The sequence below is a fragment of the Populus alba genome, chromosome 5, assembly GCF_005239225.2.
Source record: "Populus alba chromosome 5, ASM523922v2, whole genome shotgun sequence".
Lineage (NCBI taxonomy): Eukaryota > Viridiplantae > Streptophyta > Magnoliopsida > Malpighiales > Salicaceae > Populus > Populus alba.
This window is the reverse complement of record NC_133288.1, coordinates 18475180-18618009: the sequence shown is the minus strand read 5'-3', so window position 1 is coordinate 18618009 and position 142830 is coordinate 18475180. Positions and strand designations below refer to the sequence as shown.

The following is a 142830-nucleotide window of genomic DNA, read 5'->3' as shown; positions in this document are numbered from 1 at the left end:
AGAAATCCCAACTATGACTCCAATTATGTTTATGATTAGCAAAGTCATAGGAGGGATCAACAGAGATGTCCATTTAAATAGGTAGAGCTCTGAAAATTCTCCATCATCAGCCGCTTTGGAGGTAACAGTGAAATTGGTGTTAACTCCAGCCAATACCTTAAGAAGACCCTGGAAAAGAGCAAATAGATGAGATGAGGCACCACCAATGACCCAGAACTGTTCATTTCTCCACCAGTCATGGATGCCAACACCTCCCCACTGCATTTCGAGGATACCAGTTGCAGCTATGGATATGAAGAGAGCCATGAAAATGATACTGGCATAGTTACTAATCTGTACACCACATGAAAATAAAGTTTAGAAGAAAGCCTTGCAACTCAAACAATATTGTTCCATCTATCTAAAAAAGATATGGGTAAAGAAATTACCTCTGGAACAATGAACTTCCCAGTCAGTAGACAGACAGCAGGTAAGGTACAGTAGGCAATCAAGGGGATCGATGTCAATGGATAGACAACAGAGTTTATATAAGAGAAGCGTTCCAACCATTTCAATCCACATCCATATCCATACCATATTGGACAGTGTCTACTCAATAAAATCTCAACAGATCCCAGTGCCCATCGGAGCACCTGGTGTAGACGATCTGAAAGGTTTATTGGAGCTGAACCTTTAAATGCAGGTATTTTTGGCATGCAATACACTGATCGCCAGCCATGGCAATGCATCTTGAAGCCAGTTAATATATCCTCAGTAACAGAGCCATAAATCCACCCAATCTAGAACAGCATTACGATAAAGACAACAGGAAAGTCAAATGTCAATTCTACTCAAAAGGAAACCCTGTTAGCTAAAATGTCAAGTTTGGAACATTCATGGCATGCATACCTCTTTTCCCCATTCAGTTTTATCTTCATAACCACAACTAATGACATGAATGGCTTCTTTCAAAAGTGATGCAGAACTTGCTCCTTTAGGAACTCCACCATCTTCCATAAGTGTAGCGGCTATGAAAACTGACGACTGTCCAAATTTTTTCTCAAATTTTATCTGAGGCATCAAGGCTGATTTTTCGTTATCTATCCCTGAAATCAAAGTTTGATAATAGCAGCAATGATCAGGCTTTTGTTCGGTCTAATGCAAGCAAAGAGCAACACCATCCAAGATTTCAAAAATAGACGAGGGACTAATTTGACCTGGCTACTGGAAGTCAAAAAAACTCAAAACACACAAATGAGTGGAGATTATTTAATCCTTTGATATTTTCAAGAAACTATTGATATTTTAACTCCACGAAACAATTAAGTGTCACTCTTACCTTCAATACCCTCCTCAATATTTTCTAATGCATGTATCTGCTTAGAAGCCTCCTTGCTCTTCTTTTTTTCATTTGATTTTGATTTTGATTTTGATTTCTTATTCTTCTTTTTAGATCGGCAACAGCAGCAGCACCATCTTGGCAAGCAATTGCATGTCCTCCCTGGGGGCTTCTTCTTGACAGGGGCATCATATCCATAAAGTGCTTGCCTCCTAAAAACGCATCCAGTACCAACATATATAGGACCTTGTATGCCATCCAATCCTTTCATATTGATCTGCATTTATAAAAAAATGGAATGAGGTTATTAAAAAAATAAATGAAAATAAACAAGAAAGCTTGTGTGTGTATCAAATCAACATTATAAAGATTTTTACTTACATCAAAGAATACAACATTACGATTTGAGTATCTATCATGACGATCAATCCCATCAAATCTTTGTGGAAATTGAACATAACAAATTTTCTTTCCAGATGTTGGGTCCATCATGAAGCACATGGCTTCGCGAAGTGCCTTACTATTGTTTATATAGTGATCACAATCAACATTCAGCATGTAAGGAGCATTTGATATGATTGCAGAGACCCTCACCTGCATCAACCGGCCAGCACAAAATGTTAGAGAGAGAAAACAATGATCAAATGCCAGAACAGTTTATGTGCATGTGTGATTGTTTTACCAAAGCATTCATAGCCCCAGCTTTTTTGTGGTGATCAAATCCTGGTCTCTTCTCGCGAGACACATAAACTAGACGGGGCAATTCATTTCCTTCAACATCATGAACTCCATTATGACCAAGGAAAACCTGAAGGATGATAGTAGGAATTAGAGTTACTTGCAACGCCTCACTAACTATAAGGTCAATGGGATGGTATGGCATCTGACACCACACTAAATGTATTCAAACAACATCTTTCACCTGAATCATTCCTGGATGATCTCTGACATTATTCCCTGGCCATGGAGAGCCATCCTGCATTGTCCAACCATCCTCAGGAACCTTCTGCGCCATAGCAACTAATCCGTTTATTCGAACTTTGAACTCTTCATATTCTCTCTGGTAGCAACAACAAACCACAAAAAACCATAATGTCATTTGCTTAAATGAACCCAATTTTTTTTTTATTTATGATGAGGATATCATTATTGTGGTGTTACAATAATTTCAGCAGAACAAGTTTAGCTTTCATTTTATATTGAATGCAAAGGCAAGCTTCTTCCCTAGTCATATTTTATGAATTTTCATCAAGTCATGTAAAAGATTGAGACAAGGATTGAATAATAGCATAAACAACTAGAAGGGATGAGCCACGAACCTTCATGGCACGACGCTCTCTGATAAATGCTGGATCTACTTTGTCTTTCAAATAGTCAACCTTCTTAGCAAAATACCATTCTGGAGCCCGAGGCTCAATGCTGAACCTCTTGCAGAAAGGGACCCACTTTCTTGCAAATTCGGATGTCTCAGAGATAGCTTCGAAAGTAAGCATGGCTGCACCATCATCTGAAACATAGCACGCAACTTTTTCGACTGGATAATCTACAGCAAGGATGGACAAGACTGTGTTTGCAGTGATAAGTGGAGGTTCTTTCATAGGATCAACAGTACTAACAAATACGTCAACACTCGCTAACTCAGATGGCTTCCCCTCTTTCTCATACCTATGAAACAATTAAAATTTTAACATGAAATTTCTGAGAATAATAACCGTGATGTGTGTGTGTGTGTGTGAGAGAGAGAGAGAGAGAGAGAGAGAGAGAGAGGCAGTACCTCAATGATAATCTATCAAGATATGTTTCTCGCTCAATTGGGATCCATTTTGGAAACTGATCTAATATCCATGATATGGCAAACCATATTTCACAAATTACTGATGTAAGCCACAATCCATAGGCATCATTGACTGGATGAAGAATTCTATAGTGAAAAAAGAGGCTGAGAATCACAAGCCTGAGTATAATGATCAATCTGTATGGGCTAATCTTGCTTGAAGAAATTGGTAGTTTCCTTGAAAGAGGCTGCCTTCCTTCATCCATCCTATCAAATCATGGTGGACAATTAGTTTTTCTAATCCAAACTCTAGAAGCAGAAAGTGACAGAAAAAACAGGATTGGATGGACCTTCACTCACTAAATTTGTTTAAAAGCTAAAATTTCTATGTACTATACTTGACAATGACACCCAAAATACCGGACATAAAACCTGAAACGTGTCTAGTTATAGTTTTAGAAACATAAAGCATCTATTTTCATATGCTTGGCAAATGCACAGGGGCATCCATGCTTGGAGTATATTGAGTATAAAACCAACTAAAATAGTTATTTTTACAAGCTGCAATGCTAGCACTTGAAGCTATAAAAAACATATAGTTGGCTGATACAAAATCATAAAACAGTTATGCCTTCACAGTAACAAACTTTTTGCAAGGACCAGATAAACTTATCTCAATTCTCACCAATGATTAAACAAGTATTGAGAATTACATTCTGACATGACGACCAAATCATTGCTAGAAGTGTCAAATGGAGTATAACTTACAATATAGTAGATATTAAAAACACTTCTTAGCGTTTTGTGATTAACAACAGTCACTTTTAGAATGTAATTAAATTCAATGTTTCCTGAAGGCAATAGAAATTCCAATCAATAACTTCACATTTAATGTCATTGCAAGAACATGGCACGCAAACCTAGTTCTTATCTTAGGTGGAAGTTCTACATAACAACAACCGTTTTTTTTTTTCACAACTGCAAAATCTTAGTAATAGTTGCTGGTATTCTTATTTTGAATAAAAAAAAGTTCAGCAAGTTGCAAGTATACTTGTGATTACTTGGCATAATTTCTATATTAAAATGAAAAATTTTCATACTAGTGACCTTTTCCAGCTTTCTTCCAGCACTAGGCTAATGATGAATAAATAAAAATAATCAGAAAAGGAAAAATAATCTTCATGATTGAGATTGCTGTGTCGGACTAATTGAAGCAGTCAAGTCCCAGAGCAAATCAAGGAACAATATCCTTACTTAAGATAAAACAAAGAGGGTTTGATAGGCTAAAAATCAAATAAGCAAGCCCTTGAAAGGAAAAGGAATGAGCTAACACTCTGCAGAGCAATACTTGATCAGTTAGCATTCTTACATAGGCAAATCAGGATCATCCAATTCATCTCCACCATTGTTTTCACCACCCTTTCCTCCTTGGTGCTTGACCACCTGAAGTTTATCGCTCTGCCTTTTCTTCCACTCCTCCATTCTTTCCTTCCATGCAACCGTTCCATACCCATACACTGCCAAGTCTTTATTAGGATCCATAGGCCTTGGTGGCACTGCAGCGTCAACACAAGTAAACACACACTAGGCTAAGATAAGGCAAAAATCTAAACAGCCATTAAAGTCAAGATGTATTTCAGAAAAGTTGTAAATCATCAATTTAATGTACTTACAGGACATGGAAGAATCAGGAAATGGCATTGGGTGAATTCGTTTTCCACGAAATGGGGGTATAATAAGGGCATGCTTATCAGAAGAGATTCCAACATCCTACACCAAAAAACCCAGTCTCATCATGTGAACACCAAATAAGTAAAAATTACAGTTTTAACATACAGAAGATACAAATTGAAGAGTGAAATCAGAACAATCAAATCTACCTCTTCACCATATGTCAGGAGAGGAATTTCAGGAACAACGGAAGCAGAGTCGAACTCAGATGGTGTGGCAAACCCAGAAACATTGGACTGGGAACCACGGCCAGTGTTGAGGCGAGCAGCTAGCAAGGCTTCAGCGACCTGGTGAGGGTCTCTCCTGTCATTGATTCCTATGTCAAATTCATTCTCCAAATCATCCGTATCCTCCTCTTCCTCATCCCCGTCAACTCTAGGACTCCCTGCAATAGGTCGCATGTTTCAGCTATTGTTGAACTAATATCAAAATCTCACCAAGGGTTTTCAACGAATATAGCATAAAACGGTCAATATAGCAAAGATAGTGAGAGGGTAACCTTTGATACGCTTGTATCTGGTTCGGCATTGAGGGCAGGCTTGATTGCCCTCTCTTCTTTCATACTCATAGCAAGGTCTACACACAGGGAATGCACATTCATTGCAAGCAACAAATGGCTCCCCATCTACTGTAATCTCTATCTCATCCCCGCAGATCTTGCAAATCTGCCCGCTTAATTCTTTAACAGATGTGACCTGGAATTGATAGCAGCTATAAAATTAAGTCTCAATCAGACCATGGAGCAACATCAGTTGATGAAATGAAGATTGCAAAAGCTTGAGATATTTTAGCTGCTCGAACTCACAAAAAGAAAAGGAGCTCATGGGAATCAAAGTTGCAAAATTTCATACAACATTTCATTAACTAGCTCTGAAATCTAGAGCTTAAAGGGGGGCAAAAAAACAGGAACTGATTAATGAAAACTGTTTATAAAATACATTACCGCAGTGCACAAGAAAAGAAATTTGAGACAAAACACATTTCGCGATAATATGATCCTCTATCAACTTAAAGAAATCAATAAATTAAGCATGAGTAGTATGCTTAAAAATCTTCCAAATATACACTGGAAAAAGAAAAACCATTAGAATCGCTTTCACTGTTTAAAAACCAACTGGGATCCCTGAACTTTACACAAAATCAGTTGTCACGGCCAAAAGTACTCGAGATAGGCAAATGGGTGTGTTCAAAATGCAGAAATGGAGCCATAAAACGAGAAACAGTGTTCTCCAGGATCATACTGTTTAAATCCACAAAACACTGAAAAGAGAAAACAAAAAATCCAAGTAGCACTTACTCTTGCTATTTCATCCGCATTGATAAGAACAAACTCGTTTCTATTGTGAGAACCAGCAATGAGTCTCCCTTTGGTCTCCATTTATAGCTTACCACACAAGAAAAAACCCCTCCAATCTCAGCTCACAATATCACTATCTTCCTCCCTCCCTCTCTTTCTGTCTCTCATCACTCAAAAAACCCACAAAACTCGAAACTTTAGCTCTTCTCTCTCTGTACTTTCAGTTTTAGCCCACTCTCTCAGCCTCCCAGTTCAAGAAAACACGACATTACAGTACTTCTATGAGAGAGAGGAGATATATATAGGAAGAGAGAATTGCAGAAGTGTCAATTTCAATTACAATAAAATACCATAAAGCGAAATTAGATGGAAAAAAAAGGCTTGATTTCCCCCCTTTTTTGTTCGATTATTTTGCTGGTTGATTCTTTTCTTCACGGATCACCCAGCTGGGTTCTCTCTGTTAAACTGGTTGGTCTTGAACTGTGACGCCACTTTACTTGCCAAAAATAATTATACGCAAAATGTAATTTCTTTAGAAAGAGAAAAATATTATATTGATTGAGAAAAGAAGAGAGAGAGAATACAGAGTAGAAAAGAAATTCAATGCGTAATACACAAGAGACGAGGTAGAGACACAGACAATAAATAAGATCAGATTAACGTATTGATCTACATGGGCGTGTCGGTTGGTATGTCTACCTCCACCCCTCATCTATGCGTATGTATGTACGTATATGTATATGTATACGTTTTTGCATCTGTGGGTTTTATGCAGTGAACAAAAAAAGGGTTTTTAGTTGTGCGCCAGTTATTTTTATGGAGAGTGGTGGCTGCTGATGTGATGGTGGTGGGGACAAGGGTGGTGCCCCACCGGAGCTGCTTTTTGGAGAGTGGTAAAAGGGTGTGTTTAGTAATTGCATACGCGTCTGGTTTGTGCTGCTGTTCGGTTTATGAAGTAGTGATGATGTGAGGTGATGTTTCTATATATAATTTATAGAAAATATATATGATTTTCTTTTTTGTTTTAATGCCTGTCTCTTATTATATTAGTATTGCTAAGAAAAAACATATTTGTTTTTATTGAAGGTTTTTTAATTTACGTTTTGATGTTAAACCATTTGTGTGGTGGTAAATTTAAGTTAAATTAATATTTCTCATTAGATACAATATTTTTTTAATATCAACTCGAAGCACTTGATATCATGTTGAGTTTGAAATCTTATAATAATTAATGAAATATTTGTTGTACTGATTCTATGTAAATGTGTTAATTTATACTTGAATTATTTATTTAAAATCTAGTGAGAAAAACTAAATCTTGCATGTAAAAATTATCCTAATAAGTTGAATTTAAATAATAATAATATAAAAGTTATTTTTTATAAATGACCCACAGCAAAAATAAGTTACAGAAAATTTAATTTAAAACCATGTTTAATAATAATAATAATAAAGAACGCAACATGAGTTATAATTCACAAGCAGTTTTTTTTAACTTTTCATTAGATTAAAAATTTAGCTAGATTTTATAATAAAAATCTTATTTAAATATAAAATCATTTTTAATGAAATATGCTTGCAGTTTTTTAAATAAAAGATCAAAATATGATTTAAATCAATTTACAAAAAATATATCAACCATTACTTAAAAGTTTCAGTCTCCATGACTCTAAGTGTCTATTTGTTACTGTAATTTATGATATTTTTTAATTAAAAATATATTAAATAATATTTTTTATTTTTTATTATTAGCACATCTAAATCAATCAAAAACATATAAAATTTAATTTAATATTATAAACATGGACAGGAGGAGGAGGTTGAAAGATGTCACGCGTGGCTCGTGTGTGGCCAATGAGTTGAAGATGTCAAGGTAGCGTTCTCGCTGCTCTAGGATTATGACCAAAATAGCCTTCCACTCTCCCCTTAACCTTTCTTGTTTCTTGTGGTTGTTGAGTGGCGTGCCTTTTTATATTTATTTTCCTTTAAAACGGAAAAAGAATTACTGGTCTCCAAAGCAAAAGACTAAAAACCCAACCCATTTTGTTGACCTGGCTTGCAAGTGAAAGGGGGAGCCTAACAATGGTGGATAAAAAGCAGGTAGAAAAAAACCAAGAGGACTTGGTTTTTTCCGGTGAAGTATTGTATTGTTTATGATGTTACTGTGGATAGATTGTTCAAGATTTTTTATGGAGACCGGGATATAAAGGCAACATAAATAAATGATGTTCTTAAAGTTAATATAAAAAATTTAATTTGATTTTTATACTTTAGAAGTTATAAATGTTAGGTATCTCACTATCTTTACCAATTTTATTTTGATACAAAAATTTATTTTTATTATTTGTTAGTCTTTAATTTGAAAGAAAACAGTAAAAGGTTGCTAGATTTCAGCGTTGAAAAAAAAATATAGTTGACACCAATTGAAGCTATCAAAATAATCTATATTCATGTCAAATGATTTTATTTGACAAGGAGAATTCATATTAAGTGATTGTTTTCCTTAAAATTGCCTAAAAAAACATATTTGAATTTATGAATATTTTTTTGTTCTGGTTGATTTTGGGTTTTATGATGGTTTTTTGGGTTTTTAGAGGTCACGAATATGTTTATCACGGCTTCTAAGATGTTCTTCTACATGTTTTGAGTAAAAAAAAGATTGAAAATAAGTTTTTAAGTCGAAGAATCATTCGATTTGATTTTTTGAAAACTCAAGCAATGTGTTGTTTGAATTATTTTTTCTATAAAAAGTAGGGTGGATAATATGTTGTCCGGCGCCCCAAATGCAACATAAAAAAGGATCTTTGTGCACACGCCCTAGTAAATGGGTCAGTCTCAGTAACACCTAGCCTTTACCTTTTCTTTTTCTAAATTATTTGTATTCTTGTTTTTATTTTAAATTCTTATTTATTTATTTAAAAAAAATCAAAAAATTTTATTTATATTTAGATTAATACCCCTTTATAAATTTAAAAGAAAAAAAAGATTATTTAACTTATTTGAGTCCATAACTTGAATTACAAGTTTGACAAGTTAAGCCACAAAACAAGAGTTATTATTTTTTTTAATTTCACTATTTTGTAGATACTTTTTTAAATACGTCTCTTTCAAAATCATTTTTAAATTTATATTTCAATTAATATCACTTATTTGTGATTTGCTTTTTATAATTTGCTCATTTAATCTTTTTTTGGATAGAGATTTTTTAAAAACATTATTATTTCGTGTGTGTTTGATTTTTGAAGATATTTTTTTGATTCACATATATATATATATATATTTAATATTTTGTATAGATGAACTTTATTTTTTAAAATAAAAAAATTAGATAATTTTTTATAATATATGCAATTTTGCATGCTATTTTTTTTCTTTTATTTTATTCAAAAATAATAATTTTATGTGTTTGTTTGTTACTATTATTGTTTGATTGGATAAAAAGATTATTTTCATTAATAGGATTTAAAAAAACACAACCAGATAAATATCTTGTTTTGTAAAATTAAATATCTTGACTGTACTCGTTTCTCGATTTTTCTGACTTTATTCTTGGTTAGGGTTAATGATTTTTTTTAAAGTTTATTAACACACATAATTCTTGATTTATTTAATTATATGCATGCATAAAATTTGTAATTTACACTTAAAAATAATTTAGTTACAAAAATACATTAAAAAAACTAATATATATAATTTTTTTAATAAAAAATTTAAACTACATGTCCACCCTTTTCTGTATAACTTCCTGCAAATTGGATGTTTTCCTTGGCAGCGAAGAAAAGTGAGAGTGGCCTTTCCCATGTTGTATTGTATGCACAGCGACGTGCTTCTTAAAAGGTCCTTCCATTATTTCACAATTTTTATGGCTAACTTTTGTGCTAAAGGTTATTTGGGTTAGCAACAAAAGCAGTGCACCACCTAATTGCCTGTCTTTATCCAGGTATATGTCGTAAATTAATGTGTTCATTGTTAGGTAATTATCAAAAGCTAATTAAATATTAAAAAAAAATAGTGTAGGTGAATAGTTTAATTACCCTTTATTTAGTTTATTTTTCAGGATCCATTAGTCATTAAAAAACTAATCCAAAGTGTGTGTGTGTGTATATATATAGGAACTATGGCTGCAGCGCATATGGATGAGTGCCCAGTTAACATGATCTCTTTTTCTTTGGGAAGGCTTAAGGTATCTTGTGCTATATTATAGTATTAGATTATAATAAATTGAGGGAACCAAGATAATAAAAACTCGAACTTTCTTTACATTCTATTAAGTATACATTTGTCAGGTCAAATTGGTGTGGAAATGCTGGTTGTACCCCGTGTTTTCAATAAAATTAAATTTTTTTGTATTTTTAAAATTGTTTTGATATGTTAATGTAAAAAGTAATTTTTTAAAAATTAAAAAAATATTATTTTAATATAAAAATTACTTTAAAAAAAATTATAACCACACTTTCAAATAAATAAATAAATAAATAAAGTTTAGAATACGTGATCTGACCACTATCCAAGCAAATCTTCAATAATGTACAATCCCGTGTCAATGATCACGTTCAAGGAAAACGTGTATTAAATCAATAAATAAAAAAAAAAGTGTTTATTTCAAGTAGAAAATCAAGAGCTTCCGATATTTCAATTTGTTGTTGGTATAAACTCTTATGGTGTGTTTGTTTGCAGGAAAACAGATTTCGGGAATTCACTTTCTCTGTTTTTCCATATTTGGTAGCCATTTGAAAAAGCAGTCAACGGAATCTAAATTCCAATCAAACTTAAGAAATTAACGTTCGGAAAGGAAAGTATTTTCCTTCTGTTAATAAAAAGAAAACACTTTTTTTTTGGCGTGCGTGGCGCACGCCTACCGCTGCACAATGAATTAATTCACTTGCTACTGTAGCAGCGAATTATAATTCACTGCTACTGTAGCAGAGAATTACGGTTGGTTTATTTTATTTAATTCCTGGATTTTTGATTAAATTAAAGTTTAATTAAGTCCTCAAACTCATTAATTCTTCAATTAAACTTTTGATTTCATTAATTAAAATAATCTAAAATTTAATTAAATCAATTCTCCAATTAAACCCTTGATTTAATTAATTAAACTAGTCAAGAGTTTAATTAAATCTTTAAACTTCCAATCATGTTGCCCTTAACTCAAATTTTAATTCATCCTTCATTTATTTTATTTTTATTTTTCATCATCTTTTTTTTTAAATAATAAAAATAAAAAAGGTCAAAAATTGGGTTATGACAATTGTAAGTGATTAAATATTTTATATATATTAGATAAACTTGAAAAAAAATTTAATTCATTAATAAATTATTTTACAGTTCATTTTCCATAACACAACCAAACACTGGAAAGTGTTTTTCAGTTCATTTCCCATAACACTACCAAACATTGAAAAATACTTTCTTGGAATTCACTTTCCCCGGAATTCATTTTCCAAAAGGAAAACACTTTCCTACAAACAAACGGAGCCTTAAATTAATAGCAATATTGAGCTCGGGCTGAGAATGAGATCTTTTATAATTCTAAAACATGAAATATTGTCTACGTTGATAATTAAGAAAAAAAGTTTTGTTTTTTTTTTGTTTTTTTTTGTCTCGAGAGTATTTAAGACCATGATAGATATGCTTTTCAAAGTACTTTTCACTTAAAAATACATTAAAATAATATTTTTTAAAATTATTTTTAATATTAGAATATCAAAACTATTAAAAAGTAAAACATAAATTAATTTTAAAAAATAAAATAAAATTTTTAAAAAAAGAATAGTTAGACTGAGCTTTTAAACACCTATTTAGCTGTCGTTTGTTTTTTAAAATGTTTTTTTACTAAAAAAATATTAAAAAAATATTATTTTTATTTTAAAAATTTATTTTTAACATAATACAATCAAGTAATTAAAAAAAATTAATTTTAAACAACTGTTTTTTTTTTTAAAATCACGCCAAGAAACACCCCCCTTATTATTAGAATGTAAAAAGTAAATAAAATAAATAACAATGATGAATCTCTTGATTTCAACATGGATAGCTTGTATTTAACGGGATCGAGAAGTGGATTTAGTGTTGACCTAATGACATCTCTAATCGTAAGAAAAAAATAATAATAATTCTGGATTTACTAATTCTAAGAAGAAATGATATTTGTACAGAATCTAGCGGTAAATCATAGTTTCCCTGAAAAACACAACAAGTGCAGAGCACACCTAAATCATTTACTGCATTTTCAGTTAGCTTTCTAATTGGTCAGACCAGGTGGTTAAGTAATCTCCCCTCATCGTCTCATAAATACCATTTCTTCTTCCAAAATGGACACCTGGATCCATCCGCATTTAATGTATTGGTGTAAATCAAGGGCGTTGTTCCTTTCGATTATCTTATCTCGAGCGTGCAGGTTGAGCTGCCAGATTTGACATCCCAACCGAACACAAGATAACAAATGTAATTTTCTTTCTTAAAGCCCTCGACCAAGACAGCTCGTTAGCGTTTTCTTGCTGTCAATAAGTGTCGGTCACGATAAAATTTTTTTCTCTGTAAAATCATGTTTTTAAAACTCTTTGATTTTTTTTAAATAAATATAAATAAAAAGCAGAAATATATTGTCTTTAAAAAATCGACAGCTCGCCGTACATTTTTTTATTTTCTTTTTTCAACTCTCGGGAAGTGACCGAGCAACTGTCGCTTAGGAAAAAAACAATTGAAGTATATTAATTTTGTCAAGGAAGCATCTAGACACCCTGCGTATTACGATAATCGGATTGCTCGTCAAACGGACCCTTTAAACGAGTGGCTGTGGCATTTTTGTGCTGACAAAACTATTCAAGACCAGACAAGTAAAACCATTTTCAATATATATAGCACGTTTACAAGAATCCAAGGGGGAATTTTACAGATAATTATATGTGACGTGTACGGGATGCATCACATGCGCGTGGTTGTTCTTGTGAAGAGTTCGTGGTGATTTCTTAAAGAGATTTAGGGCAAGCGGGGCATATGTAGCATGGATGCTTCTTTAACGGGTATCCTGTAAATTTCTTTTTCTGTATTAATTGCGTGAACCAACCAAGTATATATGAGACCATCACTGTTAGAAAACAAATGGCTCTGCAGAATCTCCTACTTCTGTTTGCACAGACTACAATTATTGCAAGAGCATGAATCACCCCATCGTCATAAAACTCTGATTTATGGTATATTGCATGAGGTCAAACCTATCATGAATTACAGGTCAAACTGACTGGTGGTTTAAAGCGTATCTACCTTCGGAGGAGCTCCGGAGCATCCATAAACCTCAGCTGGGAATACAAATTAGGCTCAAATGCTTGACGAAATCTCACGGCCAAGATTTGTGGTTGGTGGAGTGTCGGTGGTTGTTCTTGTTTGAGCGAATCTCTACTCACTAACCAGGTTCTCAGCCGTCACCACTCGACCAGGAAAATGTATATTTAATCAATCACTAACATTCATTGCACTATTATATTCTAACAGATTAATCAATGATTGTGTACACTAATACTTCATGTTCTGGCCTGTCATGAGGTGTAAAGTTTGATAAAAATTATAGGGACTATACAATTCTACACTTGGTCCTCATTGCAGATGAGATTTCCTTATCAGAATGTCAAATTGGCCTTGGCACTGACATAGGCTGTGATAGAAACCTACTAAATTGTCAGCAAAATTTTATAATCGACAACTTTATGCTACATATTTTCTCATAGATGATTGATGTCCAAGTGCAGGTGTGCATCAATGGTGAGCCCCAGCTACCACTAGTACTGTTGGTCCATGAAGCACCGACAAATTCCTCTGTGTTTTGGGTCCTGCATAATGTTAAGTTACAATTATTTTTTTTTTCTTTCGAAAATGACAGTGACAGACTGACAGTAAATGAACGCAGATTTCAACTAACTCCCCAAGAACATCCATGCATCATTCCATATGTCATATTAGGCAGCCGTGCAATCACGAAAAAAACATCACAAACGAGATAATAACATCATGTGTTCGTGAACATTTTTCAATACGAGGGAAGGGAGAGAGGAGAGTTAAGAAAAGAAACAGAAACCTCGATGTTTTCTGTCTACCAAACTAGGGAAATTGTGCTAATTAACTGTAGGTCAATCGACACTAGGTATTAGTGTTTTAAAGAAGTTTTTAATTCAAACCTTCATTTACAATTACATCTATTGAAAAAACTAATCTAAAAGAGGTCCGAGGTGATTCAGCGTGGATGCTTGAGCAGTGAATATCGTTGATTTTCTTCAATTTCTCAAATCATTTTCTTGACATTGTCTGCAGCTCCACTTAGTTTTTGATCGAAATCTGGTCTAGTTATATCCTAACCTTCATCACCTCTACCAGAAGGAAAATATGTACATTTATGGATATACCAAGTTGCACTTCTAGACATACATGATGGACTCGAGTTTTCTTTTGGATTCACGCAGCCGATCCTTGTAATATACATCCAAGCTCTTATGACCCGACATATCACTTTCAATGGTAATTCGTAACGTACAGGTGGCCAGCTAAGACTCCATGTTTCTTTTCCATGACTGTCTGACCGTGAGCTTTTGCAATGCAACACTTGGGAAAACAGAAAAGGTGATGGAAAAGTGGAAAAGCATGAGGAAATCAATAATTGTGAAGAATGTGGAATGTTGAGCGGGACATTGTGGCTATGGAATAAGGGTTGGCTTTTCAGATTTCTTCTGTGCAGCTCAGCCCTATCCCTACTTGCCCCCCTCTTCTTTTCTCAAACTTTTGAGGAAGATGAACAGATCCGTGCTCTGTATATTGGGTAGTTTATACTTCAAGGGACCATCCTCCTAACCTGGCAAGACTTGATTGGTTCTAGTGCTTTTGATAGTAAGAATATTGGCGATGCATTTTGTTTCTTCTAGCACCATTAATCATCAAAGTGACACTGCTTAAATTTGATTTTCCAAGCTTTCCCTTCTGGGAAATGTAATTCATTGCGACCAACATGAGCAACGATGAAGTACTAAACCAGTTAGATCCAATCCAGTTGTGCATGCCAGAGACATCATAATGTCTGGTTTGGTTTCTATTACATCTCATGTGTCTGGCCACCAGGGCGTTTTCTTTATTCTAAGAAGGTAGAAATTAGTAGGGTAATTAATGAACAGACACTTACACATGCATTGCAAACTGGAGAAATTAAAATATTTTTCACATGCTTGACATAATTTTTTTTATTGCACATGAGAATTCAGATTTATTGAACAAAACAGGGATATCACTGTACATTGAATTACGACTCATTGACGATTTTTTAATTTGATGCTCATGTATATGTTCGGTCAGGCTTGTACATGAATTATTTCATATCCAGTAAAAGTTCATTAAAAAACATCATCTCACTCTTGATCTTTGAATTGAACCCTTGATTGAACATGTGGCTTGGTGGGTGGAGAAAATGATAGCAAGTAATTATGGGTTGAATTTCTATTATATCCACACTTTTTTTTTGAAATGAAGATTCTTGTATTATTAAGCATCAGCAGCTAAAATTGAAGACAATAATTCTGGAGTTTGACTCACAATAATTGAAGACTGCTAGTGGCTTGTTTCAGGCATGCTTTATTGTTGGTAGCACTTTGCAGCAACAGTTGACAATCCCTGATAACAAGTCCATAATTTTAAGGGTCTTTTTAAAAATATTCATGCTCTATTTATTATTAAATAATTATATTTAAATAAATATTTATTATATTCAGATTAAATTATCATCCTTGAGCCAAGACAACCTCCTCAAATTTCTTATCTTTATATTCCCCAATCATTTTCAAATTATTTTAATGGCAATCTGTGGTAAATTGCCAGAGAACTGATGGAACAATTATTATCATGGAAAGATAAATCACAAACTATTTCATTGAGTTTCATGTATCTCTCTATTGCCCTGCAGAGCTTTGAAAGGGCAAAAAAAAAAACTTAGTTACCACAAGTTTTGTAACAATCGGGCAGTGGAAGGATGCAATTGATATAATTTTGAAATGTTAGGAAAAAACTAGAAAAAGGTAGACAATGGAAGTTTGACATTCCTCTGTAGATAGAACTCTGAACTCAGGGGGCCTGTTGACCCTGGCTGGCTGCATGCTCGGATTCTCAAGTCAATGACCACAAAGCGATCTTAACCATCCATGATAATAACATTAAAATTGATGGACGGCTGAGATAATAAACTACTGAAAGGACCACCGATTGTGTGGAAGTGTTAGTTGAATAAGCCAGACATCATCTTATGGTGGCTGCTGAAACAAAGAAATACCACATAGTCTTGATTGTTGGGAATAGACTTAAATACCCTTGCCCCCCAGCCCTGGGTGCTAAAATTCTCTCGGAGTGACCAAATGACCGTTATAACCTATAATCATTAGCCAATTAGACTGTATGCTGTAATTCTTCATCACACGTACAAATCATTTCATGCTGTCCTCTTTTCTGTCGGTGGACGCTTATGTAAAAGAGCAAACCTAGCCTCCAAAGCCGCTTTGTGAAAGAAAAATAAGTTTCCAAACTAACGGTCGTTTATGTGGTTTGAAATATTTTTTTTTTTGTAAGAATTCAAATTTTATTTTAAATTATTTTAATACACTAATATAAAAATAATAATAATATTTTAATATATTTCTAAAAAAAAAATAAACTAACTAGAAAGAAAAAACTCTATTGTTTATTGAGCACCCACCATATGACACAACTTCCAATAAATTGAAAAATATCACACACAAATTATTTATTTAACTAATAACATTTTTCTTTTGCCTATTTTCACTAGCCAAAATCACTTACGCGAAAGTTTCTCCATGTAGTTTTATATGTACGGCGGACATCAATCTCCCCTGCTAGCGGCGCCACCACTATTCAAGCTTCGTTCATTTCTCGGAGGGCGGGCTATTCACTCTGGCGATAAAAAAATAATTATTATTTTTTATTCAAAGCATCAGATGTTAATAAAACGTGAATGATTAGCAGACTGGCCTTCGCTCATCCCCTAATCATGAGCTGAGCAAAGATTAATATACCCTTTATCATCATCATATATGGTGCTAAATAGGCACCTGGAACCTGCCACGTGTAAACCATAAAGACCAAATCAACCGTGGCCCCCCGTCCCACTTTCGATGGAGTACTTATTATGCGTTTTTTCGGACAGCTGGTGGGGTTTTTTTTTTTATTTTTAAATTTATTTTTGATATTAGTGTATTAAGTTAATTTAAATTTTTTTAAAAATTTAAAAATTCTCAAATACGGAAAAACAAAAAAAAACACTACTCGTAAGCAGACCTGGAGACTGAAAACTCTATATGGCTTGATTTACGGGTTAATCTAACGGCAAAAAAATGAAGCCACGTGTCATAATCGGAGACAGTTTTGTCTGTCAATTTCACATGAAGATGCATTGCACTTGAATCCAAAAGCAAAGTGGATTTGGGAAAGCAATGTGTAGTTCTTTTCTTTAATATCACACATGATCTTTTGAGAGAAAAATAACCATTTTTTTTAAAATATTAGTACTGTTACCATGGGGAGTTGTGATTTGGCCGGAAAGCAATGTGTAGTTCTTTTCTTTTGTTTGGACAAATGGCGGGAGGATGCAGCGGGTGAATTCGTCGAAATTTTAATTTTTTTTTTATTAATATGAATATTTAATTTAATTTTATGTGTATCTTGATTAATTTTTCAGGTTTTAAAATTAATGACCATATAAACCTACAATAACTTTAAGGTTTATAGAACTCGAATTGGTAATTAAAATTTTGATATTTTATAGAATTATTGGTGGGTGGTTATAATTTAATTTGTATAGATTATTTTTTAAATATTTTTTGAATTATACTGATATTTTTTAATTTGTATAGATTATTATTTTTTAAATAAATATTTTCAAAATAAAAAATAATAAAAAAGCAAAACTAATAATTTGGATTGCAGCTAAGAAGCCAGCGATGTTGTTCTAGCCAACGACAACTAAAAGCAAAAGGGAGTTGCAGCTTTCCTCTAGCAATTGGGCTTTTCAAAGTTAATATTGATTTAGATTCAGGAACAAAAATTATATAATCATACATGGGAGAGCAAGGTCAAGTAGTAAATGGGCCAGCAATATTGTATCCGCAATAACCCTGAAGCTGATCAAACGGGCTGGTCAAATTAGGCCCATGATATTGTATCTGCTATAGAATTCTTGATGACGATTCTTGTCACGAACACCATACTATTTCATATTTGTATTCAAAAGTTGAAAAATCATTTAATTATGCTCAGCTGTTTCATGAAGTTCACCTGAGGAGATCCTTATAGTGTCTCGGAAATCGCATTACACTTGTTGGGGTTCTTTGACCCAGCGCCGGGAAAATTATCCTCTTCTTCTTTAATGGAGAGACTAACCTAGGTCATGGATGTTGTCGAGCAATTCGCATCATCACTCTGCAATGCTGGCCTGCCATGATTTTTAAGCTAGGACCGCGGAGGAAGGCGACATTCTTGAAGGTTCTTGTGTTAAATCCGAGGATTCTCCTCCTTCATCACCACCCTTGAAGCATAACAAGATCCCTATTGAATATTGTTAACAAACAGAGAGTGTTCTCACGTTTTGGTTATTGAAATTCGCCAGTTACGTTTCTGTTGTTCGATAACGTAAGACCAAGCCATGAGAGGGTTACAAAAATCATGACTCCCAACAAATATATTAGACTATCAATTGCTATTTGCATTTTCACACGAGAGGAATGTTGGGATTATTTGCAGTTGTTTAGTTAAATTTTTATATTAACATCAATTCCAACATTCGAACCACCAAAATATAATTCTAACTTAAATATTACAAACAAAATTAATTTATAATATAATCGTAAAAACCGGGTCAAACCCAAGAGAAATTTCGTTTAATTTTCTTATAGTATACCGAAATGAGAAAGAACGGGGGATTTGAATGAAAAATTCAAGAAACAATAATTTTGAAAATAATAAGTTGATATGTCGTTAAATTAGTTCAAGGATCCACAAATCAATTCCTATAAATCTGTTGATCATTAAAGTAAAATAAATATTCTTTCACATTAAGCAAATACATTCGATATCCCTTAAAGCTAAGTGAAAATCAATGAGATTATGAGCATATTAATTAGAAAAAGCTCTCTAATTAATTTCTTACCATCAAGCGAATATAATACTAAAAACAATTTTCATTCACTCGGCAGTAGTCTTAGAAATAAAATCTATGTATTTATTCTAAGTAAACGTTCAAAAGTTTGGCAATTTTAACTTAGTTTATTTTTCCCTAATAAATGAAGATGAGAGTTGCAGCAATCAAATTAATTTTTTTGCCTCTTACTCCAGTCCATAACAACAATTACAGATTGAAAGAAATTAAAAAGTATACATGCTATCTCAAAACAATTCAATAAGCTTGAATAACAATCAATAGCATAATTTTGAAGAAGGAAAAATAAATACTTGAATTTAAAAGAATTACAATGATAACGTTACTTCTCACAACATGCTAATGGAGATGGTGTGTATCCCTCTTGAACCGAATTCAGGGGTTTAGTTCATGGTTGTTGGAATATTTTCAAAAGCAGAGAAGAAAGGAATGTTTTTTTACTATAGTGATTAGTTACGTAACCAAGATTAAGGCCTGTAGCACACAAGATTAATTCCTTAATTAAAACAATTAGAAGTGGTGGTGCTTCTTTCCATTAGCCTCTTCTTCCTCTTTCTTGGTTGCTTTCTTCTCATGATGCTCATGGAATACAAATCCACCGGTTCCAACTGCAGATGCCGCTGCAATCTCCTCCTCTATCTTGTGCCTGTGTGCTTTCTCTGGGTCTTTCTTTGACTGGTGCTTCTCATTCTAAATTATTAAAGCAACACATAAATATGGAATATAAAAAAATTAATACCTTGCTGGTTTGTTGATTTTCTTAAACTTTCATTAAAGAAAATAAAAACTGGGGGAAAAAATAATTGTTTTATAAAAACAAGGATTTATATATAGGCCTGGTATCTTTTTATATGTGTTCTGGAAAATAATTTGTCCCAAGTTATTAGAAATAATTGATTAAAGATCGTGAATTTGTTTGTAGCTCTTGCTTTGAAATATTTAACATGAGAGAATCCCACATCAATTATACACACACACACTTCTATACACAATCCACCAACTTACCCTTTTTTTGTGAAAAAAAAATAAAAAAATAAAAAACATATAACAATAACTTAAGATAGAAATCCAAGGAGGTTCTAGTGCTTTAAAAGTTCATTTTCTCCTTAATATTTTAAGAGTTTGCAACTCGTAAATCGCAAGGACGGACACAAATTTAGAAATCTAATGAAATTCAGGGCGTTTTAAAAACCTATTTTTGCCTTAGTGTTTCATACTCTCATGGCTCGTAAACCGTGGAGTAAAAAAAATTGAAATGTTCTTGATTATAATTAAGGCTTCTTTCAAGGATGTGTGATGATTTATTATTTTTAAAAAATTATTTTGGATATTTACCACTTAAGGTTTTTTTATCCAAATATTAATAGTGAATAATAACAAGTTATACTCCTAATATTATTTTGGATATTCATCCCTTTGAGATTTCTTTATCCAAACATTAACGGTAAATAATAGATGAAATTTCCCCTAAAATATGATTTTTTATTTTTTTGGAATATTGGCTAATACCTTTTGGAGTTTTACAAACATGTTATAAAATCCAGAAATGCAAGAAAATAATTTTTTTTACATTTAAGAAATCCATGCAAAAACACATTTTCAAAACTTCCAATATATATATAAAGCTTTCAAAACATGTTAGGATATTGGCCGCATGCAATACACATAAGAAAACATTTTTATTTGATTAAAACTTAAGCATCACAGTTAATCACAATTAAAGATGATAAATTGTGCGCATGTACATATATTCTCAAAATTTTGCAAAAAAAAAAATAATAATTCAAAAAAAAAAATTGGTAAATCAGCTTAGTAGCAAGTTACTCTTCTAGTGAATTATAATTCACTTGAATAGTAAAATGCAAATGCTATCATACAAAAAGCAGAGAGGAAAACGCAACCCCTCCCCCCGAACCTGCCAAAGGATTACTTAAAGTGCAAAGGGGTTCCTTGTGTTTTGGTTTATTCTCTGGACAAAGCTTCATTTAGGAGCCAAACTACCCCATGTAAGATTTTTTTTTTAAAAAAAGGAAAAACACCTCACCATAAAAGTGAGCTGATAGTGAAAGCCTAACAGCCCCCACGGTTCCTCATGAATCGGAGGAAAAAAAAAACAATAAAAAGCAAGGAACCTGCAAACTCTAACATAAAATAATTGTCTAAGCTCAAAGTCATGGAAGGGAACAGAAGACAAGCATTCATTGTATGGCAAAAAAAAAATAAAAAAAAAATAAACGAAGGTCCAAACCAAAATACAAAACAAGTTTTTTTTTAAAAAAAATCAAAACAATAACTGCAGGTCTCACTGATTTTTTTTACTACAGAAATTGAAATACAACCAAAACAAACGCTGCTATCAAGGTTAGCAGCAAAGCTCCCTCTCCGTCTTGTTTTTTTTTTCCTCCTCTTTCCCGTCCTCTTTCTCTCTCTTTTTTTTTCATCCTCCTCCCCTCTCTAGGGTCAGCAAAGGTAGCGTATATATAGTCTATACACACTTCTTATTAGGAATGATTTAATGCATCAATCTAGGATGCAAACCCCAGCTGATTTGCAATGAAATAATACAAATGAGGAAACTACAATATTCTCATTGATTATGTGCTGATTCTAGTGATTTCTTTCCAACATTAACATATCATCCCAGCCATTTATGTTAGGGATAAAATCCTAACCATTAGACGATGGTGAGGTTCTTCTCTTTATGGCATTTTGCAGCTATTAAAAGCTGTTGTTTCCCATGAATCATAGCTGTATAAAAACGTGATCTGCAGCTCCAAAATCAAATGAGAGAATCATGGAATCCAGGAGGAAGTTGGGGAGAAAAGAAAAGAAATCAGATGGGGAGGGGTGCATGCTGCAAAGTCTTATTTCCTTATCTGGCGTGGTAGAATTCATGTCATTTTATGATGATCTAGTTCCAAACAATTTCCTTTTGATTTCATCTTCAATCGAATCCCTCATTTTAGCACTTTTCAATTCAGTCCTTGGTAAAAAAAAAAAATCCTTCAAATTAAGTCTGCGAGCTTGGGCTAAACTCTTCTCACAGCAAGATTCTCTGCTTTCACATTAAATATTCAAATGGAAATATTTTGAGCTTCTAATATTAAAATCAAGAGATTCAAAAGTTCAAATTCATGTACACATCTAGGACTACAACTTTGATGAAAGATTCAAAGTGAGATAAAATCGTTTTAGAGAACAGAAACTGGCAGTAATCTGGTTGGTCAAAAAAGGTCTTCTGATCTAATTCAAAAATTGAAAACGCTCAGCATCCCAATATGACTGAGAGTATGACCTAAGAATAAATCAACAAAATTTGTGACAGAAATAGATTCTTTAGTGCAAAACTCGAGTCAGGATCCTTTTCGCGATAGAATTCTCTACTTTCACGTTAGATATTCAAACGGGAATATTATGAGCTTCTGATATTGAAATCAAGCAATTCAGAAGCCCAAATTCATCTATGTGTCCCGGACTACAACTTTGATAAAGGATTTGAAGTGAGATAAAATTGTTTTAGATAATGGAACCTGACAGGAATCTGGTTGATCAAAAAGGTTTTCTTGATCTGACGATGCCGAGCATCCAAATTTGACTGAGAGTTTGCCATAAAAACAGTGACCCTAGGACCCAATAAAGGTGTAGGTCAAATCTTCAACATGTCATAAGTGACAGAATATAGCTAAGAGGGTCAGATATTGTATGAAATAAAGTCAGAATCAGAGCTTAAGTTGGAACAAAAAAATTATGACAATAGCAAAATTAGTTTTTTTTTTAGTGCAAATTCTAAGAGATTTATCCAACCTTAAAAACAAGATAACGAAGAACGAATTTGGCATTATAAAGACTCCAAAACAGTCTAGGAAACCTGACGATTTCGGTAGCAAATGAGGAGGATAAAAAGAGTAGAAAGCAGCTCAAACAGCGTTCGAAAAACATTTCTTTCTTCTCCGTTTTTGTCAATTTTCCAACAAACATGAGTTACACTCCTGCATTTGGTTCGAAAGAGGTATACATTTTCTCTACACGTAGGGTCCAAAAATGAGTAACAACATTAGTGATCATAATACTAGATAGTCACTCCTAAACATTAATAATAATTTTATCCAAAAATCCTTCCCTCACACAACACCTCACACAAGAGGCACAACAAGAGCCTTTTTTGTCGCCAGACGACATCGCATCGGTGATCACACCCCGCGACACTTTTAATGAAGTTCTTTGCGTGTGTCATCATGGAGGAAATTATATGGTTTCTTTTAACAAAAAGTAAACCCTAGAAAATACACTGTATCATCTCTAATTTCAATCCAAGCGTAAATAAGAAATTTGATTTGTTTGTTATCATAAAATGATACCTACTTCACTGGGTGAGGTGACACTTGAGTATTTGTGCTTTTAAATAGTGTTTAGCTATTTTTTTGTGATAAAAAAGATATAGATAGTAAAGCTAAGAATAATATATTTTTACGTACTTTTTTTTTTATAAAAAAAACTGGATTTTATTCCAAAACTATCCCTAAAATGTATTTATTTTATATATACTTTTATCTTTGTTTAACTAAACACTTTTATTTCCATGTCTCCTTAATTTTAAAATAATAATTAAACAAAATCCTCGAATTGGAATAATTGAATGACTTATTATGCTTTTACATATTCGCGAGAAATCACATGGCACGGCTGAATACCTCCCAGCACTGTCTTCGGGGAAATCTAAAGACACCAGGAAATACACCTAAATTATTCAGACTATAACAGCGGCCAAAATTAAAATGATTACTTCATCAAAAAAAATTAAAAATGACTAAATACTAATATCATATAAACATCTCAGATATTATTATAAACAAGAATTAATATTGCGTGCAGAAGCAAAATAGCCAGATAGCACCGGTTCGGCAGGGATACAAAATCTCGTGCATACAGGTATTATTTAGAAGGGGTGATTTATAACTATAGTGATTAGTTACGTAACCAAGATTAAGGCCTGTAGCACACAAGATTAATTCCTTAATTAAAACAATTAGAAGTGGTGGTGCTTCTTTCCAGTAGCCTCTTCTTCCTCTTTCTTGGTTTCTTTCTTCTCATGATGCTCATGGAATGCAAATCCACCGGTTCCAACTGCAGCTGCCGCGGCAATCTCCTCTTCTATCTTGTGCCTGTGTGCATGCTCTGGGTCTTTCTTTGACTCGTGCTTCTCATACTAAATTATTAAAGCAACAAATAAATATGGAATAAAAAAAAAAAAAAAAAACTATACATGGGTTGTTGATTTTCTGTACTGGTGTCTAGAAAAATAATTGATTAAAGATATGAAGCAAGGCCCATTTTTTTTCTATAAAATATATAAAATAATTTTTTTAAGATTTATTTTTAATTTAGCAGCTCAAAACAATTTAAAAATATAAATTTTTTTTAAGAAATTTCAAACACATAATTAGACTGTAAATAGTATCAGTAAAAATTATATACACACATGTTATTTGTTTGTAGCTCTTGCATTGAAATATTTAACATGAGAGAATCCCACATCAATTATACACACACTTACTTCTATACACAATCCACCAACTTACCCTTTTTTGTAAAAAAAATAAAAACATATAACAATAACCATTCTAAAAAAACAATGATTGAAAACAGGTGTTTTTTAAAAAGATTGATTATTACATGAAATGAAAGAATACCTTAAAAAAAATTAATATTAACCAGAATATATATATATATATATATATATATATAGAATTTAAATTAGCGAGTGACAATTGACAAAACATTGTAGTATTGTACCATGGCAAAAGCACCAGCGGCAGCAGCTCCAAGCTCACCAACGTGCTCAAGATTCTTGTGATGCTTCTCTTCTTTTCTGTAATCAACATCTGGGACAGGAGGAGGTGGAGCATCATAACCTGTGGCAGTCTCTGAATACTCGGCGGTCTCAGAGTAGACACCGGCCTCAGCTGGTTTCTCCTCGCTCTTGTGGTGGTGGAAGAGGCCATGGTGGTGCTTCTCTTCAGCCATGCTCACAGAAGGTATTAGAACAATAATGAGGCAAGAGCGTGCTGGGAAGGTTTTTAATGTATGGTGTGTTGTGGTATAGCTTGAATTTGTGGGGCTATTTATAGGTGCATGATGGCAAAGAGTGACTCGTTCTATTATCTTGTTGAAAAGTAAATAAACGTTAGATGGATGATTAGGATATCTGGGATCACGGATTATTTAATTATCTATTACTTTTAATGAAGTTCTTTGCACGTATCGTCATGGAGGAAATTAAATATGGTTGCTTTTCACAAAAATGAAACCCTAGAATACACTGTATCATCTCTTTCGAACCAAGCGTAAATAAAAAAATTCTATATTTAAATAATTCTTTTGATTTTTTGTGCAATTTCTTGGATATTGTTTAGTTAACTATCTTGAATATTCATATTAATAAATAAAAAATATATATATTTGGTGATGGAAAACTAGCATTTGCCACGATAGATCTTCGTTAAATTTTATCCTCAGCTGAAATTTCAAAATGAGGCATTAAGGACAATCAAAATTCATTCTAAAAAATATACAATTCAGAAATGAAAAGGCAGAGTGGCATGATTACACTAAACCTATCAATATAGTTGATTTTCATTAGCCTGGCTGATCAATAAAGAAATTAGACTTGGTATAAATTAATCATCTAAAATCAAGTATATGGAATTAAGGATTAAATGTGTTAATAAAATCCAATTCTTATTTTTTAAAAAAATTATTAAATGAACCTGATTCATATATACCCAATTCATACCCATATTACAGAAATTCTTTATAAAAGTCAATAATAATTGTTGAAATACATGGCATCTATCAGTCAAAACGTTTTAGTTCGCATGAAATTTGTTTAATGTAATAATCATCCCCGTATCTTTTCATGAAATTAATTTCGTGTTCATTATCAACTCGAAAGTTTAAGTTATTCCTAAGGAAAGTAGAAGAATGATTCGCAAGTAGATGCAGATTTGCTCCATCCCTTTAATTTCATTAGCGAGATTACTTAATTACTTTTTTTTTTTTAAGTAGGTTCTTAATAATGATTTATATAAATAGTGAAGCATTTTCATATATATTTATTATTATTTTATAACAATTTCATGTCGTAAGTCAGGACATTGAGATGCGCATGATAGTATACGCAGGGTGCGGTTTTGGATGCTGCTTGTAGCAATATTTGTTCTGCGGATGATATGTTTTTTTTGTTTATTTTTTATTTTTTGAAAAAAAATAGGGGCGGATGCACGTGCCTACCCTTTTTTCTCTTTTTGCCCTTTATTTTTCTTTGGTTTTATTTTACATTTTGAAAAAACATTTACCAGATTCATTAACTTTTCAATTTTAACACGATTCTTAGATATTATTATAATTTTTTTTTTTAATTTTAATAATTTTTTTCTTAATTATTATGTATATCATATAAAAAATAATAATACCAATAATAAATTGTTCGTGAAAATTTAATTCAAGTCTTTTTTAATCTTTAAATAAAATTTTAATATGATTTTATTATATTTATAATGTTTAATTTTATCTTTCAATTACATATAAAATATTAACATATTATTTTAATATTTTTTTAAAATTAATTTAACAATCATAATTTTTTTAACGGAATAATGATTTTAATTAAAAAGATTATATTCACTAAAAGAAACAGGAGATATATTAATAAAAAAAATATTTTAATTGAAAAAAAAAAATCAAATCGACTATATTTTTTGTTTAATAACAGTATAATTGTTTTTCAAAGATTTGAATGTCTTTTTTTTCATTAAAAAAAAATGTATTCCTCTACCTTATGCATGGGCATACGAACTAGTTAAAAAAAAAAAAAAAACTTAAAAGCCATTAATGTTTTATTATGACTTTAGACACATTGCACCGCTCATTGTAATATTGTAATCATGTTTTTACACTTTTTATCAAAATTGACAAGGCTTGCAATTGAGATAAAATAATATTTTTAAAGGGATCTATTAAGCATTATAAAATTGATCAGGAATATATTGATTCATATATATTTTTTTATATAATGTTATTATTTGACATTACATTATTGACTTATGAATTTTGTGATTTTTTCATTTTTGTTTAGATTTATCTAAGATATGAATTAGTTAAATTAACCAAAGTTATCTTTGTTTAGTTTCTAATATTATTTTTTTTTTTTGCTAGTTTTTTCTTTTAAAGTTTTATTTTTTATTTTTTATCATGATCTCATATTATAATCATGGATGGTTAATTAATCAAATTCACCTGAGTTAACTCTTTTTTTTTTAACATAATTTTTTTAATTAAACTAAATTGAATCGTGTTATTATCACCTTAAAAAATTAACTCCATCCGCAATATATAGTGAGTCAACTATCTAATGTTATCTGTGCTATCTGAAGGTGCCTTGTCAATTAGAATATATGATATTTTTATAGGTCTTTGAATCTCGAAGGATGATGGGATCGTTGCCACGAGGATGTAATCGAACTGCTGCTTTTTAAATAAAAAAAAATATTTCCTTTCAATCTTTCAAACCTCACATTAACAATATCTAAATGGTGGGGGGAATCACTGTTCCCCCACACACAAAGCACTGTGGATTACAACAGTAATTAACAGTGCTTTCCATTTTTTTTTTTTTTTCATTTTTTTTTTCAACTTTCCCTCTTCTTTTTTTTAGTTTTTTTTCTCTTTTTTTTTTTCAAAATTGCTTTCCTTTTTTTTTTTTCCAACTTTGCTTTTTTTTTTTCTTTTTTTTTTCTGTTTAATTTTCTTTTAAAATGTTTTCTTTATTGATTTTACTTTTTAAATATTAAACTGATTAAAAATTCTGCTTTGTAATTTTTTTCCTTTAAAATACTGTGGATTGCTACGGTGTTTTTCCAATTAGTTTTTCTGTTTTATTTTTTTATTTTTTCAAAAAACATTTTATACTGTGGATTGCTACGGTGTTTTTCCAATTAGTTTTTATGTTTTATTTTTTTATTTTTTCAAAATTTTTTATATTGAGCTTATTAAGAATTTAGTTTTGTAATTTTTTTTCTTTAAAACATTGTTGATTGTTACAGTGTTTCTCCGCATGGTTTTCTTTGTTTTTGTTTTTATTTTCTTTGAAATTATCTTTTTTTATTTTTTTTTTTAATATTGAGCTGGTTAAAAATTACAGTTACAATATATGAGGAAAGCACTGTAACTTTCCTCGCAAATTACTATGGATTGCTACAATGTTTTTTCTCATGTGGTTTTTTTCTGTTTTGTTATGTTTTTTTTTCTAAAATTATCTTTGTCAGTTTAATTTTTTAAATATTAAGCTGGTTAATAATTGCAATTACAAATAAATACAAGTTTTTCCTCACAAAACACTATGGATTGATACAATTTTTCCTTACATGGTTTTTTCCAGTTTCTTTTGTGTTTTTCTTTTTTGTAATATTTTTTTTTTAAATTATCTTCGTCGATTTTTTTTTTAATATCGAGTTGGTTAGAATTTAACTTTGTAATAAAGCTTAATCATGTGAGGAAAGCACTGTAGCTTTCCTCACAAAACATTGTTGAAAATTACTATTAAAAATCATTATAAATAATGTTAAATCATGTGGGGAAGCACTGTAGCTTTCCATCACAAAACACTGTAAATTGCTACAGTGTTTCCAACATGATTTTTTCCCTTTTTTTTTGTTTTCTTTTAATATTTTTTTTTTTCTAAAATTATCTTTGTCGATTTAATATTTTTTTTAATATTGAGCCGATTAAGAATTTAGCTTTATAATTTTTTTCTTTAAAACACTGTGAATTATTGCAGTGTTTTCCCATATTATTTTTTTATTATTTTTTCCAAAATTATCTTTGTTCATTTTTTAAAAATATTAAGTTGGTTAAGAATTATAATTACAATAAAGTTAAATCATATAGGGGAAACGTTATAGTTTTTCTTACAAAACACTAAGGATTGCTACAGTATTTATCTAAATGGTTTTTTATTTTATTTTATTGGGGAAAGTACTGTAATTTTTCTCATAAAACATTATCAATTGCTACAACGTTTTTTCTTATAGGTTTTTTTCCTTCCGAAATTATCTTTGTTGGTTTTTTTTAATATTAAGTTGGTAGAAAATTTAGCTTTGTAATTTTTTTTTCTTTTTATTAACAGAAAAGCTAAATCATGTGGCAAAAACAATGTATCTTTCTTCCCAAAACATTATGGATTGCTATAAATCATTTTATTCAGTCTCTAAGTTTTGATCACCAACACAATTTTTTTTTCTATCATGAAATATTAGCTTCATCATATCTTTAGTTTCTATTACTTATCTAGCGCTGATTCACAATTATAACACTATTAAATATATTTATTTTATAAGCCCGCGGCAGCGCGTGGTTATGCATCTCGTAAGCTTTAAAGAAAAACAAAAGGAGAAGAAAGAAAGGGCTGTTTTGTAGATCTTGAACAAAGTTCGAGCTGTTAATATGGGCGGTGGTGAGGGCCCACTGAATGGCAGTTGAAGTCTTGGCTCGTGTCGGCAAAGGTATTATTAAAAGCAATTAAACCAGCTGGGGTCGGTGTCACTGTTCCTCCTCCCCAGTTTACAGCTTTTTTATTTATTTATTTATTCATATCCCCATCGCCGGTCACCAACAAAATCAAAACCTCAGAACCGAACCCCACCAGAAAACGTCTAAATTTCGTTTCAAATGCTGCTGATTTTCAACTTCAAACAAGCAAAACACCAACACCACAAAAAACCCATCTTTGATCACCAAAATAGTACAAACTGTAAGAGACAAGGGGAAGAAGAACAAAAAAAAACAGATTACCTTGCTTTCATTGAGACTAACTGCATTACTTCCAGCCATGAAACTAGCACTTCTTCTTCAAGGCAATATCCGAAAAGCAAAATCTAATAACTCAATTTAGATCTTCGTAAGACCGACCCAATTGAAATCTCACTTCACAAAGTGAAACCAAACGCAAAAGAGTCAATCTTTTTACGTCTAATCACCATAACTTTCATTCACCGTCGAAGCTTATAAAATGCCATAAAATATCAAATGGGTATCCTCTAAATTTTTCAAAATTCGCACATTTTGAGGCGAGTGGGGGAGCGATGGTAGCAATAAATGGTAAATCTCAGGGGGGGTAGAAATGGGTTTGAGGAAGTGGAGGATAAGGATTTGGGCGCATTATAGCAGGTTTGTGCGCATGAGTGGTAAAGTGCGCATTGAGTGTTAAGCAGGACTTGAGAGACGACAAAAGTAAACGACCGAAAGGGATTTTTTTTGAAAAAATAATGTAGTGAAAAACGGTAACATTTCAAATCTGGCATCCAGATAAATTATTGACAAGTCAAATGCTTAGAGGAAAAAATTAGAAGAAAAAAAAAAGTAATCATATAAAAAAAAATTTAAATAAAAAAGAATTAAAATTAAAATAGAAAATAAATTAGAGGGTAACTAAAATTTTTTTATCGAAGTGGGAAATTAAAAATAAAAGTAACTTTGATAAAAGGATAAAAAAATAAAAAAAATAAGAATCAAATTAGTAAAAATAATATATTATAAATTTAGATTGAATGATAAGATTAAAAACTAATGAAACTTCTACAAAATGACCAATAAAAAAAAATCAAAAGAATAAAAACTAAATTGAAAAAAGTAACATGTGACAATAAAATTTAAAAAATAAAGTTGAAAACAAATAAATTTTTTTAAAAAAGATCAAGAATAAAAATCATAAATCAAAAGAATAAGAATTGAAGTTGAAATATCAATAGCAAGATGATCAACCTGTAATCTTCAAAGACAGAAAAGAAGAAGAAGAAGAAGAAGAAGAAAGCTCCACGAGCAATAAATCGTCTTACCACCGTCAACATGCACAACATTAATATAAAAAAAAACACAATGACGCATCTAATAACAAGGCGGAATGATATTTTTGGCCACTTGGAGGCATTACATGCATTGCCTAAAATACATGTACGCCGACATTTTTTATTTATTTAAATAATATAAAATTATTGTAAAATGACTAAATTACCCTAAATAAACCTTGTATTATTAGAAAAACCAAAGTGAAAAGACAAAAAGACTATTTGACGCACGATTTAAGTTTTTTAATTTAAAAAGTAAACTTGTCATTTTAATGTATTTAAAAAAATAAAAAGATATAAATAAATTTGTGTGTCACTTTTAAATTTTTTTATTTGAATGGTAATTAAATTATTGTTTTGTGCTTTAAAAATTAATATATATATATATATATATATATATATATATATATATTCTTGATCAATCTTTTAATGACTAATTCACTATATGAAAATGCCAAAATACTTTCAAAACCAAAGCATTTTATTTTCTTTGAGAGGAACAAAATCGTTATTATATTATAGTGGTGAATGGTAAAATGTGTATTTTGGCCATAGTGAATGTGACTTATGTTTTAGTTGTTTTGTTATTCAATGAACCTTATAATGAATCAAGAAAATAAATTGACAATTTATTTTTCATTATATTAAGATCACAATTTTACTCAAAGTTTAAAAAAACTATCTGGTAGAGCTTCATTTATATTCTTAATTAAAGAAAAGGAGGGATTAGAAAAATATTTACGAATATTTGTTTTTATGGTTGAATATGTTTTTTAAAGTGATTTTTAAATTATTTTTTGTTTAGAAAAAATATTTTTTAATTATTCTGATATATTAATATTACAGATTAAGACAAAAAAAATAATTTCTACATATTTTAAATTTAAAATTATTTTTGAATAAAAACATTGCATTATATTGCCGAACACCTACTCAATCAAATAGCAATAACAAGTGCAATTGGAGCCAACGAATGAGCGTCATAAAATGATAAGCAAAAACGACGAAGTAACAGCCACAATAAATTTTGGATAGAAATGAAACCAAACAAGGGTTAATGAAACCCAAAATGCTGGGATCAGTACTGATTTTCCCAGGCAAGGAGCAAGACACGTGTTGAGCCAGATGTACAGGCTCGGGAAAGAGATTGTATCGTATGGATTAGGTTAGTGGGCTCTCGGAAACATGTAGCTTATGGTGTGGCCACGTTCGTAATGGACCATCAGATGATGATGAGAGGTCAGCATCCAAAAATAAAGCAAAGAAAAACATTAACATTTGATGATCGGGATAGTTACACACACAATTAATGTTAATGACGTGTAAAACTGTGCGTCGCAGGTTAATCCAGGACCGGCCGATCTGAAATCTTCATCGGATTTCAAATAGACAAAACATATGTTTGCAATTGCCTAGTCAAATGATGACTTAGATCATCCAGTCTAGATAAGATTTAATACCTTTTATATATTTATTTTAGTAAATTTTAAAAATATAAAATTAATTTATAAATACTTAGATTTAGATTTAAATACTTATAAAATATTTCTTTAAATTTTTAATATAAAATAATTATATATATAGTCTCTATTTATATAGATTGTTTTTTTTTTAATTTTTTAATATAAAATATATTAAATATAAAAATATTTTTTTTAATTTTTTTAAAAAATTAACTTAGACAATTTATATGATTTAAAATCCGATTTCTTAACCAGTCAACCCCGGGCTGGTTGGTTTTAGTAGCTATGTTTCAAACATCCAGGGTCTCTTTTCTTATACTGACACCTGATCTTGACGCCAAGTTCTCCATCCTTCTTTGAAATAAAATTAAAATCCATTAAACAGCTTACCAACTTTTCGCTGCAGGGGTTTTGGTGAAAGAACAAGTGTCGATTGGTGTCATCCTTGCCCGGGAAAAGATTTTTGGTAATGTACAGTAATTGAGTGATATTTTATTAATTATTTTTTAAATTTATTAAAAAAATAAAATTTATAATTTATCAAAAATAAATCTCTTTCTTTTTCCTTATTGTATCTTTATATATATTTTTTAAAAAAAAAAAATAGAAATAACTCATAATAGAATGTTAATAGCCACTTAATATCACAGTTTATTATCCTACTTTTTTAAAATGATTTTTATTTGCACTATTTTTTTTTTAAAATATTAACCATTATATGATACTGAGATATTTTTTTTTAATGCTGTAATAATCGTATAAAAAATAAATTATAAATTTTAAACCCAATAAATATATTATATAAAAATTAAATTAAAAAAAATCAATAACCAAAAGAGAGAAAAGTAAATAAAATATAAAAATAAACACCACCATAAATTATTATTGTAATTCACATAACAGATAAAAAATATTTTCACACAGTTTTTAGCTTTAGTTATAATTATAATTATAATATAATAGTAATGTTATTTATATTATAGTTTTAGTCACTTGTCAAGAAAAAAAATCTAAAATCTAAAAAAAGAAGAAAGAAAAAGCTTCTATAGAATTTGATGATCGCAGCCCTACCGGGGTAGATTAGGGAAACCTTACAAAGGGAAAACCCATTCCGGAGCTGGGTCAACGGGTGCCATTATGGTGGGCAAGTGGTCTGCAGATCATGCAATATTTCAAACTTGACCACCTGCACCAGAACACCTTGGTTGCGTTGTGCACTGCAGGAGGCTCGCGAAATAGCAAAATCTGGAGCCAGCTGATCTTCGAACCTTGTTTTCATGAATACTTAATTCTTATAAGATTCCAATCTACCATAGGAATGGCAAGTGGATAGAGTTGACTAGCTAGTTACAAGTTAGATGGCCTGCTGCATATGCAATCCACGTATGCAGTTTTTATTTTCTTTTATTTTATTTCCCCTCATAATTTAGAGCACCCCGAATGTGACTCATCCAATGAGAATGAGGACCATAACATATGCCAGCTAAAAATCCTCCATAGAGCAAGCAATGAACACCAAGCTGAAAAGTATTTATTCTCCATTGGTCGGTGTACCCCAGCGCCTCAATTCCAGAAACACTTTTGTTGGTCCAACAATTGAAATCCACATCGTTATGGCTTAATTCAGCATCAAAATCCCAAATGTCTAAGGATTTCCCAAGCCAACTGAAACCTGTGGGATCTTTAAACATTTTCAGGTAGCGGTCGCCTTGAATCAGAAAACCCCAAACTTCTTGCAACAAACTACCAATGCAATCAAGAAAACTGCTCGAAACGCTGTCAAAACCTGCCTTTCGGATTTGATCTTGACCAAATGATAAATTTACTTCAAAGCTTTCAAGCAATGAGCACTTGGAGCATTTGTGCATAGCTAGAGGAGAACGATTCAAGACAGGAAACCCACATTTTCCAAGAGAATCCCATGCTGAGCTTTTAGCAAGAGCCAATAAGGACTCCCCTGCACTTGTCCAGAAATTTGCAACAGATACAAGCAGTGAAGATTCAAAACAAAACAGATGGTAAGTTGAAGTTGCAAGCAACAATGAGTATGCTGCACTGATTCTGGACATGCTCAAAGCTTCCAATGAAAGTCCACCCACCTCAGAATGCAGACAAAATAAGTCACTTGCTCGTATTTTATAAGCAGAAGCCAGAATTGTATACGTGTTCAGAGCAAGATGGTGCAGGGGATGCAACCTGAAGTTCAACTGTGATTTTCCTTCTCTGACCTCTAACTGCTCATCAAGGAGGCCAGTGATCAGCATGTTCTCAAGCTTCTTGCAGCAAGATTCAGGATCACCAACAGCAAGATACTCGTCCGTAACTTCATCTACATAATCTGTCAGCTTTCTAGTTGCTTCATCCCTATAAAAGCTGAGTTCAGAATTTAAGCTCGAAGAGGCCAGATTTGATGCAGAAATTTCCTAGATGTGAGAATTCAGGGTTAATGCATGTTCAAAACAATATGTAGAATCAGTCATGCACCAATTTCTCAAACAAGGAAAAATATGTTCACCCTCCCAATCTTATGATTTGAGCTTTCAGAGAGGTTAGGACAGAATTCAATTTCAAAAGTTACCTCATAGTTCATGGGGCGAAAGAAGCCTTTTTGTTTACAAAAAAATTGGAAAACCTCATAAACAAGAACACACTTGACACTTTCTAATCTCTGTTCAAGAGAGGAAAGTGGAATATAATTTCCTAACAGACAGAAAAACCATAATGACTTGCGACTCAAAGGATATTTGCCTTTTTGTTCACAGAAAAGAGTGACAAAGGGTTGATCGTCAATCATTTAATTTCCATTCACCACCATTGGCCTTTGACGTGGCATGGCTACTGCCAAATGCCAACTTCAATGGAGAATCATAGTGGTACATCATAGCTTTACTTGTCTTAACTCTTAAACCACTTGTCCTAAAAATTTTCTCATAAATGAGATGCGATCCTGACATGGAAAAAAGAGTCCTAATGTTTATAAATTCTCTCATTTGGAAAAACTTTTCATTGAAACAACGCGACCTTAATTGTCATCATCTTTCACACATTAATATTGATCATAATCGCCAACCCAGTTTCAGTAACGATCTGATCATGAATTGGACAGACATCGCACAACAATGCACATAATATTGTGAAAAAATATAATAAAATTACCTGCAGAACATGATCTACATGAGAAGGGGGTGATGCAATGCATCGTGTACAGCAACAAATAAAACGATACTTGCCCCACAATTCTGACCGCCTTATTTCCTAGGAATGGCATCGGTGAACATAATGTAAATATTTCAAACAAGAAAGTTGGATTCTGTAATGCAGGATTTGATCGAGTGCAAGAAAATTCATTTGGAATCGTTTCATGTATTGGAACCTTAACGACAAGAAAAAGAACAGCAAAGGAAGTGTAAAAAGATTTTACTACCTTAGGCTGCAACAAGTCTGTGTATGCCACAGTCACCTCCTCACCTCTCTTAATCCTCTTAATACTCCTCACAATCACTCTTGGTCCACTTCCACTACATCCTGCCAAACAACAGATTTAAAATCTAAACGAGCCAGATCATAATAAAAAAGAATCCTCCATAAAGAACAACCACCGCCACCAATATGCAGTATAACCTTTTGGGAATTCAATGTTGTTATGCACACCATTATCACTCTGCAACGCAGAAATAGACAGGTAAATTATAGCAAAAACAGATAAATAAAAAAGAATGCAACCAATATTTCAGTTTCATGGACTTCTTTTCAAGATGGAAATCACTGTGACTTTACTTTGGTGCCAGCAGGAAGAATTCGTAACCTCGACTCCTCGCTGAACGGCATCACATTATCAGGAGAAAATAATAAATCGATAACAAGCATTGGGAGAACAACTGTGATTAATCCACGAGAAATTAGGGCCATAAACAGCAATCCCGATGGAGCGCCCTTCGTTATCGTGTACCTCGACGGCGTTCGTTAGCACCACGCACAATGCAGCCTCCAACAAAACAGCGTCATTTTTTTCGTTTTCAACCATCTCCATCCTTCTCGCAGCTGCTATGGCCTTCGCTCCATATCTTACGTGAGCTGAAATCTCTTCGTCGGCCATCAATTTCTCTCGGTTCGTCAATAAGCCACAAATTCTGTTGATAGAGGAGGATGGGAGAGAGTGGGGGAGGAGGCGGAGGGCAGCGCGGAGGTCGGAGGAGGGGGGGAGTGGAGGAAGGTGGAGTTCGGCGGGGAGAAGTGGGAAGAGGAGCAGATAGAGGAACAGTAGAGTAGCGTGGGGACATGGTGATGCTGGGTAAAATTAGTACTAGGGAGACGGGAGAAGCAAGAGGAGCAGTGAGAGTGAAGGAAAGAATCATGAAGAGCGTAAGAGAGAGGGATCACCGATGGGGTAATGTCCTCGCCAATTTCTATGTCCTCTTCACCGGCTCTCATCTCCATCTTGATTTCTGAATCTCGAGCGAGCGTGGCTACTGGCACGGGAACCTCTCTAACAGCACACGGGCTCTTTCAAGAAATATTGAAGTGGAAGGAAACATTCAGAACTTCACTTTTTTATGGTCCGGTTCAAATTTGGGCCCGACTTCTAGGTCCAAGCTTCTGCTACCCTGCGTCCATACGAGGAAGGAGCATTCTAAAAGATTACCTGGCTTCCTATCTCGCAGAAAAGTGGTGTCTGTAAATTTTGTGGGCAATTGGTATGCTGAGTTCAGGTGGGCAGAGACTGCTAACCTGCCAAAGAAAAGTTTCATATATGTATCCTGGAATGCTGAATTTCATGGGAATTGGAAAGACAAGATTAACGAGGTCTGATGGTCCGGTTTTCTCCGGAGGTTTGATGAACCATCTCATGAATAGCCAAACATGTTCCACTAAAAACCCGTGAAAATCGTCCATGGTATGACATCATTCCTGCATGTAATTGTCCAATAATACTTTCTGGTCAGAAGGTCCCAAATGTCAAAGCTATGGCTAGGTCAAGCCTAAAATAAGATCGATATTTTGTTGGATGGAATTCATCCGTTTACAGCTTGGTAATCGTTTTTATCATAATCAGAGAACAGATTCTCTCATCAAAACTACATAGCAGATACAAATCATTTGCGGAACAATTTTACTTGATCAACATATTCGGGAACAATTTCAGTCATTTTCTTGGTACACGGACATTGAGATAAAATTGAAAAGAAAACTTGGGAAGTGATGGGAATAGCAGGGTGATCTAGGCATCTAGCCGTAAAAAATCCAAATATAATGGCTTCTCATTGTATTGATCTTTGAACTGGGAGCTGAATAACATGAGAGAGAGAGAGAGAGAGAGAGAGAGAGAGAGAGAGATTTATTCGCCTGGAGTTTCATAACATAATATGGAAAGACGATAAAAAGGGATACAAACAAGCTGGCGGCTGCTATTGCTTGACATTCAGTGAACTTTCAATGCGCTGGATGAGCTGATCTTTAGTCAAAGCACCCTCCTGCAAATGATAGAACCAAGATCGCTAAAAAACTCGAGCGGGCAAATAGATGACCATAAGTGGCTATAGAACAAGAAGCAATAGAACTAGAAAAACTTGAAAACAATGTAGCATTATAAAGTTCCCTCTTCTCTAATGGACGCAGGCCTTGTGGTCAAACATGCAGGTCTTTATCATCTCTTTATTTTTGTTGGTTAGTTAATAAGAAAGGATCAACCTAAACATCACAATTGACTTAATAATTCACAATCAAGTTATCAAATATATGCATGCTCCCAGGCACATAAGAGTGATGTGCCTGATTTGATAGCCTCACAAACAAGATTTATGCCTTTCAGTAGCCTACATGCAGACAAGATTGTTTTCCAAAATCTAGTATAAACTCGAAAAATTAGAAAACTTCCACTGTAGTTTCCTATTAAAAAAAAAAAACAAATTTGAACAAAATCCATTTTCTCTAGTTCAAAAAAATCTATTAGTCCCCTCTATAACAAATATTTAGAAAACAGCCTTAATTCCACAACTGAATAGGTCTCAGGACGTATGGCTAGAAATTAAATCAACTTACAAATCGATCATATGGCTTTGCATCCTTGAATATGATAAAAGTCGGCAAGGCCTCTATTTTGTATTTATCAGCAATGCTGGGATATTTCTCAGTGTCGATTTTCACCACCTGGACCGTGTCTTTCAGGACAGCACCAACTTCATCGAGAACTGGGGCCATAAATTGACAAGGACCACACCTGTACACCACAGGTTAGCTGCACTATTCAATTGAGATTCTAAATCAATCCAAAATGCTAACATCAGCAAATCTTAAAGATCCTTATCCATCACCAAGCTACTCAATAGCCAAGTTCATAACCTTGCCAATCAAAAGGTTAATCCTAGTTGACATAAAAATGTGAAAATTTGCTTTGAAGACTAGCATATTAATTCCAGTCAAGTGATTCCATATATATATAGGATAGTCTGCATAGTATCAGTTTTGGAGTTCAGATGATTGCATGCAATCTCCATTCATGGCATCCTTTTCCAATAATGTAAAGGAAGAGTACAAACAGAAATCTTATAGAAAAGATAAGAAAGTAAATCACCAGGTTGCATAAAAGTCAACCAGCACGGGTTTGTCAGAATTCTGTAGCAACTCGTCAAAGGTGGAAAAAGTTTGCTTCTTTGCTGCAACCTGTGATAATCATTTGAAAAACAAACAAAAAAAAAGAATCAATGCATATGGAATAAATAGCAGTTTGAACTTGATAGCTCAGACACACAACAAAACTATTACATAAAGCCTATACATATTGACAACAATACAATCAAAGTCAGATTGACTGTTCTTGTTCATTGCTTACATTTATAGCAGACACAACCAGACAGATATTGAGAAAAACCAAAGTAGGATAAGGAATTGAATCCCATGGTTGTCAATGACACCTAAAGCCTTAGAGTAATCGTGCGCATCTGAGTAATGCTCACCTCCATTATTACCTCCATAATGAACTGCATCGTATATCTTACAAGTTTCTCTCAAACATCCAAGTTCTAATAATCTTGCATATGAGCTACACTACATAGATATAGAATAACCCAGGATGTGTTTGACTCGAAACGATCCACGTCAATCTATGTTTGAAGAATTATGGTTAAAGGTCAATGGGAATGACAGTTAAAAACCATTGGAGACAAGAACCAGAACAAATATAGTTAGAATCATTGTTACAATCATCAGGCGATAACTACCATTAGATAATTTCATAAGTTGTCTACCCAAACTATCAGTAACAATATAAAATAAGAACAAAGATGTCAAATGTAGATACAGAGTCCTAAATGTCAAGCTTTCATTGAATTAGTTCCACATAAAGAGCAACCAAAAGAGTCTACAATTTTACTGCAATATTTTAAAAAACAATGTCTTAGTGTATTGAGTGGTAGTTACCCAAATCCCAAACCTAACAACCACAAATTCCAACCAACATAAATAAATAAAAACAGCAATCATTTAAAACCAGTCCCCAGTAAACATTTAAATCTCAACAATTTCAACAAAATAAAATAGAAAAAAGAGTTACCAGGGGAAAATTTCGCTGCCTGGAGTGGGAGGAAACCCCTCTGTTCCGAAATTGAAGTCGATGAAGCTGTGCTGGAAACTGGAGAGAAGAAAACGAAGATAATTTGGAAGAGTAATTAGAGGTGGAGTTGCGAGTATTCAATGAAGGAATTGTTGACGCTGAAAGAGAAGAAATCGCCATTTTCTTTCTGGATAGATATTTCTTCAACGGCAGGGAGAGAATCCACAAGAACAGAAACCTAAAACGATTTTTTTTGGGTATAATAATCGGAGAGGCAAAAATATCTGTTTGGTAATGAACGTTCTGCTTTTGTCCGGAAACTAGTAGCGAACGCCTTTCATTTTCGAAAGGTAATTATACGGTATGGCTGATACAGGATAGTTGAAAGGTTCGGTGGCTTTTGATTCGTTGTATGGTGTGAATATGACGTGGCGCCACCTGATTATTTTTGTTTGATGGCAGAAACAGGAGAAGCGACAACCCTGTCCTGCATTCCTGGAAATAGATTAATTAAGGTGCCCATTTTCCACGCGCCAACTTTCTTTTACCGGTTTTAGAATTTTCTTAGATGAAAATGGGTTCAAGGCCCATGTGAAAATGGGCTTATTGAATCACCAGATCTGAAAGGTGGAATTTTAGCTGCCAATTGAAGGTTTTTGGTCTTCACCATCCCCGTCTCCTCGTCCTTTTATGATTGATTGAAGGGAGATAAATTAACTATTACTACTTATATACTAAAATGTGTGTAATTTTTACTATATGTTTGTTACTTTATAAACTTTTGATTTTTCAGTTTGATCCTCAAATTTTATTTTTAAGCAATCAAGTCCTATTTAAAAAGCAATTGATTTCATATTCTTATAAAAGAGTGAGATTGAAAGAGAGGGAACCGAAATAAAAAACTTGGCAAACATAATTGACATATCATAAGTTTTGAAAACATTAATTTTACTCCTCTAACTTAAACAATCACGCAAATTATACAATTACGGTTCCTTGAAATTGTTTTAGTTTCATTTTGATACATAAGATTTTTTTTTTTGTTATTTTTTGTTCTCTGTTGAGAAAGGAGAGAGAAAAAATCACTGAATTCAAATAGTAGAAAGAGAAACTTGTTGTTGACACCGATATAGACCACTAAAATAAAGGATTTATGTGTCAAATTGTTCATTTTAATGCGAGGAGTTCATATTAAATGTTTTTATACCTTAAAAGTTCATCTCAAAATACAAGCATAAATGGTGCCCAATTTATCACTCGTGAAGAAGATTTCCGAAGCCCTGAACAATCACTCTCTCTACTAAAAGCATCTTAGGTCATGTTTGTTTCTTGGAAAGTAGTTTTCGGGAAACTATTTTCCAAACTTTTCTGTATTTGTTTGTTATTAGAAAAATTGGTCAACAGAAAACACTTTCCGGTCAAAGGAAAACATTTTCTAGTCAACAAAAAACACTTTTCAGTCAAAGAAAAATTTAGCTTGGTTTTCAGGAAAGTATTTTTCCTTTTAGCTGTGTTTGTTTTCTGAAAATCACTTTTCAAACTTTCTTGTGTTTGTTTGCCACTAGAAAAGTTGGTCAACGGAAAAATTTTCCAGTAAATGAAAAATTTAACTTGGTTTTCAAAAAAGGTGTTTTCCTAAAAAATTTGGGCGGAAAACACTTTCTATAAGTTGTGAAAAATTTAGAAATGTTATTATTTGTTGATTATATCAAATTTGATCCTTCAAACTTTTGATTGCTATATATATTTTGTTTTGAATATTTATTTTTCAATTTCATCTCTTAAAATTTTATTTTTATATTAACTTTGGTCCTTATTTTTATAATTTCTATTTGCTTTTTTTCCTTATCATTTTTTTATTGAAATTTTTTATCTATCAAATTTGATCATCATTCTTTTGATTGTTACTTATTTTATTTGAAATAATTTATGAAATGTTGATTATTATTATTTTAATTTCTTCATCTTTTTTTTTTTTAATTTTTTAGATTTGATCTCTATTATTTTGATTATTATTTATTTTATTTGAGATAATTTATGAAATTATTTTTTTTTTCAATTTCATTCTCATTCAACTTTTTAATTTGTAAGATTTATTCCTCATTATTTTAATAAACTTGAGAAAAATAAAATATTAATAAGTTATTTTCCAGCTCATTTTTCATGATATAACCAAATACTGGAAAATATTTTTCAACTTATTTTCCATTACACTACCAAACATCGAAAAATACTTTATCGGAATTCATTTTCCCGAGAATTCACTTTCCAAAAAGGAAACTACTTTTTAGCAAACAAACGGGGCCTTAATTTTTTCTTCAAAATTTTTTTCTTACCTTTAATCTTTTTCTTTAATAGTGATAATTTATTTGGATTTGTTTTGTACAATATTATCACATAATCTTTATTATTGATACTTAATTTTTACAAACATCTAATATTATTATTATTATATTATTAAATAAAAATAAATTTTTAAACCCGATAAAATTCATGATTTAAGTTATGAGTTTTATAAATTAAACCACAAAGCCCACGTCATCAGATCATATAAAATCAACTCTCATACAAGTATCGATATCAAAAGATTGCAAAGTTAACCAATTGAATTCAATTTAATAATAATATCAAATAATTTATTTATTTTTTAAAAATTCCATCTTCCTTTTTTTCCTTTCAATTGATTTTTTTTTTTATAATTACAATTCTTACAAGATTAATTTTAAACTAAAAATAGACAAGACAAGGAAAACTCAAGGTTAATCTGCTAATTGAATTTAATAAGAATGACATTCAGTTCATTAGAACCAGAATTATTTTTTAGATTCAGATTTTTTTTTTAATCTAAGCCGTGTAGTGTAGCGTGGTCAGAAGACTAGTATCCTACATAAATTTCAATTATGGACCTCTAAGAAGCTGCTTTTAATCTCATCATCTTTTTTGGGGATTGGCAAAATTCCATGAAATTCCCACAGCCCAGTTCTGACACCAACAACAACAATGAAAATATCACATGCGAATTACACTGCCGAAACCTTCATATGAGAGAAAAACGTGAAATCAACCGTCGCTTGTCCATGTGAAGGCTAGAAGGACAACTGTTAGTGCAGAGAAAATGGTCACACAAGAAAACAACCACAAATGCTTACTGTGGCCTTTGTTCTGGCTCTCCTGAGTGCCCAACTCAACCTCCTTGAGAAGCTCCCTCACTTCGTCCATGTCCGAGTCTTTTGCTGCTTGGATTAGTCTACCTTGAATTCTCTCAAGTTTTGCAAGTCTTCTACTTCTCATTGAATCCTTGGCTGGCCAGATAAAACCAGTCATCTTCCAGAGAAGGATGCCTACATAAATGGCCACCACACAGTCTACTGTGTAATGGTGGCGTTCCCGAATTTCTCTCTGGGCACTGTGCATCACAAGCAGCCATATGAAAGCTGAGCTATAGCCTCCATAAGCTTCCTACAATCATATGCCAAAAAATTTGAGTTCAAACTTCAGAGCAATTGCCATTAGATGATGGGACAACACAGTTTCAACGTTTATAGTACAAGATTACCGTCCAAGCCATTGCGGTCAGCACGGCAACAAGCATATGGCCGCTGTATAGGAGGTCATTGCAGCCACCTCCAGCTTTCTTCAGAAGACTATACCATGATGCTCCTTCTGCGGGCGTGGGTCGTAAGAAATTTATGAGGAAGTTCATGGAACCCCAATCTGGCTGGTAATCACCGAGGTATTCCCCAGTATCAGCTGGAAAAATGAAAAGAAATAAAACGTCAACAAAAAATTCCATTCAAAAGTGTTTTGCAGAAGTGCACATCTGCCATAATTTGCGACTGCTTAGTAATGAAATAAAGCACAGTTCATACAGCAACTACATATTTATTAGATATGAAATCCCTCTGGCAGAGAACAGGCCTAAGAACTTTGTCTACACTAAAAGACCATCTAGAAGAATTAAATCAATCAGATTGAATTAGTCAGACCTTTTAAATCATTTGCGACTGCTTAGTAATGAAATAAAGCACAGTTCATACAGCAACTACATATTTATTAGATATGAAATCCCTCTGGCAGAAAACAGGCCTAAGAACTTTGTCTACACTAAAAGACCATCTAGAAGAATTAAATCAATCAGATTGAATTAGTCAGACCTTTTAAATCTTCTTATAAAAGAAACTACATAACCCATTTGTTTAGTACCAGTGGCGCACAAAAAAAAAAACAATATAAACATCTCATTCTGGTAAAAGTAGCTGGAAATGAATCCCCTTTGACGTTCACAAGAAAATAATTTACAGTTATGAGCTATTGTGACTTGAAGAATATGAACAATGTGATTCACCCACTCGGTGAACTGAGCAGTGTGTTCAAATAGAATGTAACAAAGAGTTATGTTTTCCAGATAGTTCCATAAGAGTTTGTAAGCATCATGATGGCTAAAAGAACTATTAAAATGCCTTCTAGAGTCTGATAAAACCATCAGAACACCAAATTCAGGAAACCAAACAAATACTGCAATTCAATTTCAATATAAACATACCATAAGCTATATCCTGATTTATTATCTGACGAATAGCATTTGCATCTGAAGCATAAGGAACATAATATTTCTGAGCCCAGTAATGAGGGTATGCAGGGACTCTAAACCGAGCTGCAGCACACCAAGGCCGGGCTGATGGTAGAATTGTAGATACAAAAGTTATAGCCCGAAGAAGACGGCCAATTGCCATAGTGAACATGTATCTTGCACCAAGACCAAGTCCAGGAGCTTGTACAGAGTCAAATAGCACGGAGAAAGCCAGCATCATAAACAACATCAGGAAATGATGCAGTCCAATAATACGAGCTCTTAGAATCTCAACCAATGTCTCTGGAAGCTTTTCATTCAGTGAAAGGAGCAACCACTGGCCGGTGTCAGGTAGAGGAGATGTATCACTGCTCAACATTATCAAGCCAACCATGAATACCATAAACATTTATGGCTATTGTTTTAAATCTAAATAGCTGAGAAGATGAAAGCTATAGTCTTGGCAGGATATATCACAACTTCAAACAAATACAAGTCATTCCAAGTTAAATCTTTGTATAATTATCGGGTATCTTCATTTTGAAATGAGTAAACCACTAAATAACATTCACAATTTGTTACAAGAAGTACAAATTTATGATTCTTCAGGGCCTACAGAATGTTTCATGGGGAAATAATAATTCTACACCTACTCTCAAGTATGGGTTCAGCAAGGATACACTGAGAATATAATGGATCTTAATTCTGAAGTAGAGACCTCTCAAACATTTACATACTCCAGTTTAAATTCAGAATTTGCTCTTCATTGAGAATGCAATACATAATGGATCTATTGCCAGGATGAAAACAATTTGAAAACCATCTGCAGCTCATCAACTAGCACAACTAAACACACATGTGAATTTCAAGGCTCTGAACACCTACAGATGTACTGATTTTCTTTCTTAACTCTTTCTAGAACTTCCATGCACGGGACTGCTAAGGTTTCAAATAAATTCATCTACATTTTCTATGATCTAAATACGGAAATGCAAAGCATTTAATAGAAACAGGCAATCTTTGCAATTGCAATACATAAAGACCTAAATGCAGAGTAGTTGTCCTTATTTCCCTTAGCCTCAAAAACAGCAACCATCGTTTTGGGCAAAAATCTGGACAGCATAGTCAGAGTTCATTCTGATTCTTACACTAAATCAATTAACATCCACCTGGGCCTTTGGCTGATCCGAATCAAGATTTATATCCTTTCACCAATCAGAATCTACTATACTGGAAATGTTCCTCGATATGGATTCAGGTTCAGTTGCTTCATTAATTATATCACTGGATATTCAAAGTCAAACCCAGATCAGATCCAGTGCTAATTTAATATCTTTCTAAATAAGTAACTAAACAGCTATCATATCGCAGAAGAAACCATAGCAGAATAGAACATAAATAAAATACAAACTAGTTCCAAAAATCATTACTTCTAAAAACTAAAAACACAGGATTTATTAAAACAGAAAAAGGCAACTGTGAAAGTACCCGTGCCAATCAAGACCGAGAACAGCAGTGACAAAGCGCACAGAGAGAGCCTCGAAAAGAAGGCAAGTGAGCATAAACAGCATAGAAGCAACAAAGGGAATGGCAGCTCTAAACTCAGACGACCAGTGCTTGTAGAAAGGGACACGAGAGACGGCGATGAGAGCGAGTATTGACCATAATGCTGGCTGGAGACGCTCGTGCCAAGTTGGGGAAAGGTGGCGCAAATAGTCCACCACTACATAAGAAATTGCCGCCAGCCCTAAACCGGCGGTGGTTTTAGGCGGTGAGACCCACCGCCTCATGGTGGCAGTGGTGATGATTAGTGGGAAAAAACAGACAGTGAGTGTGGTTTGATCTACTGTGCATGTAAAAATGAGACAGGCATTTATTTATTCTTATCTGACCCTTACAGCCCGAAGTAAGGAACATTATACCATTAGTACTTTTGTCTCTCTCTTTTTTTTTTTATTAGTTTTTTTATTTTAAAGGTGTTTTTATAAAATATAATTTTTTATTATAAAATAATTTATTTTTATATTTTATCTTTTTTATATATTATTTTAAAAAATAAAAAAAAACTTTATTTTAAATAATTTATAAATAAAAAATATTTTAAAAAACAATCATTATAGCATTACTAAATAACTTGTAAACATTAATATCTAAAAAAATACATGAATTATTATAATTCATTAGATTATATTTATAAATCAATTTAAAACAATTATTTTTTTATTAAAACTATAATATTTTGATCTTTTAATATTAATTTAACAAGGTTTAATCAAACTAATTAAATCACTAAATTTATTGGCTCATCGCGGATCAAATTTTATTAAGACAATAATTAAAAAAGATGTGATAGCTAGTCGTGGTATTGCATGCTTAAAGCCACAATTTTAATTGCGAAGAATATGCGTGGTGCTTGCTTGATGCCTTGATAAGATAGAGTACATAAATTAATGCATGTAATTACATACATATCTCCCCGGTAATAATTATCAGTGTTTAGGTCAGCAGGCAAAAAACTCAGGAAGCGTGCGGTGTCACGTTCACCTATTTATTTATTTTTTGTATTTTAAAAATATTTTTAAAAATTTTTAAATCTTTTTATTTTTTCCTTTACTAGAAATTAATATTTTTATATATATTTTTAGATATTTTAATAAGTTGATTTCAAAATAATTTTTTTAAAAATAAAAATATTATTTTAATATATTTTTAAATAAAAAATACTTTTAAAATAATTATAATTATATTCTCAATCAAACAGTTCAGGATCAATCTGTTTATTGAGAGAAGGAAAACAAAATCATACTTTAAGGGAGTAAGTTTTGTTGTCTTCATTAGCCTACTTGGTGCAAGTTAAAGTGCATCACTTTTTACATTTGGGCTTTAGTAGAATTATGGATTGGGCTTTTATTAAAAACAGGATTCTAGATTGGGCTTTAATGCTTGTCATCCAGGCCGTTATCAGCCATAATATCAGGTCTGAATCTAATACAATTCATTCACTTGTCCTGTCGTTGAAAGGACAAAAAAATGAAGTCGAGACATGGTAACCTGGGTTTTGAGCATCTCGACTCATTTGCATCCTCGTCGATGTAACTATGTATTTATACTCCCCCTAAAATTCATGTTAGAAAAAGGAAATTAAAGTAGGGTGATAACTTAATATTTTTAAACTCAATCAAAAACTCAAGTATATATAAATATAGTGAGTTGTTATATTTAATATTTTTAAACTCATTTAAATATTAAATTTAAGTATATATATATATGCTTGATGAGCTATTAAATCTAATATTTTTGAGCTGAACTCGAGTAAAAGGAATTATAATAATTTTGTTAGGATTCATATTAAACCACGAGATTTTAATGAGTCAACAAAATAATTTTTGTTTGATGAGTTAAAAATGTTTTTTCTTTCTATGATACATAAAAAATGTTTTAATGTTATAAGAGAAAGATAACTTTTTTAGTCCCTCTCCATCAAATGGTGAAAAGAATGAGTTATAAAGATTTAATGAATCCAAAAAAAAGGCTCTCAATCTCAATTCTTAACTATATATTTACTTTTAGAGTTTTTTTCTAAATTATTATTATTTTTCATTTAAAAATAGATACTTATCTAAGTATCAAAAAGTTCTAAAATTAATATTTTTCTCACGCCATTTAGATTAACTTATAAAGATTAATCAAAGTAAACATTAAATTAGAAGCTGCAACTCTTGGAAGCATCCAATCAATTATAGAGTTCTATTTTGTACTGGATGAAATTAAACAAGATTAGCTAGAAGAGTCATCATTGTTTACTAGGCGATGACGTGAACGTGGGGAGGAAAATCAGGCAAACTCCATGAAGTAACGTCGGATTCAAAGCTAAAGTATGGCTTCGTGCACCATATGAAATGGAATGATCAGGGATTGGCTGAGAAGAGAGACAGATACTTCCAGCCTGAACAATTTGTTGGCTTCTACCCAAGGCAAGATGGATTGAAAATTTCAAGCTCAGGTCACCTGGGTTCATTCGCTAATTATTAAGGGAATAATATTTATAGCACCAGTACACGAGTGATGATAAGAAGAAAGGAGCATGTTCTTATACAGAATCCATGGATACAGAAAATGCCACAGTTCATGTGATGGTAATATTTAATTTAATGAAATGTTCCTGCCTCAATGGAAGTAACTAGGCAGTTCATGTTCGAGGAAATTTTTTTTTTTTTTTGACAATATTGGTCAAAGAGGTATATTATCCTTAGTTTTCAATTGTAAGAAAAGACATCCATACAAGTCCAACGTTTCATTCTTAATTCCCAAACTAATTCGTTTCAAATGTTCTTGCTGACCTACAAATACCTGCTTTGAGCATCTTAAAGCTCACACCAGTATTCTAGGGAGAGTTGAGGAAAGGGGAAATAAGAATGGAAAGATCTTACTCTCTTCTGCTTCTCTTTTTGGCCCTTTTCTCATTAAAAAGCTTCAATCTTCTATGCAGTGCTGCTGATCCTACAGATGGTTTCACCCCTGTGCCATTAACAGAAGCAAATTTTGTGCTGCAGAAGCCATATAACGTACCGCTAAATGAGCGATGCAGCTATGAAGATGGAGTACGCAGTTTGTGGGTCTATGCTACAGATAAGCCACAGGACCCTAGTAGCAACACCCAACCAAGAACTGAAGTTCGCATTACAGTAACCCCCTTGCCCCTTTCCTTCTCTCTTAGGTAAAGGATATGGAAATCAAAGAATTGCCTACTGAATTATAGATAGTTCATTGTCTGCATCATGTGTATTTTAAAACAGAATAACTCAAGGAAATGCAGTCCAAGCTACTGGGACGTATGTACTTCACATTCTCTAACTGGTTTGGTTTGTGAAATTTGTAGGGTCTTGACTGTTCGTCAGGAGTATGGCAATTTGAAGGCTATGGTTTTGTGCCAAATGGAACATCAGGTGTGACGGTAGCACAGATACATGGTGCGTTTCATGGAGCAACCACTTTGATACTAAGGATCTACGATGGCAACATGAGGTACTATAGTGGAGACTTGGTGGCTACTGATCTTTATGACAAGTGGTTCAGGCTAAATATAATCCATGATGTGGATGGAGGTAGGCTGACTGTATTCATTGATGGTGAAGAGAGATATTCAACCCACGATCAAGGGCCTGGCGATCTGTACTTCAAATGTGGAGTCTAAGCTGCGCCTCGCGATATAAGCTATTACATGGAATCAAGGTGGAGAGACATCAAAATATATAAGAAGTGATAGTATGTGTGGATATGTAATAAGGTGGCTTTTGGTGTGGAAAATAATTGAGATTCAAAGTATTTCTCTCTGCTTCTGTTTCTCTCAAGTGATTTTGAAAAAAATCCGAAATAGCTGGCCTTGAAATGCCCTTTTCGGGATGGGATGTAAAAATACCTTGAATTGGTTTCGTGATTTTGAACACTGCACCTAAGAATCTATCATTGATAAGAGTGATTATAGGTTAAAACATGATCAGGTTGTGTTGCAGTTCAGTTCGATGAACTAGATGTTTCAAAACATCCTGTCAAATACTGTATTTATCAAAGGGCGTTTCCTCACACTCACCTGGCTTTGATTTGCACAATATGCAGCCATAAATTCAACCAAAATTCAGCAACCCAAGTCTTTTTATTTTTTATTTTTAATAGCAGGTCAAAAAGTAACAATGTGTTGGCAAAGTAACCTTACATGTAGCCCTCAATACCATACCAGCTATGAATGTAATGAATGGAATGTCTAAAACAAATTATGCTCTACTTGTAAAGGTCAAGAAAATGAAAACAAAAAAACATATCTACACAACACGGAAAGACCCTCCAAGAAGCTCATGAACAGGATAGGCAGCACCACTTTTCAATTTGGATAAAAAACCATTGCAGGGGGTTCGGCAGTTCATTGTCCTCTGAAGATGAGGCAGGCAAGGGTAGCTCGGGAGGCAAATGCCGGTGAAATGCATCAACTGCAGCTCCAACACCATCTTCATTTTCTATCAACTTAGCCAATTCCACAGCTCGAGATTTCACCTGACCAAGTTGAAAGTCCCATTAGGAATTTGAAAAGGCAGCTTCTTATAAAAGTGGTGCATAGGAAGAGTGACCATGCAACTTCCCATTTCATGTTGCAATTTGGTGATAAGCTAGCATGATCGATATGAAAACATAATGGAGGAAGAATTCAAAAATGGCTAATCACATACAATTATGCTCCATTTAGAACCTAGATTCAGCTGAGTTTCAATAAACATTTTATCTTCTTGAGAACATGAAATCGTTCTGCACCTGGAAAACACCTTTGATGGTGGCTTTTGTAAAAGTCATAAGACGCCACCCAATTCAGATAAAACTAGACGACAGTGAGTCGTAACAAAAAATTGTTAAAACACAGTGAAAATGGTGCTCTGACTTATAGCTTGAGAATTATTGTGAAAATTATTAAAAGATGACTGCAAGGATCAACTAATAAAAAATACACCCAAAAGAAGGAATTAGCAAGATTTTCTGATAATTAAGGTAACTACTATTGCAAACACCAAAAAACACTACCAAGAAGATAAAATCATACCAGTGGATTAATATATTTGTGATATTATATGAATCGACTCTTCCATGTAGAACACATTGCAATTACCTCAGGCTCTCGCATGAATCTTATTGCATTTGAAAGGCTCTCAGCACTGAGCCTAGCTATTGGTATTGGTGCAGGTCCTAGTCCTTTTTTATGCACCCGATCACCCCAGAAGAACTGATCGCCAAAGAATGGCACTATAGTTGTCGGGCACTGCAATTAACATTTTTGGAGACAAGGTCACCATGTAAAAATTGGTTCTAATAAACAATTGAGTTGCATAATTTGAGTAGGTTACAAGCTATATCTCTTAATGCCATTTCCAAGCACATAATGAAACTGATTATTTTGAGGGGTCATTCTCACATGAAGTCAAGAGAACATTATCATAATAAACTATTTGAAAGAAAAAAAAAAGCATTTACCCCAGCTCTTAGTCCCATTGCCGTGGTTCCAGCACCACCATGATGAACCTGCATTTCATTTGTAAACATCTTCCAATCAACTATCTGGTTATCAAATGTTACCAAAATATACTCAAGTAACACAGTATTATAATGGAGGTGTTCATTACAGAGAGTATGTCATTCTTGTCATTCATCCATATCATTAAATCTAGGCAATACCACAGATCCCCATATTATTTATGATTGTCTAGTAGTTACAGAGTTGTTAGGAAGAAAATATGATTGGAAGTGGGTAAAAGGAGAAGGAAAAACAAAAGACCATACTGGCAAAGCGCACAAAGTTCTAATTTGCAACATAATTACAATCTTATAATATCACTCACCACAGCAGCACATTGAGGAAACAACCAATCATGAGGGCAATCCTTCAAAAGGAAGACACTGTCAGGTACTTCCATAACTGCAAGACACATGATGACAATCAGAAGAGAAACTATACGAATTTCACAATGTAGTACGCATATGCGTTTTCATTTTATAATCAAAATTCACACAATTTCAAACTATTATAATGACAGAAGACAAATTGGTAAAAATACTTAGGAATTCTACAATTTCCTATCAAACAAGCTGTGGTAGTATAAGAATGGGATAGAAGACGAATGTCTTAATAGAAGAAACAAGGGAGTGAGAAAGTAAAACACAAGCTAAGAAGGCAATCCAATCCCACTGAATATCAGCCAGGGAAGTAATAACTTTCAGAGTAGTACATTTATTTAGAATCTTGGAAAGTGCCACACTCCATGTAGATATCTGTACAGCTAATTAAAACATATTTATTTAGAAGCTTCAATTATGCCTATGTGAAGCATTCCTTTTGATTATTGGTGACTAAATTGTTAAATCACAAATCAATCACCAAGTCCAGGTAAAATAACAGAAAAATGAATAGAGATTCACCATTCAACAAAGCCATATGCAGACAGCAAGACATTTGTATGCTGATACAAATGAGAACTATGCTATACATGACTCTTTGAAAAAGTGATCAGTATCTGCAAACAGGCATAGGAAAAGCTGGAAGGAAAATACTTACAATTTCCAAGATCTCCCCAACCTTGATCAACTATTCCTCTTTGTCCAGTATCTTTCAAAGCCTCCAGTATTATGTCCATAGTATTCTTGGGATCATCAAGAGGCTTCACAAGCAAACATATAATAATTTAAATTATGTCCTCTAAAAAAACTTGATGAAGAAAATAAAATTCTATTGGCTAACTACATGAAATTAAAATATAATGGAAAGACGACACAAGGATTGATAGACATTTAATTTTGAGATATAAAGAAGCAGGAAAAAAAGGAAACTATGCAAAGTTTATTGAGGACAGCAATCTTAATTGGAGTGTAGATCATGCAAAGATAAGAAAATATTCAAACAAAAATACAGAGAACAACATACTAGCATTGTGTTTTTCAATCATATCTTTTCTCTCTTTTCTTCTTTTAGAGTTTTTCACTCATATATGTCATATGAGAATAGGAATTTAGCAGAGGACTCAGCTGTAATTGAAATATTTGGTTAATAATATCAAAGCTCTAATTTTTCTCAAGTTAATAAATTCATCCTTCAGCTTCAAACATATAATACACCAATTTACAAAATCACCAAGGAACGAGATTTTCTTGAAGTGGCATTTCCAGAGTCAGCACAAGTTTAAAAGTGAACTTTGTGGTTTCACAAGTTACAATACTTGGCCATAAATTATCAGTTATTTTTTCACTGACACTAAGAAATTATAGGTAAATAAATAAATTTTCAACCAAGCTCCAACATATACAATATCAAACTCTTCTAGGCCCCGTTCATTCATCAATATTAAAGGTTGTTCTGGTTCACAATCTAGCAAACACCCATGAGATTCACAATAAAAGTCACAGTATATACGTATCAAAAGGAACTACAAACTACTAAATAACATCTAGAGGAAAAAAAAAATACTGCATAGTGAGGCACATCATCCAACAAACAGAACAAACAAAGCGAAACAAAATAATGCATGAAAATGAAACTATAACAGCTTCAGGGAAATCACCATACCATGCTCCCGAATCCAATATATATGGGTTCAGTTCCTTTCTGAATCCATTGCAGGAACTCTTCTTTAGGTTCATATTTTGATCCAAGATTTAATAAACAATAACCAACAACATCAACTAAAGGCCCCCAGTCTGCAGATAAGTTAATAAAGTCAATTATACATATGAAGCACGAGTGTTTGCATTTGGCTGAATAGAAAGATTATTACAAAGACTGTATGAAAAACACCCATAATGTCACAAAAGGAACCAAAGGGGGGAGATCAAAGTTGATTAAGAATACCAGTTAGCATCAGTGGTTGAGAGCAAATAAAAACATTGATCTGACTAGCTCTCTCCCTACTAGAGGAGAAAAGCAGTAATGGTAATAGATAAGTAAAATAAAATGTAGCAAACATAATAATGATTGGCTGATTAAACTGACTCTTCAGATTTCCAGCTGAGAAGTACTCAGATCTAGAATAAATGTTGAGTTTGTGACTGCTTTTAATCATGAAAATAGCTAAGCTCTTCTTCAGCAATAGAAACATGAAATCTGTTAAAGGAATGAATAACCTCAAAGTATTTTCATCATAGTTCAGTAAGTAAAAACCAATCCTAGGTGCAGGATAGAAATTTAAAACGAGAAACATTTTTGTATGAACCTTTGAGGCTAGATATGTGCTTAACATCTAATAATTTCTTTTTACCATGTCCCTGATTTTGCCTCTTCCCATAAAAATAAAAAGAAAGGAAAGAAGAAGGAAAGAATTGGGTTTTGATTGAGAGGTAGAGGTAACATAATTTGGAGAAAGTAGCATCCTCGAATAACAATGTGTTATGGATTGAAGGCACTACAAGGAAGACAGCAACATAGATATCTGAGCTTGAGAAGATTATCAACAGTACAACTAAATGGAAACCTTACCACTTGGCTTTGGCACAAGATGGGAACTCCACATATAACCAGTTGGCAGATGAGATATTGATCCATGGTACGTACTGAAGTACGCGATCGGTGGAAGCTTCAACTTTCTTTTCCGGAATTCATTTATATAGCCTCTCATTCCCCACCATATCAGTAAATCCACAACTATGTATGAAAGCTGGATCCATGGAAACAGTTTGTGGTGATTAGTCCAATGGTTCACATAAAAAAAGAACTTAGAGGAAAATGTGACACCAAGAAAGAGCATACCCAATAACCAGCACTTTGAGGTACACGTGCTAAAGGATGAGGAAATTCATATGTTGGCCTGCCTATTGAAGATGGAAGTGAGAAGGCATAGCCTTGAGTAGAAAACTAACAGATAAGCAAACAAATAAACAAAGCATAATTCACTAAAGATAACATGCTTTTAAAATTCATTATTAACCTTTTCCTCAAATTTCCATTTTGGTTTATATCAGTCTCTAAACCTTCTTTTTCCTGTTTTATTAACCATGCCAAAACACTAGTACTGGTATAGGCTCGACGGCACTTTCTGCATTCCCACGCCCCCTGTGTGCAGACACCATTGATTTTCTGGTTGCATTATCCAAGAATCATCAGATTCTCCTTAAATCAGAAATTCATGCACTTAAGAAAGAATGCATGTGAATTTTCCAAGTCAGCTATGTGGATCAAAATAATTAGCATGAGACTCAAGCAATCATGTGTACTTTTAGTTAAACTAATGGAAATGTCAAAAAGCATATCCATTAAATCTGAATCAAAAGAAAAACCGTTGTTCTCTATCCTACTGCTTCTAGGAAACAGTAGAAGAATCATACCATAGCAGGCAACACAGGATTTTCTTCAAAATAAATGTTATTCAAACTGATGATTCAGGTGTTCCAAGTAGTGTTAGTTTCAAATCACAAGCAAGTGATCACTCGATACTCACGTCCAAGGCATTGTGAAGAAAATGTGAATTGGGATACGAAGAGCTTCAGCAACATGTACATGTCCTGCAACAGAGGGGGAAAGTTAGAGTTTGATGAATGCCATTTTATCTTACTATATCCTTAAGTTCCTGCTTGCTCACCATATGCTGGAGGGTTTGCAATAATTGCCTGGGCTTTGAAAGGCATGCCAGTTTCCATATCTGGTTCTGTGCATGCTGCAAGAAGAGATTCAATAATGGCCTTCAGTTGCTTCCTCTGTGTGGATATTTCTCCTGGTGCAGATGGGATGAAACCTTTGTTTCTTGCCATATCTGAAAACAAGTGCTCGCATTTAGTCGAATAACACATTCAGTTTAAGGACACTGATATCTTAGGTTGCAATTAATAGCAAACTGTACTGCTTTAACAGCTGCTAAAAAAAACAGAAACTACTTGTCAACCAGATATTGATGCATTTAGTCACCAACTCCTCAAAGCTATAGAAGATTAATGACACACTTAGCGATATAACAACTTTCAGGGTGTTGTTGATGGAGTCATGATCAAAGATAATATTTCAAAAGGGAATTCAAAATATTAGGGAGCTCTTACATCCTGCCAATACCCGAGGATCACCGCCCAAAGGATAAAAATCTACACCAGCTGATCTTACAAAACTGCTGAAGTTAGCATGAGTTGCCAGCCTAACATGATGACCAAATTCCTGCTAGAAAATATTGGATCATTTGCAAATTAAATTACAAAACCTATAATGATATAGTAAACTAGAGATTGGGGAACATGTGATGCTGGCATCAGGATTTTAACAGTGAATCATGTAAAACTTAGGCAAGATTGCCCATGAATGTTGCAAATAACAAGGATAAAGTACAAAACACCCAACTCTTTCTTAGTAAAAACAAAAGCATACAGGTATAATAAACAAAATCAATACATAGGGCATACAAGAGATGGGAACTAGGACATGGAACATAAATGACATTGGAAAAATAAAAATAGTACACTAAGTAATCAGTAAATTAGTATAAACATGCCTGAAGTCTTTCTGCAATAGCTAGAAAGGGCTGGACATCTCCTCTTGTCCCAACCACTAGCATAGCAATTTTCAATCTTGGAATTGATTTCTTAGAACAAGAAATGCTATCATTGACATAAAAGGACGCCCCTTCAACTGAGTGAAGCTCTAACAACTCCGAAGCAACAGGAGCATTTTCATCTATATCAACCTCAACTGTTCCGTCGTTTTGTATCTTGACTAGCTCTATGATTAGTTTCTTCTGAAAACCAGTGTAAGTTGAGTCATGAAGAATAGAGTGAAATCATATGCAGGCATAAAAAGTTCAGAGATTCAGATCCAGGTGAACAGGGTAAAGATGATAAGCGATCATCAGATTGCTAAAATAAACTAGCAATAAATGTCATAGAGCAACAACACTTTCATATTTGAAACCTTGTTAATGGGGAAAGAGAGGCAGGCTATCAGTTACTCCACCAACCATAGATGCTGGTTTATGAGAGCCACAACAAAAATAACATATAATTTTAATTAAAATAAAACTGTGGAATTTCAAAAGAGATAATAAATCAGCGAGGAGCATATACTATGCAGAGACACAACATGGGAATCATATATAATCAGACACGGTATATGCATAATGCACATAAATCATTTCTGGCCTTTTAGCATAGGTTCCAAACAATATATATGATCACACATAAGGAAATTTGCAGATGCATCCATGTATGTGATCTTGCTAATTACCTTTTCACGCTCTGACAGTCTATTCAATTTTAGCTCATACCTTGAAGCCCTGTTCTCCGTCTTGGATCTATAGAATGTAATATTATTATCATCATCATCAAACAGCTGATGACTGTGATCGTCAACAGGAGCAGTGATGAACTGATTCAAGCCTTCAAGATCAGATGCTTGACATCAGACAACATATCAATCAACTCTATAATGATGCATAAGGGAAAAAAACCTTAACCATGTAATATTAAAAGTAAGATATAATTTTAGAACTGAAAGAGCAGAAGTGGATTAGGATTATTGTTTGTCTCAAGTATAGAGAAATAATCAAGCTGGAGACCCTTAGGACTAAATTCAGCAAGTATAATAAAGTTTCAACCAGGTACGCTGTATAAAGCGAAAGAAAAAACGACTTAGGCTGCCAAATATCAAGTACTAACCTCTTCGAGGTGGAGGAAAATTCAATTTTTTTGATTTGAAAATCTCTAGAGCTAATGGCTGCTTCCCTGACTTTGTCTTCTGCTTCTCTGCTTCCTGAGAAGAACCTGCTTCAGATTGTTCCTCCGAAGACACGTAATCAATTGTCACTGATTCATCACCTCCACTGGTCTGATCAAAACTCTTATTCGGATCATAGTTCCTGCCCAGTCCTTCCTCTTCTGAATGTTTTAATGGATGATCAAATCTATCATTAACCATTTCATCCAATTAGCAGCTTCAACCTCGTCTCAAAGTGCGCAAGAACAGAATCAACAAGTAAATCTTCACTGGACCCAATCCACAACTGCAAAACCCTTAATCAAATGTTTCGGGTATCCAACTTTAAAAGCCTTTAACAAGAAATCCCAATTTCTCAAATCTCAGACTCCTCCAAGTTCAGACCTTGAAACTACCATACAACCAAAATCATCAAGTCGAACTTAAAATACCCCCAGATCTTAAACCCTTCACCAACAGTTCCCACTGCACAAACCCTCACTTCTCCTCAAGAATTTGAGCTTGAAAAAACTCACAGATCATCAAATCTAAACCCTTCAACAACAACTCCCAATCACCCAACGACGCAAACTAATCCAAAAACTACAACTAACACCTCAACCTCGAAGCAAAACTAACAATACCCGGAACTCCAATAGCCGTCAAACACATGGCACGATTTTAAATTCTTGAAATTGCGAGTGGAAGATAAATGTAAACAAGGAAGACAAGGTGGGTATGCGACAAAAGTCCAAAGAAAGACCGGAACTAAAGTTTTTTAAATGCTATAATAAGAAATACACTTGAGCAAAAAACAAACAGACAACCACAACAACCAGTCAATTGGATAAACAAAGCAAGTTAAGTAAGGAATTTGTTGGGGTGTTTAAAACTTTAAACCGCCATAAAAGGCAAGAATTGAAATAAATTCAAAAGGAAAAAAAAAAAACGGAAAGCACACAAGACACAACCCTACAAGACCGGAAAGTTTCTGCCCATGTACAGAAGATAAGGACTGTTTTTATACTCATTAATTGTTCACGAATCATGACCATCACTTGATTGAGGAAAGAAACACAGAAAGACATTTTTTTTTTTTTTCCTGGAAGATGGAGAGGTCAAGATTTTTAGACAATGAGGCAAGTTCAACAGGTGTTGATTATGTAAGCAAGTCTGCTTTCCTTCACTGTGTCCGAGAGTGAGGTGAGGACACAAATTTCAAGTCCGAGGAAGGACCGTTTTCGACGGTGGATCGTTGAAAACGGTTTTTTTTTTTTTTTTTTTAATATATATATATATATATATATATATATATATATATATATATATATATATATATAAGAAGATTCGGTAAAATGAAATAGTTTCATCTTATTGTGTTTTTAAAACGTGATGTTTATTAAGAGCGTATTTACTAATATGATTGTGATTGTTTTTCAAATAATTTTTCATACTAAAATACATGTGAATGAATATTTTTTTTTTTTTTAAAATTTTTTTTAAGATCAGTATATTAAAATAATCTAAAAATTACAAACCGCATTAAATTTTAACAAAATTTTTTTTTTCCAAATTTGGTGGGCAAACACTTCCTAAATATGATGTTTTTAAAACGAGATAATTATATATTGACTAAATACATCTAGTCGTGCTATTGATAAATTTTGATTATTTTGATAAACTATATATATATATATATATATTAAGATTACTTTAATAATTTTTTATTAAATTATTTATATATATTTTGTATGTATATATGTTTTTTTTTTTTTGTATTATTAGGAATATTTGTAATCATGAAATATAAGAATATGTTAAGTTTAGTTAGAATTTATTGATTGTAATTATTGTAGTTTTTTATATGTTTTTTTAAACGGGATAAAATTTTGGATAAGATTAGAAAACTCTGTCCAAATTTTAATAAAATTATAAATATTTTAACTTTTTAAAATCATAAAGTAAATAAAATTTTAAATTAACAAATACTACGATTTCATAAATTTTTTAAGGCTCAAAATATGAAAATGACCCAAAACCATACAATAGCCAAAACAGTCTGACTATTTTGACTATAATCCATCGTTTTATCAAATGTCCAATCGTTTCTCAAAATATTTTACTTGAGAATGTCGCAGTTTAAAAAATACGATATTTTATATATCACAGTTGTGAATTGTGACATTATTGAAATGTAACGTTTTTGAACCGTGATATCTTTAAATTGTGCTATTTTACCAAAAAAAATTTCATCTTATGTTTTTTTTTATGTTTTGAGTGCCAATTACATAATTTATTTATTAAAAATGTCATGGCCAAAGGTAATATATAACTATAAATTTATTGCCCCATCCAACTTGTTGGATCAAATTCTTTAATATATATATATATATATATATATAAAAAAATTGATATTATATAATTTAGTTGATTTATATATTTGAAAACAACCTAAAAATTAATACTATATTTTATTTTAAATAGACAACAACATGTTATATTGAGTTGGATTAACTTATAAAATTCACAATCATAGTTATAAGACCAAGATAACCTTATAGAAAGCATATTAAAACAAATTATAAAACTCAATTCTTAATCAACTTAATGTTTAAGGATAAAATAATAAAAAATCAATTAAAATAATAATCTAAAAAACAACTTGAAGTCAATTAAGGTTAACCTATCAAACTCATGAACCAAGTTATAAGATCAGAATAATCCTATAGAAAGTAAATTGAAATAAATTATAAAACTCAATTCTCAAGCAATTTAATGTTGAATGAATTTTTTAAAAAGAAAATCAATTAAATAAGAACAAAAAATAACTCGAGTTAACTCAAGTTAACATGTTAAACCCATAAACCGAGTCATGAAACTAGAATAATTTTATAAAAAGTAAGCTGGAAAAACAACTTGAGTTAACTCAAGTTAACCTACTAAACCTATAACCCGAGTCATGAGATTGGGGTAACCTCATAAAAAGAAATTGAAATAAATTATGAAAAACATTTTTCAATCAACTCAATATTGAATGATGAAATTGAAAAAGAAAATAACCTTAAAAAAAATAAAAAAAATAATTTGATTCAACCTGGGTTAACCTGTCAAACTTGTTACTCAAGTCATAAAACTGGAAAACCTCATAAAAAACAAATATCAACAAATCATGAAGTATAATTCTCAATCAATAAAATATTAAATGATAAAATTAAAAGAAAAAAATTAATAAGAAATGGGAGGTACCTGACCTAACCAAGTTAACCTATCAAACAAAAGAATAAAGTCATGTGATTGAAATAACCTCTTAAAAAAACAAATCAAAACAACTTATAAAGTTTAATCCCTAAAAAACTAAATGTTAAAAAATAAAATAAAAAATAAAAAAATATAGATAAATTAAAACAAAACAAAAAAAAACAAAGCATTATTGAAATTAATAGTGTTTTATGAGGCGATGTATAATAAAAATATTTTTTTTTTTTAGTATTTTGTTAATTGATCAATTTTAACGAACTAGAAAAAAGTGAAATTAGATTTTTTTTTTGAAAAAAAAAGGAGGCAGAAGAAACGGATGAAATTAATATTAACACCAAATTATATAAAATAATAAAAAGATTTTTCACCTTATCGAGGTTTGGTAGGAAGCCGGAAGGTAGCCATGAAGAAATTAATTATGAACGTATGAATGCATGTTATTCGCCTAAAACTTAATTGAAGAAGGAAATTAATTTTTGATATAAAGAGCTCATATTTTAAAACATGTTAATTAAACAATGAATAACCAAATTATTTTCTTATAGTAAATCACTCACAAAGAAGATAGAAACTTATTAGGGTTTTTTCTTTTTTTCTCATGTTATACAAATGAGAGCTCAAAATTCAAATCTAATTCTTTGTAGAACTTATTAGATAGGTGATTTATGTTACGTTGCATATATGATTAAAAAAATTTTAATGTAAAAAAATAATGTTTAGGTGATGCCAATATTTTTTAAAAAGCAAGAATTTGAAACTCGTGTCTTGACTTTATTGGGTTCAATATGCTTGGTTGATATAATAATATAATTAACAAAAGCATCGACAACAAATAAAGCAAAAACATAACAATAATTAACTATTAAATATTAGCCATCAATATGACACTTAGGATGAGAAAAAAGAAAAGCATTTTAGAGACATCGCAGCACAACCAAAAAAGAGTTCATCAAAACAATTATAACACCATAGGAAAAGGAAGCACGACAACATTGAAAGAATCAACATGTGTCATCAGAGCAACGATCAAAAAAGCAAATGAAACAAAATATCATGAAATGAGCATATCATGAATTTATTTTTAAAGAACTAAATTAGACAAAGAACAAAAAATAAAAGCACACAAGATAACTCGAGTCTTTTACAAAACTAGTGAAAAATCCTATGAAAAAAAAATAATGGAGCTTAATCTCTTATTAAATAAATGATGAATGATGAAACTAAAAAGAAATACAAGCTTAAAAAAACAAAAAACAAGTAAACTCAAAAAAATCTCTTAAACTTTGGTAAATCTCCTATTCTCATAACTTATAAAATCTTAGACATAGTTCAATCATAAAGTTCAATTCTCAACCAAATTATGTTGAATGATAAAATCAGGAAAAAGAAATAGATTTAAAAAATTTATAAAAGTAATAAAAAGTAGAAGTCAAAAGAATGATGATCAAATATGATAATAAAAAAAAACTGAAGAATGATGAAATTATATAAAAAAATAATTTTAAAAATTATATCAAATAAAACAACTAGCAATTAAAAGAATGGGTATCAAATTTGATAGTTGAAAAAGTCAAAGGAGGATAAAATTGACAAACAAAATTCAATTTTATAAATTATTTCAAATAAAATAAATAGTAATCAAAATATCAGGACCAAATCTAAGGGGATAACAAATTGAAGGGCTACTTTAATTTTTTTTTAAGATTTAGACACGAAAATTGAGGAGAAAATAAAAAAAAAAGGCAAAAAAAAAGGTTGTTAGTATTAAATCAAAGATTAGTAAGCCACACGTGCACCCTAGAGATAGAGGATCCCTCGAGACATTTCAAACATCATCCTAAAAGCCACTATTTATCAAATAACTCCCATGCATTGCCCGAATAGTGAAGAAACAACTCACGCATGTAATGCATGCATGAACTATTTTGATTTTTAAATAATATTTATTAAATTACCAAAGTACCTCTAATGCAACTAGATTATATGGTAAGCTTAATTAGTAACTCATCTAGACGACATGAAATAACATGTTTGAAGTCGGATCTAAAACCGACTAGCAAACTAACGAGAGTCAAGCCTATTTTTCCATGTCGATATGATGATAAGGGAACTCATTAATATGTTGCAAAGATTCCACGTGACCAAGAAACCTTTCTAGAAGGTCAAAGTCAATGCACAAGTTATTAGAGTCAAATTAGTGTAGGGAAATCCTAAAATTATTTGATTAGAAATTAGTCATTAGGAAACTTCTCCATCTCCTCGGTTCCCCATAATAGATCCTAACCTCTAAAAATAAAGGGGAATCATGTTTAGATAATAGGAGAAAAGAAGGAGGGATTCTATTTGTTTTTCAATTTTTTTATCTTTTATCTTTTTTCTGAATTTACGACAAGCTTAGTTTTTAATTTTAAGAGGATAGTACTCTTGAATTTTAAATTATCATGAGTATTTATGCTTAAAATTGTTCTAAATTTGATTATGATATATAAATATCTTATGTTTTTCTATGAATAAATTTAATTATTGATGACTGAAATTCTATATGATGTGTGACATATGTTTTTTGGTTTTAAATATATTGCTAATTGATTAGTTTATGTTGGATGCATGACTAATTAAGTTAAGTAGCGAGAGTATCTAATTTTTAAAGCCATATTTGATTATTTGATACTTAGAAAGCATAAGTTTTGATTAAATTAACTCCTCATGTGTGTTAATTATCATAAATAAAATTCACCTATAAGTTTTGATTAAATTAACTCCTCATGTGTGTTAATTATCATAAATAAAATTCACCTATCTTGATCTTAATATTGTCATGTAATTAAATATTGTGCTTTTAAGGAGTGTTATTAAGTGATTAAGGTTAATTGATTCACAAATGCTAGGTTAACTAAAAGTAAAGATAGGTAGAAAAAGCTATTGTTTTTCATAGTTAATTTATTTATTATCATAAATCAAATTAAAAAACATATCTAAATTCAATAATTGATGTTTAATTATCGTTAAGGAATACATATTATAATTGAAGTTAAAACTTTTTCTCTCAATATTTTACAATGTTTCTCTTAATTTTTAGAATGGATTTCTTTTATTTTCTGAGCTTTCTAAGTTGTTTTTAGTTTGTTTAGATTATAAACAAACTCACTTTTAATTACTTATTATTTAAATTGCATATTAGTTAATCTTGTTATATTAGTATATTTAGTGCATCTTGATTTAGTAAACTAAAATAGCTTGTTATATTAGTATATTTAGTGCATCTTGATTGAGTAAACTAAAATAGCTTGTTTTAATTGAGTAATTAAGTTCTAATACTTATATCTTAATAGGACAATACTCTTACTTTCTATACTGCGAATCATTAATTTTAAGGGTTTAAATTTGCATAACTTTGACACTCGTCGAATTTATGACGATATTGCTAGGGATACTAATCCTTATAGTGTGCGAACTTCCTTTTTTTCATGCTCATGTTTTATTATTTTTTGATAATCTATTAAAAATATCCTCGGACAATCAATCTTTATATTTCTTTTTTCAAGGCATGACATTCTTCGATTTCGGATCCATCATCATGGTAAAAGAGATAACTTGTTAGGTTTCCTTGTATTCAAGTCATTTTTTATAGGAGGTGGATATGCACAAAGTCTTTTTCCATGAATGGAGACCAATGTCGCAGCATGTATGGTCATGAAAGGTGTGGCTATGAGCTCAAAAAACATCAGACAAACATGAATGTATCCCTTGGTGTTTCTTTTTTATGCTTCGGTGGGAGATTAATAGCGTTATGATGATTCTATTATCTGGAAACGTGGATGTCCTTACTTAGTCACCTTTACTTTCTTTACTCGATTATGATTCTCCATTACTTGTTTATGTTTCACGTTTAGAAGAGCTCTTTCATGGAGAGTATACATGCACTCATATAATAAGTATCTGTAGGCTCCACTAATCAATGTGATAGTGATGATATGTTCAAGTAAATTCTTCATTTTAAGCATTTTCTTGTTAAATCTTTGGAGATATACTATGTTGCTTTCATCTCCTTATTAGGTGATGACAAAGAGCTTTATCCTACTTTTTTTTAGTTGAGATGCTAGTGATGAGATGAAAGATGAGCATATCATTCTAGCTAGATCTGCATTTTCTTCTTCTATATTTTCTCTATGAAAGAACATATTTACTTCAAAGTCTTTTATTCAAAACGTGTTTTGAGAAATTACAAAAAACCTGGGAATCTTTGTTAATATGAATCTCATATATGTGTGATTACAATCCCTGCGAACCTACTATCTTCTCTTTACATCTTTTATCCTATCAACTACTCAAATAAGCATGACAATTCAATTACAAAAACGTGGGAAGCTTTAATCTTCTTGCACTCTTTTTTTTTCTTCTTCTTTTGTTCCTTTTTATCTCCAGATGTCTTTTTCAATGCGTTGTGTTCCATCTCCGCCTTCACCTCCTTCATTCTACTTACCTCCACCACCCCTACCAAACTCACCTCCACCACTTTCCAATTCAATCTTGAATTATCATTATGAAGCATTGAATCCATCTTATATATTGAACTGTCGTAACTCAACACTCTAAATAATTTAAAAACATGCTAATAATTAACAACTTAGAAATTGTACAAAAAAAGCTATGGAAGGATAAGATTAACCTTCTAAAAGAGTTGAAACCAAGCTGAAGGATTGGTGGCTGCTCCCTGCCCAGGATTCCGACGCATGGAGGATGGATCGGAAGCTTCTTGACCTATTTCTTCCGTCAATGAAGGTTGTGAGAACCAGAACTAGCCAATGAAATAAATATCAAAGTGCTTTTCTGCTCGGTTACTTCTCTTTTTCATCTTCTATGCCGTGAAGATTGTCGTGGGAATGGGTTGCACGGTGGTTCACCGACAAAAGAGATTGAAGTGCTTTTCCATTTGGTTTTTGCTCTCATTCGTCAGATATGCCATGAAGATCACTGTGGGAGTAGGCTGTTGAGTGGTTCGTGTGCTACTCTAGTTGGTTTTATTTTCGATGAGAGGAGGGGTAAGGTCGTGGTTGTTAGGGCTGTGGTTTAGTTAGTTCTTGGTGGCGTTGATGCTGGTTGTTAGTAGAAAGGAGATGAAGAAGAAGAAAAGAAGGTAAGGGAAGAGAAGAAGGAAAATGCTTTGAAGGTATGTTATAATTACTTAGATTGTTATTTTTTATTTCGTTATTTTTTTGTTATTTTAATATTGTATTGAGTTTTTTAGTCATTAAATAAAATAATAATGACAATCTTGTAAATAATTGAACCTTTTTAATTATTATTTTTAGCATTATTTAAAGTATTATGAATATATAAAATTCATAATATTTTCAGTAATTTTTAAAATGTAGTAAATTAATTATATGATACTACAGTAATTTTTCCATATTAATAATGAACACCTTGAGCCATCTATCCTCCTACCTGATATTTCATTATATGTTGTACACGCTTCATCACATCATAAAACATTGCTTGGGACTTAAAATGCATGAATGTAGTCATCAAATTAAACTATGTATATAGTTTTTTATGCAGTTACAATCCTAGGCGCTTTATGTATTTATCTAATATATATATAAAAACTATCCAGTTTTATTTAGATTTAATTAATGGTAATATATTATCTTCTAATAAAAAAACGACATCAATTCAGTTCATGCCGCAATTCACTCACATATTATCCCTGTATTATACATTTTCAGTTCATGTGCTCCTGTTTCTGTTCAAAGTATTCGTTGTGAAACCTGACCTATAGACAGCTTTGAGTCATGAATGAAAGGTCAATTGAAAAAATTTATTTTAATATAAATTAAAATGATATGATTTTAATAAATAAAATAAAATAAAAATTAATAAATTGAAAGTCAGGTTTTTACCAAATTAAACCCGGTTTTTTATTAGATCAGCCAAGTTTTTCTCTTTTAACTTTTTTAATCAAAACTAGTACCAAATCTAGAGTTATTTAAATTTTATATAGACATATCGGTCAAATTGAGTCTAATAATTATAGTTTAAAAATATATAAATTAGGCTAGGCTGAACAGTACACTTTAAAATTCTACTCTGAGTTGGGATGGTCCAGTTCATTTATCAGGATGGACTGATCCAGAGATTAAAAAAAGTTCATATCAAAACAGACTCTTAGTTTATTGGAAAAATAAAAAAATAAAAAAAAACTCAGAAAATCAAATATGCATAACTGAAAAGGCCCACAAATAATAGGAAGAACATCACATATAATTGATGTAAAAATAAATAAATAAATAAATGATACGTATATGCCCTGTACAAATTAAGTATTGTTCTAGCAACTCAAGTGTTCAATGCTAGATGCTGTCATTTCCTTAATCACCAACGCTCTTGCTCGATTAATCGTTAGCAGGCAGAGATACACGTGCTCTTCAAGCTCCTCTACCTGCTTCCTGAACCCAGAATCACTCTTCTTAAGCTCCTTTATCACTTGAAAGGAGAATCTATCCTCTTTCCTCTCCAAACAGAACTGTATCATTGCCTTGTCGTGTTCAACTTCATCGCGAAGCCTAGCAACAAGTCTACTCATCGTGTCAAAATCCCTATTCAATATGTAAGTTGCCTTGGCTGCCACATCAAGTTGCTGCCCGGCTTTCCTGAGGAATCCACTTCTCAGAAACTTAAAGCTCAAAAGCTTTTTCTTGAAGCGCTTTAGCGGGAAGCTCAAAATGGCTGGACCCATAACCAGTGCAGTAAGAGTATGTGCTGCTAGAACAATAGCTGAAATTGCAATTAAGCCACAGGCTGCTGTTATGCAAATTCCTGCAGCCTTATGGATACATGCAATGAACTTCATCTTCCTAGCCACCTTTTTTCTTTTGGATTTTAGGTTCTTTAGAACTGAAGAGTACCTGTCATTAATTAACTTGAAGTCATGCTTGTTAGGAGTGGAAAAGGGATTGCTTTGGACAATGAATGAGTTCAGCTCGGAGACAATCAATTTCAATTTATCAGGCGAGTAATCATCGATACTATTCAGCACTCTTTGAATGAACTGGTAACTAGATTGGATCTGGTTTATATTTTTGAGGAGGTAGCTACAAACATTTGAAGCCTCAGCACTCAGGTCAAAGTAATGAGCATGAGGCCTTTGAGTTCAGGTGCTTTTGAAAGAAAAGCTGATTCGAGAATTGCAGGTATAGAATCCTGACCCGGTTCCAGGAGAATTTCAGAAAATTTTCTATGGCAGTAAGATGGAAAAGATGGCTCGTTTACAAGTGATTGAGCTTTGGTGAAAAAGTCAGCATAGGATTGGGTTCTTAACGCGCTAAGATACTCCTCGTTGACATTCAAGCTTTTACAGGCATCCCTGAATTCCTTCCCATCTGAAAACCGTGATAAAATTTCCAAATTCTATATAAATCACACAATTGAGTGATAATAAAGGAGGCGTATATAGGTGCTGTCAGAATCTCAGCTTGTAGATAGTGCAATTCAAACATTTATTTTTTAACCTTAGACAGGCACTAATTTTTCAGCTCCTGGAAAGCTATAAAACACCATCTTTTATCTGACAAAGAACACTAAAGTTTGACAAAAGAGCCAACTTGTTTTGGGGGGGACAGTAGACAGAAGCAGCTATGATTTTTCATATACGCGAAATTCGTTTTAAAATGTTATGGTTTGCATAGAAAACACCCTAGATACAATTATTATGAAATGAATGGAGAAGTTTATATATATATATATAGAGAGAGAGAGAGAGATATCATACATGATGACGATCAGGTAAAAAAAAAAGAATTTCTTCTACAGTTTTTTTTTTTTTTTTTTCCAAGTGCAAAAATGAATATCGATTCTGGTAGAAGAATTGAGAAATATAATCATTCCCGTTCTATGTGCTAAAGATTGCAAACTTTTCTTCAGCCATGATTGCAAGGCATATATTCCCTAATCTCATCACCTTTCCTTGTGATAAACGATGAATAATAATTGGTGAGACATGATATGATATTCATAATAAAAAAGTACGCAAAAAATAATAAAAAAATGTCCCTTTCCATTCATGGCCTTCATAGCTAGCTAATTTTGTTCCTCCATGAGTTGTTAGTGAATCTTAATATAAAATGAAATATGGAGACATTAATATGGTAGCATACCTTTTGTGTTCTTTGAAGCTCTAGATTTGACCCACATCATATGCTTTTAAATCTTAGTCCCGGAAGGAGGGATACAGCTTTTGATCACTTTGATCAAGAAGGAGAGTGCCGGAATAAAAGTTTTCACGTCCCAAGCTCGAGCTTCTCTAGAAAAACTCGTACTCCTACGGATAATGAAGGATTTTAATGAGTTATTTAACAGATTTCCTATAGGTTGTGTATACCGATTATGTGTCTTAATTTGCTTTATAAAGCCTCTAAAAGACATTTGAAAGTGTTGTGTTTCACGTTATCTTTTATATATATATATATATAACTAACATTCTTATCTAATAGAGAAAGCAGGATTAATTACTTCTCCAATTTTTTTGCAAGCTTTAAGGCTAAATTTGCTGAAGAGTTTTCCTCTCTTCATCAGGAACTTTATTGCAGATATAGGTTCTGCCTTTGCATTTCTTGTCTTTAAATTTTCTAAACACGTCTGTAATCTTGTCCTCATATTGTCAAATGGCTTGTCACTTTGCAGTCGTTTATATACAAATATCATGGCCTAGCACTACCAAAAAATTATCAAAAATATCAAAGGCAATATCAACGGAAAAAATATCGTTAGTAAATTATGGTTATATTTACTAATTAAAAATCTGTTGGTGATATTATTATGATTTTATTGTATTATTATTAAAAAAGAGTTGGTGGTATTGTATAGTGATTTTATTATATTTGTAGGTTGGATAAATAAAAAAAATAAAAAAAATATTAGGAAAAAAAACTATTTTAGACCGAATAATAATAATAATAATTAGTTCATGATAAATAATAAAAATAAAAATAAAAACAGTATAGGGGCAAATGCCTTTTGGCTACAAGGCGAAGCCGTGTAAGCCTTTGAATCCAATAATTAGGTCACGGATTATCATCTAGGTCATCATTACCGCCGAGTACTGCTTGCTTTTAATCATTGGACGGATAAGATCAGGCGGGAACCCTCGCCTAATTAACTTGTTAATTAGTAGACGCATCTTTTCCATTGATGCATCTTCAAGAACCTCACAAATTAATAAAGTAGTTCGCTAGGCATACATGATTTCCATTAATTTATTATCCAAATATTAATTATATAAAGCTCAATTAACCTGCCAAACAAATTAAATTGCAGTTTGTTTCCAATGTATTTTCTGGCATGCATTATATGAACTTTATATTTTGAAAGTTGATTGTATGTAATCAACCGTGATTTAGCTTCATTTTTTCCGTTCATCATTAAGATTCGAGATTTTTACTTGAAGAGTTTGATACCCTAAAATAAATGGAGAAGAGTCATGCTCGTTAATATAGTAACAAAAACCCTAATTTGTATTTTAAACTTTTTAAAACTAAAATTACGGCATGCATATACCTGGAGCATATATATTGAAGTGTTACAAGTAATGACAGGTTTTCTTTCCTTTAACATCTCTTCAAAAAACTACTAAACTCGATTAAGCATTCTTTTGAGTTCTATGTTTTCTGGTTGCATCAAAGGGATTTCAACGATCTTTTATCTACCTCTTTCATCTCCAGCTAGGGAAAACAGCCAAGAGTATTGGGTTCCTGTTTTCATTATTTGTTGGTAATTTAAATTAATTATAAACATTAGTTAACTAATCAGGTAAAAACAGTGAATTATTTAAAATAAAACAATTTTAAAAAATAATAAATAGTGTAGCTAACTTTAACACACTGGCCATGTCATTGAGTATATATAAACTCGAGAACGGATAAAGATAGAAGGTGTTCGGATTTCTCTCTCTCCCTTTACGTGCTCTGTGAAAACAACGGCGGGTTTTTGCTCTTTGAGCAGCCGTAGCCGGTTGCTTGGTGCTTCGGCATTTCATTTCATGCATGGAAAACAGGAAAAGTGTTTAGGAAGTAGGGGGAAACCAAGCTTAATCTCTGCCCTGTCATGGAATATATGTGATTAATTAATCTAATCACTGCATTAATAAAATGAAAAGCTAATTTAATCATTTCATATACAAGTTCAATGTTAATTAAGATGTGTAAGTAATCTTATAATATTTATCAAAACCAAAGATCTATTCATATCATGCGCAGAAGTATATCATTTTCAACTCGTACAAGATATATATCGTGGATGCGTGGAAATTTCAGTTTCTGATGAGGACGACGATTGGTTATGTATACCTCATCTGACGTTCGTGTTCATACATGCTTAATATATATGCACAGTTTCCTAATTATCGATCGCTTGGCTTGTTTTCCCTCATAAAATTCTCTCATCCTTCCCAGCTAGCTAGTGATACAAGTTAATTGTGTATTTTTTAAAAAAATAATAATCGACTTTTCCATTAAAAAAACTATGGTAAACTAGAATTCAAGGTAATTGTGTATTAGGGTGGCATCTAATGTTCAATGTAACACGATTGCATGAAAGATTTTCTTTTGCATGTTGTCTATTAATTAACATGTCTAACCAAACCACTATCCTCTTTTTTAAAAAAAAAAAACACAGAGATAAAAGTCACTGGATTATCAATCTTTTACATGTAGTTAAGTTAAGGATCTTCATACTGATTGATTGAAAGAAGAAAAATTCTTGCTCTTGTGCGTGGAGAAATGTACTCTCTCTATATGTTTCAAACGAAGGCCAAGAGGCTTTATGGATATGGCTTTATTCGAAAAAACTATAGGGAGATGATGAAGTTTTGGATCATTAAAAAAAACAAAACAAAACAAGAAACATGTAAAAGCCTTTTCTCAATATCTTGGTACAATTTTATAAAGCCAAAAAAATTGTGAGTGCCACCACTACAAAAAAAAATAAATATATATATATATATATATATATATATATATATATAAAAATATAGTAATTATTGTTTTTTAAAATATTTTTGTTAAAAAATAAATCAAAGTAATATTTTTTTTTATTTTTAAAAATTATTTTTGATATTAACACGTCAAAATAATCTGAAAACATAAAAAATATTAATTTAAAATAAATAAAATTAAAAAAATTAATTTTTTTTTTAAAAAACTTTCAAAATATAAAAAATGGCTGAAAAAGACACTCATATAGCATTGGTTGCCCATATACCTAGGTTATAGATTATAATATCCGAAAACAATGATAATACCCGCCAAAACAGTATAATTACTGAAATTGCCACGGGGACTATAGAAGTGAAAATAAACGTGAACAGAATCAAAGTAAAGCATACAAGAAGGAGCTTAGAGGGCGTCATCTGTAAATTGTCGGCGACGATACAGCTTTTTAATAACTTTATTATTACATAATAACTTAAAACACATTAATAAATTAGGTCGGTTATATATGCAAGCCAAAAATACCTTTTTTTAAAAAAAAAAGTTGGGTTGTTATGTAATAGTTACAGGTTTCATGTTTATAGTTGTAACGTCTAAGAATCTTCTTATTCATTTCCCCCTCAAAAATTCATCATGACATACGTGCGCCGACCGAAATTTTCTTAACATAAAAAGTTGTTAAAGCAACAAAAGTATTTTTTTCAAAAATAAAAATAAAATTGAGACCTGTGTCATTACATCAACTATATTTAATAAACTTGGCTAATATAGATAATATGAATAAAAAAAATGTAAAACAATAAATGAATCAAAAAAAATATTCAAACAATACCAACTTTTTTAAAAAAACAAAATATATGACATGGGTCATTAACTTGATTGAGTTCAATAAAATCAATTAATTTAATAATATAATAAAAAAATGTATTGATAATGTTTAAAAACACTTGCAATAATTAACTATAAAAAAATAAATTGTCAATATAATACTTGAAAGGAGAACAAATAAAAGTTTATTGTCGCTTTGCCATATATGTTTCTTGACCATTAGAAAGAGCTAACCAAGATGGTTTTAAAGTCATTGCAAAAAGCTACACAACAACTCCTATAAAGGTTACACACACCATAAAAGCAACAACCCAAAAGGCAAAACAAATAACATATTATGAAGTGAGCATCACATGTTTATATTTAATCAATTGATTTAATTTAATTCAAAAATAAAATTTTTATTAAAAAAGCTATATTTAACCAAAAAAAACAAATAAAAAATTCAAAATAACCTAGATCATTTTCAAAACTAGTGAAATATTATATAGAAAACAAATAAAATATATTTATGTTTGATTAATCTCACTTATGAAAAAACAAAAATATTACAAGATTTAATAATGAATTTGTATATATTATAGGTATTTTTAAATATGTGTGGATATAAAAGACACAATATTTTTTTAATCATACGTGTGGTGAACCTATTTATACAACTATTTTTAAAATAAAAATGAAATTCACCATAAATTTGTAAATGAGCTTAGATTTCATGTTAGAAAGGTTAACCATAACATGATCTATGTTAATGATAACATGATAATAGTATTGACTGATGGTTTGAATTTTATTATACTAAGTTAGTGAGTGGTTAATTTAAAAAAAAAAAAAAATTGGTGTAATCCCGATAAGTAATTGCTCTCCCGTGAAGGAAGGAGCACTAAGTCAAATCCTTCTAAATAATCTCTCATTTCTTTTCATAAAAACAGAAGAATATATAACAACAACAACAACAATAATTAAAAAAAAAAAAAAAAAAAAGTTCTCTATAATGTTGGGCTCAAGTTGTTAGATCCAGGCCCTTGTGATAAAAAGCGAATCATAGAACGTCGTAAATCCGGGTAGACATCAATTGAAACAGAAAGCCCAAATTGACCCAGCCCAAGAATCCACGGTGTAGAGAAACGGACAGTGATTCTAGCTTCAATCACCAATCACTATCAGACAGTACTGTAACCTCCAAATCATCATCAAGATCAAGGGACAACCGCAGTCCTTCACAGCCATCACAGCCGTCCATCAAAGCTGAAAAAGGAATAAAAACCCAGTCAAAGAACCCAACAACCCCACCCACGCAAATCGGCAACCCCACCCCGGCCGTCAAAATCTCACGCGCTTTATACAAGCCTTCATTCTCTCCAGTGAGTCTCCCTGATCCCAACAGAATAACAAACTCAAAACCCAAAATCTCCCAAAAACCAAACCCAACAAAAGCGAAACCCCAGATTGAAAGTAAATTTTAAATAATGATAATAATAATAAATAAATAAATTGAAGCTGGAAAATCGGAAGGAGAAAAAGAAAAGTCTCCTCTTCCTCCTCCTGAGATGGCTTCGTCGAAGGTGATGGCGTCGTCGAAACCTAGAAAATCGGATCTATCTTCAACAACTTCATCTCGATCGCGACGCGCTATTTCTTCTTCCCTTTCTGCTACTAATACTACAGAAAAACTAGCTCGTCAATCTACTGACCAATTATTCCAAAGAGAATCGACAATGACAGTAGACGGCATCTTACGTAACGTATACGCCTCTCCATCGACTGAATCGACTCTCCTCGGCGCACAAATAACCCTAATGGAAGCTCCTAACCCTCCCCCTCCTCCAGAAATCGAGACAAATGGTACTGATAATCAGGATATGAGCGATGTAATTTCACAAGAGACTAAGACTGCGGATGATATATGGAGAGAAATTGTGGCGGGAAGGAAGGAAATGAAGGACGAGCCAGATGAGATGATGACTTTGGAGGATTTTTTGGCTAAGGCGGGGGCGGTGGATGTGGTTGGAGAGGAAGGGGATGATGAGAAGATGCCACAGCCTGAGAGGTTGAGTGGAGGATTGTATGCGTTTGATCCTGTACCGCCGAGTGCATTTCAGGTGTTGGATAAGGTGGAAGGCTCCATTGTTGGGTTTGGGAATGGAGTGGAGGTGGAGCTTGTAGCTGGTAGTGGTAGTGGTGGTGGTGGAGGAAGAGGGAAGAGAGGGAGGACGGTCGTAATGGAACCCTTGGATAAGGCGGCGCAGCAGAGGCAGAGGAGGATGATTAAGAATCGGGAGTCTGCTGCTCGGTCTAGAGAGAGGAAGCAGGTCAGAGGTTTATATGTGTGTGTGTGTGTGTGTGTGTGGGGCACGCACGCTTTGTCATGATTGATTGATGACACTGATTCAACAATTGTGTGTGTTTTAGGCTTATCAAGTGGAATTGGAGTCTTTGGCAGTGAGGTTAGAGGAGGAGAATGAGCAGCTGCTTAAAGAGAAGGTAATTCAACTTGTATTATTTTCAGCATAATTTGGAATAATGAATGCGGTATTTGTTTTCTTCTTCTTCCTTGTTAGTATAACCTTATTAAATCACAATTTGGTACTCATTGATACCTTTTCCCTGCTATTTGGGACACTTTGGTATAGTCAATTAGTCTGAGCTTTTAGCTTTGTGGTCATGGAGATTGTAGTTAGCAGTTTGCTGTTCGATTATTGCCTTCAACCCTAGGTTGTGTGAGTTCCAAATAGCAACACAGAAACTTATGGTGGTGATGTTTTCTATGTTCACTTTAGCCGAGACATAAATTGAATTTGGATTGTCCAAATCATGGCAGCAACGAGAAGAAAAATAACACCAGCAATGCAAGAACCAAAAAGCTATCCAAACCCAGTGGCACAGGGCTGCTGCATTGATCAATGATTCTTACTTTGCTCACTAAACAAATTAGTCCTAAGACTTGTAATGTAGGTATATTAGTTCTTGTGTCCTGATTATCTGTTGTCATGTCTTATGGATCCTGCTTTCTTAGAGTGTGTTTGAAATCCAATATTGTTCTTAAAACTTTTCAGAATGGCTTAAGACAATTGAAATGGGTAGAAATAAAAATCCTTAGGCATCATTGTACATGTCAGACCTATTGCCCTTTAATACGCAGGATAACCCTGCTGCATCTAAACATATGTGAATTTAGACTTGTAGATTTAGATAGTATAAAATAAGTTAAACAATATGCAGCCAATTTCCACATTATGTTTGCACTGGCTTGCTCCTGTCTCTTTCATAAGCTTAATGTAATGGAGACTTTGTAATCTTTTTATGAACTTAATATTCTATTTACATCGCCTATTGGTACTCACTGGTTAGTTTGTAGCTGTTTTGCTTATTCCTTACTGTCGCTTTTTCATTTCTTCTATTCAGTCTCAAACACATGAACATCTCATAATGCTTTTTCCCAGGCTCTATTAGAAAAAAAATGTTACTTTGTTAGGACCTAGTGCCGTGCTGTTGAATGATGCATTCTTTTCTTTAAAGTGGATACACAATGGCACATTGAGAGTTTATCAGCTTTGCTTGCATAAACAATTAATGGTTAACATTATTTAAAATTTTGACTGTAACAATCAGTGTTATGCTTTGAAGTTAACACCAACAGATACTTCATCATGGGTCATGTAGTTACACCCAGCAGGTATAAATTGCCATGCTTTTCTTGTCTCTCCTGGGCTTTATATGTCTAATTTGTCTGTATGTATTTATTATAATTTATTTAATTAGAAAAGATCCCAATGCCTGTTTCATCAGAGGCATATGGTGATCTACTTGTTCTGCATGCCACAAAATGTTTTGATGTGTTTTTTCTTGTCCAACAAAAGCTGTTCATTATGCAGGAAGAGAGGACCAAGGAAAGGTTTAAGCAGGTACTGATTCTCTTCTGTTACTATTTTATCACGCTGAAAACACTAAAACCCTGCTATAACAAAAGCTGTATGTTTGTGCATATACTTTTGCAGTATGGATACACCCATATAACCGTGCATTGGGTGGTGGGATTATGTATTGTATTTGTGTTGATGAGCTATACTATACTTGAAAACTCAAGGGAATAACTAGATTTAGTTGGCACAGGAACCCTCATTGTCTTTCTGAATCAGGTTCTGTTCTACTGGATAGGTTTTGAGGGGGGATTATTGTATTAATGGACACTGGGTTTGAAAGCAAACCTATGTTCAGAGGTTTGGTAGCACTATAGGATTCAAGAACTCTTAAAGATTCTGAAGCTTAGAAGTTTTGAAACTTTTACAATTGAGGAAAGTGGAAAATGAAAGCATCAGAATTTAAAATGAGGAAAAATTGAAAATTGTCGAGAAATGCTTATCAAAGTGTTAAGGAGCCAAATTACCTTATGGACTACAAAACTAAAATGTTAGTTGCATTACAAGATGCTTCATTGAAGAAAGAAATGGAGAAAATAGAGTAATTCATGGATATGAAAAGGAGTTTTTGTAATAGAGGTCTCAATTCTTTAACTATTCGTACACATCCATTTTGGAATTGCTATAAAGAATCTTTTTTTAACATATTTGGAACTAATTCACTATCAAAATTGAATTCAATTATCATGTTCAAATCGACTTCAATTAATAAATAAGTTGAATTAACATGTTTGGAAAAGAAATTCTATCGCTATATTCAATTCATTTTGTTTCTCATATTACACTCATTTCCTTCATCTTATTCCTTCAAAAGGTCTCTCAATACATTAGATATTCCCAAAAACAAAGAAATCACCTCCTTTAACCATCACAAACCCCCCTCTCTTTCTACCTCCAGTTCTCCTCTAATGTCTTCACCACAAATGACCCACAAAATCAAATCCAAACCCTTTGAATAGAAATTAGAGATTTCAATTATTGAAAATCAAAATAGTTCCAAACATGAGATCTTATTAAAACCTCTAAATTGAATTCAATTCAAAGGGTTGTAAACATGTTTTAAGAGTTTTTGAAAGACAATGTTGAAATGGGTTACAGTAGTACAGATTCCACCTATTCTTAATTGTTAACATTAACCCATTGAATAGAATGCAAAATGAAGATGTGTGTTTTTTGCTTGAAGTTTTTCAGGTCTTAAATTACTGTATACTGATTGTGAATATTTTACTGGAGCATTCAGTAGAGACAACTCAATGTAGTAGTAGCCTAGGTAGACTACTATATATGGTAGCATGGAAGGCATTTATTCTTAGATGATTCATAGTTTTGACGACTCTGAGCTTCATTAACTATATATAGAGCTATTGATTCTTTTTCATAGCCCTATAGTGAGCATTAACAGGACAAAGACCATTTGAAATTGTTGTTGACTTTTTATTTCTATTTCTATTTTTTTTTTTTTTTTTTCTACAGCTTATGGAAAAAGTGATTCCTGTTGTTGAGAAGCGAAGGCCACAACGCATGCTCCGGAGAGTCAACTCTTTGCAGTGGTAGATTGTATGTGCTCGAGGTGATAATTCATATGCTTCTCATACATGGAGGAAAAGCAGCATCCTCCCGGAAATTCATTTTCTAGTGGATTAGATTGTGAACCCAATCGCCATTTAGAGCAACCGTGGTTATTTATGTGGAGAGAAAAAAGAAAAGAAAAGAAGAATTGCAACCTGAATCATAAAGTAAATTCCTTAAAAGTGAATTAGGGGGCAACGATCCCGTCTAGATAGATGGTAAAAGGTTTTGGTTATTTATGTAGTTAGGAGTTGTTGCTACGCAATGCAGTGCTTTGTTGCCCTCTATTGTGGTATAGGGGGGAAGAAGTGGTGGACTGGTATACTGTATTTATGTGCTGGCAAGTTATGAGAGTTGGCAGAATATAGAGTGGTGGTGGTGTCTATTTGTAGCAGAACTTGTTTTGATCTTATTTTGCTGCAAAATACTTGCATTCATGTTTAAAATCCACGTCCTGGAGCTCTGACCATAATGATGCAGGTCCTTGATACGGCATTCTAGGAAGTTTTGTTTTCTTTCAGGTGTAAATTCTCCGGTGGATGGCCTCTGAGGGAGAAAACGTAGAGCTCGCTCATTTTAGAAGTACAAGGTCCAGTTATGGCTTTCGGCAATCTTGGATTTTGGATGTTAAATGGATATAATATTACTAAGCGATGCTGGAAGGGAAAGGAGGCATAAATCCAAGGTGTTAAGGTAGTGTTGGATCTTACCACTGATGAATCACTCCAGTTTTTAGGGGATATGATGACTTACTTTTAGTTGTTTCTTTTTACATCAATGAGTTCTGGACGCAAGATCTATGATTTATTTATTTATTTATTTTAAAAAATAGCAGACCCCAAGACAGTTGAGAATTTATTTAGGAAATATCACATGTCGTTGGGTTGCTACGTAGATTGCGGCAATGTCATTGCCGCTGTCTTTGAAATTCAATTTTTTCGAGGTACGACAAAGTCATTGTTGTAACTTTTAAAATTTAAGATTTTATAATTGAAATCATATTTTGAAGTGGTGTTTGACAAAAACAGGTTCAAAGCGTAACTTTTTAAGAATATTTGTCTTATTTTTAAGTAAATAGATAATGCAGTTAGTTGTAGACTTTAATTTTAAACTCGTGTGGATTATTTTTTAAAACTATTTTTTTTATCATAAAAAAAATTTTATGATTTTACATTATCTCCACTTAAATTTAGAAAATGCAACTTGTAAAGCCTGTGTGCATTAAGAAACCTGTTTGATTTTGTACATTTGTAAAATCAGGCTTTGTTAATTTGCAAAGATTGTTAATATAAGTGTGCTTTATGAAACTCATTTAATTGATGTCTGAAAAATCATATTTTATTAATTTCTTACATCATCTCCACCAAAAAGTTTTTTGGTGATAATAGAAAATAGTTTCCAAAAATAATCCACAAATAAGTTAAAATTAAAGTCCACAATTAAATGCCTTATCTATTTAACTGAAAACAATATGAATTTCTTTAAAAAGTTACATTTCAAACCCTTTATATTAAAATAATGAAATTTAGGTTGCGGCAATAACATTGTTACAATAATTGGTGATGTAGATAGTTGCGACATTGAAGCGACCAGAAGGAAATTCACATGGCTAAGTAGTTAGGAAGTTAGGATTCTGTTAGTAGTTAGATTGGTGGAAATACTTGTATATAAGCACAAATTGTAAGAAATGTAAAAAGCAAGTAATAAAAAGATGAATTCTTAGTTGCAATCCTCCTCCTCCTCCTATTTTTGTTCTTAAAATTTTTTAAGATTCATTTTACACTAGTACATCAATGAGTGAAAATAACTTCCTTATACTCAGAAGAGAAGGATAAAATTTGGTATAAAGGATTCTTGTAAGGAAGTGATGATATAACTCATTGATAATAATCCACAAGAGCTATTTATAGTAGGTTTGGTAATAGAAAAAATATGGTGGAAGAATTCAATAAACTTGTGTAAAATAAAAGAGTATACAAATATGCTGCAATATATGAAGAATTAAAATCTTTAATGCATACCTCGAATCCATCACTATCATAATTATACTATATTTTAAGTTTCATCAATGGATGAAAGAAAGACATCAAACCCATTCTCAAGATCTTTAAACCAGTAACACTAATACATGCTTTTGGTCAAGCTAAATGGCAAGATGAGTCCAATCTTGTCTTGGCTTAAAATAGTATATTCACTCGTACAATGGATACTTCATAAAACATAGAAAAATAACTAGTGGCTATTCTAAACAAGAAAATAATTAAAAAAGAAAATCAATGTAAAAACCCGGCCCAACATGTCGTATATTGTTTGCTTTGGGTCTTACTGCCCTCATGGTTTTGTTTTTAGTAATGCGAGCCTACTTCTAAGTTTGATGTCTCAAAATGTGTATAACAGATTTGCAACCAGCACTACTAATAAAGCCAGCTACCAAACCCTCTCCCGTCAATATGGAATATTACAATCAAGATATAACCATAAGATTTATTTAATAGTCTAATTGTTTAAGAAAGATGCAACATGGAAATGTTTGGAAAAACTTAACAACCAATTTCTTGACTTTTACACTAATTATTGAGGATAAGAATCTTATATGGGAGGGGAATTGTTATGAGCATGATGTTTAAGATTAGAAGGAAGCTAAAGGCAAAAGCTAAATATAAGTGAGAACAACTAGTATGACAATTACATTAGTTGGCAATGTAGATAGTTATACTTAGGAAGTTATTATAGTTGTTAGTTAGTAGTTAAGAAGTTCATTAAGATTCTGTTAATAGCTGGATTGGTGGGAAAAACTTGTATATAAGTATAGGTTGTAAGAAAAAAAGGCCTCGTAAGATATTTTTTCAGTGTTTTTTTTTAAACAGCATAGATAACAAAAATAACTTGCAAACTAATATAATAAGAAAATGAAAAAATAACACAATTTGGATAGTTATGTTATTAGAAGCAATGTAACTGAATAAGTTGTGCTACTCCTAATGGTGTAACCAAACTACATTACTTTTTGAGTTGCACTCATAAAAAATAATGGGATCTTTATATAAATAAAAATAAATTATAAAGGTTGTGCTATTAAGTGTAACACAACCTTTACAAATGTATATAATATATAAATATATGAAAAAAATATGAAAATTACGCTACATGTATATGTGAAATGTTTGGCATATGTTCATGTAGCATAACCTTTATAGATCTGTTTCATGCACACATGTGAAGGTTGCACTACAATAGCACAACTTCTAATGCAAGTGGAAGCTATAAGGATAAAAACAACACAGAAAAACACAAGATATTTGTTAAGCGAAAAAGGTTACAAAAGTTAACCATAAGGTCATTGCTTTATTCTCTAAAAAAATGAGTATATGGTGGCTCCCTTGTAAGGAGTTTTTGCAGGGCTTTTATATAGACCAAAAAAATTATGTTTCTACTAAAAAACAACTAAAAACCTAGAAGCATGAAGGACATTACAACAAATTCTAAATTAAAGTGATAAATATGAAAAAAAGAACCTAGGAAAAATAACAAAAGTGGCCCAAATAGCAACTTTTGTGCCTAATTCTGAGAGACTCAATGATTTGATAAATAACAGAACAGCTAACTTTAGGAAAATTATTTGTAGAACCACCTAGAAAAATTTGAGTCTAATCCAACGATCAAATCCTGTTGTTTTTAGTGATTAACCCAGTCCGACACAATCATACCTCTTCTTGAATCTAAATCTATCTTATCAGTTTATGAAAGACTTTACTAGGTTATTCACTTAATCTTTCTCAATCATATTCTTATTTAGTTGTGTTAAACACTGACTCAAATACTTAAAATATTTAGTTTTTACAATCCCGACTACATCAGTAGCAGAACTTTCAAATAAAGCAACCTTCATAATTGTTTTATTTTTTTATATATATGTGAAGGTTTTGCCATTCCCGATAACTTGATAAATTGAATTGCGCTATTGAAAATAATGTAGCTTAATTGCATTACTGGGAATAACATTGATTGCGTTACTTTTAACTATTTAAGTTGTGTTATTCTTTCAATCTTTTTAGTTGAGTTTGTTTGTAAATGTTTTTAACACTTGTGTTATTTGAAAAAGAAAGACTTTTTTGTGTCTTCAAGGAAACTAAAAAAACATCATTTTAAAATTGTATTTAAATATATTTTAAAAATATATTTAACTTGAAAAATATTAAATTAATTTTTTTAATGTTTTTTTATGATTTTGTTGTGTTGATATTAAAAATAAAAAATTTATTTTCATATATTTTGCAAAAATATTTTTAAAAATAATTTCTACTCTTTGTTTGTTTATTTGTTTAATTTTTTTTTTGTGTCTTTTAGCCCCCTTGTCATTGTTTTTTTTATTTATTTATTTACGTGGGTGTCTGGAGCAGCTTGCGCGCACCACGACTAATCCCATGGCTCACTGAATATCTTGCAAACCCAGTGAACATGTAAGACACTGCGGGTGTGACAGGCGTGCATGGTGAGGTTTGAACCCAGGATACAGAGAAAAAGAACAAATCGCTTCAATCGCTGGGTCAAAACCTCAAGTGCCCTGTCATTGCATTTTTCAGTCCTTTTGTTGTTGACAGAACTTGGGCTACATCAAGATTACAATAATTAACAAGTCTTCGCAATTGGCTTTATGTTTTACGGCTCCATTCACTAGGTAGATTTAAGCTTTTAAAAAACCAAAGCAGGTGCTCTTGTGCTCTCCTCTTCTATTTTGTTTTTCAACGGAATAAGTAATGAGTTTGGAGTTTAGGGCATTGTTTATATTTTTTAATAGAAGGTGATTTTTTAGTTATTATATTTTAAATTTTTTTGTGTTTATTTACTATTAAAAAAATTGATCAATAAAAAATATTGATTTGATTTTTATAAAAATATATTCTTTTTATTTTGAGAGGAAAATATTTTTCAAAAGTTGTGGAAAATTCATAAATATCTTATTATTTGTTGATTATATCAAATCTAGTCCTCAATGTTTTGATTGTTGTACATTTTATTTTGAATCTTATTTTTTTTTAATTTCATTTCATAGAATTTAATTTTTATATCAACTTTGATTTTTTTTATTTTTTTTTCTGTTATTATTTTTATCTATTATATTTGATCTCTATTTTTTTTATCTCTATTTATTTTTATTTGAAATAATTTATGAAATTTTATTTTTTTAAAATTTTATTATTTTTTAACTTTTTACATGTCAAATTTAGTCTCTATTAATTTAATTGTTATTTATTTTATTTGAAATAATTTATGAAATTATATTATTTTTTTCAAGTTAATCCTCAACTTTTTTATCTATAAGATTTCATCTTCATTCTTTTAATAAATTTGGGGGAAAAACATTAATAAATTATATTCTAACTTATTTTCTATAATATGGTCAAACATTGTAAAGTTTTTTTTTAATTTATTTTTCATGACACTATCAAATATCAAAATATAATTTATTTTTTTAAAAAAATATTTTCCAGCAAACAAATATGTATTTTTTTTTTATTAAGGTTATGGAATTATGGAATGGGGCATTCATTTTTATTCCCTTAATCCATTCTCATTCTTGAAAATTAAACCTAAAACTCTTAAATCACATTACATGAAACCATAATAACATAACTTGCCATGATAAAATTTAAAAGAAATAAATTTCAATTTTAAGTTTAATTGGAGTAACAGTAATATATATAATATATATATTAGATTTTAAGATTTTATATATATATAAAAAAAGTGAATCAGATTCCTCACTTCCTCATATAAAAAATAAAACGTATTTGTTTTTTGTGATAATAATTATTTTTTAAAAATATTATTTAAAAATATATTAAAATAATATTTTTTATTTTTTAAAATTTATTTTTTAATACAATACATTAAAAGAATTAAAAATATATATATAAAAATCATGCTACCGTAATATTACTTTGGTAAGTGAGAGTAGGCTTTATAGCTGTTGACTGCAGAGTGTTATAATCACAGGCTAATCATTCTAGAATAATAATCTCCATCATTTTCAACCAGAGCACCCAAATATTATTCCCTTTGCTTCCTTTTTTTTTTTAACAGAATTTTGAGGAAAGTTTTTCCACAAACAAAATCATTCCACCTTTTACTGTATAAAATAATAAAAAACACCACAATCTTCAATATCCATGTCTGTCATCCATTCAGAAAAATCCCCACGTCAAAAGCCAAACACACCTGACATTTTACCTGTCTCTCCCTTCCCACTTTCTCCAAGAAACATAGTTTTTCCTTAGATCTCTCTCTTGCTGTTTGATGAACCAGAGGGCCGAGGAGCTGCAGATCAGAGCCAGAGACAAGGGTACGAGCACCAAGTGCTTGAATTAAAACCCCTTGTTGTAATTTAAGTCCTCTCATGATCATTGCCTCTCAGTCGCCACAGCTAATGAAGATTTTTTCCATGCTTCTGTTTCTGCTATCTGTTCTCTCCCTACTCTCGCAACCTTCTGACTCCACAACAATGCTCGTAGACGGTTTTTCAGAGTGGAAAGATCCTAATGTTTATATAGGAGACTCCATCAGTGAGCACTTGAAAACCCACCATTTTTTAATTTCTTTCGTTCTTTGTTTTTTTTTTTTTTTTTTTTTCGTTTTTGGTGCTGCAAATTGATACATTACGTTGTGTTTTTTTTGGCTTCTCTCAGTTTTCAAACACAAGTATCGCTACAAGCTGTACATTTTCCAGAACCAAAGAGCCTTCAGCCTCTGCAACTTCACTCAAGCTACGCTTCTCACCAAGCCCAATTCCACCTCCTACACGGTATCTCTTCTCCCTCTCTCTCAATTGAAATTACAATAATGTACAAAATCCTATGTTTTTATACATGCATATTAGGCTGCTATAAGAAATGTCTCAAAATTCTTTGTTCCTGATGACAACAATTACCAATTTCTTCTCACAATGCCAAGAATTAGCTCAAAAAGTTAAGATCTTTTCCCCCTTTTTTTCCCTTCCTAGCTCATACTATAAAATGTGTTAACAATTTTTCATGTTCAAAATGCAAATAACTGAAGTGGCACCCATCACGCCCTGGTTTCTTCTACTTCACATTCAACAACGGCTCTCTAAAATCCTGCAATCACGATTCACAAAAAGTCTCCATAAAAGTCTCTCCATCACCACCGCCACCAGTACAGCTCCCTCCAATGGCATCAACTCCAGTTCCAGCACCAATTCCAGGCGACATTACGGCATCTCCTCCTGCGTGGCCTTACCATCCTCGAGATGAAACAGCCTCTTCCCCTGCTCCTGCACCTAGCGGTAGTGCTGCAAGCTCTCCAATGGAAACAGTGCCAACATCAATGCCAGATAAAAGTGGTGGTAGTGGCATCCCTTTTATTAATAGCAATCCTGCTGTTCCTTTGCCTACTGGTGAAATTGATTCCGCGACTATTAGACCACTGCCCACCTCCGGCCATCATCAACCGGTATATTCCTTTTCTCCTTTTATATCTATTGTAGAATATATTTTGTATTTTATTAGACTAGATTTAGTTTATCATAATAAAAATAGGCAAAACAGAAAAAAAAATATTAGCATTCATACTAAATATAAATTTAAAATTTGTAATATGTATACATATCAAAATCTTAGCATATATATTAATAATAAAAATAATAATGCAAAAATTAAAAACAAAGAATTAAAGAAATGAAATTTTTATTGTTGTCAACAACAATGAATCATTTGTCTTTAAAATTTATTATTCCTTATTTATACAACTAAAATATTTACAATATTTTTTTAAAGATTCTAACAATATCATAGTTACTTCTAAACAAAGTTTTTGAATTAAACTAAAATAACTCAAATATATCTCAACAAAATATAAATCTAAGCTCTAGATTTGGAATGAGAAAAAACAAAGCATAAAAGAGAATAAAAACACTAAAAATAAAACGAAAAAATATATGAAAAAGCTTTTTAAGTTAGAAACTCTTTCATTTATGGTGAAATTCTGAAAACTAAAAGATGGTAAAATTAATAAGAATTAATTTTATTATCATGAACATTTGATTAGTTATTATAAATCAAGAATTAAATTTGTGAAAAATCAAGGGTTCTTTCAGTAAAAAAATAAAGGATTATTTTTTCATTCAACTATAATTTATTTAAATCATGTTAATTAAATAAATTTCTAACAACATTTATTTATATATATTTATATTGTTCTTTGTTGATTTGAATCAACAACCTTTTATATTTTACATTTTTTGTTCAACCCTTCAAGAAAGATAGGATTAAGATAACAATTTTTTATTAAAAAAAAAACAAATCTTTTTTTTTTTGAAAAAAAGATAAATTCAAACCAATTCTGAACTTTTATCACAATAATTAATGTACAAATATCAGTAAATACTAAATCAGTAAAGTGTCTTTCAATTTTTCAAAAAAAAAAAGTAAAAAGAATATCAGGTGTGTTGTAGGTTATGGTGGACTGTTCTTGATGGGGGTGTTCTTTTTGGTTGTGGGTGGAAATGCAGGTGGCGGTGGGGTTACTTGGATTTCACGGGCCTCTAATTTGTGCTGCTTTGCTGCTGCCGTTGCGGTAAAATAGGGGAGGGACAGAGCAATTCGATGCAAGTTGTGTAAAAAAAAAAGGGTTTTGAGTAGTATATAATATATAATATATGCTTAGTTAAAAAGAGTCAAAAGATGATGATGATTATGTATTGTGCCATGTTTTGCGATGACCCTACTTTGGAATCATCGGCTCTCTTCCACTTTTGCTTTTTGACATGCAATCGATTACCACTCCTTTTTCTTTCCTCAATTTTGCATATTTTAACGGAATTTGAAGCTCCAGCACACCAGCAGGCTTCTAGGGTTCAGGTTGCAGGCTTTCTAATATATATATATATATATATATATATATGACTTCCCATCATAATTATCTTACACCCTACGTGGGATTTTCATTGTGTATTCTTTACTATTTATTTTCTTATATTTTACCGTAGTTAAACTGTGTAAAATTTTATATTTTTTTAATTTATTCTTCAAAAAAAATTTTGTTTTCTCAATACTGTTTCCTTTCTTCCCTTTTTATTTTGTCTTAAATAGATAGGCTATTTTTTTTCTTTAAATAACTCAATAGAGAGGCCATATCAAAAGAATCAATTTTATATGATAATTGTGTTCATGAAGTGTTTGGAAGGCAAAATTTCATAATGTTTAGAAAGTAGTCTTACTAATTATTTTATAGATTTATGTTGAATATCGATAAAAAAGAAAAGATAAAATAAAATTTATCACTCATAAAAATTGATAAAAATAACTCAATATAGGATTTTTCTCCTCTACTTGTTTTTTTTTTTTAAAATAAGCTCAATAAATAATTAATAAAATGTAAAATTAATTTTGAGCACCATAAAATTTTTGGTTTGGGAGTACGGTAGCTTCTTTTATTTAGTATTTTTTTAAAAAAAAATATCAATTTAATATTTTAAGTATTTTTATAGTTTTAAAATAAAAAATAATTTAAAAAATATACATAAAAATAATAATACATTTGATTGGTTCCGTATACACCTTAGATTTTCCTTTGATAAAAGCACGGTAGCATTGATTGACTCGTAAGAGAAAAGTCTGAGGGGAAAAAAAAAGGTTAAAACTATGGTGGACCCCACGAAAAAAAGTGGTTTCATATTTCAATTTTCACGGAGACCGAGAAGGCGAGAACCACTTTCTCTCGTTTCTCTCCTCAAATTAGAACACCTAGAGTAACCGCTGGCAGCTAAAATTTCCTGCTGGTTCTGATCATTATTTTATTTTTCTTTTAAGAGAATAATTTATATATATTTTTAAAAAATTGTATTTCATGATAAGATCGAATGCTAAATGTCAATCCAAGCAAAATATCGGAAAAAACACCAATATAATCAAATTCACAGGATCCAATTCTTTTCTTCTTCTTTTTTGTGCAATTAAAATAAGTTCAACCAACCAACAAAAATTAAATAAACACTCAATACATGAAAATTTTACCTGAAGTCACTATCGTGTAGAAAAAATCATGGGATCATAGTCCACTCAAATTCTTTTATTAATTCAATTAATGCTATCATTATAGGGATGGATTCCATCATCAACAACAAAGAAAAAGGGCTTGATGGAGATCTATAGTAATTGGATCATTTAGATTGCCTCGTGTGAAAATGATTTGTGTAGCTCATTTTAAATGTAAGAATGCGAGTGTTACTTGCATGCATGCTATTCTACCTTATCTCTTCAAGAAACTGGATTTATCTTTGTGCACTTTATGCATGTATAAGAGCTAGTTGTTGTATAAAAGAAAAGAGTAAAAATGCAATTGCATAGCTGCAATGATATTATTGGGTGTCTCTGCATCTAATGGGAGAGATGTTGGAGACTAGAAGGAGATGGAGTTACTGCGGTGAGGAGGTTAGTCACTTTCCATTGTACTCATCAGCTATAAAAAAAATTGTTGATGAAAGATAAAAGATAAAAGGAATTGATTATTTTTTATTTGGTTTTCCACATATAATGTTATCGATAAAGTCATGAAAAAACTTTACACTGGAGAATACTAGACTTTTCATGGTTTGTAATGAAATTTAGGTTTCTGAGCTAGGAGTTTCTAGAAAAAATTTGAAGAAAAATAAAGAAAAAATAGAAGTGAGAAAGGAAAGTGGGTTCGTCACTAGGCCATGTTTGTTTCCTGAAAAATAGTTTTCGAGAAACCACTTTCTAAATTTTTTTATGCTTATTTGTCATTATGAAAGTTGGTCAACGGAAAACACTTTTCGGTCAAATAAAAATTTGGCTTGGTTTTTAAGAAAGTGTTTTTCCTTTTATCTGTGTTTGTTTTCCGGAAAGTGGTTTTCGGGAAATCACTTTTTAAAATTTCTTGTGTTTGTTTGTCATTAGAAAAGTTGGTCAATGAAAAACACTTTCCAGTCAAAGGAAAATTTAGCTTAGTTTTCAAAAAAGTGTTTTCCTAGAAAATTTAAGCGGAAAACACTTTCCGGAAATTGTGAAAAATTTAGAAATGTCATTATTTGCTGATTATATTAAATTTGATCCTCAAACCTTTGATTGCATAATATTTTGTTTTGAACCAAACACTTTCTTATTTTTAAAATTTTTTATTTTTTATCTAACTTATTTTTTACTTATTACTTCTTCACTATTTTTTTAACAATTTTGATTCATCAAAAAAAAAATTTATAACTTGGGCCATGAACAATCAACGGTTTTTAAAATCAGTCCTGATGAGAGTAATGGTAACATTTTTCTCCAATTCTCTTAGCTTCAACACCACTTCATGGATTAGCACTACCCTCAATTGATATGGACCCTTCTTCTCGATTAATGGTGGTTACCGTCAAATTTCCTATCAAAAGATCCCAGAAATAAAAATATATGCAGTTTTTTTTTTTCTCAAATGCATATTAATAGAAAAAAAAAATTAACGCAGATAAAATCAATAATAACCTTTAATAATATGCAATATTCATTAAATTTCAGGCCAGTTGGTAGACTTGTGTGGTGTTTGTTTATGCAGTCAAATCATGTTTTTAAATTTTTTTGGCTTTTTAATTAATTTTTTTAGTATTTATTTCATCGTTTTAAAAGTAATATCTAAAAAATAATATTTTTGAAAGAAAACAAGTATGCATGGATCAAGAAAGATTAATATTATGAAAAGAAATTAAGGAGTAGATGTGGGAAGAAAGAATAAATATTTACCCTGTGATGTGATATTTAGTTTTGGTGTCCATTGAAATTGACAACAAGAAAGTGGTTAGGAATTCAAGAGAAAATTTTATTTCCTGAATGAAGGATGATCGAGTTTATGTGATCACTGCCTGTTTATGCAAATCAAAATTGATCACATTCTTTTCTTTGTTAGCAACGTGGTTCACAGGGTGTTAACCCTTAGCCAAGTCATATTTCAGTTCCACACTAGGAGCCGTTAGCTTCCCGCCAAGGTGAAAACACACATGAAAAGCGACCGGCTTTTAACTGTTTATAACAGATTATGGCAATTCAATATCATGAAGCAATGAATATGTGCCTTTCTTATGTACACACTTCAAAGCCACCATTCATTTCTTCATTGGCTATATATTAATTCCATCTCAATTTGTCTTTTTTGGAGAGAAAAATAATCCAAACGAGCCATGGAGTTAGAGCTGGGACTCAAGATCACCCATGCTAGAGATGATATCACCTCCTTCACCGGCCTTCGGGTTGCTAAAGACCATGCTGGTCCTCTCTTCTTGTCTAGAGAAACCGAGACCGTGTTCAACCTTATTGCATATCTCACAGGTAATCAATGTTAACACTTCCGAATCTTGTTGCTCTTATTGCTGTTGTGACCATGATGGATATTGTGATTAGAATTTGAAAAGGTGCAGGTTTTAGAAAGGAGAATATTGACATCAAGATTAGCGAAGATGGTAATCAGATCACAATCAGTGGGAAGAAGCCGGTTCAGGAGCTGGTGTTGATAGGGTGGATTATGCACAAGAAAGAGGTTGAGTTAAGGGCATTCAGCAAGGCTTTTCGAATCCCTCATGGTGTCGTTTTGGATAAAATCAAGGCAAAATTCAGTGACCAAGATTTGACTTTGACGATCACTCTGCCGAAATTGGAGAATGGAATTCGTGGCGTTGGGGTAGAGGAAGTGAAGGAAGAGGAGGTTGATAAAGGGAGAGGTGAAGCTACACAAATTACAGCGGATAGGGCTCCTGAAGGAGAAAGTAGAGAGCCCGAGATGAAGAAGGTGGAAGAAATCGACCAAGTTGTGCAAAAGGAGATGAACACAAGGGAAGCTGAAACAACAAGAGCAGTAGCTCTTGAGCTTTCAAGGAAAGAAAAAGATAATGAAGCAGCTAAGGAAGAAAGCATAGAGCCCAAGATTAGAACAGATGAAGAAACTGCTCAGGTCAGGGAGCAGGCAATTGATCAAGGGCAATTCAAGGAAGTAGAAGAGGTAGCTGATCACATGTCCGGTGAAAGAGACAACAGCAAAGAGATAGTAGAGGAAAAATCTGCAGAGCCAAATATTGAAAGCAAGGAAGAAAGTGAAAAGTTTGTGGAACAGAAGGTTGATGCAGGTGACAGAGTGCCTGAAAGAGTTGGAGATACAACGTTACAAAGGAAACCTGAACCTAAAGATCAGAGCGAATTAGAAGAAGCCACTCTTGAAAAGTCAGAGCCTCCTGCTACTGCTACCACAGCTACATATCAGGAAACAACAATCAAGGACTCTAAGCAGGTTAAGCCAGAGAAAGAGATTGAGCACCAAGAGCCAAAAGAGCCCACTCTAGGTGAAGAAACGGAAAGCAAGGAGCTTCCTGGTTTGAAAGAGCAGTGGAAGAAACAGGAAACTCCAGAGGCCAAGAGCGCGGATGAAGAAACATTGCCAAAACATCCAGAGCGCAATCAATTGCTACAAGCTTTCAAGGATCAAGTGACTAAACAACCAGAATCGTCAAACCAACCATCATCTCAAGCTAATCAAGAACATGCTGCAGAAGAAAATGACCCAGTCAGGGCTGAAATATCACAAGAATCAGTAAAGCTGGGAACAGAAACGAATGTTCAAGAACCAACGACACCTGGACCTGATCACAAAAAAAAGCTGGCAGATAAATCAAGAAATGATGAAGCCCAGGAAATCAACGAAGCAACAACTGATGATGTTGAAGAAGAGCATGAATCGGTAAAGGTGAAGGATCTAGGTGAAGGAGCAACAAATAGAAAGAACTCTGTTTCAAGAGGAACCAAGTTATTTCCTCCTCTTGTTGTTGCAGGATCGGCCATTCTTGTCTCTATCATAGTGCTTGTCATTAGTTGGATTAGAGCTAAGAAAAGGTGAATTATATGTAACCGAGTGGGCTTTATTTGCTTTGTTATTGTTGACAGCAATAAAATGGAGTGCATCAAAATAGTCAATCCGCTATAGAACAGCTTGAAGTTTGGCATGCGTATTAACATGCCATTGGAGCACATCATATTCGTGCATGATACTGTTCTTATTATTTCAGAATTACAGCTAGAATTGCTACAATACGAAAGAATTTTTAACTAGCACTAAGCATCAAGTTGAGACTTGCCTAATTATTGACTTAAATCCCAAAGACAACATATTTTGTTTCCCGGATAAAGTAAATCTAATTCAAAGATACTGATACTGCAATGAAATGAAGGTGCGCTATTTTGTTAGGACTAGAACATCTAGGACCAACCACTGCACAAATATTCTCGGTTGCGAAGAACATAGGTTGTTTCTGTGCTATTGATAAGCATGCATTCCTAACAAGATAGCTTCAAGAGACCCTTAATTTCAGCCATCGACCAGGAATGAACTAAATATTCAGTTATATCAACTGGAAAATAAGGGTAATTTGCTACCAGTTTGACAATCCTTTTACACATTCAGCACTGTTTTTGAGGGTTCAAGTTTTTATTTCCTGACTTCCTGCTCTCCATTCAGCAGTTGTTGGGGGGTTTTTAAGACTCCATTAATACTGTATTCATTGCAGCATATCGTCAATAGAAGTTCACTTTCATTTATCACGGAGCTAAAAGATGGTAATAGATGACCAATAAAGAGCAATTATGTTACCTACAGATCATATCAGCCAGAGAAATGAAATTAATGGAAGAAAATCAACTGAACTCTCCTGGTTAATTGGGAGAGACAAGCGACTCCACAGAAACAATACACACCATGTGCTAGCAATATCATGTGTGGTGGCTGTTTTTTTTACATTAGGCCCATGCAGTGACCGGACACGCTGTGCATCACAAGATAGAACGCCACTCTTTTGTGCCATTACAGGGACCGGTATCGTGCCGGCATCCCCACTATTTTCTCTAGTTCGAATGTAAATGTCTAATCTGCTCTCTTCAGGATGTAATGTTTCACCAACCCAACCATGCCCGGGCTGCATAAATAAATAAGAGGGTAGTGATGGGTTGCTAAAGAAATTTCCTTTAACAAACATTGATAAATAAGTTATTGGAGAGGAATAACAAGATTTAATGCTTCAGAAATCTATTATTTTCGGCCAGGCGAACTTTTTACTGTAGTAGACAAGAAATGGCCATCAAATGTACACAGTTGAATCAAGTAAACACGGATAGCAAACAGTTTCCTCAACAGTACTCAGAATTAGGCTGCGATTGATTTGTTTTATTAACTGTTACCGATCGTATGAGGACTCGTTTGTCTCAAGAGTTTCAACCACTGAAAAGCATCAATTTAATGTTTTTCAGTGGTCCTTTCTGAGACAAACGCGCTCAAAGTCTCCACAATTTATACATAAACTAATCAGAAGATTGGGTAGATCAATTATTTTGCAGACAAACCACAAGCTAACACCTGATAGGCTAAAGACCTAAGGTACTAGTGGCTAGAAATTCAGCTCTTAACGATGTTTGAAGCCGCAAGAGGGTCACTGGAACTTGAGCCCATGGCCTAGTCTGGTATCCATGAGGGGCATTGTGAAAAGAGGAAAGGAAAAGAAAAGAAATACACTATTGCCCTAGTTTATCAGGGAGATATGAAGTGGTAGTAAAAGAGCAGAACAAGTGTAAATGGCATCTTGTATTTGTAGAGAGATTCGATGAAGTGTATTCCTCCTTGAACATGGAGCTATAACCACTGAAAAGAGCATTTTTTCTCGCAAAGGAAAGGACAGAGAAGACAAGAAGGGTAAAAGGTGGGGAAGCAAAAAAATAAGAGATGTGCAATGGAAGCTTTCGTAGCCCAAAAGGTCAGAAACTCTTAACAAAGAAGCAAAGCATCGCTAGCTGGTGGTTAGAACATGGGGGGAGGGTTCATAGATTACTGGTGCGAAACAAGGCATTTGATTGCATTTGCTGTGCTGTACCTAAATTGGAATTCTTACCAATTCAGTACACAGGGTTTTCTGCACATAAAATCTACTCCATGTATAATTGTATATCCATTACTAACCTAAATAAAAATAGAAACTCATCAGAGAGTCTCATCAAGTGCCGTGGCTACCCTCTTATTGGTTGTTCATATGGAGTAGATCAAGAATGTAACATTTCTGTTTTCTAGATCAAGTAGGGTAAAAAAAAAAAAGTTAATTGTGAAACAGGCTAGTATAAAATTCAGAGGACATCAAAGGCATAATGTGCCTGCATCAGAAGAAAAAAAAGAGTTCTAGAAAGTCTTAAAATGCCTTTTATTCTAGACAAACAAATTGATGAGATTCCATTCTAGATGCAGAATGTGCATGGGTCAAAATGCTAGAAGTTTCAAGGGCTCGAGATCAGACTGAATCAAAGTAAACTACAGCAGCGGATACCACCAATTAGTTGTTCTAAGATATTATGCTAAGATATTTAACTATTTTGCAAATTGCAAGAAGAACAATATAAAAAAAAAGCCTCAGAAGTTCATATGGCCGCAAATCAAAGTCAAATGAACCTCTTAACTAATGTAGAAAGCTAGAAGCTTGACCTATTACACGTAAGACCCACCTCTGTGACAATTAAAGCAGAAACACCAATATCCTGCAGTAATTTATTGGTGGTCAGAAATTAATCAAGTAAAAAAGAAAACTTCGAAATGGAATTCTTGTCTTTATTTGCTCAAAAACAAATAATGAAATCAATAGAGTTGTGAAAAAAATAAAGATACAGAAAATGGAGGATAAACAAGATCACTCCCTGTCCTCGTCCACGGACACAACAACTGTAAGTTGAGATATGGGCAAATGCTGACATTTTTTATGAATGTTCAACCAGGTCATCAATAGAAGGTTGGGAGAGGAGCAGGCAAGTCTTGTGAAGGCAATTGCCCATATTACAATGTCAAGAGATCAACAAGTGTGTGCAAGAGAGGGAATGGATAAAAAAGACTACCTCCAGGCTCAACAGAACTTACATATCAAAACATGAAATCTCATCACATTAACAAGTACAAATGCTGTTTCTTTTTACATCAACATCTAGCTATATATAAATTCTCCAAGATCACGACGAGATAAATACAATTATTGTTAGCTTGTAATGACCAAAGATCATAACTTTAAGCAATTAAGTCTCGCCTTTTCTAATACACATAAGAGTATATGTATACCTTTAACAAAAAGCAAATCAAAATCAAGAACAGAAAATCAGCTACAACAGCAAGATGCATTTTCTATTGAGAAAAAATCGATTATACAATAGCAGAAAAGCTGTAGATCAGCAGCAACCAAGTGCTGCAAACATTTGCCCCAGTTTCCATATCCTACATTTCTTTACACAGCATATATATTGCCCCATAAATACAAGAAAATTCTCCTTTCCCTGCCCATTTATTTTCAAACCATGCCTCAAAATCATTCTCCATACCTTCATCTGCCAAATCACAAATGGCCCGTCACTCAAAACATTACTCGTGATTAGGCCTTCCCAAAGAATCAAGCCCTTCAGTCCGGCTGCGAACAATCCTATGAAACACCTCTCTCACTTGTCTTTCCAAGGGATCCAATCCCTCCTTTAAAACCTCACAAACATTTGCTAATTCCATCACTTTTTGCCTCACCTCTCCTTCTTTTTCCTCTGTTAATGGAAACTGGACCAAATCCGTCAATTCGCTCATAACCCTCGTACACTTATCCATCTGGTAAAGCTCTCTCAACAACCCACAAGCATTCCTCCTATCCCTTTTCCGCGACTCCTCCAAAATCTTCTCGTGCAACAACAAGACCGATTGAGCCCACGGGAACTGCCTAGGAATGGAAAAATGCACTTGCAATCCTCTGTCCTGGCACGGAATCGCAGCCACAAGTGCCCACATTACAAAAAGCAAAATCGTGTTCATAGAATAAACAGCCACCGCAATTCCATTAGCGGCCCCAACTTCATTTCCTCGTGGCATAACCAAATTATTCCCAATTGCCTGCAGCTGCCTGGCTGCAGACCACGACCGCGACACGCTCCACGACAACGATCTAAAATGCCCAAGATTCCTATGATGCTGATCTCTGGACGATGCTTGTTGTCTTCCAAAAGACCGATTTCTTTGAGCAAGAGTAGATGCAGTCGAATCCTTATGTTCCAACATAGAAATTGACAAATCAATCAAAGCTTTTTTAGCACGACGAAACTGACCTTCACCAAACAATCTTTGATCATCCAAAGCACACAAAACAATCTCCAAAAGCTTCTTCCAATCTCTGATCTGCTCAATTCCATCACGAATCGCGTTACAAACATCCAAAGCCTTGACAGTCCGTTCAAAATACTCCTGAACTAACCGGTCCAGCGGCGGTCTGTGGACCAACGACTTGTTATTGAACAAAATCACTCGAAACTCCTCCTGACAACACAGGAAAGAATCGAGAAGTTTCCGGATCCAAGCTAAAGAAAGCAAACGATCAGGTTCGATCGGTGATAAATCACGAAATCGGTTGGCAACTTGTTTCTGAAAGGCATCGAGTTCGAGCTCGAGAGTTGAGGTAGTTTGAGGAGAGTCCATAGAATGGACCTGGTCGCGTCGGAGACTTAAAATAGAATGTCTAAGTGATGCCGACGAGCTTTGATAGTCGGTGGCAGGCATTATCGCATCAAAATTGATTAAAGACGAGAGGTGGAGGGTGATTTTAGAGAGACAGAGGAAGAAGAAGAGGGTCTGTGAGGTTGGATGGCTGTGAGTCTGTGACTGTGAGAGAAACCCTAGGAGCGAGGGGGTTATGTATATAGGGAGAGAAATGGACCGCGTTTCATGTTAGTTGGAATTAGAAAGGTCTAATTAAACGACCTGGTTTTCTTAAATAAAAATTAACGTTCTCTCAAATTGAGGATTTTATGTTTCACTTTTTTTATAATATTCTTTCCTTTTTTTAACAAGTAGTAAGTAAAGTTCGGAGATTCTTACAGGAACAACACACACGCAGTGGACACGCCTTTGGCTAGTTGGTTAGCTTTGCAAGTGTTTTTGCTTTCTTTGTGATGGATTTTGGTCTCCGTTTAGTTATGTTCTTAAAATATTTTAATTTTTTTAATTTTAAATTAATTTTTTTATATTATTTTAATATCTTAATATTAAAAATAAAATTTTAAAAATTATTATTTTAATACATTTAAAAAAACATTTTAAAAAGCAATATCTATCACATTTTTAAACAATACATCTTATTTTATTTTACAATTTTAATTAGTGTTGTTGCATTTAAATATCTTGAATTAAGTCGTTTTACTTATTATTTTTATGCAGGGTTTTATATTATTTATTATTGTGATTTAAATGTTATTTTTTATTTGAAAATATATTAAAATATTTTTTTTTTAAAATTCATTTATAAATATAATACATATAAAAACATTAAAAAATTATTAAAAAAAAAAACATGTGGCTAGCAGCGGAACAAACACAGCCTTGAAAAGGAGGAGATGGAAGGGTGTGATGTCTGCCACGTGATGGGTTCCGGTGAGGGAATGTAGAAGACGGAGTCTTGGAGAGGGGGGAGTGTACACGTGGAAGGTACCGCTGGGTCTTCGTTGGCGCGTAAGAGCGGAGAGCTAGAGAGAGGGCTTGGTCTATGACTGCATCTAGAAGAGAGTGACTGACGTGTATTAGTTTTCTGAACTTATAGGACGAGATTACCCCTGCCTGTAAAAGCTTGTCAATTGGCTTTTATTTCTTTTTTTAAAATAAAAAAAAAAAACCCGATCGTTAATCCGTTATTAGCAAGTTTCATATTCGTTGAAAACTGATTTTAAATAGATCCATTTACCTATCATATGGTATGCCAGTGAATTAACATAAAAAATGAAAAAAGTTGAGGTAGGTAAAAAGTAAATAAAGGGAGATGATATAGACTGGACCGGCCTACAATATATATATATATATATATACACACTAGCTTTGATACCCGCGCGATGCCGCGGGTTATTTTTTTTATATAAAAAATATTTTAAAAAAATAAAAATATAAAAATCTTGGGTTTTTCTGCAAAGTTATATCCAAGAATCTTGGGTTTAACTGCAACGCCTGATCTAAGAGTAATATTTATAATATTAATAATAAAATTAAACTTGCATGACTCAAGTTTAAGTGAGTCCTGGCTGTAACACCGACCCAAGAATATTGATGTGGGTCTGGCTATAAGGTCGTGTCATAAAAGTGTAATAATTAAATAAATTAATTAAAAAAAACAAAGAAAAAAAATCAACAGAAAGGAAAAAAACTAATGAAAAAAACAAGAAAAAGAAATTGAATTAATTGGGTTAACCCTTTAAACCAGGTTATCCCGTAAAATCTGGGATTTGCATCATGAAAGTTTGATAACTAAATAGAAAAAAAAAATAACGGGTTTACCCATCAAACCAAGTTAACCCGTCAAGCCTAGGATACGTGTCATGAAAGTATGAAAATCTAATAATTAAATAGAAAGAAAATTAATTTGAACAAACTAAATTAAATGAAAAAAAATAACTCGCCAAATCAGGTTAACCCATCAAACCCGAGATTCGTATCATGAAAATATGATAACTAAATAAAAAAATTTAACATTAACAAACTAAATCAAACAAAAAGAATTCATTAAAAAAATTAAAAAGAAAAAAAACAGTTATATAATATAATACAATATAATAATAATTATAATGAAAAAAACGTGGAGAAAGCTAAAATTAAAGCTAAATTCTCAACCAACTCAATATTAAAAAAATAAATTTAACAAGGATAATTTAAAAAAATAAACATGTGGGGGAAACACTGCAGCCAAACAAAAATCATGTAAGGGAAACATTATAAATCCATAGTGTTTTTTTTTTAAAAAAAAAAAGTTACAAAGCTAAGTTCTCAACTAGCTTAATATATATAAAAAACCGACAAAGGCTATTTAAAAAAAAAAAAAAGAGTCAATTTTGGGTAAAAAAAATGAAAAAAAAAAAAACAAAACATGTAAAAAAGGAAACAAAAGCGGAAAAAAAAGCACATGGGGAAAGCTACAATGTTTTAAAGAAAAATACAAAAAAACTAAATTTTCAACCAGCTCAATAGTAAAAAAATAAAATCAATAAAAATAATTCTGAAAAAAAACAAAAAAAAATATGTAAAAAATGACAATTTTGGAAAAAAAAAAAAACAAATAAAAAAACATGTGGGAAAAACTAAAGCTAAATTATCAGCCAGCTCAATATTGAAAAAATAAATTCGATAAAGATAATTTTAAAAAAAATATATATAGGGAAACACTGCAGTAAAGCAAAAACCATGTAGGGGAAACACTTGTAGCAATCAATATTGTTTTTTTTTAAAAAAAAAAATAAAAAGCTAAATTCTTAACCAACTTAATATAAAAAAAAAATCTACAAAGATCATTTGGAAAAAAAAAAGAAAATAATGTATGAGAATACTATAGCAATCCACAATGTTTTAAAGAAAAAAACTACATAATTAAAATTTCAACCAGCTTAATATTTAAAAAAATTAGCAAAGATAATTTTGAAATAAAAAAATAAAAAAGAAGAAGAAATAAATTTTTGGGAAAAAAAATATAAAAAAAACATGTAAAAAAAAACAAAAAAAAAACCTGCTAAAAAAAAATCAGACCCAATAGCCTTGTATGCGGGTCTAGCTGCAATGTCATGTCATAAAAGTGTGATAATTAAATAAATTAATTAAAAAGAAAAAAAACCAATTGAAAGAAAAAAACTAATGAAGAAAAAGAGAAAAAATCTGAATTAACTGAGTTAAGCTGTTAAACCTTGGATTCGTGTCGTGAAAGTTTGATAACTAAATAGAAAAACAAATTTAACGGGTTAACCTAGAATTAACTGGACTAACCCGTTAAACCAGGTTACCTATCAAACCTAGGATCCGTGTCATAAAAGTCTGATAACTAAATAACAAACAAATTGAACATTAACAACCTAAACTAAACGAAAAAAAATTGATTAAAAATTAAAAAAAAACAAAACAAAAGACATAAGTCTGTTACTAATGAGGAAAAAAAAAAAAATCTGAAACAACTGAGTTAACCTTTCAAATCAGGTTAATCCGTCAAACCTGAGATTCGCGTCATGAAAGTTTGATAACTAAATAGAAAAAAAAATTGATGGGCTAAACGAAAAAAAAATAACAAACTAAATTAAATGAAAAAATTTGATTAAAAAGGAAAAAACAAAAAAAAATTTGGGTTAACTCGTCAAATTAAGTTAACCCATCAAACTCGAAATCCGTGTCATGAAAGTATGATAACTAAATAAAAAAAAATTTTTCACATTAACAAACTAAATTAAACAAAAAAAATTCATTAAAAGAAAAAAAACACAAAAAAAAAACTAAAAAAAACCCATAGGCATAAAAAAAAAAAAAAAAAAAAAAAACGCTTTAGCTACAGTATTTTACCAACACGTTTTTAGTATATTATTAATAATAATAATAGAACTCGATGATAGGGTATTAAATTAATGCAAGATTAGTTTTCGGCTCCTCCAGAATGAGAATCCCTTGTTTCGTACTTACGTTTGTTTTGTACTTATATTCAACGTTTCTGGTGTCGTATCTGGTACAAAACGATACCCCGTTAGAATGCTTTTAATACGTGCATAAAAAGGCGCACGATCATTTTAAGTGTAAAATAATGAAAAAGAGAATAATCTCAAATATTAATTTAATATTATGATTTGTTTTTTATTTATTTATCCATGTTCAAAGAATTTATTTTTTCTATGCAACTGGGATAGAAAAAAAATATATATTTTTAGTTATTACCCGCATTTTATGTCCGCTCTATACTAGGTGGTTCATATTAAGAATGATCCAAGAAATTTTGCAATAATTAAAAAAAATATTAAAATAATAATATATGACCAGACTAATTTTAACTAACTTATTTTTTTTATTTTAATTTTATTTTTTTTCAGTATTTTATCTTTTAGATTTGATCTTTATTTTTTTATTGTTATTTTTTATTTGAAATAATTTATGAAATTAATTTTTTTAAATTTCATTATCCTTTAATTTTTTTTATTTATCAGATTTAATTTTTATTTTTTTTAATAAACTTGAAAAAAAAAATATTAATTAATTACTTACCAGCTTATATTTTATTATACAGTGAAATATTAAAAAAATTTTTTCTAACGGAGTCTAAATTAGACGTTGCAAGAGAATCTCCCTTTCCTTAACAGCAAGACCACCCTGCTTCACGTGTGGATTGCTGCTTTCTAGAGGCATTGAACTTGGATGAACATGAAACATGACTAGGTGAGCATGGCAGTGTGATTTTCTAATTAATTAATATGACTTAATTCTCTATTCTTTTTTAGTAACTCTTCTTATTTTGCAAAACTAATTAATTTACGAGTTTTTCTCAACTAATTAATTTTAGCATATCAACTTGATCGGTATGATTGAATAGGAAAGTTCATCCATTACACAACAAGAAAGAAGGAAAAAATTTCTTCATTATAAGAGAATGTCAATTTACTTTTTAGAACAAGAACAATGAAAATTTAAATAGTTCATATTTTTATCCGCCTTGATGACATTTTTTTTTTATGTATAGGCATTCTGATTTTGTCCGGGTTTCAAAACTCAAATTGTATAGTTTTAAGCCTCTATTTAATATTATAAAAGCGATTGTTTTTTAAAATATTTTTTATTTGTAATGTATTGAATTAGTTTTTTTAAAAAATATTTTTAATATTAATACATTAAAATAATTTAAAAATACTAAGAAGTTAATTTAAATAAAAAAAATATATTTTTTTTACAAAACCACTTCCCAACCACAAAAATCGTCATTAATTCAGTGCAACTATAGAATTATTTTATTTTTTCTTTTGGAGGTTTCGAATTATTTTAGTAGGTGAACTGTTATTTTCAATAGAGTTCTGAATACATCTTTCACCATGCAACCATTTTTTTAACCAGCAGAGAAATTTGACCGGTAGATTAAAGTTCTCTCTCTCTCTCTATGCACACACACACAAGGCTGCATTTGTCTTGTAGGATTTTTATTTTTTAAAATTAATATTAATGTTTGGACTAGTTTATATATATCTAGATTAATTTAATAAACTCAAAATTTATCAGTTAATAAATATCCTTTGAATATTCTTGTAAAATATTTATTCATAGTAGTGATTGGCTAATAAAAACATTTCTTTTGAACCACAACTGATGCATGCTAAAATGTGTACAAATAGTTTTTTCCTCCGTTTTCTGTGCCGTTCTACAAATAGTATTCATCACAAGCCGCATGCCTACATTGTGGAGTATACTACTCTAATGACTCATCCTCTAATTACTAATTATTTTAGATATTTTTTAAAATTAACATGATAAACATAAAAAAAAAAATTAGTAAAATAATACAATTTTTTAAAAAAATTTGATGATTCACTTGACCTGAATGTGATGGTAAATAATAATAATAATATTGATAATAAAATCATACCTCATGTTTCAAAATTTTAAAATGCTTTTTGGTTTAATTTTGTTATTTCTAATGATTGGGTATTTGTTATAGACGTATGCCAAAAGGGTATGAAATTGGAGTCGAACATATGTTCGGTGGTAAAATAAGTTGGTTAATGCAATTAAATAATGGCACATTGAACATGTTATGGGAGGGTTGGAATGTTGCATTTTATTTTTGTAATACTAGGAAAGAAAATAAAATTCACACAATTGCATCCCGGTAGTTAAATGTTTGTTGTACTGGATTTAATATCTAGAAGAAGAGATTAATTATTGATGATGCTATGGCAGAGAATAAGGCCATTCAAAGCATTTCTTAACAAATTATGAACCCAAGCTATAAATCTAAGAGAAAAAATCAAAATATATAAAAAAAAAGAAAAATATTAAAAACAAGATGATGAAAAATATATATAAAAAAATATGTTAGAAACTTTTCCTTCACTTTTTTTTATAGTGGTTTTTTAAAGTTAAAAAATTAAAGAATTAATTTTTATTATTATCAATCTTTAATTAACCATCATAAAACAAGAGTTAAATTTTTTTAAAAAAAAAAACTAAGATTTTTCTAGTAAAATAGCTAAGAATTTTTTAAGATCAACTTGTTAACCTATAATTTATTTAAATTATATTAATTAAATAAATCTTAAGTACTTTATGGACGCATGAATAATTCACAAGTTGCACAAGACAAACACCAAATAAAATTACATGCATAAAAAACGCCTACGTATGTGTGTGGCAACAAATAAAGCGTCAGCATCGGACCTGACGGCTGCTGAAGCTCTGACCCCATTGTATTTTATTGCTGGGGCCATCAAGTTGTGGTCCCTAGAATATAATAACCCATACGTGTCCTTCGCTGCCATCATTATGTGGATGACGTGTAGTGAAACGAACAGCTCAGCCTTTCTCTGCACGTCTCTTGATAAATTTATTCAAGAAGATCAGGGATATGCTCTTAGCCTAAGAAACAACGACCAACATTTAATTTTATTATTTACATCACAAATAAATTGCTGATATCAATCTCTCCGAGCACTTGTTGGTAATGGTAGAATGCGTTGCCTCGTTTGGATCTGTTTCTTGATTCTTGGTCAACTATTACAATATAAAACTCATGGTATTGATTTAAAAATATATTAAAATAATATTTTTTTAAAAAAATTATTATAGTAATAACGTGTAAAAAAAGCAAAGAAATTAATTTATTTAAAACAAACACAAATTCAAATCATGTCTAAAGAACAATTCAATATTAAATTTCATTGCCGATGTGACTTTTTCTTTGTTTCCAAGATTGCTAAAACTAGAAATATCCCGACATGTGTTGTTCATTTAAATGTCCCATCCATAAATTGGAAAGTCGGTATCGTCTTGACAATAAAATAAGAGGCGCACATACGAGACGGGCTATTTATTATTATTATTATTTATTATGTATTGGATCAATTTATATATTTTAATTAATTTTATGAATTTGAAATTAATAATTATGTAAATTTTTGGTAGCTTCTGAGTTTTGTAAGACTCAAACTTTTAATTTAGAAAATAAATTTAAAACATGACTAATTATATAAGTTTTAGTGATTTGTAAATTGATAATTTTTAAAAATTAAAACTAAAATTCAACTAATTAAACTATATAACTTGCTTTTCGGTTATTAATAATTGAGGAGAGAGGTAGTGGATGTTTGGTTTTATATTTTAAAAATAAAAATAATAAGTTTTATTGTTTTAAAAATACCATAATGATCGCAGCTGAAGAGCTGTTGGTTGAACTGGCGATCTTCCCGATTTTCTGAACACGACAGTCCAGAACGCCCTCTGACAAGCCTCGTCCGGACAGAACAGCGGTCTAGAATCTAGATCCACTACAGTTCTTGCTTTAGGTAAATTGACCCTTGAAAAATCCACAAAAAAAATAAAAAATAAAAAATCCAGAAGGACTGCAGCCCTCGAAAAGAGAAGAGGTCCGTCCAGTGGTCCACCGTGCCTAGCCAGAAGGCTCTATCAAACTGTGCACTGTCAGTTGCTTCAAATCCAGAAATGTTCAATGTCATACATAGATTGATGTTTGACAAGAAAACACATGGAAAAAAAAAAGAGAGGCTTAGAATTCAGATACAAAAAAAGTTCAAATATTTAGTTATGGATTTGCTATCTTGACGAGAAGGCATGAGGCGGCGAAGATAATTGACTTGCAGCCTCCGTTCCATCTCTATCTCTGGAATTTCGTTTTCGCAATAAAGCCATTAATCTCGCAAGTTACAATAAATTTCTCCGCCAAATCGACGTCATGGAACATACAACAATTAAATTAAACAAATGGTTTTTTGAATTTGTTGGACTCCTGAAGCAGACAGAAGATAAATACAACAATTAAATAAAGAATAACAATATTTTAATAGATTAAAGAAATTGCAGGTGTGAACTCTAAGTTCACTAGTTATTTTTTATTAAATAATGATAATAAAATCTGTTATTTTAAAAGGTTTACAAAGTCTTCAAATTTACAAAGTCTAGATCAAAATCTATCTCAATTAAGAAATAAAAACAAAAATAAAATTACAAAAAAAAAAGGGGCATAAAATCCAAAATAAATAAGAAATCTAAAAAAAAAAAAAAATTACAAAAAAGAGTCAAAACTAGGGGCACAAGATTTTTAAAATCTAAAGATTCGATAGTTGTGTAATAATGCAATGACTACAATAGAAAAAACAATCTCTAAAATTTCTACAAAAATTTAAACGCGCAATCTAACTATTGATAAAAAATTATGGCTCTTATGTAAGTTGTTATTCTGGTCTAGCATGATCAAACTTTCTCTTGGCATTGACCAGACCACTAATTCATAAATACATTTACTAGGCCATCTTTATAATATGTCTGAAAAATATTTTTATTTATGATAGCAGATTCATACCTGATTTTTAAGAATTGCACTTATTATTGCAAGTTCCCAAATACTTTAATAATTTTATTTAATTTTTTTTTTAATTTAATTCGGTTTGTTTAAGATTTTAAAAATAATAATAAAAAAAACCAATTCAAGCTAAATAAAAAATTCTGACTAAAAAAATTCATTATTAAATCAAAGCCTATAAAAAATAGCTCAATTAAATAATAATCAATTCAAATTTAAATTATTTGATTTTAACAAACATAAAATTGAACCAAACAAAACCAAATTTAGCAATTTAATTATTTTATTCGGTCCAATTCACAATCAATTTTTTTGGGTTTGGAATTAAATTAGATCGTTTAACCTTTGGTGGTAGGAGTTGATTATATATTTTTTTCTTCTCGAAGAAGTCAAGTGGTGCCTTGACTGGAGGATCAACGACTGCTTGAAATTACTGGTAATAAGGATTGCTGCTTAAAAAACCTGATGCCTAAGCAGCAGCGTCCAATCCGAAAGATGAGAACATATCCGAACAACCTCGAAGGATATCCATTTTCAAGGATCCACCACCATGCTTATTCACTCCCTTTTTCAGGACCTGCTGTCATGTTTATCTCACTCTTTTTATCAGCCAAGAAGATGCTACCAGAAGCACACCAACCGCCCATTACATCCTCGTTGGAGCACTGCAACAAGGATTGACATGTAAGAGAGTGAGTCGGCTCGCCCATCCCATTTTAAAACAGCATCAATGGTGATGTATTAGCTAACTAGAAAGGCAGCTTAGTTCATGCAAGCCCAGCTCACAACAGCAGGGCTGGAATTACTTGGCTGAGGCAGAAGACAATAACTTGAGAAGTACCAAATAATAACATTAGAGGAGCTAGACTTTCCAGATACTTGTTCTAGCACACTGCTTTGATGGAACTACACAAGTTAAAGAGTTACGACACTCCTATTTTCTTCATGTGGGCACTTGGCAGCCACATGGATCCAGTCTCATTTTCTGGGTCTATACTTCAAAGCTTTTTATCTACCATTTTCTATACCTGAAAGGTTTCTGACAAGCCTTTAGAGTTCTCTACTTAAAGAAGTTTTTTGTTCATAAGCAATTTCACATTCTAGCAGTTTACAGATGATCATACAAGGCGTATCTATATTCAGAGAGCATGGAGAGTTTTGGTGTTTCAGCATCGTAACTTGCTGTGTGTTTCTGTGTTCAGGAGAATTCCCCGTCCTCTTTGTACATTTTCTCCTTATTCTAACACAATTTCCTTCTCCATGCACTTCAAGAACATGTATATTTGGCAGTTTATAAAATACCTTTCTTTCCATATGGCAACAAAGCAAAAGCAATTATAGTTTCAGTTCTATTTTGTTTTGTCGTCTTTACGAAGAGAGTGAAAACGCCCCCAATTGAACAAGTGGGGATGGCCAAAAGACAACAGGGGGAAGCAGAAGCTTTTAAAGGCAACTGAAATGGAAACTTACATAGGACTAAAAAATGCTGAGCAAGAAAAGCAGTAAAACGCAAGGAGATTAGCTGTCGTAGCTTCAAAAGCAATCACCTCATAATCAACCCCTTGGATACAAATGTAATCGGGGTGAAGCAATGAGAATGCAAGTCCAGTTATCTGCAGTTGTAGCAAAAGCAAAACAATTTAGGATGAAGCATTAAAACCAAGAAGACATGGAGCTTCAGTATAAACATTGTAAATGCTGGCATATGTGGCCAGAAAACCCCGCTCTTAATCTTGAAAACCATTACATTTTCGTGTTCAAGAAAAACAATAAACCTCATGAATGAAGTAATTTATGAAATGAATTTGAACAAGCGAGATCCCTTTAAATGCAGGAAAGTGAGAGAAGAGGATCTGTAAGGAGCAAACTTGCACTAGACACTCACTTGAGGAGTTTATTTTCAGCTTCGGTTTTTCTCTTCTTTTGTCTAATCTCCAGTGAAACAATCAAATCATGAACATGTATTTTTTTTTTTTATAAAGATACTAAATACGCAAAAAATCAATAAACAAATACTACAACAGTGGTTTTTCTTTTTCCTTCCATTGTTGATACAACAGCTGAGTCAAAACATGGAGAAGAGCTTGAAAAGACAAGAATTTGAGGGGAGAAAATGATCGAATAAAAACAGGCCTCATATTTTGAGCAATCTGCCCATCTGGAAATCGGCGACCATCGACGTTCAAGATGTAAGTGTTTGGAACTCAGTTTAACTTATATTTTTAAAAATAGAGTTTTTTTTAGTCACTTTCTGAATAATGATGTGCTAATATTAAGAGTATTTCAGTTATTTGAAAAGCAATCGCTACCACCAAATACGCTCGTAAACATTAATAAGGTATTCATCTTGAATACAACCAGAAATTAAGAGGACTTTATAAATAATGTGTTGATCAGAAGAATAAATATGCAATCATTGATAATCTAGCCATTATCTGCCTAAATCATCACCATAACAGAGAGTTTGTGTATAATTTATCAAGAGTAATAAATTTAAACCTTTTAAAAATAAAAAAGTTTAATGATAATAATCATACTTGATTGACTGGAAATCCTAAAATCTATATTGAAATGGAAAACCAAGTTATACAATAATAATCTCGGTATCATTAGAAAATTATTATTTCTTTATTTATTTTTATTATGAAAAAAATGTTACTTGTAGCATGATAAAAGTTGAGCTTGAGTTTTTAATATTTTTCATATCTTTGTAAACCATGTGAAATATAACAGAATACTTTTAATAAAAAAACATCATATATAAGTGAGAAATGTGATTATCCATCTCTTTTATAATTTTGAATAAATATTAAATTCTCTAAAGCACTCATGAATCCAAAAGTTATTTAGAACTAAAATAAATACAATATTAAGAACCAAAGAAAATCTCTAGGTAGAGAACTATGTGAGTACTATTTATTGTTTTAGTTTACACAAAAGATTGAATAGTTCAAGATATTGCATTCATTATTTAGCCAAGTAAATCTGATAGTATTTCACTATAAAAGGTTCAAAGTCAAAAACTACTTATCATGATATAGTAATCTATCAAATCAGTATCTCTCAATAAATCTTTGAGTTGCTTTCAAACTTGTGAGATAATTTTCCTTCTATGGGAGGATTGTTGAAAACTTGTTTTAATTAAATAAATTATGAGTAAATGAGAAATTAATCTCAAAAAACCCCAGGCTTTTCCATTATAAAACCCTTGATTTTTCTATATTTAATTATTTTTTTGTAATTGTTAATCAAATGTTGATAATAGTAGGAATTGATTATTATTAATTCTTCAATCTTTTAGCTTTTAAAATTTAGTAAAAAAAGACGGTGAAGAAAAAGTTTCTAACTTGAGTTTTTCATATTTTACACTCTTTCTCGTCTCATTTTTAGTGTTTTTTTTCTTCTTTTATAATACTTTAATTTTTTTTCAAATCTAAGCTTAAATTCATCTTATTAAGAGATATTTGAGTTGCATAATATTTAGTTCAAAGATCCTTGTTTAAAAATGTATCTAAATCAAGGTGGTGTTGTTAATTTTGAAAAAAATATATTACAAACATACTAGTTGTACAAAGGAACAAATGATTCATCATTAACAATAATAAGATCCATTACTTTAAAGTGTTTCATCAAATATCCTTTTTGTTTTAATTTAAACACAATTAATTTTATTATTAGCATATGCATGATATGATTTTTTTTTATATCAATTACAAGTTTGAATTATATGTTTAGCATGTATGCTATATTTTATTATTATTTTTGTGTTAAAATGCTATGTTATGCTTTTACATGCTTTATATTGGACATCTTTTGTTTAGCATTTGCATGAGACAATAAATCGTGGTTTTACATTTCTTTCATTCTCAAGTCACACAGCGTCAACTGCAGTAGAGATGAAAACAGAGCAGCACGATATGTATATAAATAGGGAGAATGGGAAAATATAGAAACACAATCTTACCTGGCAGCCCTCAGCAACGGCTAATATAAAATTTCCACTCCGATGGTCTGAATTCTCCAAGAAGTCTTGAAGTAGAAAAAAATTCAGGAATTCTAAAGGACAGAGAAATTTTAAAGGGTGGGATGTTCTATGTTGGCCATGGATCTATTTTAGATTGAAGGTGTTCCCTTCGGTCTATTCAATAAATCACTCTATATTAATTACTTCTAAAAGAAAACAAATCCCTTAACAATTAACCAAATGGACTCCGGCCAGCACAATCTCTACCATCCCTGAATCACAGATCCCGCCACTCTCTTCTTTAAATTATGAAAAATACAATACATTTTTTTCTAACTGTGTATTTAACTCCGGTACCGGAACAAACAGCATTTACTACTACTCATGTTAGATTGTTTGACAGTATGATTGCAATTGCTTTTTAAATATCTTTTCGTGCCAAAATACATGCTAATGATATTTTTTTGATTTTTTAAAAATTATTTTACATATAGCACATCAAAATGATTTGAAAATACTAAAAACATATTAATTTAAAGTTAATAAAAAAAAATAAAAAAATTTCAATTTTTTTTAAAATACTTTTGAAACACAAAAACAAGCAGTCTCACACGACTATACGCTCATGGATGTCTTGGGTCATAGACATCAAAGCTTTGTGTAAGAGCTGCATGCTACGACGGCCTGGAACTAGAGATGATGAAGGCACAGAATGTTCGGACAGGTAACAGAGACTATCATTTATGTTTGAAGGAGCTGAATGTAAAGCAAGCAACAAGGATAAATCTGAAATATGTAATCTAGTAAAATTCCATACCAATGATGTTTAAAAACAATGTTTTCATTGCAAAATCAGTGTCGCTAAAGAACTTGCAGTCAAGTTCTCACACCAACTGTAGTTCTGTCCAAAATTCCAAGTTTCTAATCCCATTGAACAAAAAACATAATATCTGAAGCACGAAATCATAAAGTTATTGATGGTTGATCAAAAGCATAAAGCAACTGTAGAATTTTGAAATGGGTTTTCAATCTCTCGCTGGTTCAATTGATATTGAAATGATGTTCACTATGGCTAGAGTATATATCAACACACTCAAAATTAGTGCAATAAAGAAAGCAATCACCGTGGACCATTGACTTGGATTGAAGCAAAGGCCTGCCCAGTTGCCTTCTCCAGCACCAGAACCTTGAGGAAATGATGAACAAGTAAGCTGTATAATATATGAAAATAACAGAAATCCATTTTGATAAGACGCTTCTACTACTCAAAATCAGTAACAGAGACAAAAAAATGAAATCGATGGTACCTTCATAATAAGAAGCTACAATAAGACACGATGAACTAAGCTGATAAGCGAAATAGAGGGCTTCTTCTGCAAATTTGCAACAGCCACGTACTCAGAATGTGATGAAATACCTGTGTTTGTACATGAATGAGAAGGCTTTCTTTCCCTTCGCCGACAGAAGAATCGTCCACAGGCATCTTTGTAAGAGATAAGACAAGATCTGAGCAGAAGCCAACTTCTGAGGACACAAGATCAGCATCCAAAATAAACATCAATGGATTGGATGATGGAACTTGCTAGTTGGAGTACTCGTTCATCCTAAGTCATTGTTGCACTGTTCTCATCAAAACCACACATCCCATAAAAAAAATGCTTTTACCAACACATTTAAGTTCAGTACTTTCTTTCTTCGGAAGCTCTTTTAACCCTTTTCACAATTTGATTCTTTTTATCACCCCATTTTGAGCTTTCATAACTGCAAATTCCCACAGTTATTCTCACAGTTGAAAATTGGTATTCATATATTATGTTTTTATTTTATTGATATCATTATTCAGCTTGACAGGTTGTTTTGGTTGATTAATCTGGCTTGAATTGAATAGTTTTTTAATTAAATGTTTTTTTTTTATAAAAACTAAACGAGGAGGGAAAATCATTCTTCAACAAAAAGTAATGTTCATTGAAACAATATTTTTTTAATTTTTTTCTTTCAATTTCATCTAACATTAGGTTTAATGGAGATTAAGTTTTATAATTTATTTTAGTTTGTTTTATATCCTAGTATCATAAGCTGAGCTGCGGATTAAGTATTTTGACTCAAGATTTTTTTGTTCTTTTGTATTTTTTTTTCAATTTATTTCACCACGAACGCATGACCCGAGTCAAGGTTTTAATGAGTTGACTCGGGTTGACTCGGATCTTTTTTGTTATTTTTAATTAATTTTTTTCTTCAATTTTACTTTTCAATATTGAATTTTGATTGAGAATTGAAATTCATAATTTGTTTTCATTTGCTTTATATTGGTTTATTTTGGTTTAACGATAAAGGTTTGATAGGTTAACCATGGTTAACGTAGGTTTTTTTTTTTTTAATTTTTTTTTAATTTTATTATTCAATATTAGGATTGATTGAGAATTATACTTTAATGTGTTTTTTTTACTTATTTTCTATGAGATTATCACAGTCTTATAACTTAGATTAAGGATTTTACATGTTAACATTAGTTGATTTAGGTCAATCTAATATGTTGTTGTTTCAATGTTTTTTTTTTTTTTTAAAAAAACATACTTTTCTTGAAGTTATTTTAATTAAACTATGTTTTTTTTCTTGATTATCCAAATTATTTTTAAACATATCAAGTTATTTTGGTAATATGGTCAATCCCTGCATGATTGAAGTTTTCTTTACTTCTTAAAAACATGTTAGTAATGTCTTAATATTTTTTTAATATTAAAAAAATTTAATTTAACACGTTATACTAATTAGTAAAAAAAAAAAACCATAGAAGTCTATACTCTATAGTCTATTGTGCTGCATGCCTCTGGTGTTGTCATGTAAAAAGTGGCACTTAGTAACCACTCTGCGAGTCTATTGAAGTCTCTTCTCCTTGGTAGTATGTAGGACCGCAAAACTTAAATCCAGTTAGGTTTCAATTAATCCAGTGCTCCACCAAACTTTGTCGTATCCGTGTCTGAATTAATTGTGGGCGGAAAAAAAGATAAATAAAAACGGAACTTTTGATCGTCATTTTATGTTATGTTTATAGGAAAACTATTTTGAGAAAGAAAAACGGAACTTATGTTTATAGGAAAACTTGTAGACCCTAGCTATGTCCAGGCTAAAAAATAAAATATTTAAATGATGTAAACATATTAAAAAAATTTATAATTTAAATTATAGGCCTAAGTGAATTAAATAAGTTGATTTTATTTTAATTACATGATAAAATATTTGGTAATAATAATAAATGAACCAAACTAGAAAAAATATTTTTTAAAAGGAAATAAATGGTATATAGGTCAATTCTCAACCTATTAAATATAGAACGATGAAATTAAAAAAAAAAAAAAAAAAAGAGCCATACGGGTCAATTCTAAGTCAACACGAATAAACTTGTAATCCAGTAATCAAGTTCGAGCCAACTCAGATTAACTCGCTAAACTCGCAACCTAAATTATGATATTAGGAATATCCCAATAAAAAAATGATGAAGAAAAAAATTAATATTAATCCATGTTAATTTTTTAAATTTGTAACCTGATTCATTAAATAAAAAACATGTTTTAAATTTTTTTTGTTTCAAGATTAAAGTTGTTATTTTACTATATTTAAAAACATTAAAACATTAAAATATCCTTTAATGTAACTTTTTAAAAAAACTGACTTTGAACTGTGCTACAAAACTAAAAAAACACATATATCCCTGTTTAATTCTTCAATAACTAATGGCCACTTAGAAAAAACATAAATACCCCAATAGCCAGGCATTCCTGTTTAGCTCTCTGTTTTAAAAATTAATTTTGAAAAAAAATTATTTAATTTTTTTATTTTAAATTAATATATTTTTGATATTTTAAAATCATTTTGATATGTTGATGTTAAAAATAATTTTTTTTAAATTAAAAATATATATTATTTTAATATATTTTAAAATAAAAAAATACTTTTAAAAAATAATCACAATCAAACACACCGGACTCTTGTTAATTCTTGATGAAGCAAAAATCCAAGAAAATTATCCCAATATATAAACTAATAAAAAGGCAAAATAATAGCTGTCCTTGGATCAATTTTCGTATGAGATTTTTCTATTGTAGTCTGCGAATATATATATATATATAGCAAATTATTAACAACTTGAAAAAGAAAAAAGTTAAAATTTGATACCAATGAGGTAAGACATGTCAAAAACCATGAACACAAAAGCTGATCATGGGATTATATATAGCGTGGAGAAGTGGAACATGCATGGGTGAAGTTACAATTTATTTTTATATATTTTTATATTTTAAAAATTTATTATTATTTTTTTATTTTAAATTAATATATTTTTTTAATATTTCTATATCATTTTAATATAATAAGTTTTAAAATATAAAAAAATATTATTTTAATAAAAAAATGCTTTAAAAAAAATAACTCTTACAAACAGCCCTCCTCTTCTCGACAATTAGAAAATTCCATCACACCCCCGTACATGCTGTGTATGCTCACGATATGCGTGTTTGTATTGTATTTTAAAAGAAAATTAAAAAATTGTTAATTTTTTTTTTAAAAATAATATATTTTTATATTTTCAAATCATGTATTAATTTTAAAAATAAAAAAAAAAATATTATTAATATATTTTTTAAATAAAAAATATTTAAAATAATAATCATAACTACCTTTACAAATATATAGTCAACAGTATGCGTGGTATGGGCCTGCACTTATTATTTGTGATTCACTTTTCTTTTCATAAGCGAGACTGAGAGAGAGATCCTTCAGTCTATCTGATGTCTGAGTCTGACCCAGTAATGGTCACGGGTGGCCTGAGCCCTGGTGATCATCTATGGAAACCTCAAGCAGAGTTTGATCGGTATACATATGCCTCCTTGAGAAAAGGCCCCCCAGTTACAAGCAGCGCCGGAGGTGCAGTTACCGGCACTTCAGTTTAGATACGATGGAAAGTAGTGCTCACTTCTCGGAATCTGTCAATCAGTTGAAGTTCTTAGCCCTGTGGCTCCTTTTGTGGTTAGCCGGCCTGAATTTGTCTTGCGTGGCTGGCTCTCTTCTGAACATCGGTCAGGTGAGATCTCAAGTGTTTGCATGCCTGATGAACAAGGGTCTGGTGTGTTTCTGCGAGGAGGGCTTGCCTTCTCTTTTTCTTTCTCCGGCACAGGGCAGGACTCTGTCTTTTTATTAATTTCTTTTAGAATCTTAGTTGCTAGCTAGTTCCAGTAGTTGTGAATTGTGGTACAATTAATTATCTTTTGTAAATTGTAAAAGATGAATGCAAAATCTCCTCAGCCCATATAACTGTACAAATTTCTGTCACCTCGTGTTTGCAAACATAGTGACAAAAACTATCCTTTTCTATCGTTATTTTCTTTCTTTTTAGGTATTTTTCTGTCCATTTGTTAATAAATTTTAAAAAAACTAAACGCATCAGTGATTATCAAGAGACAGTGTAATGATAATTTTCTTATTCTCAGGATGGATACAGGTGTAATATAGTTTTTTCACCATGTCCATTACTCATTATTGGATTTGGCCAGGGTAAATAGATTTTTTTTAATATTTTAAAATCACAGAGCAATAAATAAATTACTTTGACATTTAAGAGTTTTTTTTTTTACTTTTTCTAAGCTCAATAAAATTATTAAATTATTCTTATTATGAGCAGAATTTTTTTATCAGTTTTCAAGGGGCTTTTTTTTTTTTATTATAATTCAGTTAATTGAAAAATAAATTGATATTTTAATAAATATAACATATTACTTTAAAAAAATTAGCTGGAGCAGTAATGCATTCGTCGTTCCAGCGACACATGCAGCAACCCCTCCCTTTCCATATGATGCGTGTCTTGTTTACCTCCGGTTTGACATTGATGATTTTGTTTTTTTCTATTATACATAATTTTCATGTGCTTTTCAAAGTTTTAAAAAAAGCCATTTTTTTTATATATATTTGGTTTTTGTTTTTTTATTATTTAAAATAATTTATAAAATTGAAGGGTTTTTTTTTAATTTTATTATATTTAAATTTTTTTTAAAATATCAAAATTAGTTCTAATTCTTTTAATTGCTATTTATTTTATTTGAGATAATTTTTAAATTTTTTTTTTTTATGATTTTATCTTCTATTTTTTTCCTAGCACATTTAATCTTCATTTTTCTTATTATTATTTGTTTTATTTTAATAATTTTTTTTATTTCATCTTTCAACATTAAATTGATTGAGAATTAAGCTTCTTGATTGAATATGGATCTAGGATTTTATTTTTTTTTCTTATTAGATTTGATTTTCATTTTTATTATTGCTATTTGTTTTACTTTAATAAATTTTTTAATTGATTTTTTTTTTATTTAATCCTTCAACATTAAATTGATTGAGAATTAAGCTTCTTGATTAAGTATTGGTCTATGATTTCGGGGGTTGTGAGTTTAAGAAAGTAACTCAGATTTAGAAAATTCGCTCGAGTTTGTATAGTTTTTTCCCTCTTATTTGAGCTAATATTTTTTCGGTTTCATCCATTAGCATTTATTTAATTGGAGATTGAACTCTATTATTTTTTTATTTGCTTTCTATAGGATCTTTCACTAATTTTGAAAATGACCGAGGTTATTTCGGGTCATTTAATTTTTAATTTTTTGTTCTTTGTTAAGTTTTGCTTTTTTAAAAGTGATTTTGTTTTTTATTTAAATGAGATTGGTTGATTAAATATAATCCTAAGATATTCACTACATAATATTTTGTTTGGTTTTTTTTAAAAGTTGTTGCTCTGAAACACATGCGTTCTTTTTTTTATGTTGTAATGTAGCCTTTCATAACAACGATAAAGTCATTTTGAATGAGTCATTTTTAATGATAGAGAGTTGTTCACCATAGAATGACGATAAGTATGTGGGGGAGCTTTTTTATTTTTTAAATATGATATTAATAATTTATATTTTTATAATTAATTATTGCAAAAAAAAAACTTTATTTAATGTTAGTATTTTTTTTAATTATATTGTTAAATTAATCAAACTCATTAACTTGGTAAAGTAAAATAACTTAAATCTCATATTTTTATTACTGTTTTTAAAAACGCGAATATTAACTTAACATATTTTCTTACATTAAAAAAATTTAACATGTCCTTCTCTTTCCTAGCTATCATTTATTTAGTTTTCTTCCTTTCGTTTTCTCTTTTTGATTTTTATTTAGCTTACGGGGATAAAAAAAATCCATAGAATGAGACAAAACATGTCATGGTTTTTGAACTATGTACTATGAAGTGGACAAAATAGGGCAGGACCACCTTCGTCTAGCCTCAAAGAACTTTCTTTGTCCGCTTTCTAAATTATAATTTCAGTGACAAGGAAATGACCATAACCAGCTAACCAAGAGAGAAGAAGAATGAAAAGAATATTAATAGATTCAACGCTTTCCTGTTCATTTACTTTAGAATATTAATAGATTGATCGAGGTGTGTAAATTAACTTTAACATCTACAGTTATAAAGAAGAAGAAGAAGAAGAATGAAAAGAATCCATCTAGGCCTGTCACGTGTCAATATAGGCTCCCCTCCCTCGAGAAAGTTAAACGTGTGCTTGTTTGGGAGTAGTGCTTTTTAAATAGCTGTGTCAAAACGATTGTTTTTGAAAAAAAATGGTTTTATAAAAATTATTTTTTTAAATTTTTTTTGTATTTTTTTATTATTAAAAAAATTAATCAATAAAAAACATTTTTCAGTTAATGAAATACTTTTTAGTCAAAGAAAAATTTGGTTGGTTTTCAAGAAAGTGTTTTTCCTTTTATTTTGGGCGAAAAAACATTTTTCAGGAAGTTGTGAAAAAATTAGAAAATGTCATATTATTTGCTGATTATATCAAATTTAATCCTCAAACTTTTAATTGCTATATATATATATATATATATATATATTTATTTTGAATATTTATTTTTTAATTTTACCTCTTAAAATTTAATTTTTATATTAATTTTGGTTTTGATTTTTATAATTGTTATTTGCTTTTTCTCTTATCCTTTTTTAATTGAAATTTTTTATCTATCAAATTTGATCCTTATTTTTTTGATTGTTACTTATTTTATTTGAAATAATTTATGAAATGTTAATTATTATTATTATTATTATTATTATTTTAAGTTTTTAATTTTTAATTTTTTAGATTTAATCTTTATTTTTTTTATTATTATTTTATTTATTTAAGATAATTTATGAAATTATATATTTTTTCAATTTTTATTCTCATTCAACTTTCTAATTTATAAGATTTGTTTCTCGTTATTTTAATAAATTTTAAAAAAAATAAAATAATAATAAGTTATTTTCAGCTTATTTTTCATAACACAACTAAACACTGGAAAATGTTTTCCAACTTATTTTTCATTTACAATATTAAACATCAAAAAATAATTTATTTTTTAAAAATAAACTAATTTTTATAAATTAACAGGGCTTAAATTAACTGGCAGATAAAAGCAAAACACTGATAAAAACAAAGAAACTAGTAGGAGCAACACCCATCTAGGATCTGTACTCCTTTTTTCCATTTTCCTTTTCCGTTCTTCTTGGATTCGTATGCATACACAAAACCTTTATTACCAGAACGCGGGCCTAGGAAGAGCGTACGGGGGGCTATGGCACCCTAGACTTTAAAAGTTCCGAGCATCTCAAGGATTCTGTAGTGTGTCTAGCATGGAGATTGTTCTTGGTTTTTATGTTATTGAATTGTTTTAATATATTAATGTTAAAAAACAATGGTCGATACTTCCAAAAACAGTCAAAGTATTCCGATGATTGTCTGTTGAAAGCTGAAGCCGGATGCATAGAAGCCGGTCACTTTACCTTTCTTTTCCCATGGTACGGGAAGAACTGGAAGTGCCAAACAGGACAGCTCAGCTCACATTAGTTGCCTGTCTAAGCTGAAAAACGGACTGATCTGATCCATTTTGACAGAAGACTTGACGAGAATCATCAGTTACAGGGCTGCATGTGTGGCTGCGGTGGTGACAGCGATAAAAGTTCTGCCATAGGAGAGGTTGAAGGCAAATGACTAGCTAGTCCTCCAGCCGGCAGGCGGAGTAAAATCACATGGGGTTGTACAGAGTGCAGGCATGGATGGGATATTTATTATTATGCATGTATAATTTAAAATCACATTTATAAGGATAATTATGGCTGATTATGTATATAACTAAACTAATTCTCTTCTTAGATATTGAAGGGAATTAGGGAGTTAAAATATAGGAAGTTGCTGTAAATCTGTTTAAGTCCTTACAAGCATTAAAATTGTATTGTTTTTCATTGTTTTTTTTTTTAGATTATAAAATAAATTTTTTATCTAAATTTTTATTTTTTAAATTACATTTACATAATTAAAAAGTAAACATCAATTTACATTCGAGGTGAATTAAAAATAAAATAAAAAAAATAATTTTACAAACCATAAAAAAAATAGAAAAAAGACAGAACATGCATACCATGTTTAATATTACATTCATTCAACAATAAAAAAAAAACACAATCATATTAATATTTTAATGCCCACAATCATTCCACCATGCATAAAGATACGTGACTATGCATAATCAAACCTATTGCATGCTTTTAATTCAAATTATAGGAGTTATGTATACTTTTAAAATAATATTTTTAACATTTATAAATATTAAATCAAACTTAATTTGATAATTTTTCAAACTTTATAAATTCTTATCTAATACATATTTTCTTGGAAACAATCAAGATTTAATAATAAAATTAATCATATTAATTTTTTTTATTAACATCCTAAACTAATTTAAGATCAATGAAATAAAGAATTTTTGAAAAAAATTTTTTAAAGATTTAATAAGAAAATCAATCATATTAAAATTCTTATTAATATCCTAAAGTGTTTTAGGACCAAATAAAAAAAATTAAAATTTCAAATTAAAAACTCTATTTATTTTATCATTTTGAAATTCCATTCAATTTTAGCAAAAAAAAAAAATAAATTGTTTGGAATTTAAAAAAATTAATCTATTTATTTTAAAAATACTAATCCATTTAGAAAATTACAAAATATATATATTTCAGCTAATGAGAATTTAAGAGTATTTAAGCAAATGTGAATTTCAAGGAGATTAAAACTTCAACAAGTAATAATCAAACCTTAATCAATCTAATTTGTATACAAAAAAAAGTTTAATTCATCTACAACATGGACCTAAATATCTCGTGATGGGGGCTAATTAATTTCACCATTAGAGACAATTTTGGGCTTATTCTTTATAATAGATGATTTTACTTTAACAATTATAAACCCAATATAAAACAAGATATCTAGAAACCTCTGATAAAATTCTAGCTTGTTAGTGTAAAACAGTGAATCATGAAAAATAATTTTGGTTCGCATGTAAGTAAAAAAATAAGTTGAATTTGCAAGTCTTATATGAAATAAAGCTCAAATATCTTTAATTAACTCATTAAATGTCTATTTGACCTTATAATAGACCTAATTAACACATGTATTAGATCATTTGGTTTAATTTGAATTGCATCATCCTTTCTCTCAACCTTTTTAGGAAAGCTAAGAGCAGGTTTGGCATTTGAGTTTGACACAACAATAACTTATATTAAGGCCCAAAATTATAACTGAATCCTCACCCAACATCTATACCTATAAAGAGACATGAACGAAAAATACAGAAGATGCCATAAAGCTTGATTAATTATTTGATAAGTCAAAGTAGTTTAATGAACAACTAAAAATATGAACGAAACCTCATACACACAGTAATACTTGTGAATCAAAGTTTGCCCCCTTAAAAAAAACTAAATTCAAGCTAAATACTTCTATTTATAATAGGTAAAAATATCATAAGAAACACTAGAAAAATAATAAAAGAGTTTTAAATAAAATAGAAAAAAAAATCATAAACCAACTAGAAAACTAATACAATCTTTGCACGGTAGCTTCTAGATCTTATTGATATCCAATTGACCTGAAAGTTTAACTTAATATATAACAAAACCTTTAGAAATTTTTGGTAAAGTTTTAGTTTAATCCATTGGCCAGATCTTGTTAGAGTAAAATTATGCATTAAAAAAAAAAACTTAAAACTGCTCGTTGAAATTAATTAGCCCACCATTGCAAAATAATTGGGCTCAGATCAAATTCCTCTTGCATATATTTTATATTTACTAATATTTAATCATCACTTGTTGAAATTGTAGCATCCTTAAATTTCATATTGGTTCAAATACTCTGAATAAGCTTATTGATTGAATCTTTAAGCTTCTTTGCCCTTGATCTTGTAGTTGTTGGAACTTGCAATGGATCATTTGCTGTAATTTGGATCGAATCATAACTGGAACAAAAACCAAGACCTTTTTTTTAAATAAAAAATGAATTTACTTTTGAGAAAAATAACTTTTGGAAACTTGCAAGTGTTTCTCTATATATGTTCTATAACTTACATAGTTTTTCTTTACACAAAATATGAGACATACCATTTTATTTATATGGAAACTTGATAACCCTATAAATAATAAAATATCAATTTGCTTCTTGAATAATATCATATATATTATTTCATAATAATTTTTTAAAAAATTATTCTTTCAAGTCTCTAATTGATTTTCTAGGTCTAGAATTATAATTCCTTATATTAATTACATTTTAGTCTTTAATTTCTAAAACTTATTCACAAACAAGTCACGCTTGATTAATTATTTCAGATTAATTTCTAACCAATAGTTCTTAATATGTATGACCCATTAGATTCCTAATAAGTTGACCTAAATATATATTATAATCCTAAATAAATAAAATAAATTTAATTTATTATCAATTTACCAAAATCAAGTGCATCATCTAGCAAAGTGTTATGATCCTTTAAATATTAGAAAAGTCATAAGTGGTTTAACTTAAACTTTTAGTGAGTAGTTTTTTAGTGTAATTATTATCCTTTCATCATAAATGTTCCGATTTAGATATTATAGCATGAAATATATTTACCTTTTTAAAATCATATTTGTTCTCAATACCATAAACATTAATCATTTGAATAAAATTTAAAACTCTTTTCAAATATAATTCCTCATTGTGCAAGGATTTTACAATCAATATTATGTCAAATATCTATTTGCTTGTTAGTTGCTACCATTGATTATAACAACTTCTTGTTAGGATTAAAATGTCTCATTTCACATGTAAGATAACTTAATAATCTTGATTAAAATGTCTAAAAATTACTTACACAACTGCCATGTAAACCTTTTTATATATACATGTGATATCTCTAAACAGAATCCTCATGCATGTCAATTAAGTATACTTGTCTTTCAACAAATATCTACATATTAATTTTATATATCTTTTTATCTAAGTTATAAAAACAACTTGTTTTATTTTATAAAAAAACATAACATGTATAAATCTTAGTGGCTCTAACTAATATACAATCTTAATAAAATAAGCAATGATATTTAGGGGGGGAACTTCGATAGAATCAAAATCTCATAATTATAATAATTTTATTTATAAAATATTTTTATATCAAGAATATTAGATTTATTAATCAAATATTAAATTAATAAAATTTTAATTTTTCTTTATATTCATTAATTAAATATTAAATCCATTCATAAATAATATATATGTATATATATATACACACACACACTTTATGAACAAAGTCAAAGTATCAAAGTAATGACGACTAGACATGTATTCTCACACAAACACACCATCGTCTCATCCCATAAACATGCCGCTGGGAGTCGAATTACTTCATGGTTAACACGTACGAACATGTTTTTGTCATATGAAAAGCAACGGATTTAACAACAGCACGAAAGTGTACGATGGAATCATACAAACAAACTAAGCCAATGGAAACAGAGGGGGGGGGGAGTGGGAAAGGAAAGACCAGTCAAATGCGAGGAGATGTTCTGCGCCTTCCAGTCAACTATAAGTTGTACAGTGACTGGCTGCACACAACCGCCCCATCCTAGAAAGCCATAGAAGATACCATCTAGGAAACTACATGTTCTATATCTCTTGCCATTTTCTTTTCTATTCACATGCCAATTTAGTGTCAAAGCTGCTCAAGCAGATGGCGAAAGCCTGGAATGCGGACAAAGGATACCGGTAATCCATGGTGAACATATCTTTGCCAACCTTACCGAATTGAAGAATCACCTTGTCATGATCAGATTGAGCAGGCTGCGAAGGTGTTGGTGCACCAGCAGCAGGCTGCGTTGCAGCAACAAGCTGAAAGTTCTTGACAGAGGCAACCGACACTCTCCCGCGGAAATTAAGGCACCAGCATTGCAACTGTTCATGCCATCTTGGTGACTTGTTCCGGAGGACCAGTGGTCTCTCCTTTCCCTCCTCATCTTCTTCTCGAGGCCCAAGAATGTTGGAGAACCGGGAACTGCTAAACTCAGTTGAATTGTCAATTGATTTCGAGAAGGAAATGCTCCGAAATGAGTCTTCAAGGGAGCAAGGTAGGAGCTCAGGCTGGCCTGGGACAGAACCACCAGGCTCAAGGGATGATACAGGGATTGAGTGCATGGTGCAGTGCATCCTTCGTGGACCCCGGGTGCCAAGCACATTCAGCTCATAAGCAACATGAGCAATGTTATAGCTGCCTGTAGGAACCTTTGGAGAAACTTTCTTTGAGTAGAACCTACGGCTTCGGCCAGGTGGGGAAAGCTGAGCATTATTATAGGGGGGCTGCGTGTCATAAATTATAAATTTGGTTCCCAGAAAATTTGACCTGAAACAAGAACAATAAGCATTTCAACACAATTCTGACACATAAGTACAGCAATTCGTTGAACTTTGTGCATTTAATGTTTCCTTTTGTGCATTAGTCATTGCAGAACTTTTTTATTATTATTAACTTGGGTGTTTGGGCCAGCTTGGGTGTACCTCGACTAATCTAACGGGCCCTAAAGTTAAAGACCATCGCAGAACTTATAATGATACCTAGAGGTAGGAAGTCTTAAAAGCACCAACTCACATGCTTAACAAACCCTTGCAATAAATGGTTCATATCAGGCTATTCATATCTTGGACACCTTGACCTCACTAGAAAGGTCAAAATCAATTCATCACTCTTATCTTTAAGATCCTTGATCAAGTAAAATTTATATGATGCATGAAACAATCAATAGTTACATCTCTGACGCATCTGCAGAGCAAACAATTATCACCCCCTCACATGGAGAAACAAAAAGAAAAATTTAACCAAATCTTTAGCCTAGCTTCAGGTATCACAAAAGAAAAAAATGACATTGCTAAGCTGACATTTAAACTTTAGTAGCATACTCATACACATGCATGCTAGCATGTGGCACCCATACACACTTAATCCTATACAATAGAGAAACAGAATATATTCCTAATAAAAACAAAAAAGAAATATGCAGTTCAAGTTTACAGAAAAACTATGCAATGAGATTATTGACTATATAGCTAGGTAAAAAGTACACCTTGGTCTACTAGACAATGGAGGTTGCTATATTATATTAGCTCTTAAGGGCACTGCCATGCATGGATTAGGCGAGTTTTGAACCCAAATGGAATGTTAATTAAACATATATTGTCTTCAAGTCATAACCAAAGGAAATTACCACAATCCAATGCAAGACTAGTATGAAAATTGTAGCATAAATTTGGGGCATTAGCAACTAATCAAATATCATACAGAAAATGAACCCTGACCTTAGTTTTCCAATATATGTGCTGCTTGATTTTGATATGTTGTCTGCATCCATGGAAATTACATATTCTGTGCAAGTAGTTCTCCGAGAACGTTTTGCAGACAGAAGAAATTTTCCATTTTCAACAAGCAAAGCTGCAAAGCATTAAATTAATAAATGGCATATTAATATAGAATACTATAGTAGATTGAGGAAACTTTGTATCAAACAGTTGAGTTGCTGAATGAGAGTATTATAGTGATTTTTGTTATCTTTGGGGAGTAATAACTTAGATTGATAAAATAGAACTGGAGCAACAATTCAAAGAAAATCAAGAGGATATCTTAGAACAGCAGATTCGGTAGACAGTTTCCAAAAGTTTGCTTGATAGATATTTTACAGAAGAACTTCGTATGCATAGCCATTAAAAAGAATTTGCTACCCATTTTTGGAAAGAAGAAATTTCCTTTTCACTAAAATCATAATGCAAGTCACTTGCAGAAACTACTTAAAAAAAATACGTGAACATTGCATAACTGTCTTTCCAGGCAGTAGGACAAACTTAATAGAAAGAAAACAAAACAGATAAAATAAGAGTAATGTTACTTTAAAATAAACATTCAAGAAAAAAAAAGCCGCAATTGTGTGTGAGAGAGAGAACACATCAGATGCATATCAATCAGGCATCTGGATCATGGAAACAACTTGCAGCAACCAAACTGGTTTCTTTCCAACATAGAAAATGAATTGCAACTAATCAGGAAAAAAAAATTGTGTCTAGCTGGTTAAATAACTGACAGAAGCAACTTCTAGTTTTGGCACAGTAATAAGAAGGCACCATTAATGCAACTTTAGAAACATGATTAAATGTCATTAACAAGGACAAGCAGCGCAGCTATGCATCACTGTAGAAACCACAGCATCATGACACAACCAAATGCATGGAGGTAAAAAAACATTCATTACTTCCATCCATGAAGACCACAAGAAAATAGAGAGAAGGAGATTAGGGTTGGTAAGTTAACTGCATACATCAATATAAGACCACTATTTCAAAACAGGTCACATAAAAGTCATGAAAATCAAATGCCAAAATGTCAAGAGGAAAGCTCACCAGGGCTAAGGCAAAGGAAAAGATGGTAAGTTAAGTTTGATTTGTCCCTCCTTATGAAACACTGGATGGTTCCATCCCTGGGCCCTGGCTATAAATGGATAACGAAAAGATTGTCAATTATCACTCTGTGTCATAGCAAACCCCATACAAAATAACTTTGTGCATCCTCATGTTAATTCTCAGATAGAACCTTGCATAGACAGAAGTTGGTTGAAAGGAAAACAACCTTATACATGTATGAAAATGACCTCGTATAAAGATATTATAGAGAGAAAGACAAGATATTATAGAGAGAAAGACAAAGTATGTACGAACCTCACCTGCTTCAGGGAAACAGGGAAGGTGATCTTTCCAGAGAACTCTGGACTTCTTACAATTTCTTTACACATTTCCCTCCAAGCCCTGCACACAGAAGCACAAGCAACAACATGCTTGCGAGCAGGCCACGTGCTCTCACTTGCCTCCAATCTCTTGATCACATCTCGCAGTAATTCTGGCGGAAGACCAGCCCAAGGACTATCCTGAATGACCACAGGCTGGTCAAGCAACTCACATGCTGAGCCATGAGATTTCCCTCTGAAATGACCTGGCAGCCTGACCTCAAAACTCCGTCTCGACAAGCTCCCAAATCCATCCCTCATGTCACGAACTATACTACGGAATGACATTTTCTCTAATACACTGGCAGCCCCAAGTTAATGAACACTTGAAACTGGATGCTGCATGAAGCAATTTTACGCTTAAGTGGATGAAAGATTACTAACCAAGAATTGTACACAACAGAATCAAACAAAATAGTTTTAAATTTCAGCTATAACTACAATGCTTACTAACCAAGAAAGAAGAGAGATAAGGGAAAAAGCACAAAGCAAGTAAAGAAGATTCCTATAAAAGAAAAGAGTCACATGGACCCAAAGCACCTAAAACACCAGACTTTTTTCAGAAACGTCTTTTGGCGGGTTTTAAACTAATCTTTAAATCCAAGTTGCCATCAATTCAAACTTTCTTTTAGCACACTCTCGCTCAAATTAAGATTCTCAACAAAAAGGAAATATTTATAGAACTATACCCGTTTTTTAATTACAAATTATGCAACAGGGAAAAGAGAAAAGAAGTAGCAAACTCATTTGTCACTTAACTAAAATCTAACTTCCTGTATTGTATAAATTTATCCAAATAAACAAGCAAACCATATCTCTAAACAGAAAAGACTTGGAATGGGTCTCGCACATTTTGGATAAAAACTCAAAAGTTCATCTCTCATGAAGAAATTTAAGAACCAAGTCTTAAAAACTCAAAAAACATGATATTATATGAAGATGCTAGAGCTTTTCTGTTTATCGAACGAACGTCATAAACTACACCGTGAAGTTCTGCCTTATCTACTTTTATCACCTAATTTACTTTTTGGCCCCTAAATTTTGTTAAGATTTGGGGCTAACATTACATTTCAGGTTCGGAAAAAAATCTAGAGAGCAAAAAAAACTAACCTTTTCAAACCCCAAAACCGATCAAATATCCATTCTTCAACTCTCAAACATCACCGATCATCAAATCAAGAACAAAAATCACAACTTTCCACATAAACTCTGCAACAAAACAACACTTCATCCTCACCAAAGCACCAATTTCCAAAATGTTTAGCAGCCCACAAAGGGAAAAGCTTTGGAAGTTCAAGAAATCAAACAAAAAACAACAGTTTGACTATCCCAGGTCAGAAAAATGAAATCCTGCGCAACCTAAAAATAACACGACGAATGTGTCTTGGAAATTCGAATCAAAGACTTAAAATTCAGACATCTTTCCGGTAATTATCTCGAGAAAAAAGCAGAGAATCACCGAATCTAGGAAATATACACACACACACATACATATATATATAAAGAGGAAAAAAAGGGAAACAGAGAAGTGGAAGGTGGAAGCACTAAAATAAAGCATGATAGCTCACCATTCTTCTCTACAGAGTCAGATCCTTAGCTTCACCGCACGATTTCTCTCTCTAGAAAAGTCTACAACGACAGGCACAGGCAGACTTGTTTGATTAAACCCAATTTACGAAATTAATGCTAGCATAGAGGCATAAGAAAAAAAAGAATTAGCTTCCTTTCATTTTACTATTATTTTATGAACAGTACGACTTGGTTTAAATTTAATTTAATATTATAGATAAATATAGCATGCCACTTTTGAAGTAGAAGTAGACTTGTAATAAATTGAACTGAAGTGGAACTTGTCTCTTCTCTTTATGATAACTTGCCTATCTTATCTTAGACAGATTATCATTTTGGTCCTCGATCCACGACGACCTTTACAATCCGTTTCATTTATTCAACTGCCGTTATCCGACTTCCCAACGGCGTTATGTGTCTCTTCATCAAGTATCGGGGCTGATCTAGCTACCCTATGGGCCTATGGGCTACCTGGTAACAATCTGTTGGACAGTGGGCTAATGACTATGGTCCTGAACACGCAGTTGCTACAATCCACTATCTCAGGCAGATAAGGCCCAATGGTTCGGTGAATTAACTGATTTTTGTTCATTTTAACCCAATGGAAACTTGGGCTTGCAATTTTATTTTTGTCCACCTTGAATTCAACAACTTAAATATCATTAGACTATAAGTTTATTAGTTATTGAAATTGGAGTCATGTGTTGATTAAGTTTTTATTTTTAAATTAAAATGACCTGTTATTTATTTAATATTTAAATAATAAATTTTCACATGGTGTATATCCTAAAGGGCTATATATTAAAGGTTGTTTATGACATCTAGTTTTTTTTTTTTTAAGAAGAGTAATAATTCAATATCTATTGAAACAAAATTATCTTCTAATATAATTTTTATTTTTAATATAAATATATTTTTTAACAAGAAAAATCAGAGCTTTCTAAGCTATATTGTTTATTCAACAAAAGGGAAAGCAAGTAGAATAAATATATAAAAAAAATTTAAACAATTTGAAATAAGGATAAAAAGGCATCTCTTTAATTAAAATTACTTCACCATATTAATGTGTTCCCCTTTTTATTTTTTTTACCAGAAAAGTAGTTTTTCAAATAACAACTTGTCATAACCGTAAAGAAAAACTTTAATAAAAAATAATACTTTTAAGAATTTTGACGCGAATGTATTACAAAAGAAATGAATAGTATATTGCTCGCGCATTGTTATGTTTAACTTTTTAAAATCCATTTTCTAATTAATTATACAATGGTAAAAAAAAAATCTGTAAGAAAGACAATGAATAAAATAATGCAATGAAAATAAAATTTTTTTGCCGGAAACTTCTTTTCTAATTCATAAATGTTTTTGGTGTTTTGAAAAAACAAATTATAAAAAGAGAGCTTATTGAATAAAAAGTGACAATAATTTGAAAAAAAAATTGTAATAACAATAAAGACATGAACTTCTTTTTCATAGGATATCCATTACAATTTAAAAAAAAAAAAACCAACATAGCTAATTTATATCTAATAATTAACGAAATGACTGCTAACATTAACAAAAAATACTAAGATCATATCTGAAAGTAAATGTCATATTAAATGATAAATAAAAAAATAATATCTTAAATACATAATTTGAACATATTATAAACTGTTAGGATGCAACATACTATATAAAATATTCTTTAAAAATATTATGAATTGTTTGCATGAAACATGTTAGGAATTGTTAGATTGTTGTTGCATAAATATTATTAAATATTTTCATGCTAAATAACACTATTTCAATTGTACTTGCAAGTATATTTTTATGAAGTATTTGTTTATTATTGAATTATTTGCATGTTATTCCATCCTTATTATATTTTGTAACAAATAAGAAGAATATTGTAAATGTTGAAATATTTGGCTTTCATTAGTGAAAGATAATTTGTGTTGTTAAATATTAATTTATTTAAGATTGATAGTTTATCCAAATTAGTTAAAGAATTACTGTAATTTATCTTATGGGATATAACGTGATTATTTTTGTAATTATCTAATTTGTTTGGATAAATAAAAAGTTCATATGAGTTTTATTAAAAAAAGATAAATACAAGTTATCCAAAGATAACTGTGAGGAAAATGTTTTTGTAAACCATAAATAGCAGTATGTTAAGAGCGTAATAAACTAGGAAGCTTGAAGATGATGTTCTTATCCTTATCACATCAATATGTATATAAAGAATGACAATAAAAAGTGAGAGAAGCACAAAAGAGAGTGCAACACTTGCAGCGGAACAAAAGTGTCCAACCAACTAAAAAGTTACACAGAGTTTTGTAGTATATACTTTTGACACACGAGTGGAGTGTGAAGAAATTTTTCAATAAGAATTGTTCGCTAAAGAGTTAGAGAGCCTATAGACTCTAAGGGGAAGTTCATGTGTTAACTATTAACAACTGGATATTCCAATTAGAACGACAACAATTTGAAGATATCCAAGTGTTATGGCAAGGTACTGTGGTAAAAGACCAAACAGAGTGTTTCTCTTGACAAATAAGTTAGTAAAGTTTCAAAGGATTTGAAAGGCTATTTGTTTCTACGGTTGGAACTGCATTTCATTATTTTTTTGAAAAAAAATTTGTTTTTGTTTGAAATTAATTTTTTGATATTTTTAGATTATTTTGATGTGCTAATGTCAAAAATATTTTTTTAAAAAAAAAAAATATATTATTTTCATGCATTTCTGAGAAAAAATGCATTTTGAAAAACAACTGCTACCACACTCTCAAACACTGCTATTGTCATAAATACTCCTCTTGTAATCTTCTAAACTAGTGAGAGTTGTCTATCATGGGTTTGGCTACCCTAGAGGGTTTTTTTTTTTTAATCTTATGGAGAAGTTCTTCAAAAAGTTTTCCTTTTATAATGAAATGATTTGTTCATTTAGGTTTTTTCATATTTTTATTTATTTAGTTACTGGTCAATGTTAGCATATTACTTCTTAACACATATAGGGAATAGAAACAGGATGTTCAAGTGGTATCAGAGCAGATTCACTCATTTTAGAGTAAGATTTGTTTTCCTTGTGGAACATGTCAACATTGACTTCGTCGCCATAATTCAATAGTGAGAACAATGTCTACTGAAATGCGAGGATTAAAGTTTTCCTCAAATTACTAGTCAAGAAAGTCTGGCACACAATTGAGCATGGTTGGATCAAGCTTGTAAATCTTTTTAAAGACTAGACTAGAGATAAATCCATTTGTTGTAATTTAAATAGTAAAGGTTTAAGTGTTATTTTCATAAAAGTATCTCCTGATGAACTTAAAAGAATCTCCATATGTGATATAGACAAAGAAGCTTAAGATATTCTTGAAGTTACTTATGAGGGAACTAAGACAATGAAAAATTACAAATTACAAATACTAACCTCAAGATTTGAGGAGATAATAATGTTGAAAAATAAATGTTTAAGTGAGTTTTATGCAAAACTTAATGATATTATAAATTCTAGGTTCAATTTATAAGAAAAATTAAAGAACTAGCAAATTACAAGGAATATTCTAATATCCCTGCCTAAAAGATTTTAGCGTATCAGTTATAAAATAAAGCAAAGGTGTAAACATTAAATTAGTAATGAATATTGAATATCCTAGTTTGTAATAACTAGGATATTTCTTTTAGCTTATGAACCTTTATGTTGAATATTTCACTCATATAGTTTGCATAACAATATCTTATGCATAATAGTTTTTTTTACATATTTTGAATTGTTACGATGCAACATACTGCATAAAATATTCTTTAAAAATATTATGAATTGTTTGCATAAAACATGTTAGGAACTGTTAGGCTACCGTTGCATAAATATTATTAATTGTTTTCATTCTACATAATATTGTTTCAATTTTACCTGCATGTATATTTTAATGAAGTATCTGTTTATGATTAAATTATTTGAACTATTTGCATGTTAATTCATCTTTATTATGTTTGGTCACAAATCAACTAAAAGAGAGAAACATGTGGCCTTGATTAGTGAAAAATTATTTGCGTTGTTAAAGATGAATTTATTTAAGATTCACAATATATCCAAATTAATTAAAGAATTAGTCTAGTTTATCTTATAAGATATAGCGTGATTATATATATATATATATATATATATAAAGATAAATACAATTTATCCAAAGATAATTGTCATTAAAGTGTTTTTATGAACTGTAAATAGCAATTTGTTAAAAACATAACAGACTAGGAGCCTGAAGATAATGTTCTTATCCTTATTACATGAATATGTATATAAACAAGGACCATCATAAATGAGAGGAGCACAAAAAAAAAAGTGCAGCACAGGGTAAAGCAACACTTGTAGCGGAGCTAGAGTACTCAACTAGTTAAGAAGTTACATAAAGTTTTGTAGCATATGCTTTTGACACACAAGTGGAGTGTGAAGAAATTTCTCAATGAGAATTGTTTGCTAAAAAGTTGAAAAGCCTGCAAACTTTTAAGAGGAGTTCATGTGTTAACTGTTAGCAGCTACATGTTCTAGATAGGATGACAATAATTTAAAAATCATCAAGTGTTCTAGGAAGTTACTGTGATAAAAGACAAAATAGAGTGTTTGTCTTAACAAGTAAGATAGTCTACTTACAAAGAATTTGTAGTTATAAATATATTTTTTTTGTAATCTTCTAAATTAGTGAAAAGTTATTTATTTTGGGTTTCTTTAAAGGGTTTTTTATCTTCTAAAGTTTTTCTTCAAAAGATTTTTCTTTCGTAACAAAATAACGTTATTCATTAAAGTTTTTTGTACTTGTATTTATTTAGTTATTGATTAGTGGTTGTAAAGTGTTAGCAAATTACTTCTTATTCCATCTTTTTACACCAAGAAATAATTAAACCATATATTAGTCTGCATGCTAGAATTATAATTCAATCTTTTATGCTAGTTTATATATTTGTTTAGTACACTTGCCATCTTTTTTTTTTTTTTTTTTTAATAACGTTGTCCGGGCCATTGCACGCATAATCCCACGAAGTTAACGACCATATATTCATATATTATATTACATATTTATAAACAAGTTGATAATTCATATTTTTCAGTCTAATTTATTTGTAAATTTTGAACATCAATACAAAGAACAACACAACCTATAAAATTGAACTGCTACTGTCAACACAACCCCTTAACTATGCTATGCTATTTTTTAATTATTTTTCCGACCATGCTATTTAGCAGTTACCAAAAAATAAGGAACCTGCACAAATTACTTTCAATAAAATAATCGTTCGTGTACCCAAAACCATCGCTTATGATTCGGCAAGGAAAGACAGGCCAGTACCAGAACCATCATTTAGCAGCCTTTAGCCGTACTTTGTGCAGCCAGCCCTTAGAAAAGCGGCGGCTGGTCAGAGCTTGTACGCTATGTCGCCACCTGGCTCCATGACATGCCATGGGAGCCCAACCGCTCGTTTCACAGGGCAAGGAGGAGAGCACAGTCGCTGTGTCGAGTGCCTACCGTTTAAGAACTTTAATTCCAGGGTTCTAATTAATTCAATTATAAATGCGAGCGTGTAAAATTAGAGGAACCAACATACCCTTTCGTCTCATCCCAGATTACAGGTCCTCGGCAGTCGAATTGCTTGATGATTAGACATGTCTAAAGTCTAAACATAGTTTTGAAATATTACAAGAACGGAGTTTAACAATATATAAAAACATGATGGAATCATTCAAAGCAAACTAATCCAACTGAAACATGAGAAAAGGGTGTGACAAAGGAAAGACCCCTCCAATGAGAAGCGGTTTTTTGCACTTTACAGTCCACTACTTGTACAGTGACTGCATGCAGCTACGACCACCCCATCCTCGAGAGCCCTAAAAAGAAATACCTTGCCAATTAAATGTTTCTATAGTCGATACCATTCTCTTTTTTTCTTTATTCACAAGCCAATTTAGTGTCAAAGCTGCTCAAACAGATGGCAAACGCCTGGAACGCAGACAAAGGATACCGGTAATCCATGGTGAACATATCCTTACCAACCTTACCAAACTGAAGAATGATCTTGTCATGATCAGACTGAACAGGCTGTGATGGAGTCGGTGCACCAGCAGCAGGTTGCGTTGCAGCAATAAGCTGGAAATTCTTGACAGATGCTACTGTCACTCTCCCACGGAAATTGAGGCACCAGCACTGCAACTGCTCATGCCATCTTGGTGCCTTGTTCCGAAGAACAAGTGGCCTCTCCTTTCCCTCTTCATCTTCTCGAGGCCCAACAATGTCAGAGAACCGGGAACTGCTGAACTCGGTTGAATTGTCAATTGATTTTGAGAAGGAAATGCTCCTAAACGAGTCTTCAAGGGAGCGCGGGAGGAGCTCAGCCTGGCCTGGGACAGACCCACCTGGCTCAAGGGATGATGCAGGGATAGAGTGCATGTTGCAGTGCATCCTTCGTGGACCCCTAGTGCCAAGCACATTCAGCTCATATGTAACCTGAGCAATGTTATAGCTGCCTGTAGGGACCTTCGGAGAAACTTTCTTTGAGTAGAACCTGCGGCTTCGACCAGGTGGTGAAAGCTGAGCATTGTTGTATGGCGGCTGTGTGTCATAAATTATGAACTTCGTACCCAGAAAATTTGACCTGAAACAATAACAATAAGCATCTCAACACAACTTGTGATGCAACAACAATTTGCAGAACCAACAATCTCATCCAAGTTCATTTGATATCTGCAACCACATATTCACAATGTTCCAATTGTGCAAAGTCATTGCAGAGCTTGCTATAAAGATATCCATAGAATGGAAGCCTTAAAAACACCACCTTAAATGCTTAAAAAGTCCTTGCATATGATTCACGTGAAGCAATTAACATCAACCACAGGAAACAAACTACCATGGCCTCCCAGGGATGGTTCAAATTCAGAAGTCTAATCTTTAAAATCATCAACTAGTTACATTAGTATTATGATACATGAAAAACCATCTTTAGTAGTTACATCCTCCTGGAACATCAGAAGAGAGAACAATTATCATCGCTGCCCATAGAGAAACTCTAACCACACTAAATAAAAACTCTAAACCTGATTTGTAACCTAGTTTAAGGAACTTCAACATGAACAGAATGATGCTAATTTTACCCTTGAACTAAAAACATGTAAATATTACTTCTAAACAGCTAGTATTTGGCGCCAAAAACTAACTCCTATAACATAGACAAATGTAATATATTTATAATACAAATAATAGGGAAAATAAAGTTCAGATTTTTTTAAAAAAATGGATTATATGGCTTAGCAACAGTACACCTTGTCTGGTAGATAATGGAGGATAGTTGCTAATGCTATACTATATCGGCTCTTTAAGGGATTGCTATACAGGAATGAAGGGCACTTGGGAGTTGGGATCCATAGAAAATTTTAACTATAACTATATTCAATCTTCATGTCCGAGAAGGGAATTACCCTAATTTCAGGCAAGACAGTGCAGACAATAGCTGGTCAAGCTTAGGACTTCAGCAAGTCAGCAAATATTGGCCTTGAAATTAACTCTTACCTCAGTTTTCCAATATAAGTGCTGCTTGATCTTGATATGTTATCTGCATCCATGGAGATAACATACTCTGTGCATGTGGTTCTCCGGGTACGTTTTGCAGACAGAAGAAATTTCCCGTTTTCAACAAGCAAAGCTGCATAGGCATGCCATTAATCAACAGCATATTCATATAGAAGATAGGAAATTAGGAAAACTGTGTCAAACAGCTTCAGCAGCTAAATAGAATATTACAGGAAATTTTATCATATTTAGGAACGGATAACTTGGATTGAATACAAAAATAACTGGACAAGGTATTGGATTCAAGAAAGCTTATGAGGACACATTTAATAGTGAGAAAAGTCACCTGACAATACAAAACACCACTACTTCACATAAAAAATTCAATTAACCAGGATTTACAATGTGCTTGGACATATACATGAGTGTCCGTGCATGCACACGAGTGTGTAAGTGAGTCGGAGAGGACATCGAGAGCACATAAATAAGAAATTTGGAGTACTGATACAACTTGCATCAACCATGCTGGTTTCTTCACAACAGAGAAGATGAACTACTAAAAATCAGAACCATGCTGGTTTCTAGCTGGTCAGTTTGAAAAATGACATGAAATATGATATTCATTCTGTTAGGAAGATTAAGCAGCGGGGCTATGCATTGTGGTAAAAGGTTTAGTAACAGCAAATTATCCAGTTACATCAGCATAAGATCATGATTTACAAAATAAAGCAGAGATAAGCTCACCAGGGCTAAGGCAAAGGAAAAGATGGTAAGTTAATTTTGATTTGTCCCTCTTTATGAAGCACTGAATAGTTCCATCTCTGGGCCCTGGCTGTAAATGGATAGAAAAAAAGATTTTTATCAATTATCATTTTGAAACACACAAAATCCTTTATTTAGATCCGTGTGTTTATGCTCAGGTGAACATCATGCAGATACGAAAGCCAGTTACATGCAGAACATTATAAAAATTTCTTTAAATATTGATATTACCCAGGCAAGAATAAAAATGCAAAGATCTTACCTGCTTTAGGGAAACTGGGAAAGTGATCTTGCCAGAGAACTCTGGATTTCTGACAATTTCTTTGCACATTTCTCTCCAAGCCCTGCACACAGCAGCACAAGCAACGACATGCTTGCGGGCAGGCCATGTGCTCTCACTAGCCTCCAACCTCTTGATCACATCCCGCAATAATTCAGGAGGAAGACCAGCCCAACGACTATTCTGGATGACCTCTGGCTGGTCATGCAGCTCACAAGCTGAGCCATGAGATTTCCCTCTGTGATGACCTGGCAACCTGACCTCAAAACTCCGCCTCGACAAGCTCCCAAATCCATCCCTCATGTCCCGAACTATACTACGGAATGACATTTCCTCTAATACACTTGCAGAATAAGTTAATGCTCACTTCAATGTTTTCGCATGAATTATATTTACAGTCAAGTGTATGGATGATCACAAACCAGAACACGAGACAACAACTGCAAATCAACAAATTGTTTTAAGTTCCAGCTATAGCTACAATGCTTACTATAAAAAAAAGAATAGAGATAGATGACAGACAAGGGAAAAGCACTAAGCAAGTTAAGAAGATTCCTATAAAAGAAAAGAATACATGGAACAAAAGCACCTAAACTGTCAGATATGTTTTAAACTAACCCTTAAAATCCAAATTGCAATCAGTTCAAATCTATCTACCCAAAATAGTACACTCTGGTTCAAATTAAGAATCTCAAAAAAAGGAAGCAAACCCATTTGCCAATTAATTCAAATTCTAACTTCATGAATCATGAGAACTTATTCAAATAAAGAATCTAATAAAAAAAAGTGCAAACCATATCCCCAACGCCGTAATTTATTTTTTTTAAGAAAAAAAAAGGACTTTAACTGGGTCTTATGTTAGGGTTCATAGATAGCAGAACCACCGGAACATTTTGGATGAATTCTTCCAAAGTATATTTACAACAAGAGCCAACCCTCAACCTGAGCTTCTAAAGTTTATCTGCTGAAAAAACATATTCTTTAAGAAGTACTCACTAGAGTTTATCAAGTGACGTAATCAGCAACACGAAGAGGGATGATGCCTTAACTACTGCTAATACCGAGCTTCTTCCTTTTGTCTTAATTTTTTTTGTGAAAATACGAAATGAATATCATCGGACTAGAATTCTAACATGTCTGAACTCACAACTAGGCATTTCAGGTTCGAATAAAAAAAGAAACAAACTTTTATACCACAAAAACTGATCAAATACCCATTCTTCCACTTTTAATCTTCACCGATCAGCAAAGATCAGAAATTTTTCATACAACTCTGCAGCAGAAACAACACTTTATCCTCACCCGTTCACCAAATTTACAAATGCTTAAATTATATATAAAAAAAATGTCCGAATGTTTAACAAAACATGAAAAGAAATAGCTAAAAAAGTTCAAAAATCACGATAAAAAAACCAACTTTATTATCCCAGGTCAGAGAAATAAAACCTTTCACCAATTATAAAAATAGAAAGAAGAAATTGGGTCCTTATTTCTTGTCAAAGACTCGAAATTTGGACTTTTTCTTGGTAACTTTCTGGAGAAACAAACAGAAAAATCTCCGAATCTAAGATACAGATCTTGAAAAAGAAACCAAAAGGAGAGAGAGGGTAACAGAGACAGAGAAGTAGAAGCGCAAGCTGTAGAGCATAATAGCTCACCACTCTTCCTCTACTGTGACAGATCCTTACCTTTACAACACTATCGCTCTCCCTCTATCTGTTTTCTCTCTCTTGTTTCTCTCTCTAGAGACGGCTCCAACAGCAGGAACAGGCGGACTTGAAATTTGATTAAATCAAGTTCAGAAGAACAGGCATGGAATAGGGAGTTAGCTTCCTTTTTATGATGTCCCTTTTTTCGAATGCAGAGGAGCACTTGTAATTAGTTTAACTATTTTTTTTTATTATTTGTTTAATAATGCGGTGCCATTCTTTCTTTTGTCAAATTATGTTTTGGTCCTCGAAACAGATGGCCTTAATTTTCGACCAAACCCATACCTTCGTCCCTCTACTTGTTTCAAAACGTTGGTTAGATTCATGTGTTAATGTCTCGGTCAATGTAGCCCAATTGAGATGATGTCAGTGAATTTGGATAGTGTTATTATTTTCTGTACATATATTTAGAATTTAATTTTTTGGTATGATATATGAAAGCTAAAACGTGGATCTCACTTACCTTGTCCAACCCTCTCTCGAGAGGCATGATGTATTTTTTTTAAATTGAATAACTAATAAATTATTAGTTTAGAGAATAAAGATGAAGGAAAGAAATTAGTAAGAAATTTATCTTCTTCTTCTTTTTTCCTTTCGATTTGTTTTTATCATGAAATTTACCTTTGCTGTTAGTAATTTTAATAACTGCATTTTCTTTCTCATGAATTCATACTAATTTACTGGACCGTGTTCCGTCATGGGTAAATCAAGATTTTTAAAACTCAGAAAAAATATCATGAATATTAGGAATTCTTTAGCAATTTAACAGGTAAATTTTGAAATTTCTCGTTTGAATTTCCAATTAAATTATAAGAAAGTTAGTTTAATATAAATGGGATTATTTCATGAGTTCAAACACAATTTTAATTATAGATAAAAACATGGTTTAGTTTTTAAAAAAAAACTTCAAAATAACATATTTAAAAAAAAAATATTAAGACAAAGCCAAATTAGATTGATCCTAGGTCACCCCGCGACTTGGATCATGAACTCTATTAGGTTTAATAATTTTGTTGTTTTTATATATAAAAAAATAATAATTATATGAGAAAATACATACTCGTAAAACCATGCACTAACCCTGAAATAATATTTATCTAAGATTGCGATAACCTTATAAAAAATAAATTATCAAGTATATTTCTCAACTACTTCAATACTAAAATCAGTTAAAAAATTTAAGGATCAAAAACTAAAAAAATATATTGGATTTTATAGGTGAACTCGTTTAACCTATGAATTGGGTAACTCAGGTCAACATGTTAAAACCGCAAGTTAGGTCATGGACTCTATTGGGATTAATAATTTTTTTTTGTTCGAAACTATTATTTATATAACTATATAATTAAAAAATAAACAATCAAAGAATCAAGCATCAACTCAATAATGAAATCCTTTTTTAAAAACCACGATAAGCTCATATAAAGTGAAAAGAAACAAGTTATAAAATTAAATTCTTAATCAACCCAATATCAAAAAATAAAAGTTAAAATTTGTAAACCTGTGAACATATTTGTAAATTTTCTAAAATTTAATAACATTTTTTTTTCTTAAATTACTTTTTAAAATTATATAATAAAAAATAGATAATCATAAAATTGAGTTTAATTAAAAAAAAAACAAATGGTGCTCTATCAAACTCGCGAATCAGAGCAACCAGGGTTACCCCACCAATCTTGCAAATCAAGTCATTGACTCCACAAAACTTGACAACTTAGTTTTTTTTTAAAACCATGTTTTTTATCTAACTATTTCTCTTAAAGAAAAATAGACTATGCCATGATGCTAGGGTATTTTTTCAATACCAACCCAATATTGAAATACTTTTTTGATACCACTATAACTATAGAAAAAACAAATTAAAGTAAATTATCAACTCTAAATTTCAATAAGCATATAATATAAGGACTAGATATTAAATTTTTTAAAAATATCAATAAAAAAAAAAAAAGAGGATCAAGACAAAATAATAAAAAAAAACATTATAGATTACTATTGTAATCCATAGTGTTTATAGGTGTGGGGGGACAATTTTTTCTCTGTATTTTTTAGCTTTTGTTATTGGTTATGTGACCCGCACTCCACTCTAGATTAGATAAAAAAAACTGAACATAAAAATGATATTAAGGGGACACAATTGTGTTTTTTAAAAAGGAAAACAACAAACATCAAACGAGAAAACTAATATCAAGTGATGAAAATAAAAAAAGAAAATAAGCTAAGAAAAATGATGCATACTCATGTTAACCCATTAAGCCTTTAACCTGAGTCAATTGACTAGAAGCAACAAATTTGAAAAAACTTCAAAGCTCAATCTTCAATTAATTAAATATCAAAAGAAGAAATTGAAAAAAAAAAACTAAACATAAAAAACAAGAAAAAAGCAATTATAAAAAAAAAAAAAGCTTTAGCCCGCCCGGGTGAACCTGCTAAACTCACAAGTCAGGTTGTGAGATCATGATAGCCCAAAAAAAAAAAAAAGAATATCATGAAACCTAATTTTTTCTTCTTAAAAAAAAAAACAAACAATGTTGAATCATGAGATGAAAAAAAAGTTCAATTTTAAATGTCAACCCTTGTCCCGGGCTATTTGATTAGAAGCACCAAATATGAGAAAACCACAAAGGCCAATTATCAATAAACCAAATAATGAATAAAGAATTTTTTTCTAAAATCAAACACATGAAATGATAAAAAAAAAACATTAATTCAAAGCAAAAAAACAAAAGATGCGAGCCCGTCCAAGTTAACCTGCCAAACACATAGGTCAGGTCATGAGATTGAGATAATCATAAGAAAAGAAAAACAAAGAAAACCATGAATACCATTTTTTTTATATAAAAAAATCAACATCAAGTAATGAGATAAAAAAAGTCCAAAAACAATATGAAGTGAACCTATGTTAACTTATAAAACTTATGACACGGGCATTTTGACTACAAGCACCAAACTTGGAAAAATCACAAAGCTCAAATTTTAATAAATCAAATGTCAAATAGTGAAATTGAAAACAAATCACAAAAAAAAAAATTCCAAAGAAAAATAGAAACTAAAAGAACGAGGATCAATTTTCTTTTTTTTTTTAAATGAGAGAATGGATAGTTTTTGATTGAAGGGCTAAACTAGAAAAAAAAAATTTACAAAAGAATTAAAAGAAGAAACCACCAAAGGAATGATGATCAAATTAAAAAAAGATAGCAAAATAAAATTTTTGATCAAAGGATAAAATAAAAAACAATTAAAAGTTCACAAAAAAGGCAAGAAAAAAAAAAAGAATATGGATTAAATTTTTTTTTTAAAAAAAAATTTAAACTAAAGGTTAAAGTTAAAAACAAGTCAAAAACTTATAAAATATCAAGAACAAAAATTACAAATAAAATAAATTAGGATTAATACCTAGATATTCTCAACTAAAAGAAATACTATATTGAGATTTTAAATGCCATACATAACTTTTAAGGAAGAAGAAGATAGAAAAGAGAGAGAAAAAAAAAAGTGTCAACAACAATCTAGATGGAATTTAGCCATGCCTATCGACTCATTAAAAAGGTAATGTTAAGATGATTTGTGGAACAAATTTTTTAATAATATTAATGTGCAATAATTTTTGTAATAGTATTTGTAAATATTAAATTATATAATTTTCCTTAAACTAATTTGATAATTACAAAAAAAACATGAGTATAAATACAAAAAATACCCTTAAATATAAGCCACAAAAAATCCACTCCCATTATGTGAGTCATTTGACTATTCATTAAAAATAAAGAAGACAAAAAAGGCTTTGAACGTAAGCTTTAATTTGTTTTTGAATTCAAGCATATAATGCTCTTTTTACTATGCATTATAAAATGAAAAAGATGGCATTACCCTTTAAATTTTGAAATACCAAATGGACCATTGTGAAAATCACAAAAGTACTCAATAGAATGGTTTTTTGGTTTTTTAAAGGCAAAATAGGTATTTCAATAAAAGCCTAAAAATGCCACTCATTTCCTTAGTTTTTTTCTTTATAGTCTCTTGTTTTTCAATCTCACACTCCCCTAGCAAATTAGTCTAAATTGGCCTATAATTTGGTCTAATTAGAGCCAAATTAAAAGAAAAAAGAGGATGAAAGTGTCTTATAAGAGGATTCACAATGTATTTTGTATCATGAATTCCCCACACTTTTATATCTACTTATAATAAATATAATGTTAGATCTCTCTTTTAACTTCTTATGCCTACATGATGCAGTTAAATTATTAAAATAATTAAGCTCAAAAAAGAGATTTCAAGGACATAGTTTCATTAAAAATTGATTTCCATTTTTTTATGGTTTGTCCGGGTGAGATTTGATTTTTCATGCAATATTTATTTACACTTAGTTATTGTTTCATTAAAGTAATATTCACAACAGTATTTGTTGTATTTAATTAACCTGTATTATTTACAAGTTATATTTAATTATTATTTTTATGTTACTTGCTTTTTATAATATACTTAAATAAGTTAAAACTTTTAAAAAATTTAAGCAAGGTTCTCATATTTTTGTTAGAAATGTTAATGATAACCGATTCAATGTAAATAGAAGAAGCAACATAAATCAGACAACTAAAGGTATAATTGATAAAACGTTTAACGCAGGGACTTATCTGTTTTCGGTGGATAAATACAGGGATCGATCAAGGGGCTTTCCGTTTAGTTGAATTTAAGGGTTCCTTTTACCGTGGGCTCACCCGCGTTTTCTGCTTTTCTTTTTCGCTCCGGAACAGTACAGTGGAGCATGCAGCGTACATTAGAATGGGAAGCGTACGATATGATAATTAAAAGTTGGATTTTTCTTTTTCTTCTTATTTTAGGTACCACAACTTATTTC

At 31.6% G+C, this 142830-nt stretch overlaps 13 protein-coding genes across 20 annotated transcripts in view; 3 read left to right on the top strand and 10 right to left on the bottom strand.

Annotated features, from left to right (window-relative positions):
- Positions 1-6744, bottom strand: part of LOC118061818 (cellulose synthase A catalytic subunit 2 [UDP-forming]) — a 7317-nt gene extending 573 nt beyond the window's left edge. The window contains exons 1-14 of the mRNA XM_035075403.2: positions 6121-6744; positions 5323-5518; positions 4973-5208; positions 4766-4862; positions 4462-4648; positions 3093-3359; positions 2638-2983; positions 2241-2378; positions 2001-2126; positions 1700-1912; positions 1319-1595; positions 889-1085; positions 429-779; positions 1-333 (exon numbers count right to left, since the gene is read on the bottom strand). The exon at positions 1-333 is cut by the window's left edge and continues 573 nt beyond it. Coding sequence (XP_034931294.1) covers positions 1-333; positions 429-779; positions 889-1085; positions 1319-1595; positions 1700-1912; positions 2001-2126; positions 2241-2378; positions 2638-2983; positions 3093-3359; positions 4462-4648; positions 4766-4862; positions 4973-5208; positions 5323-5518; positions 6121-6201 — 3045 coding nt within the window. The 5' untranslated portion in view covers positions 6202-6744. The remainder of the gene's footprint in view (positions 334-428; positions 780-888; positions 1086-1318; positions 1596-1699; positions 1913-2000; positions 2127-2240; positions 2379-2637; positions 2984-3092; positions 3360-4461; positions 4649-4765; positions 4863-4972; positions 5209-5322; positions 5519-6120) is intronic.
- Positions 6745-24136: 17392 nt separating this feature from the next.
- LOC118061819 (uncharacterized) lies at positions 24137-25431 on the bottom strand. The gene is made up of 2 exons (XM_035075404.2): positions 25112-25431; positions 24137-24524 (listed from the first exon to the last, which is right to left on the bottom strand). The coding sequence occupies exons 1-2, from the start codon at positions 25340-25342 to the stop codon at positions 24345-24347; spliced, it is 411 nt and encodes a 136-aa protein (XP_034931295.1). The 5' UTR covers positions 25343-25431; the 3' UTR covers positions 24137-24344.
- An 8105-nt stretch (positions 25432-33536) lies between these two features.
- LOC118061820 (protein SET DOMAIN GROUP 41) lies at positions 33537-37633 on the bottom strand. 2 transcript variants are annotated; one of them, XM_035075406.2, is made up of 5 exons: positions 36459-37632; positions 36303-36342; positions 36106-36206; positions 35838-35936; positions 33537-35104 (listed from the first exon to the last, which is right to left on the bottom strand). In XM_035075406.2, the coding sequence occupies exons 1-5, from the start codon at positions 36588-36590 to the stop codon at positions 34091-34093; spliced, it is 1386 nt and encodes a 461-aa protein (XP_034931297.1). In that variant the 5' UTR covers positions 36591-37632; the 3' UTR covers positions 33537-34090. The 2 variants fall into 2 exon arrangements, with proteins under 2 accessions (XP_034931297.1, XP_034931298.1); XM_035075407.2 differs by lacking the exon at positions 35838-35936 and having other exon boundaries at positions 36459-37633.
- A 25-nt stretch (positions 37634-37658) lies between these two features.
- Positions 37659-40552, bottom strand: LOC118061821 (thioredoxin Y1, chloroplastic). Its single transcript, XM_073409460.1, has 4 exons — positions 40231-40552; positions 39253-39341; positions 38721-38898; positions 37659-38152 (listed from the first exon to the last, which is right to left on the bottom strand). Exons 1-4 carry the CDS (start codon positions 40408-40410, stop codon positions 38087-38089), a joined length of 513 nt encoding a protein of 170 aa, XP_073265561.1. The 5' UTR covers positions 40411-40552; the 3' UTR covers positions 37659-38086.
- Positions 40553-42983: 2431 nt separating this feature from the next.
- Positions 42984-46663, bottom strand: LOC118061822 (protein PHLOEM UNLOADING MODULATOR). Its single transcript, XM_035075409.2, has 4 exons — positions 46289-46663; positions 44774-45168; positions 43787-43980; positions 42984-43689 (listed from the first exon to the last, which is right to left on the bottom strand). The coding sequence occupies exons 1-4, from the start codon at positions 46588-46590 to the stop codon at positions 43291-43293; spliced, it is 1290 nt and encodes a 429-aa protein (XP_034931300.1). The 5' UTR covers positions 46591-46663; the 3' UTR covers positions 42984-43290.
- A 3771-nt stretch (positions 46664-50434) lies between these two features.
- LOC118061823 (sterol 3-beta-glucosyltransferase UGT80B1) lies at positions 50435-59232 on the bottom strand. Of its 2 annotated transcripts, none has more exons than XM_035075410.2 (14): positions 57956-59225; positions 57525-57676; positions 56797-57039; positions 56354-56465; positions 55903-56073; positions 55762-55825; positions 55074-55131; positions 54804-54981; positions 53898-54028; positions 52893-52995; positions 52180-52256; positions 51815-51862; positions 51453-51602; positions 50435-50848 (listed from the first exon to the last, which is right to left on the bottom strand). In XM_035075410.2, the coding sequence occupies exons 1-14, from the start codon at positions 58212-58214 to the stop codon at positions 50651-50653; spliced, it is 1944 nt and encodes a 647-aa protein (XP_034931301.1). In that variant the 5' UTR covers positions 58215-59225; the 3' UTR covers positions 50435-50650. The 2 variants fall into 2 exon arrangements, with proteins under 2 accessions (XP_034931301.1, XP_034931302.1); XM_035075411.2 differs by having other exon boundaries at positions 50708-50848; positions 51387-51602; positions 57956-59232.
- An 8349-nt stretch (positions 59233-67581) lies between these two features.
- On the bottom strand, positions 67582-68103 carry LOC118062300 (UPF0496 protein At3g49070). Its single transcript, XM_035076019.1, has one exon. It carries the CDS (start codon positions 68101-68103, stop codon positions 67582-67584), a length of 522 nt encoding a protein of 173 aa, XP_034931910.1.
- Positions 68104-74354: 6251 nt separating this feature from the next.
- LOC118061826 (G-box-binding factor 4) lies at positions 74355-78998 on the top strand. 2 transcript variants are annotated; one of them, XM_035075415.2, is made up of 4 exons: positions 74355-75375; positions 75476-75547; positions 76924-76968; positions 78457-78998. In XM_035075415.2, exons 1-4 carry the CDS (start codon positions 74614-74616, stop codon positions 78535-78537), a joined length of 960 nt encoding a protein of 319 aa, XP_034931306.1. In that variant the 5' UTR covers positions 74355-74613; the 3' UTR covers positions 78538-78998. The 2 variants fall into 2 exon arrangements, with proteins under 2 accessions (XP_034931306.1, XP_034931308.1); XM_035075417.2 differs by having other exon boundaries at positions 74357-75375; positions 76939-76968.
- A 5605-nt stretch (positions 78999-84603) lies between these two features.
- LOC118061827 (uncharacterized) lies at positions 84604-87369 on the top strand. The gene is made up of 4 exons (XM_035075418.2): positions 84604-85115; positions 85239-85354; positions 85609-86022; positions 87080-87369. Exons 1-4 carry the CDS (start codon positions 84950-84952, stop codon positions 87146-87148), a joined length of 765 nt encoding a protein of 254 aa, XP_034931309.1. The 5' UTR covers positions 84604-84949; the 3' UTR covers positions 87149-87369.
- A 3323-nt stretch (positions 87370-90692) lies between these two features.
- LOC118061828 (uncharacterized) lies at positions 90693-92701 on the top strand. Its single transcript, XM_035075420.2, has 2 exons — positions 90693-90890; positions 90980-92701. Exons 1-2 carry the CDS (start codon positions 90743-90745, stop codon positions 92443-92445), a joined length of 1614 nt encoding a protein of 537 aa, XP_034931311.1. The 5' UTR covers positions 90693-90742; the 3' UTR covers positions 92446-92701.
- A 3023-nt stretch (positions 92702-95724) lies between these two features.
- Positions 95725-97280, bottom strand: LOC118061829 (protein BYPASS1-LIKE). Its single transcript, XM_035075421.2, has one exon. It carries the CDS (start codon positions 97150-97152, stop codon positions 95983-95985), a length of 1170 nt encoding a protein of 389 aa, XP_034931312.1. The 5' UTR covers positions 97153-97280; the 3' UTR covers positions 95725-95982.
- A 25355-nt stretch (positions 97281-122635) lies between these two features.
- Positions 122636-127878, bottom strand: LOC118061830 (tubby-like F-box protein 8). 4 transcript variants are annotated; one of them, XM_035075422.2, is made up of 6 exons: positions 127677-127878; positions 127219-127317; positions 126049-126447; positions 125729-125816; positions 124637-124769; positions 122636-123686 (listed from the first exon to the last, which is right to left on the bottom strand). In XM_035075422.2, the coding sequence occupies exons 3-6, from the start codon at positions 126394-126396 to the stop codon at positions 122981-122983; spliced, it is 1275 nt and encodes a 424-aa protein (XP_034931313.1). In that variant the 5' UTR covers positions 126397-126447; positions 127219-127317; positions 127677-127878; the 3' UTR covers positions 122636-122980. The 4 variants fall into 4 exon arrangements, with proteins under 4 accessions (XP_034931313.1, XP_034931314.1, XP_073265644.1 ...); XM_035075423.2 differs by lacking the exon at positions 127219-127317; XM_073409543.1 differs by lacking the exon at positions 127677-127878 and having other exon boundaries at positions 127219-127614.
- Positions 127879-133326: 5448 nt separating this feature from the next.
- On the bottom strand, positions 133327-138130 carry LOC118061831 (tubby-like F-box protein 8). 2 transcript variants are annotated; one of them, XM_035075426.2, is made up of 6 exons: positions 137952-138130; positions 137458-137536; positions 136246-136703; positions 135966-136053; positions 135222-135354; positions 133327-134307 (listed from the first exon to the last, which is right to left on the bottom strand). In XM_035075426.2, exons 3-6 carry the CDS (start codon positions 136591-136593, stop codon positions 133605-133607), a joined length of 1272 nt encoding a protein of 423 aa, XP_034931317.1. In that variant the 5' UTR covers positions 136594-136703; positions 137458-137536; positions 137952-138130; the 3' UTR covers positions 133327-133604. The 2 variants fall into 2 exon arrangements, with proteins under 2 accessions (XP_034931317.1, XP_034931316.1); XM_035075425.2 differs by lacking the exon at positions 137458-137536 and having other exon boundaries at positions 137952-138129.
- Positions 138131-142830: the final 4700 nt, after the last annotated feature.

What these genes read in the sequence shown, in the direction of transcription:
- LOC118061831 (XM_035075426.2), bottom strand. Translation starts at nt 136,593, where the DNA reads ATGTCATTCCGTAGTATAGTTCGGGACATGAGGGATGGATTTGGGAGC. An exon ending in TCCCAGTTTCCCTAAAGCAG is followed by an intron (nt 136,054 to 136,245) that starts GTAAGATCTTTG and finishes ATCCATTTACAG; the next exon opens with CCAGGGCCCAGAGATGGAAC. An exon ending in ACTTATATTGGAAAACTGAG is followed by an intron (nt 134,308 to 135,221) that starts GTAAGAGTTAAT and finishes TTATTGTTTCAG; the next exon opens with GTCAAATTTTCTGGGTACGA.
- LOC118062300 (XM_035076019.1), bottom strand. Translation starts at nt 68,103, where the DNA reads ATGAAGTTCATTGCATGTATCCATAAGGCTGCAGGAATTTGCATAACA.
- LOC118061819 (XM_035075404.2), bottom strand. Translation starts at nt 25,342, where the DNA reads ATGGCTGAAGAGAAGCACCACCATGGCCTCTTCCACCACCACAAGAGC. An exon ending in CCGCTGGTGCTTTTGCCATG is followed by an intron (nt 24,525 to 25,111) that starts GTACAATACTAC and finishes TTAATAATTTAG; the next exon opens with TATGAGAAGCACGAGTCAAA.
- LOC118061829 (XM_035075421.2), bottom strand. Translation starts at nt 97,152, where the DNA reads ATGCCTGCCACCGACTATCAAAGCTCGTCGGCATCACTTAGACATTCT.
- LOC118061827 (XM_035075418.2), top strand. Translation starts at nt 84,950, where the DNA reads ATGATCATTGCCTCTCAGTCGCCACAGCTAATGAAGATTTTTTCCATG. An exon ending in TTATATAGGAGACTCCATCA is followed by an intron (nt 85,116 to 85,238) that starts GTGAGCACTTGA and finishes GGCTTCTCTCAG; the next exon opens with TTTTCAAACACAAGTATCGC. An exon ending in CCAATTCCACCTCCTACACG is followed by an intron (nt 85,355 to 85,608) that starts GTATCTCTTCTC and finishes AAATAACTGAAG; the next exon opens with TGGCACCCATCACGCCCTGG.
- LOC118061820 (XM_035075406.2), bottom strand. Translation starts at nt 36,590, where the DNA reads ATGGCCCTAATTTCTCGTGGATTAATCACAGTTGTTCTCCCAATGCTT. An exon ending in TTCTTCCTGCTGGCACCAAA is followed by an intron (nt 36,343 to 36,458) that starts GTAAAGTCACAG and finishes TCTGCGTTGCAG; the next exon opens with AGTGATAATGGTGTGCATAA. An exon ending in CAACATTGAATTCCCAAAAG is followed by an intron (nt 36,207 to 36,302) that starts GTTATACTGCAT and finishes GTTGTTTGGCAG; the next exon opens with GATGTAGTGGAAGTGGACCA.
- LOC118061830 (XM_035075422.2), bottom strand. Translation starts at nt 126,396, where the DNA reads ATGTCATTCCGTAGTATAGTTCGTGACATGAGGGATGGATTTGGGAGC. An exon ending in TCCCTGTTTCCCTGAAGCAG is followed by an intron (nt 125,817 to 126,048) that starts GTGAGGTTCGTA and finishes ATCCATTTATAG; the next exon opens with CCAGGGCCCAGGGATGGAAC. An exon ending in ACATATATTGGAAAACTAAG is followed by an intron (nt 123,687 to 124,636) that starts GTCAGGGTTCAT and finishes TTCTTGTTTCAG; the next exon opens with GTCAAATTTTCTGGGAACCA.
- LOC118061822 (XM_035075409.2), bottom strand. Translation starts at nt 46,590, where the DNA reads ATGAGGCGGTGGGTCTCACCGCCTAAAACCACCGCCGGTTTAGGGCTG. An exon ending in CTCGGTCTTGATTGGCACGG is followed by an intron (nt 45,169 to 46,288) that starts GTACTTTCACAG and finishes AATGTTGAGCAG; the next exon opens with TGATACATCTCCTCTACCTG. An exon ending in AAATCAGGATATAGCTTATG is followed by an intron (nt 43,981 to 44,773) that starts GTATGTTTATAT and finishes TCATTTTTCCAG; the next exon opens with CTGATACTGGGGAATACCTC.
- LOC118061821 (XM_073409460.1), bottom strand. Translation starts at nt 40,410, where the DNA reads ATGGCGATTTCTTCTCTTTCAGCGTCAACAATTCCTTCATTGAATACT. An exon ending in GGCAGCGAAATTTTCCCCTG is followed by an intron (nt 39,342 to 40,230) that starts GTAACTCTTTTT and finishes TGATTATCACAG; the next exon opens with GTTGCAGCAAAGAAGCAAAC. An exon ending in CAAAGCCATATGATCGATTT is followed by an intron (nt 38,153 to 38,720) that starts GTAAGTTGATTT and finishes TATCATTTGCAG; the next exon opens with GAGGGTGCTTTGACTAAAGA.
- LOC118061828 (XM_035075420.2), top strand. Translation starts at nt 90,743, where the DNA reads ATGGAGTTAGAGCTGGGACTCAAGATCACCCATGCTAGAGATGATATC. An exon ending in CCTTATTGCATATCTCACAG is followed by an intron (nt 90,891 to 90,979) that starts GTAATCAATGTT and finishes GAAAAGGTGCAG; the next exon opens with GTTTTAGAAAGGAGAATATT.
- LOC118061826 (XM_035075415.2), top strand. Translation starts at nt 74,614, where the DNA reads ATGGCTTCGTCGAAGGTGATGGCGTCGTCGAAACCTAGAAAATCGGAT. An exon ending in AGCAGCTGCTTAAAGAGAAG is followed by an intron (nt 75,548 to 76,923) that starts GTAATTCAACTT and finishes GTCCAACAAAAG; the next exon opens with CTGTTCATTATGCAGGAAGA. An exon ending in CCAAGGAAAGGTTTAAGCAG is followed by an intron (nt 76,969 to 78,456) that starts GTACTGATTCTC and finishes TTTTTTCTACAG; the next exon opens with CTTATGGAAAAAGTGATTCC.
- LOC118061823 (XM_035075410.2), bottom strand. Translation starts at nt 58,214, where the DNA reads ATGGTTAATGATAGATTTGATCATCCATTAAAACATTCAGAAGAGGAA. An exon ending in TTCTTCACAATGCCTTGGAC is followed by an intron (nt 55,132 to 55,761) that starts GTGAGTATCGAG and finishes TTCAATAGGCAG; the next exon opens with GCCAACATATGAATTTCCTC. An exon ending in TTCCTCAATGTGCTGCTGTG is followed by an intron (nt 51,863 to 52,179) that starts GTGAGTGATATT and finishes AATGAAATGCAG; the next exon opens with GTTCATCATGGTGGTGCTGG.